This window comes from Onychomys torridus, chromosome 15, assembly GCF_903995425.1.
Source record: "Onychomys torridus chromosome 15, mOncTor1.1, whole genome shotgun sequence".
In the NCBI taxonomy this organism is placed as follows: Eukaryota; Metazoa; Chordata; class Mammalia; order Rodentia; family Cricetidae; genus Onychomys; species Onychomys torridus.
In genome coordinates, this window is record NC_050457.1 from 48519832 (window position 1) to 48664010 (window position 144179).

A 144179-nucleotide genomic window follows, 5' to 3' on the forward strand; every position below is an offset into this window, starting at 1 on the left:
GTGAAGAATGGTAGACCGGCCACCTGAAGCCCTCCTGGGGCACCCACACGTGTGCACGTGCACATGCACAGGTTTGCTCACAAACAGAATGATAAAAGGTAGTTAAGGACACTACTGCGAAACTATGAAATTAGTACATTTAGAATTTAAATCACTAGGAGCTCTTTCTACTGTGTGCATATATCTCTATCCACATGCTTAAAAAGTATCCCAGGAATAACGAGTATGTAAATTAATAATGGTGGGTGAGGGGTAAAAGTAAATACATTGCTGAACTGTAAGCCCAGTCCTCTGGAGGTGCAGGTAAGATTGTGAGTTAGAAGTTTTGCTTGGGCTATATAGTAAGACCTTGTCTCAAATAATGAACCCTCTGAAATAATATTTCAACTATGTTTTCAAGTGCTTTATACTTAGAGGGCATAAGTCAGTGAGAAGGCTATTTTGTTCATTAAGGAAGGCATACTTCAAGGTATTCTAAAGAAAATCACCGATTGGATAAGGAGCTAAAGATAAAGCATGGGCTGTTCTTGAAGAAGATCCAAGTCTGATTCCCAGCACCCATGTCAGGCAGTTCACAAGAGCTTGTAACTCCAGGTCCATGGTGCTTTCTGGCCCCCAAAGGCACCTGTAAATGTGCACATGTACACACACACACACACACACACACACACACACACACACACACACACACACAAACATACAGTAAAATTTAAAGTGATTCTCACTGAACATGGAGCCTGATGCCAAACAGCATTTCAAATCTTACCAGTGTCTCCTGTTGGGCAAACTTTTTGGTGTTTGATTCTGTCTCCAGCTTAGGAAGATGACCAGTGTGGCTTGGGGCAGCTTAACTGAAGCCATTTCTTAAAGGATGACATCACTAAAACTCAGACTGTGGAATTCGGAACACGTGATCTGTCTTCAGTCGATAAATTTCTAGGGACGAAAGGAAACCTAATGCTTAACTTTTTAAAGAATCATTGAATGCAACATGTGGACCATGTTAGGAGACGGATCAGAACAAACTGGGATGTGGCACAAGCCTGTAATCCCAGCATTTAGCAGGCAGAGACTGAGGAGGGTCATCAGTTCAAGGTCAGCTGGAGCTAAGAGCTATTTTGAGGCTAGCATGAGATATATAATAAGCTTTTGAGTCCAAACCAAACAGTTGAGAACACAGGAAAATTGGTAGACAGGTCTTCAACCCTATCTAGTCATTCTGTGCTTATAGTTAATGCCGAATCTCTATCTTTTATATATACTTAAGTGTTTATAAAATTATAGTCTTGAGTTTTACTTCAAAATTATCTTCATATGAGGGAGTGGTTGAGATCACATTAATGAGACCAGCCAGGAGTTAGACTGTTGAAACTGGATGATGAGGCTCTATGTATATATACTTTACACTGTCCATCATTTAAAAACAAAAATTAGAACCATAATGTTACTATAATTAAAAAAAAAAATCAGCAAACCTGGGTGATTTAGAACCACCAGCCTGCCATTCAAATGGAAAGGTTCAAAGGGGCCAACCACTGCAAGTTCCAGTATAAGTTATTCAGTCTTTAAACCATGGAAATAGACAGTCTGAGCCGATCCAGTCTGTACTTAGTGTTACGTGTCATCAGCCACTTGAATACAAATATTTTATAAATGTCATTATTCTTGAGCACAGTAAAGTTAACAAGCCTGTATTTAACACTTTTCAGAATGCATTATGGATGCATTTTGACAAGTATATAAAGCAGATAGGCAGATGGGGGGTTGAGGCTGAAATCCTATTTTATCTGACCCAAATGGTAACCCAAACGGATGCTTCCTAAATGTAATGATGGCAGAAAATAGGGATACAAATTAGCTCAAGTACTCGTTTTAATAAAAATGTATTTTATTTTAAAATGCGTCTATAAAAGTAGAAATCACATACAAAAATACAGATTACTGCGACGTGTTGGCAAAAATAGCTCCCAGCTGGACTTGAGTAAGGAAGAACAGGAACTGCATGTTTGGGGCAGCTGGAGGCCAGAGTCCACCCGGAGCCCACCGTCAGCCCATCACTAATCTGTAAACAATAGTTTCAAGTCGTAGTTAGCACTTTAACTACTTGGGAACTGTAGCATGATGGTTCCGGTGTTACACTTTTTAAACTGCTCTTTCGGTCTGAGCAGCTAGATAAAGGCACTTCATATTATTGTTGTAACAGTAAAATTTTTGATGAAAAAGTTAATAGAAATGTATTGCGGCTCTGTCGTAGTCAAAAGAGGTAACTGCATTGATTTTTTTCATTTTCTGAGAAACACAATTTGATCTTTTTGCTTCTGTCTATCAGATGTTAAAAAATGCATCTGTTATTAAAAGGTTTAATGCCCAGTGAGTCTTAAAAACTTAGGTGACGTGCACGTACATGGTGCCGGCCGCTCGGAAGCTGCCCACACCTGCTTCTCGTGCATTTCTGATGGAGAGAAGCCAGCGGTTCTACCTAAGGACTTTAGATCCAGTAACCTAATGGGCAGTTTCAAGCCATCGTTGTGAAAGACCACTTAAAAGAGTTTCAAGTCCTTGATTTCAGAGTAATATAAAAATAACTGCACCACTAAAGGAAGAAACAGCAAACAAGATCAGCTCAGAATTCTATCCGACTTCTCAAGAATGCTGATTAGAATTATACCATAGGTCTAAAAACAAAGCAAGTAATTTTAAAAGCTAAACAATCCACATAACATACATTGATTATAAAGTTAAAAAAGCACAATTAGATTTCCTCACCTAATTTAGGATTCTGGGAACATAGCATATAATACCTAAAAGCATTAAAGCCTACTTCATATTAACCTGACTTTGGGAAACAGCCTTTTGAGGCTTCAAATCCAATTCTGTCCTTCGGGTTGTGTCTGTTTCTCATTTAGAGTTCAAGGTACACTATGCAGGACTATGCTTCTATTAAACTAACTTCACGCCTGCACACAAAGCCGAAATGTGTTAATTCCCAGAAGAGATTGCCTCAAACGCTACCAGCCTGTGAGTCTTTCCATTTAGCTCACCACATATAGCTTATTGTTCTTCAAAATCAAGTTTTATAAAATACTGAATAATTAAATAGATAAAAAGTTATGACAAACACCATGAAAACTGTTAGACGGGGTAATTTAAAAAATGTGATTCTAAATAGACTTAATCTGAAGGGCACTTGGAAGAGTTGGCTCAAATTTTGCTTTAAAAAGCTATTTTGAAATAACGGGTTCACCTAAAATTTCCAAAGACCTAACACATAGCCTCTGAGGGCACAGCACTGACGGAATTGTCTCTATATTCTTAAAAAAGCAACACTTCAGAGCTCTCCCTTGCAAATGGCCCCCTAACATACATGCATAATGAAGGCTAAGGTAAAACCAATAGGAAAGGTAACCAAGCTCTCCAGCAACTGGATTTGCTGCCCATGTTCCTCATTCTGGAGGAGGAGGAAGAGGAGACACCACCCTGCAGCAAGCACTTCAGACACAACTGGGCTTTTGCAGAGTCAGTCGGCACTTGATACCCCAAATCTCCGGGTTCTTTTTGCTGTCCATAGTTGGCCTCGCAATGGTAGTGAAGTAGGCACAATTAATCTGAAGATGAGGAAGGGCTTCTCTCAGCAGCTGAAGGGTACCATCCGGCACGATCCCAAAAACTTGCAGTGTTTTTAGTGTGGGAATTTCCCCAAGTTCACTGGGAAAGGAAGAGGAAATGTCAGGATGTATGGCAATTATTAGACTAGTTATTATAACCCATCGTTTATAATTTATATCAGTCTACCAAAAGGCAGCCTAAAAACATAATCTATAATAAATGATTTAAGGAAGTAACACAGGAAACAGCAACCTAACCCATGTGGGTACAGGCAACAAGCCTGTGTGTCTTACTCCATGTGGCTCCTGTGGAACTATGAAGTGTATTAATATTTTTAATCGGACCGAATTTGCCTCCTTTTGCCATTCTTGATCTATATAGATCTCTGGAAGGGTTACTGTGATGTGAGCTAGTAAGTGAGGAATGGTAAAAGTAAATGTTTCACTGTGGTGTCAGTTGGAGCCACCCCAAGATCCACACAATGTAGGAATCTGGCCATGACCTTTATTTGAACTAGGCTCTCTCAACAGAAGATACCAGCAGCATTGATGGCTTCTTAGTAATGATGCAGCATTAACAAAACCTTACTGCAGCAGAACCCACCAGTGACTTCCTCAAGGTATTTTTCACATAGTACTAAATAGACCACAGATGAAAAAAAAATGGGGTACCAATTTACAGCAGACAAGGATTCTTCTCTCTCTATTAATCTTACTGATAGGGCAGAACTTTTTGTATGTCTTTTGTGTTAGGTGACAGACAGTTGTATTAACAGTGAGATCTGGGGTCACACAAAATTGACCCTGTTTATCCAAAGAAAACACTGTGTGGTTTTGGTACTGGTTCTTCTTAACATTGGTTTGTACGCCCAGCTTCATCTCTCCGACCTGTGTTTGCTTTAGGTTGGGACACAGTGCAAAGTCTCAGGAAGAGGAACATTTATTTTGGAAATTCAGCAAAACCCGCTGGAGATCAGTGTGCACAGCAGTGACCTTACGTTGTCACAGTCGATACTTATTCAAAGCAGTTTGTACTGTCACTTGGCTGCCACTGTCTCAGCCTTCCAGCACATTCCATGCAGCATCCAAGACATCCTTCTGAAGGCTTAATCAATCAGTTCATGCCACTTACCTGCTCCAGAACTACTGATGCCTTCTAAATGGTTCTAGAAACCAGATGGTTTATTAGATCTAAGGACCATCTGTACTGAACAGGCTCCATGCATCTTCCCATTATCCCTCTCAATGTATGAATGGTACAGGTAAGCACCACAATATTTAGTGTGTGTTGTGGAATACAAGACAAACAGCAAAGAAAAGCACTATCTAAAAATAAGTGTCTTTGTTTCTAAGGGGCAGTGTGATCAGGAGGTCATAAGAGATCAACATGAATGTCAAGAGGGCATTTCATCTTTAACTTCTGGAATGCAGAAACAAATACAAAAGCTGTGCACTTAGACCAGGCTATCCCCATCAACACCAAAGATGACAACAATCCTTAGAACGCCTATGTGTAGCACGAATCTTAAAAGGTCTTACTGGATCTGTGTTTCTTATTTACTAAGACTGTTTAGAATTTTGTCTACACCTACGTGAAATCAGCATTTGGGAACAGGGTCATACTTGGGAGAACTCAGGTTCTGGGCTATCCAGGCAGCCAAGCTGTGAGTCATCTGCAATGGATAATATCTAAAAGAAGAACTGGGTGGGTGTAAGAAAAAGAAGAGTGATGGCAGATGGCAGAGGAGGAAGCGTTTGTGCCGCAGCACGGGGAGAAAGTTGGGGAGGAAGGCTGTCACATGGTGCTCGGCATCACATGCGAGAAGCGGGCTGTAGAAGATGGGCCAAGACCCAATAACAAAACCTGCCACCTCTTGTGTGTGTAGGCCTCAATGCAGAAAACCAAGTCACAGGCAGCTCTGACTACAGTGGAAGAGATAGGGGAACCGGCTACAAGCCGTCCTTCACTTTGTGTAAGATAATAAAAGGATGGCTTTTGAGACTCTTTGTTCAAGTTTAATAAAAGGCATTCATCACACAAGAGGCTGAGGCTGGATCATAGGCCAGCCTGGGGATAAATACTGAAACTCGATCTCAACAACAATAAAAAAGACACAAACTTCGAGGTTTTCTCCTTACCTCATCTACACAATCCTGTTTCCCTTTAAATACAAAATGCCTTACCCAATGAACTTTTAACTTTCAATTTCAAATCAGTTTTCCCCCAAGTTGGGTTTATCATGGACTAAGAAACAGGAAGTATTTATAAGAAAATTCAGTGGGAAATAAGACCAATAAAGGAAAAAGTCACTATAGCAGGGGTCTTCAGAGGTGGGGAACTCTAAGGGTTTTAAATTATTTTAGAGTACTATCAAAGACTCATGTTACTTTCCCACTTCAGAGAAAAGGCATCAACTATTTTGTGACGTAGATGGGCTGTTCTGTGGATAGTACCCTTGAGATACACTGGGATTTCTATTAAGAACTTCAAATGCATCAGTTGCCAGAATGACTAATCTTATGAAAAGGACACCAGTGAATTCGTCTTAGAGCATCTGCAACACACTAGTATTTATATGATGCTCAAAGAAACATCCTGATGTTCAAGGACAACATCTTGTTCTCATTCCACGCTGCTGCTCTGATGGGAAACTAAAGCCCAGGATGGTCTTCTTCCTTTAAAGACCAGAGTTTGACAGTAACTCTGCTGAGCTTCACACCTATGTTGAGGTTCACACCTCAGGGCTTCAGGCTCACGCTCATCCTCGCTGATCCACGTGGGGACTACTATGCAGGCACACCATGGTTCCACTGGATAAATGTGAGGGAACACAGCCTTCCCCTTGCCTTTGCTAGAGGGAAAGCAAGCACTGAAGTACTACTGCTTAGCTTCTTTTCACAGTGAAAGAACAAACCTAAGACTCACAGATTTGCTTGAGAAAAGACACCAGGAAAGAATATTCTCCCTTCCTAGGGAGCTGCCCAGGCAGATGTGAAGCCCAGATGGCATGAATGAATGACAGAGAAACCTTTTTGTGTGGACACTGGAAGTTCCTAGGTGTTCTGGATGCTACACAGCACCAGATTTGTATTAGGGTTCCTTCCATGCAATGAATTTGAGAGACACCCAAGAAAAAAAAAATCAATCCTTTTTAGGTAGTGTTTTTCCAAACTAAGGCTCACGAGACTAGTTAAAATGATTAATTCATTCACATAATTACCAGACTTCCCAACTTTACTGAACTCTTCACAGGTCATTTATTATTGAAATTGTATGATCTAATCCAATATTAAAGAATAAATTTTTTTAAGAAAAATTCACCATTTTAGATAGGAAGAATTAGTGCTGACATTCTGATAGCAACATAAATACCAGACACTAGAACGGCCTTACTCAAGTCATAGATAGGATCCTGCTGCAGGAAAAAGGAGAGTACCCGACCACGTATAAGATACTGACCTCTGGTGCTTTTCAATGAAATGGCTATGCATTTACATTTGGTATAAGGAAGACTATTCCAGCCCTTTGAAATGAAATAAGCAATGCCTGGAGATAAGAGACTTAGTTTTCATGGACCTACATAATATACCTTCTGTTCAGATAGCGCCAGACTCTCATACACATGTGCCAATTCTTCACCTTCCTTGGCCATCTGGGACTCTCATCACTAGGCTATAGAACTTTTCCTGTAAGCCTGGACACAAGCTCTAAGAACGAACGGGAAACATTTGAAACAATCCCACTCACATCGGGTCTGCCTCTCAGGCTCACAGTGAGTTCCTTAGAGGCAAAAGCTTCCTTTTGTAGGTCCTTCACAGATATTAGGACAGCATTCTAACACAGTGATGCTGACAGTTAAATAATAAATGTTAATGAGCTCAGCCAGTTCAACTCTGCCAAACATTTTGTGAACTATTTTGATATTCCTTCCTAGACATTTTGTAGCATATTAATATTAAGGGTCACATTGTGAACATCCATTATTAATGATGGCTTTTACTAGCAAGTATTCGTCCCTGTTTTCTACCCGCATCAACACAAAACATACTTACAGTAGAGTTTCAGGTATTATATCATAGCACCGGCTGAGTGAGAGGTGTTGGAGGTAGTTGAGTTGAAAAAATTCTGGAAAGCAGTCATTCTTTAGCATGATACTGTCACTGTAACAGGAAGGAAGGAAGATTCAAAATCACCCGTAGACTGCGAGTACTTAATGCCTTCATTAGCTCCTTTCCCATGTCAAAAACAACCGACAGACTCCAAATTTTCATCTAAAACACAGTACCTTAAGTCGAGGCGGACAAGGTTGGGGCACCGTTTAATTAAGGTACAAAGATCTAGGAAAAAGGAAACAAATGTGATGGTCACTGTCACTGCTAAATAAGGAAGGAGAAAAGGGATCTGCGGTCACTGCTGTTCTTCAACATCACACTGGAAGCTGGCAAGTTCTTCACGTAGAAAGTTCCCTGCCAAGAAAATCCATGCGAGCACCTGGGAGTCTACTGTAAATGTTACAGCTGTGGGAAACTCTAAATAACAACTATTTATGTAGCAATACTAACAGGCTGGAAAAAGAAAGGGCAATCCTACTTCATGAGAGCCAACAAAACGCCAACAAAACCAGATGCCGTATATACAGGCAAATAATATTCTATGAAGATGGCTCTTCAACTTAGGGGAATCATGAAATATTTATTTAAAAAACTGTTGTACCATAATTGTAAAAATGAGTTTCCAGCTCAAATTACAACCCAGTAAATTCCATATGTGTTGAAGTTTTAAATGCATTTTTTTCAAGGAATTATTTGCAGAATCTTGGGTTAGGTAAGGAGTGTATAAACAAAGAAAAACCACATAATCTACAAAAGAAAATCTGAAAATTCTACCATTTATACCAGGCATGTTTGTGTACACTTGTAATCTCAGGACTAGGGAGACAGAGGCTGAAGAATTGTTGAAAACTATAGACCACTCTGGTCTACACAGCTCGGTCTAGGCCAGCCAGGGCTAGATAGTGACACTCTGCCTCACAAATAAAAACCTAGCAAAAAAATCTGCATGTGAGAGTGTTTAGAGAAGTATCAGAAAATGGTATGTATTCAACATAAGTTAAACAGATGAACAGTCTTATGTAAGAAAAGAATAAGCAATAAATCAAGAGCATCAACGTATTTGTAAAACAGATACGGAGCAAGAAATACTTGAATAAATAGCTCCTTGGGGTGGAGAGAGGCTCAGAGGAGGTAAAGCTGTCAAGTCTGACAACTCAAGTTTGATCATCCTGGAGCCCACATGGTAGAAGAAGCAGAACCCCAGCAAGTTCTCTGATCCCCACACATTTCCCATAGCACACTCCCTCAGAGCCCCCACTTTCCAAAATAAAGCAATGTAAAACAAATGCCAGGAAATGTTTGCATGAAAAAACAAAATGCACGTAGATTCATAGTGCACTATAATCATAATCTGGTCAAAACCTACACGCACACAAACTCATATAAATACAGCAAAGGAAAACAGCTTGAAGGAAATACTGTGAACTGTTAATTGCCGCTAGCTAGTACTGACATTAGACACTTTGCAGAATTTGGAGGAGAATGACATGAACTGAGCTTCTTAAAGCAGAAAAAAAGATGTTCCTTATTTAAAACTGACGAACTCCATTGAATGTTTGAATGTTTACTTTCACAGTTATGCCAGTAGCCACATATTTCCCCCTATATTTTGCGGTTTCAAATGCTTTCTCAGCATGCTGATTTGGCTGTGTGATAGTCACCCCAATTTATGTTGAAGACAGTCAGCGTCTGCTCTAAATCATCTTGTTCCTCACTCCTTCCTGCGCTCGTACTTCATAACCCCAGGACAATGACTTAGGCCCAAACCTTGGGAACCACACTCAACTGCTTGACTCTTTTCCCATATCCAGCCTCTCACCAAATCCTAGTAGGTTACCTTCCCAAATGCGCCCAGATATGTCATTTCTCAGCACCTTCAACGTTGCCACCCAAGTTTCCCAGCTGTTCTTCCTGATTCACCAGTTCCCCACAGCCTGTTTTCAACATGGTGCCAGAGTGACTAGTGGAAAGTCAGACCTGCCACTCCTCCGCTCACCACATTCTACTGGCTTCGTCCTTCTGTGCTGGCCACCTAACCTCTGCTCTCAAAGGCCTTCAGCCTCGTGGTCCTTTGTTCCAGAATGTTCTCCCACAAACCTCTGTATATTTTCTTGTCTAAATAAGAAGTCCTTTCTTTGACCATTGCATCTAGTTCCAGAATGTTCTTCCACAAACTCCTATGTATTTATCTCTCATGCCATCAGAGGTCCTCTCTGACCTTCTACCTATCCACCCTGCTTCATCTTCCTCCTTAGAGTCCCCCTCCTCCCCCTTTTTGTTCCCCTTTGGTTTTTCGAGACAGGGTTTCTCTGTGTAGCTTTGGAGCCTGTCCTGGATCTCACTCTGTAGACCAGGCTGGACTGGAACTCACAGAGATCCACCTGCCTCTGCCTCCCTAGTGCTGGGATTACAGGCGTGCGCCACCACCGCCCAGCTTAGTTTCCTTTCTTTAAATATTATTTTTTATTCTCTCACACAATACATCCCAACTGCAGTTTCCCCTCCCTCCACGCCTCAGCCCTCTCCATCTGCCCTCTCCCTCAGATCCACTCCTCCTTATCTTTTCAATTCCATTCATACCATTTAGGAAGCCTGCTCACCATGGATCTGTCTGGCTTTGTGCATTTTTATGTTATCTTGATTTCTCTACTTAGAAAACGTTGAAGTACTATGTAGGGAGAGTGATGGGAAATCGAGACATGGGCCGCAGCTCTTTACTCTGTCTCTTTGCTGCAGACAGTCATTTGCAACGGTGGTTGTTCAAATGTGATTTCTTATATAGGGAATGGACTTAGACCTCTGGCCACTCACAAAGACCATTTATATTTCCTATGCTCTTACTTATTATTAAGCCCCAGAGAAGGAGTTTCTAAATACTACTTAAACGTTAAGAAGCATTTCAAGATGTTTGGTTCACATCTCTTTAAGAATAAAAGCTTCAGTAAGAAATTACCCACACCCAGGTGAGCCAACAACACCCTTGGGACACCAGACAGGGTTGGTTTGAGAACCTAAATTAATGTGACTTTGCAGCCCGATTGAATATTAGCTGGAGAGAGAGCTATGAAGGTGTTTAAAAAAATTTCCTTTTGCAACCACTTGTGTGTGCAAATTAAGACTTAGTGTCATATATACAACACAAAGCTCAGTACCACGGCTGCTACCTCCCCGACTTCAAATGCCTGTGTTCATCAACTTTGTCTTTCAGACTGAATTGAATTGAATTGAATAGTAGAAGGTGTAAATATGAACCTATTAGCTGGGTTCTAGCAGGAATTTTCAATCTTAACTGCTGACATTTTGGGCCAGATGACTCCCGAGTTAATTTTTTTGTGCGGTTCAGCAACATTTCTGGCTTCTAACCACTAGATGGCAGCAGAACCCCTGCGCTGAGACAAAACACTGTCCAGTCTTCTCAAAGCTGTTCCTAGTTGAAAACAACGTCTCAGTCTTCCTTTTGTATCCCTGGGGTTTGACTCCAGGATCCCATTTGGGTACTCAGATCCAAGGATACTGAAGTCACTCTGCACATCCTCTTGCCTGCTTACTTATAGCACCTAATATTGTAAGTGTGTAGTCATAACACTGAACTGATGAGTGTCTTTGCCAAGTCATTCCATGTTCAACCCAGATGCATTTTTCCCCCTGAATAGTTTGATCCTGTAATGGTTGAATTTGGATGCAGAACCCATGGATACAGAGGGCTGACTCTACTGCATTTACCTACCTTTTTACATCAGGGTTCTTCAGAGTAATTGTGTTTATTAAGAGTAGTTCTGGGATTGGGGAGATGCAAAGTGTTTGTAACTACAAGGGCTTGAGTTTGATCTGTGGCACCCTTGTAAGAACACTGGGTGGCAGAGCATTCACCTGTAGCCTTAGGACGGGGTAGGCAGACACAGGCGGACCCCGTGGGGCTTGTTTGCCAATCAGTGAGAGACCTGTCTCAAATAATAAAGTAGGAGGGCAGGAAAGATGGATCTGTGGTTAAGAGCACTTATTGCTCTTCTGAGTTTGGATCCCAGCATCCACAGGCAACTAAGCTGTAACTCCAATTCCAGGAGGTCTGCTGCCCTTTCCAGTCTCTGCAGGCACTGAATACATGTGTGGTACAGGCATGAATACAGGCAAAACACCCATACACATAAAATAAAAAAATAAAAATATGTAAGTCTTTTTTTTTTTTTTTTTAAGGTGGGGAAGCACTGATGAAGTCACTCAGTGTTGACTTCTGGCCTCCAAGTATAAGTGCACGCACGTGTGCATGTACACACACACACACACACACACACACACACACACACACACACACTCTCTCAAGTTACTTTAAAAGATTCTCTGTCTAGATCCTGGGCTCACAGCTTGATGCCAGCAGGAGCTATTCACCTTTTACCTCTCTTCCGATGAACCACTCCTCTGTTGAAGACAGAAACAGCATGTGTACTGGACTAATAAAGGAGACAGTCGGTAGCAGAAACTTCACAGGCATACCATAAAGCAAACCTATTACTGTTACAGCCTCAGTGGCCCTGGTCTCAAAGCTCTAACCTGTTTTCTGGAGGTTCTTTCGGTAGCCACTGAGGTTGAGCTGGGTGATGGTCGCTGATAAATGTGCCACGGCTGCTTGCACATGTTTTTCAGTAAACTCAAAGCACCAGGAGAGATTCAGTTCATCCAGTCTGCATGAGAAAGGGTAATAAGGAAAACATGAACCCGTCAGAAGGACTAGGGGGACTTACTTGGTACACGCCAAAAAAATAAAACCATGTTCTTTACAACTTCATGCACAGACTGACCACCTGTTCTGTGTCATTCATTTGAAACTGCGTTCTTGAAACATATATATGCCTGCAACTTACCCAGCAATTAGAGCAAAGGCTGGAGCAAATACTGCCTCCTTTTAGGGATGCAGGTCGAACATTGTAGCCTGTATGTTTCTTTCTCAAACCACCTAAGTTGTTATCAAAAAAAGCACCCACAGCTATCAACTCAAATGTTTTATAAAACCCATGACTGACAACTAATAGGAGAGACAAAGATGTTACAAAAATCCCTTTCATCCAGTTCTCCCCGCGAGAGCCAATGAGTTTCAAAGTCAACATCTACCTCCCTGACTCTGTATCTCTGCTTACTGAATGTAGTGCTACATATTTTGTCTGCCTTGTAACATTCTGATCCAAAGGCAACTTGCTTTTGAGAGATCATTAACATAGATACAAATGGTATACCAGAAAGACAGAGACAGTTAATACAAAGAGTATATATGCATGGTATACTGTGTTTGCCATACACTACGACTCCTCTCACTTAGCAGTCCATGGGATCACCCATATTACATCTGGCTTAGTTAGGTTTAACACAACCACAATGACAAACACCTTCATCCACTCCCCTTTAACAACAGCAGAAAAAAGGGATCCCTATCCAAGTACCCTTCCCTTACAAACAGACTTGGAGTTTAGCCTGAAAGCTTTTGTGGAAGATACCACATTGCCTGAGTCAAGACCGTGGCATCGCTCAAAGTCCATCCAGATACCCCGATGTGAAGCTTAACTGCGCTGGATACAGCTCCGATCTTTCCTACCTGCAACAGCTGCTTAGCAGCGTGGCCACAGCGGATTCAGAAAATCCAGAGCACCCACAAAGGTTTAGTCGCAGCAAGTTTTCATTCTGTGCGAGAGTACTAGAAAATAGAAAAATGTCACAGGAATAAATCGCATCAATGGTGAGTCCTTGTGTGTGTGTGTGTGTGTGTGTGTGTGTGTGTGTGTGTGTGTGTGTGGTGGTGGGGGAGTAGGCAAATAAAATTTAATTAAGCACACAAGCTTTTGACTCAGAAGAGGGCTTAAAATCTATATTTCACTATCTCTTGACACAACAGAGGGATTTGCTTCCGTTACTCAAGTGCAAACTGGCAAGGGCAGTTATCTTTTTGGTAGGGCTAGAAACAAGGTCAAATGATATAATGTACTGAAGGATTTGCAAAGTACTTGCAGGGTAAGTGCACAAGAAACACCAATGAATGTATGTTTTAAGTTCAAAGGCTTGCTTCCCCGGATTAGGGAACCTCGATGATGAAGAGCCACTGTTTTGGCGTTAGGTCTTGGCTTGGTACTGATTAACTGTGTCAACTTGGACAAGCTACTCAGCCTCTCAGAAAGGGGGAAGGGTAAGAGCTTACTGTAGGTGCTTGCTATCAGAACTACTTTTAACTTTTACTTTAAGTGCCACATGCTTGCTGCCACTCTTGTTCCATTCTTTCTGTCAGGCTTCATTTGGTCTCATCGGAATGATGAGATGGCCTAACTCAGTGGCCTAACTCCTATGTCTAAATAACCGCATGTGGTGCCCAGCCCATTAATCAAATATGTCTCAATCTGACATGGCTCTTCCATTTTCAGAACCACGATGCACCATGCTTCATGGCCTCTTGGCAAACTACCAGTCTCCACAGAAGGCCATTATAATGTAGGCATGAGTCTCCTCATCTCTCGATGGCCATGCTCCAGCCAACTACCAGCTACTTAGGAGTCCAGAAGAGCAGCAGCTTGGCTGGGGTTGCTTCAAACGTCCTATCATTTCTGAGATCTCCTACCTGAATATTGTTAATGGCCAGCCTACAAGCCACTAACCACTCTGAGAAGGCCGTCCTACTTAAATTCAATTAGGCCTCCCTGTATGTTGCTACATAGCCAGCAATGCACCTAATGAACACTCTGCACTGTCCTTATCTATCTCACCCATGAATGAGGCACACACCACACACTGTTTGTCCTGTTATCTATCACACCTAGAGTAGGGGCTGGCAGGGGGTCAGTATTCAAACTTCTTGATTATCCTGGACAGTTCTGGATACTTGGTATGACCTTCTGGACATGTATAGAAGGACACTATAGTCACACAAGAAACACTGACATACATAGCAACCGTCTTTGTGATATAGTTCAGGGGCCACTCACTTGACAATGGGATCCGAAAGTTGCAGGCCTTCCAGGCTTAGATTCTGCAGCTTGGAGCACTCAGACAGAATCCCATGGAGGTTTGACACATTTATCACTGAGTTCGACAGGTCCATGTGCTGTACGCGGAAAGAGCTGAATAGGAGGAGAGAAAAGAGGCCCTGTAAGGTTCACACGAGTCCATTCAGATGTAATCTGACCCCTTCCTGTCCCCACATGAGCAGGCAATCACAAATGAGACTAAATACACATTTTTAAATACCGAATAAAGAGCTGGTCGTAAAACAAATTGCTTCTAGCTAATTCCCATTCATTTTTAAAATTCAAGATTTTCCAAGTGTAGATGTTGCTGCCAACATGGTCCCAGCCAGAAAATTAATAGGCGGATAGCACAAGAATGAGCTGGGTCCACATGCCCAGAGAGTGAGGTAAGCCTGTGATGACTCCTGGTTGCTGATGGAGGCTGAGTGGAAGAACAACACTGTTTCCTAAGGCAGGGTGGACAGTAGAGGAACCAGTTTTAATGGGAGGCCATGTTTACTTTTAGATACGCTAATACTGAAGGACTCAGAAGCAGTTCAGGTGTGGAAGCTTTTTAGGTCATTAGAACTAAGAATTGTGATGAGGACCAGGCTAGTGTAAGGGTTTGAGGATCCTGAGCATAATCTGTCATCCTGTGTGAGAGCAGCGTGTAGAGGAGAAGGAGGACAGATCCTGTGTGAACAAAACATATGTGGGGAGAGGAATGGACAGTGGAAAGAAGGGGGAGGTACTAGAATGGAGACATGTTCTACTGTCTTTAGCTTGCTTTTCTTGTCCATATCTAGCTATTCTTCTTAGGCATCAGATAGCACGAAACCTTAGTATTCCATAATTTGCAGCACCAGAGAAGTATTTTTTCAAAACAGTCTACAAAACAAAAACAGAAGGCATTTTTTTCAGGTTGCGAATCTGTCCGTGATAGGACAGAAAGTCCAGGATGCAGGTATGAAAATACTCCCCCCCACTTTGTTATGGATGGGCAGTGGGGATGGAAGCAGCAGGCTTGCATTCTCTGATGTGGCCCTGATCCAGCTCTGGCCCTTGAGATTCACAGCCCTACCTGCTGAGCACTCATACTGGGTGGCTAAATGCACAGTTTTCCTTTTGGAGAATGGGATGAACCCAGGTTCAAGTATGTGCTAGACAAGTACTCTAACACGGAGCCACATCCTCAGATGTCTTATGCAAACATCTCTGACGCTAGGGAAAGCGCACCAGTAGCTCTTAAAGCCATGCTATGCTTCCAGCCAGAGTCCACATGACACAATATGCAACTGACAGCCCACACTACAGATGGCCTGTCACAGGCTTAAGTTTCAACAAAGAAAACAAGGTGTATGAGCTGTTTTCACCTCAACATTCAGTCGTTTCTCTTTTACCTGAAACTTTCACCCAACGGTTGCTCCATAAACGATCGTGGGCAGCGGAAGGCAATCACCCCTCGAGAAAGCAAGCGGACGGTCACATCCGGGTGCAGATTTTTACCTGCGAGGTCGAGGGACTGCCAGAGAGACTCATCGAGCCTAAAACAGAGAAGGTGCTTGATTTGGTGAACTGGCCACAGTGAATTCTGGGGGCCCTGGGGACCCATAAAAGTCACTACAAACATGGAAGCTATGGCCACCAAATCTCCTTAATGCAAATCTGAAGAGCTTCTGCTTCCATGTTGACGATGCAACACTAAACATTTCTTGATTACAGTATCAATATACTTCCATCTTTCTCTTTCTAGTTTATCAATCTCAATCTACATTATCAAATGCTAAAGCTAGAACTGCAAATAACTTAGAATTGGAGAATAAAATCCTATCATTAAGTGTAATATGACATGTTTAAAAATCACTTTAAAATGCTTATTACTAGTTGAGTAAGTTCCAAACTTCCTAACTGCTCTCCAAACTATTAAGTGTTGACAGGTTGTCACGGTTATCAAGTTCCATGAAAATATAAATGAAGGAAGAAAAGTTGGTATTGTTTTATGAGACACATTGATCACACAACTAGGAAAAAGTCACAGACTGGCTCTGTTCCATATTCATGTGGACAAGTGTGTGTGTGTGTGTGTGTGTGTGTGTGTGTGTGTGTGCACATATTTATATTAATGTTAAAGGAAAGAGGTGAACACTACATTCTATGTTGGTTCTAACATAAAAGGGAGGTTCCAAAAACTGGACTGAGCTTCAAGCCATGTTTCGTCTTAAAGCTTTATTTTTATTTACATGTTAATGTCTGTGTAAGCAAATGCCATGTGTGAGGGTGCCCTCCGAGGACAGCTGGAGTTAGAGGCACTTGTGAGCTGTCTGAAGCGGGTGCTGAGAAATGAACTCAGGCCCACTAGAAAGGCAACAAGCCCTCTAACTGCTGAGCCCCTACAATAAGAGTTTTAACATCCACAGTTAAATTCAATTAAGAAAGCAAGAGGAAACGTGAAGTGCAAACACACGAGGGAACAGTCTAAATGCCTTAGTACACTAGAAATTTCCCTTTTAGACATATCTGAAATAAACACTTCATTGGCCAGCTTTGAAATAACTTTGTTACAAAAAAATTGCTAGTATATGATTTGACTATTAAAAGGTAGACTAGAGACAGGATGTCCTTAAGAAAGTGACATGCTTTGTATCTTTTTCTTGTCCACACTGAAATCTACTTCAAAAAACAACAACAACAACAACAACAACAACAAAAAATGAGAGCAGATCATTCTAGATTATCTCAGATCTCAATGTCGCTCCTTTCAAAGAGTAAACAGTAGCTGGCTTGGTATTCTAGAACAACCCAGGACAAGTCTTGAAGCATTCACTTTGCCCCCAAATAACACCATGTTAATGTGGAAAGGGGAAGATGAATTCAGCAGCCACCCAAATCCTAAGCCAACTGTAACTAGTTACAGTTAAGGCTAGGGAGCTAACAAGACCTCAGTCTTATTTAACACAGTACTGTTCTAGACTCTGTAGTTTCTTCGCCTCATGAACTAGAGTCATACAAAATTGCCAGCCTGTGTGGAAGATTAAATTTCCATGTCAGTTATTATTCTAGCACAGTGGAGATGATTACAGAACCCAAGGGAAGATATAGGTCAAGTACACAAGTACAAGTACACTCAAGTAGACACAAACAAGTCTTGGGAGCTAATATACTATCTAAGGATGAGTAATAGTGTTCTGGATTTGGGAATTTTTGCTCAGGAGTATATTTTAGGTACTTGAGCCATACCCACACCCATGGAAAAATAACTGGAAGATTATGGGTATGTTAATTTGCTTGCACACAACAGATATAAGTATTTAGTGATTTATAATTAAAACATCATATAGATTGTATACCTCAAATATGTAAAGTTTTTATAAAGGTTAATAAGATTTTTTTTTGCATGGTGTGAACAAATGTATATCTGGTGGGGAAAAAAATAAGTTCCTTAAGTGGGGATGGTGAAATGTAGCCACTACTGTGCAAACTTTTTCATCCCCTAAGAAAACTGCCTAGGCTTGGGCCTGGGAGTGTATGTAGCTCAGATAAAAGCTCTTGCCTCACATGTCTGAGGCACTGGGTATAATCCATAGCACACCAGAGAACAATAAAAACAACAAAAATCCCCCCATTTCATCTGTCACTGCCTTACTGGTTCACTCCCCACAACCACACACAATTTAAGTGTAGCTAAGAGCCAGAGAAGACTACCACAAACAGCCCTTGTTCAGCACATGCCTATGAGCCAGGCAATGTACTTTTCAATTATGGCCACCTTACATCCAGTGCAGCCAGGCTCAGAAGTGACAAGCAACTTGTTCAGATCATGCAGAGCATTGTGGGAGCCCACAGAGGTTTCCTAGTGAGAACTTACTCAAGGTCTGGGAATCTGAGCTTGCATTACCCAGCAGGGCTGCATAAGGGGATGATTTGACCACAGGTGTGGTTACCGGGTGTTTGGAAGGGGTTACACTCGGCTGTGCTGTGTGCTTTGATCTTGCAAGGGGGAGGTCTTTTGTCGCTCCTCTTGGCGTGTTATCAAAAGCCTTCTGAATAAACCTTCAAGGCTGTTGGGTATTGATCAAGGCCCTCCCGAGGCTATCCTGTGTTTCTGTCTTTCTTCTCGTAAACTAGGTCTTTCTTTCTATCTGATACCTTCTTATCCTTCTCTCATAAGAACCCTTCAAAAGGGGAGAGCTGGCCTCTCACAGAGTATATGTAGAAGAGGCTGGGTTCACACTGTCCAAGGTCAGAGACTTGTAGCCCTCCCCCACGCTCCAAGCCTGGTCCTGGGCTGTGTTGCCACCCTTCATCTTGATCCTCCCTTGATCTTAGCATAGCACCTGCCCAAGCAGGTGTACACCTGGCAAACAAGTGCAGAGCTGAACACAGGGCAGAGAGGCGGTCAGAAATGGGGTAATAGACCTACGGGAGACTCCTCCCTTCAACTGGGAAATGAAGAAACAGACTTCTACCTACAATAAACAGGTGTCTAGTTGGCTTGGGGTGGCTGCGTTCTACTTGGGTTTTGGTTTCACCAGACTCAAATGAGCACAGAACCTTCTCCCTGCCCTCCCCTCCCTCTGTGTCCCAAATGGTGAAAAATACTCACGAGAGGCGGTACCACCTCTTGCAGACTCCAGAGACTCTCAGCAGCTCAGGGAGGCACAGGCAGGAGAAGATTCCAAGGAGCAGCTCATCTGGAAGCGAGTCCCAGGAAACACCTATGAGGAGGCAAAACAGGGTTTCCATCACTAAATCCCTCCTTGTCAAAGTCACAGAGTCTCTTTGAGAGTCTTATCAGGCACATGCCACTTAGCTTAAAGGGAGTTTCAACCAAACTAAATGCTTCATCCTCACATTTATTTTTCCATGTCCTACACTGACTTACACACTGTGGTGATTTGAATGACATGTTCCCTCGTGTTCTTGGACATTTGAATCCTCGGTCCCCAGCTGGTGGTGCTGTTTGAGTAGGTTTAGGAGGTGTGACTTCATTGGAGGAAGAAGCATGTCACTGGGGTGGGCTTTGAGGTTTCAAAGCCCCATGCCACTCCCAGTGAGCGTTCTCTGCTTCCTGCTTGTGATTCCAGATGTGAGTTCCCAGCCTGTCCTGCAGTCATAGCTGCTGCTTGCTGCCAGGACTCCCTGCCATCATGGATTCTAACTCTTTGGAACCGTAAGCCCAAACGAACTCCTTCTTCTGTAAGTTGTCTTGGTCATGGTGTTCATCACAGAAACAGAAAAATAACAAAGACACACACCCTGATCTGAGCATCCCACCTTCTCAGCAGTGAGACTCAAGAAACATGACTATTTTTCCTCTTGTTATTCCCCAGGTCACTAGCTAGCCAAACACTGGCAGGGACACCTTGATTAACCCTGAAACAGAGCAAGTCCCCAGCCAGCTAATATACTGGGATGCTTGAAGCTACGGAGTGGTCCTCTGGTGTGGACCTATAAAGAAGGCAAATGACGTTTCCTCCATCTTGGAGTACAGAAGGCACTTCCCAGTCCATCACCTAAAAAAGCAATTAATTTAGGAAAGATGTTCTCATCCCCCCCCTTGGTTTTTCGGGACAGGGTTTCTCTGTGTAGCCATGGCTGTCCTGAAACTCGATTTGTAGACCAACCAGACTGGCCTCGAACTCAAAGATCTGCCTGCCTCTGCTTCCCAAGTGCTGGGGATTAAAGGCGTTCACCACCGCTACCCAGTTCTCATTACTTAATTCAACAGGTATTTCAAGATTCTCTACTACCTACAGTACCAAGTATCATTTCAAGTGCTAGGGGAAGATCAGCAGACAAAATGAAGACGAATGAAATACTTCACCTCCAGAAAGCCAATGTGTTACGGTAGGAAAAGGACAACGATACACAAAACAAGTACATTATGTGATATGTTGAAAAGGATGCCAGCTATGCAGCAAAATTCAGCCAGGTAGGGAAATTCAGGCACAGCTATCAGGTTTGAACATAGCTTCGGGGAGGGGTGGGGGAGGGTGTTCCTGGGGCAGTGATCGCTGAGTCAGGATGGGCCAAGGCAAGGGAGCAAGCCCAATGCCTGTGTTCTAGACCCTGGAACGCCTGTCTGTGTTGAAGAACAGTGAAGAAGGGCAGTGGTGGAAGGTGTAATGAGGAGCAGGGGACAGGAGGCTATGGAGAACGACCTTTGGCTTTGAGTTAACAAGGAACTACTGGATGACTGTGAGCACAAGCTTGCCAGAACTTCTGTCATGTTCACTGTGCACAGATGTGGCTGTGCACAACAGACTGGAGTGGGAGGAAGCTCAGTGCACCTCTTCTCTGTCTTGGAAAAGGAGTTTCTAGGGGTCCCTCCACAATCCTACCTCCAGCTGATCTAATTCAGGGTCTCTACCTTCCTGTCCCCAAGACTGAAAAGGGACCCCTATTTGCAGGATCTGCATCAACCGGGCACTGTGAGCAGGGGAAGATGCCTCCATGGAGGAGGGCACTGAGGAGGGTGGCACATGTGGCAGCTGCTGCCCCCGGCAGTCTTCCTGGACTGTCTTTCTGAGACAATCCCACCTGTCTTTCAACTGCACCCTTCCTTCCTTCCTTCCTTCCTTCCTTCCTTCCTTCCTCCCTCCCTCCCTCCCTCCCTCCCTCCCTCCCTCCCTTTCTTTTTTTTTTTTCCTTTTTTCTTTTGGTTTTTTGAGACAGGGTTTCCCTGTGTAGCTTTGCGCCTTTCCTGGAACTCACTTGGTAGACCAAGCTGGCCTCGAACTCACAGAGATCCACCTCCCGAGTGCTGGGATTAAAGGCGTGCGCCACCACCGCCTGGCCAACTGCACCCTTTCAACAGACACTCAGCTTACATCCACATTGCTTAGTGCAAGGCTCAACCTTTTCCTGCCACAGCTCAACTCATTCTTTAATCTGTTGCTTATTTGGAAATGAGTCCCAGCCATTGGAGCCTACTGGAATTCTTAGGATGAGTCATTCTGGGTTGCACCTGGATGCTAGTCATTGAAAATAAAATTGCTCCTAAAGGTCCCCTCCTATGGGAAGCCTCATGGTCAACGGCGGTCACTTATGTACATGATTTCATTATTCACTCATCTCTTTAGGTCCCACTGGTCCGCAAGATCTTGCGAAGGAAAATCTGACTTGTTTTCACATTACTAGGAACTAAAATTTGATCCATGCATATATTCACTGAACACGAATCCCACCATTTGTTCTAGGGACAAAGAGAACCTAAGCATAGCCCTGATCCTTACTCTGTTTAGAATCTGAGAGACAGACATTTCAAGGGTCATGCTTTGGCTACAGGAGGGCCCAAAATTCTAGGCAGCATCTAGGGCAGATGCGTGGTCAGGGACGTTTTCTGGGAAGCAGCGGCTCCTCATTGCTCAATCAAGCCTGCTGTGGTCCTTTTTTTTTTTTTTATCCATTTTCAACATTTGAGACATGGTCTCAATGCTTTGTACTCCACTGGCATTCAACTCACCGCGTAGTTGAATGATGGCATTCAGCTTGCACTCCCAATCCTCTTGCCTCGACTTCCCAAGTGCAGGAAGTTGAGATTTTCCTATGATTTGCAGAGACCATCCTGTTCCCATCCCCAGTGTATCTGAGAATTACTACACTGAGAAAGAACTCAGCTCTCAATGGAATCCTAGCCATGATGGTCCCAGTCTGTGAAGCTGAGTAATTGAGTCTCTCTAGATCTGTAGGAATGAGAATAAACAGGTTTACCCAGAAAAGCTATTCAGTGTGGAGATAAGGTGACGTAAGAGATTTTAAATAATGAAGTTAGAGAGGCAATCTTCCCTATCCAGACATCCCTATCTTCTTCACTAAATCAGCCTATTTTCCCTTCTCTGATTTTTTTCTTTCTTTTTGATGCTGCTTTGAATATTCATGAAGAGGCAAAACCCAGATCAATCAGAGGAGGGCCTGTACAAATGCTGCACGGGATCTACCCAACCCCATTCCTCCCTCTATCTGAGCTGACCATCTCCAGAAGCAGGTCCTGAGGGTCTGACTTGAAGGAGTTTATCTGGCACATAGTGACAGGAAGCACTGGAGAAGCGGGGAAGACAGACATGGAATGGAGGGAGGCCAGCTGTGGCACGTTAATAAGCAGCTTGTCTATAACCGGTTTAGACCTTCAGGGGTTCCCGGAGACCATCTGGAACCTGCCTCTGAGCTGTCCCACCCGAGGGGATGGGTGCTGGAGTATGAGTTCACTAACTGCTGGTGATCATTATTTCTGGGCTCAATGTTAACTCCTCAGCCTCCATGCCCAGAGAAAGGCCTCAAGCACATATGCATCTGTGTTCAGGAGAGCTCTGGGCACTAAGGAAAAGGTGAGTTTGCAAGGGACTATGGGGTAGTCAACAGCAGTGTCCATTAAAGATGACTTGGGGAGGGAAATTAGAGAAGCATGCCCAGAAATGCAAGGCAGGAGAGAAAACTATATGATGACATTTGGTGCTTCCTGTTTTATTAGGAAGATCTAAGAAAGCAGAGAAAACAGAACAGTAGGAAAGGGTCTGTTGAATGCAGAGGCAGCAGACCCAGGCAACAAAGCCTGGCAAGAAAACAGTCCACTCTAATGAAGGCTTTGGGGTCCAGCTTGTCTCAGATTTCAGCTTAAAGGACACCTTCTCCGAGAAGCATTTCAAAGTTACCACCAAAGTCCCACACCCGGGTTTGCACATTCAGCAATGTGCAGTGGCTAGCATGTGATTGTCATTTGATAAATATTGCTAAGTGCATCGAACCTTTTATTCCTCTGTTAATTTTTAGTGTGACTGGCTTTTTTTAACCAATTAATTACTACATGCCTAATGCTAAGAACAGAACCTGATACTGAACATTAAAAACTGCCTGATTTACATTTCATGTAGGAATGACTATTATCTTAGAGAATGCTGGTTTTATTTTTAAATATGGGTAAGACTGTTGGCCTTATCAAACCAATTTCCTCATTTGAACAATAATAGATTGGCTTGTAACAAACATCATAGATGGTTTTTGATTAATAAACTCGTTTGGAGAGCTGGGAATGAGGCACAGCTCATGTCCAATAGCCTCAGGGGCAAATGGGCTATTAAATAAATATATAACATAACAATTAAAACTGCCATCTCCTAGAAGCCCTAAAAACTCTTGGCATTTGTAAAAGTACACTGATGCTGATCTTTGCAGCATCCTATACTCTATGCATTATTATTCTCATTTTTTAATGTATAAATGATGACAAATAATTTCACAAAGGTGACATTAATTATTAGATGGGTGATAGAAACAAGAGGCAAACTTGGGTTTCTAAATTCCTATGCCCCAAAGTGAAGGTACATGGTCCCACGAGGTGGAAGTCTGAGGAAGTTCCTGGTGGCAGAGGGCTCTGCAGGCATGACTATAATTTCCAGAAGGTGGCACAGCATACTGCGGGCACATGGAAGGGGTGGAAGAGAAGAGAACTCAACAAGGCATGTTGAGATGCTGAGAGGTACCAATGAGTTTACCACCAAATGGGAGGAGCAGGTCCAGGACATATAGAGCCTTGGCTAACAGCAAGGTACCTAGGGCTCCATTCAGTTGACTACACAGGACAAACCCGGTTGTGGGGCCCCTGGGTGGAAGTGGATGAGCCTGGAATTGGCTGCTGTCCTAGCAGATGGGGCAGAAATTTGTCTCCAGTAGCTGAGCTGGTGGCTGAAATCCAGGCTGTGATACACTTAATCTAATTTTACTTGCCATAGTTAATTCTCAAAACATCAGCCATCTGTTTCCTGGATTCTTGACAACATGGCTGCCTAGTCTGTTTGCAAGCACAGGAAGGGAATATCCAGAGGTCTTTTCTCCATTTGCTTCTGCAAAAAAAACCACCAAAGCTTCGCTCCAGAGGTATACAAAGGTAGCTAGCTAACCACCACTGCTTCCAGTTTCACCTCAGAAGCAGACTCAGCTTCCTCAGCTCCGACCAACTCCACATGCCCTTCAAACTCTTTGGGAAAAAGGGGTGTGTAGGATTCTAAGCACTTGATCTTTTTTGTTTTGTTTGGTTTTTGAGACAGGGTTTCTCTGTGTAGCTCTGCGCCTTTCCTGGAACTCACTCTGTAGCCCAGGCTGGCCTCGAACTCACAGAGATCTGCCTGCCTCTGCCTCCCGAGTGCTGGGTTTAAAGGCATGCGCCACCACCACCCGGCTTCTAAGCACTTGATCTTTGTAGTATAGCTAACTTGTCTTATTTGATCTATTTATTTCTCAGAATATCACCAATACTCAAGATTCAAACTGCCTATCCAAAATGATTCTAATGATATTCCAAATTGTGCTTAAAAAAAAAAAAAAAAAAAACTAAATTTTAATTATATGTATAGATGTGTCTGTGAGCCAGTATGCATAAGCGTAGGTGCCCACAGAGGCCGGAGGGTTTGGATCTTCTGGACCTGGAGTTACAGGAGGCTGTGAGCTGCTAAGAACTTCTCCAAGAGTAGTAAGTGCACTTCACTGGTAAACCATCTGTAGCGTCCCAAAATTTGACTTATAAGATTACTCTTCAGCAGGGCTTTGTAGTACATACCTATAATTCCAGTGCTTAGGAGGCAGGAATAATCAGAGGTTCAAGGACAAGCAGGACAAGAGCCTCAAAAAACCAACCAAAACACACACACACACACACACACACACACACACACACACACACAAAAGCGCGCGCAAACACCTATATACACAGTTCCTCTATTTAGCCTTTTGTAATCAAATTGAAGGCAATGAGACCTTGATACTAATGTCTTTTTTTTTTTTTTAAATGATTTTATTGAGAGGGCACACATCTTGATCACTTTGGTTGCAAGTGATATTCCATGCTTTCTTCCTAGGGAACCAACTACACAGATTTCTGCCACTCTGTTTGAATTTCCCTTCATTTCCCCACAAACAATAAAAAGATGACATGAGGTTGTACTAGTTGCTAATATATTTGTATCTTGGGTGCAGTGGGCCAACTATTTCTATGGAAGACTTGCTCACCTCTGTGGGATGTGAGAAATAACAAAGAAAGAAGGGCGAGCAAGGTAAGCTAGTTGGGCCTTTTGTTCATTGTTGCTATTATATGCCCAATCCCTAGACTAAAAGTTAGTAAATATTTGCTATGCCAGGGCTGGTGGCACATGCCCACAATCCCAGCATTTTGGAGGAACAGACAGGAAGACTGCGGGATGTTGAAGCCAGCCAGATCTGAACAGTGAGTTCTAGCCACAGCTGCACAGGCATCCCTAGTCTCAAAGTGAATAAATAAATAAATAAATAAAATAAAAAAGGCCAAATAAATACAAGGAAACCATAAAACAAAGACGATGGGAAAAGTGTTCAAAATGAATCGTATAGAACAGAGATTTGGGAACTGTTAGCTAAAGTCATTGATGGGTCATGCAGTTTGGTAGGTCTATTATTATTATTATTATTATTATTATTGTTTTGGACAAAACATTTTATTTTGTGTAAGCAAGGGTAGGGGTGTGGAGGTTGTGGTAGCGGGCTATCTCCTTCTACCTTATGGATTCAAGGGATGGAATTTAGAATCTCAGGACTGATGGCAAAAGCCTTTACTTGTAGAGCCAAGATCTTCCCAGCCCTATTATTATTATTATTATCTAAAGAATGGAGTAGAATAGAACAGATAATCTTAGGCAAAGGGAAATGATAGCTCTATGAAACTCTTGCTTCAAATTCCCCTATTGCAATATAAAATCCATTTCTTACTAGTTAAAAAAGCATTAAGAGAAAAATGTTTGCCCTGGGGGGTATTAAAACACTGATTCTCAGGCTCAAAAAATTCTTGGATCAGAATCTCAGGAATTCTGCACTTTGAACAAGATCCCTTGTGGATTCTGACATACTCTGAACCTGGGAGTTTCCAGTCTGAGAGACAACCTCTGTAGGATCTGGCATCTGAATCGGCTTAACAGCCATGGAAGAGCTGATCAGCACATTAGTTCAATCACATTTTCATGGTCCTCACCTATTTAAAAGACAGGCATTGAATGACCATGAATACAATGTGATTGTCCTCTTTCTGCTGCTGGCTTCACTTCTGGACCGTTGCCTCCAATTCCTGCTATACACGGGCCCCCAGAGCCAGCCAGAACTGCTCTGCTATAGGATGGTCCCATAGCTTTAATCATCCCACATAAACGGAGGAGGAGGAATTAGTTGCCAGATGTGTGGCTGGAATGCAGTCCGTGGGGAAATCTTGCTTAGCAATGAACCAACAAAAGCCCTGGGCCAGTCACCAGATCTCTGAGTACAGCAGGTGGGGCCTGTCCTGCCCTAATCCTGGCAGAGTTAATCGCCACCTGTCCTGACAACTGCAGGCAAACCTCCCTGCAGTGAGAACCCAGCTACACTGGAGGCCTGTGCCTGCTTCTGGGGGCGTGGTGGGACTCCTACAGCAATTAACCAATGGATGCACGTGGAAGTCCGTGGATACGTAAATGTATGCCATTGCCTTCTCTATCTCCTAGGTCACAAAAACCCTGAAGGTCATGATTTCTCCTCTCTCGTTTTTGACCTACATTTTAAAAGTCAATCTTAAAGTCTAGGCTCATTTCTGGGCCGAATGACTATAATCTGAGCGCTTTGGAAGCCGAAGACAGGATTGCCATGAGTTCAAGGTCACCCTGGACTAGGAGAGTCTACTAAACAAATAAATGCCAGATGTGGTATCTCGCAGCTGCCTTCCTAGCTCTTGTGAGGTAGGCTGAGGCAAGAGGCATGCTGAGATTTTAAGACTACATAGTGAGTTCCAGATCAACCAGGGTTATACAGCAAGGTCTGACTTTAAAAAAAAAAGAAAAGAAAAGAAACAAAGACAACAAAATGCAGACTCATTGACTGGACCAGTTCAGCTCTTCTTCGTACTTTACTTTCGCAGAGTTAAGAAGGACGGCTCTCATTCAGTAGGATGGGAGGTGAGTTACTTTTGTACAAATGGCTCCTCCCTCCGTCCGTCCGTCCGTCCGTCCGTCCCTCCCTCCAGCCCAAGGGCACTCAAGGCCTTCCCCATCTCCTAGGTCTTCACACTGTTGTCTTCCTGGCAGACATATTGCTGTGTGGGAGCTGCTATGTATTTTGTCTTTCTCCATTTTAAAACTCCTAGGTGGCGACAGTGCTAAATGACTTTGATTTCCATCCTGGGGCGTGCCAAGCAGTCATATTCCAGACCCAAAGCTATCCACAAAGGGCAACTTAATCAAAATCTGCTCATCTTAGCAGGAAGTATCTCTCACCACATTTGGTTGGTCAAACACCACATCGCTAGTGTTAAAATTTCAGGCACTAAAAATAGGAGTCCCATTAAGTTTTAAAGAGTAAGAGTTCGTTATGGGCAGAGTCAGATTAACATTGTTATAGACAGTTTAACATTATGATATCACATTATATAAGACTTTGCAAACCAGTGTCAGGAGTTTTATTGACCAGTATTAAGTATTATATGCCTGTTTCATAATAGGAGCTTTACAGTTTTATTCATCTTCACAGCAACCCAGTAAGTAGGAATCATTCTTGCTCCATTTCACAGATAGCTCAAGTAACTTTCCAAGACAGATAAACAGCAGCATCAGGATTCAAATGCAGATTTGTCTGAACTTACCACCATCCCTCTCTAGTTAATCTCATATATTATTATTTATTCGGTTATGTTTCCAATTTTGACACAGCCTCATCGTAAACCTCATGCTTTGCTGGAATATTTCTTATTCTCCCACCTTAGCCTCTTAAGCCCTGGGACTATAGATGTGTGCCAGTATACCTGGCATTAATGTGCATTCACATGCCACAACGTGAACAAGACTCCCTTTCCTATAGAAGTTTTGAAAAGGCAGAACAGATTTTTTTTTTTTTTTTTTTTTTTTGAGACAGAGCCTCACTATGTAGTCCTGGCTGTCCTGGAACTCAGTAGACCAGGCTGCCATCTAACAGGAGATCTGGCTCAAGTCTGGGGATTAAAGGCATGTGCCACCATACCAGACTACAAAACAGGTATTTTAAAGCAAGCAACTGATCAGCTTATCATCCCAGCTGCAGATAATGCCAGATGGGAGAACCTAAGAATATACTTATCTACATTGGCTCTGCAAGACTTCACTTTGAGGTTTTCCTCAATCTATTTATCCATTCATCGATCACCCAGCTTCCATTTAGTAGACTTTGGTTACCTCTTCCATGCACAATCTCAACACACTTCTAATTCTGTTGTCTTTACATTTGGACTCTATATCCAAATCTGACCACTGCTTATCATTCACCCACATCTTAACAAGTCTCTAACCTTCTACTGCCTGTCCTCCACCTGCTACAGTTCAGTCTCAGTTTACCTACATGCTCCTTTAAAGGGTTCAATGGGTGGGGTGGTGGTGGTGGTGGTGGTGGTGGTGGTGGTGGTGGGGATGGGGGTGGTGGTGGTGGTGGTGGTGATGGTGGTGGTGGTGGTGATGGTGGTGATGGTGGGGATGGGGGTGGTGGTGGTGGTGATGGTGGTGGTGGTGGGGATGGGGGTGGTGGTGGTGGTGGTGGTGGTGGTGGTGGGGATGGGGGTGGTGGTGGTGGTGGTGATGGTGGTGGTGGTGGTGGTGGTGGGGATGGGGGTGGTGGTGGTGGTGGGGGTGGGGGTGGTGGTGGGGATGGGGGTGGTGGTGGTGGTGGTGGTGGTGGTGGTGGTGTGGCCCACATCTTTAATCCCAGCACTCAGGCAAGTGGATCATTTAGAGGCCAGCCTGGTCTAGAGTTCCAAGATAGTCAGGGCTACACAGAGAAACCCAGTCTCAAAACAACAACAACAACAACAGGGTTGGGGAGTTCAACGAGGTAAGATTGTTAACTACTCAATTCCACCAGTCTGCCAGACTTCTCTCTACTCTACTTTTACACCATGGCACATTGTTTACTCTAGAATTTTATAATGGCTGTTCCTTTTGCCTCAGGTTCTTTGCACCAAGAGACATTTTCATGACACACTTCTGCTCTCTCCCCTTCTTGCCTTTGCTTAAAGGTTACTGTCCAGCTAAGGGTTTTAACCAATACTCAGTCTGCAATCTATCATCCTGCTAGGGGTTTTAGTCATTAACCAGTTTGCAGTTTATCATCCAGCTAAGGGTTTTAGTCAATACCCAGTTTTTGGTCTATCTTCTGACTTCACAGGGCTTCCATTCTCTCTCAGCTTGATCTATTTCTGTTTTGAGTTGCCACGGCCTAACACGTTACATAAAATAGCATGTCCACTGTGTTTATAGTATTTCCTCACTGGAAGGGAAGTTCTAAGATTTAAACATGTGTGTGTGCTGTTCACTGCTGTATTCTTAGCACTATACTGGGGAAACCATAGTGTGTTCTCGGCAAATACTTGCCAAATCACTCTTTTAAAAGACAAAAAACAAAACAACAAAAACAAAAAAAATCTGACAATGCCTCAGGTCAATACACTATTATTTACCCTATGGCTCTGAGTGCCTGAGTCTTGATCTACCCTGGAGGCACTTATTTAAAAATGCTTGGGAAATCAGGGGATAGGAGTCACTGGTAAGGGAATAATTGAAAGTAAATTCAATTTTAATCAATCCATTTTATCTCCAGGAGACAGAACTGGGGAGAAAGCTGAAGTTATAAACCCATTACAGTAATTCAGGAAGAGATGAAAGCTTGCATCGTTTGCCACGCAGGAGGTTACGACAAAATGACTATATGGGGAGAGTGAGGATCACACTACGTTTTAGGGTTCTATGACTGCAACTATAATGCCACATTAGTGGAAACACAACACCCCCAAAAGAGCCTGTTGCAAGTGGAGTAGGGAGGTAAATCTCCTCCTCTTAGGTCAACACTTACCTTCCTAAAGTGCCTACGAATAACCTAATTTAAGATCTAAAGTTCTGTACTAAGCAGTGCTTTAGAGACTAAAGGAATCCTCTAAGATCCTTGCCTGTATTCCCATTATCAGTGTGCTGAGTGGACTTTGAGCAGGGAGATTCCCTTGTAAGGAAAAGGGCAGGAATGCTGTCTCGTGGGTTAAAAGTTTCAAGTCAATTGTAGACCAGAAGATAAAGACCTACCAGGATTCCGGAGACTTCAACAACTGATTTCCATTACACTGCAACACTTCAAAATTAGGCAATTTTAGGTACCCATCCTAAAGACCCCACAAGGAAATAGTTCAATCAATTTAGTTCAAACAAAACAGTTCAATCCATTTCTTACACAATTTGAATTTTAGTGTCATACCTTACCTGGAAAGTTCTCTCGATTGAGCTTAGGCCTGCGGATGATCACAAAGTCTTTGTCGCTGCCCTTGCTTTTTAGCCGTTTCCTTGGAGGGCTCTGGGGGTGGCCGAGGTTTGAGAGCAGTCCATGTGGAATGTTCTCACTGTCCACCTCCTCCTTCTCCAAGGCAGAGACACCCATGCCTGATAGCAGTTCAGAAGTCTTGTTGGAGTCCCATCCCCACGTGAAGCTGGTGCTGACGTTGCTACTTTGGTCCGGAATCTCCTGAAGGTGCTTCCTGCAGCAGGGTACACATCCCCATTCCTTTTGAAAGCACACCCCCACCCCCAGTAATTCCAAGGTAGGAATGAAAGCAGCATGCAGTGTAGAAAAGTCACACCAAGCAACAGTATTGCATTTTTTAACGTCCCTGAAGCGAGTTTCCAAGAATGAAAGAGAAAATCGGAAACACATACACACTCCATTTCGAAAGGCTTTGGAATTTATGGTCACGCAGAAGGCCTCAATAATTTCTTCCCGTGGAGGGAAAAAGGAGGGACGGCATTCATAGCATGACTCAAAACGGTGGGAGGAAAACCTAATTAGGAATCCAAAGTGAAAGACACATATTCTCATTAAAGCATGCATCCATCCACTTTCTTCAAAACAGGGGCTAAGTAATCATTCACAAAACAAGAATATCTGAGCAAGAAGCAACATTTGCGGCCTAAAAGAATTCAAACGGTTCATTCATGCTTTGCCCGTTTTTTGCAATCGGTTTACCTGTGCATTGCGTCCACGGCTTCAGGGGTTTTGAATGTGTGCATTAATTGAAGACCTGCCTGTCTCCCAGACTCCCGCTCCAGCGCGCGGCGCAGAGTGATCCCCGGGGGCCCCAGCTGCCGGACCCGCGAACTAGCAACGTTCCATCCCCACCGCGCGCGCGGAGTTCTGCATCCCGCTCTCCAGCAGCCGCCTTCTGACGCCCCGTCGCCTGCTGGGAACTGTAGTTCTGGGCCTGGCTCGCAGTCCGCCTAGGTTCACTCCTACTTCCTCCATTCTTTTTTTTTTTTTTTGGGCCAAACCCTCCGGATACCCACAACCCCCCGCGGCGCAGGGCGGGATTGAGGGGGTGAGGGTGGGGGTGGGAGGACGGGCAAGCGGAAGTGGGCGGAGCCAGACTGGGAAATGTCAGCCGATTGACTGGGTTCGGCTTTTTTTTTTTTTTTTCCTTCTCCCGGAGCCCACAGGCCTTCGGGGTGACTACCGCCGCGGTCGCCCCGGACTGCGGGTCTCTGACCCCGGCCGGCTGCGGCGGACGCGAAGCTTCTCCCGTCCCTTCCAGACGCTGTCTGGCGAGATCCTACGGTGAGCCTGGGGTGGGGCGGGGGCTCGAGAGGCGCGTCCGGGTCTGGGGTCCCGGCCCAGCCTGGCGGAGATGGACTGGGGGGCTCGATCCCGCGCGGGGGGCGTCACCGCCGCCGCCGCCAGGCCCATCTCCCCGGCCTCGGTGGCCCGCCAGGTGAGAGGCTGCGGGTGGCACGCCTGTCCCCCAGCCAGTCGTCTGCTTCCTCCACCTGGCGGTGGGCGGCCCCGGGGACTCTGTGGACCCGATCCTTACACACAGGCCTGAGGACGACGCACACCCCACGCACGGGCTTGGACTGGGGATCGAGTCAGATAACGTGCGCGGGGAAAGCCTTTTTCAGCCAAAGCGCAGTTCCAAGGGAAGCCGTGGTTTGATTTTCGGGCAGCAGGGCCAGCCCCTCGCACCCCCTCCCCGGTGGTTCCCTCCCGCGTGCATCCTCTTGTCTCCTTGATGAGCCTCTCAGGTGCAACCAAGGGAATGCAACGACCGATGCGAGGCTTGCAGCGAGAGACCACCCTGCAAAGCCGTTATGGTGCTTCTGACTCAACCCCTAACCTCTCTTTGAATTTCTGCCTAAACGCTAGGCTAATTTAGGCTCTCCGAAGAGGTTCGGGGGCGATTAGATTAGAGTGACCGTGCGAAATTCGAGTGTGCAACCTGCTGAAAATGTGACTCCTATTGGACTTGAATGCACTTCAAGTCCAATAATAATGAAGAGGCTTTATAAAGTTGAGAAAAAAAGCAGGCTAGCTTCATCAAAAACTTAAGAATATTGGTTCGTATGTTAGATGACATGCCCTTGTGTTTCTTTGGCAGGGTCAGGGGGCAAGATTCGTTTTTGTTTGTTTGTTTTTTTTATTTTTCGAGACAGGGTTTCTCTGTATAGCTCTGGTGCCTTTCCTGGATCTCACTCTGTAGTCCAGGCTGGCCTCGAACTCAGAGATCCGCCTGCCTCTGCCTCCAGAGTGCTAGGATTAAAGACGTGTGCCACCAGGCTCAAGATGCATTTTATAATGGAATTAAATCCCTCTTGCTCGGTTGTGTTTGTTTCTAGCATGGTCTTTGTATCAATTATTTCTTGACAGAGGAAGAAATTTATAAACATTTAGTTCTTAAAAGTAAGATTTTATGTGAAAAAAGAGATCTGACCTGGCCTGGTGGCACACACCTTTAGTCTTAGCACTCCTGAGGCAGAAGCAGGCAGATCTCAGATCTCTGTGAGTTCGTGACCAGCCTGGTCTACAGAGTGAGTTCCAGGACAGTGAGGGCTACACAGAGAAACCTGTCTCGAAAACCAAAACAAAAACCACTCAACAAAAAAGGAAGAAAATGATGCATATTCACAGTTCATTCATTCATTCAACTGTTACAGTAAGAAATTGTGTTAAAATGAGACTTTCTGAGGTTTTATATAAAGTTACCTATTGTTGCTTTGGAAAACACATTTACCTTCTCTTGACCTGCATCCCTTCTGTTATTGTAACTCATTTAGGAAAAAAAAATGCAGTCTTCTTTTTAAGGAGAGTGAACAAGACAGCTTGTAAAGTAATGAAAGGCACACAACAATAATAATTAACACCATGCTAATAAACATGTTGAGATACAAAGTAATTAGTAAAGGCTACCTCAAATAAAGACCTTGTAGGTGGGAAGGTATACTAGATGAGATATTTCTAAATTTAAACATAAAATATAACTTTGTGTAGCCCTGAAGTTAGCTAAGTTACCAGAGAATGCATAGGACATTTAAATTAGTGGACACAAGGTCCTCTCTAGGACACCAAGGAAAGCCTATCAACTCTGAAATTAGAAGCCTCTGCTTTGCCTTGACAATGGAGCTATTCTTCTTTCACATTTCTTCTACTCACAGCTGTTTCCTTAGTATGGTAAAAAAAAATTTAAGCTTTATACTGGCACACATGATTCTTTTTGATAGAGGATTTCTGTCCATTGATGATTGAGATTTTTAACTAGGTAGAAACTGCCCTCTAGTCTCTTAAAGGACTACATTGTGATTGCTGCTAATGTAAAATATTTTATTTTTTGATTAATCTTATTTAATCTTACTCCACACACATTGCATTTCATTTTAATAAATCTTAAAACATTTTTAGCATTGGAATTAATCTGGGTCTGGGAAATCATATTTTTTATAACTGAAAAATGTTATTAGGTTGAATAATATCTTTGGAAGCTTGAAATAGAACAAGTGACATTATAAATTGAGAAACATGAGATGTTTGGAAAAGGCACTAACAGTATCCTTTATGTTGCTAAAAACACAGCGTAGTTACAAGGCAAGCAATGTTTTCAGGGCCCAGGACAGGCTAGAAAAGACTGACAATCCTAACTGGCCATGACATCTATGTGCATATATATGACATGTATATGCATACGTGTGTGTAGCTATTTCTACGTAGCTATCTATTCAATGCTAGTTGATCTTATTTTTGAAAATCAAATATAGCCAGAGAGATACAGTTAAACATAATGGCAGTGTTGCATCATAGAAATGTAAAATTCCCTTTTCCCCTTTATGTTATTTAGCTTAGGGGAACAAAGAACAGGAGACAGTTATAGCAAGATGTTTTCAGTTGCCTATCAAATTCCATAACTATCCCTTTCTCTTTCTTGGTTTTAAAGTTATCTTGAGTTTTCTTTGATTTAATGATTTGTAATGGGCAGTTTAGATCAATAACAAAAAGATTCTTATTTGTTCTGTTTTACTTTGTACTTCTCCATGAAAATTAGAAAAAAAAAAAAAAAACTACTGTAGTCTAAATGAAATAATTACCCACAGAGTGAAAAATTAAATTCTATATTAAACATGACTTTTTTTTAAGCATTCTGTTTTGATATATCTTGGAAAAAGAATAGGGGAATATTTTTAATGAAAATGGAACCATAGAAATTTTTTAAAACAAATTGCGTTTTAAAAGGATGTCTGGATTGGAGATGAGACATGAACTTGAAATCCATTCTCTGTGGTCAGGATGCCTCAGTTTGGATCTGTTTTGCCACAGGCTGGCTGTGAGAACTTGCATAAGCTATGTATGCACTCTGCCTTTTTCTCCTTTAGTAAGCAAGAATTCTAACAATCTTTCCTCACTAGGTTGTGGGACTAATTCAAAACAAATAATGTACAGTGTAATATCCTAAGCATACACCCAATCTTAGACTTCCTTTGTAAAAACGTTACTTTGTTATAAAGGAGTCTCCGGGTATCAAAGTAATTCTTACAGATTCTCCAGCTGAAATCCTCAAGGGTTTGTTGAAAGGTTAGTGTGCTCCTTACCCACTGACCTGCTTGCAGATTCAGCCCTTCCAGCCTTGCCAAAGATGAGTCATCTGCTTGTGCCTCTTGCTTCCACACCTTGGAATCCTTGTCACCTGGTTTGTCAATTCCTCTCTTAGGTGGACCAAAACAAGAGAGCAAAACCATTCTGACTTTTGGTTTTTAAAGTGAACTTGTCACTTGTGCCATTGTTCTAAATGGAGCTCTAGCCATGAAATCTTTAACCACGAGAATAATACTTATAGCTAAGGCATTTCTTATTAGTAGTTGGAAATTGCTTTCTTTTATGTTTTATCCTTCACTTCTGCTCATTTTAATTCTTTGTTGTTAGGATCTTGAGTTATCATATAGCTTTCATTATATCACATCTGAGTTAAACTAGTAATTTAAATTAATACTGCATTTGGGAAGTGGCCCAGTGGTGGAGAGTTTGTGTAGCATCTCAAGGCCTGGAATAAAAACATAAGTTAAAACCAACTCTGATGAATCCTTAGGTTCTGATGGGAAATTTTTTTATTGGTTTCAGAACTTTGGGGTTTGACAAAATTTTTTTTGTCAGTTTTTGTTTATATCCTCATCAGTTGCTTTGGTTTCTTCCTTTTTATTTTATTTTTTTAAACTCAATTATCTTTTGCTTGAGCTCCCTCTCTGTTTTTGAACATTTGGAATTCCTCAAATTCCGAAATTATCTTAACTTTTAAATTTTTCTTTCACAGTGAGTTTAGTCTGTATAATCATTATCAGCCACAGTCTTCATAGAAGACAGCACTCCTGAACCATTAATTTTTAGCAAGATGGTTATAAAAGCATTTGAAAATAATATTGAATACTATTTTGATCATTAGAAAATGAAGTTGGGTTTTAAATATTTAAGGCTTTTGGATCTGGTATTTTGAATTGTACAATCTGACTACATGTAAGGTGCTAAAATTTGATCAATTAAGTCAGTTGGCACTTTGATTTTGAGTAAAATCAACTTTGCTACTATGGTGTTAATACCAACCTATGAAAACTAGGATGCTTCCAAATATTAACCATCATCTTCTCCCCAAACCTGTTATTTTAATGTTTGAAGAATATGATAAATCAACCTTGGTTGTGATCAAAGGCAAATTTTTTCTTTGGCTCTTGAAATCTTTCATAGGGTTACACACAGTTACAATTTAGCTAATGATCTGTAATAATTAGCCCACTCTGATTATGTGCCTAAATGAATGACATCTTCTTGTCTGGCATTGGTGTGCTAGGTACACCTTCTCGACATGGTTCTGAATTGTGTTTAGTCTCTTGCCAGCATACAGATGAAGAATTGTTTAGCTACCTTGCAAACTGAAGGAAATAATGTTAATATTGCAAGGGAGCAATAATCTTTATGAGCCAGGTTCATTTCCTTCAAAGGGATAAGGATGCACATTGGAAGTTATTGTAGCCACAGAGATTGAGAAGTAAAATACAGTTGCTTCCCTTTCTTATATATACTTTTTGGAGAAAAGCAGACTTCTGAGGGCAAAACTAAGGCTTTGAGACCATTGGAGCAAGTAGGTATTTTCTAGAAGACAGCAGAGGTAAGCAGTTGGCACATATCCAGGACTGCTTTGTGTCTGGAACGCTTCATTACTGTTTTATCCATATTTGATCATATAGCCACAGGTGTGAGGTGCTCATCTTCATTTAAGAGCTTACATTGCATAAGTTGCATAATTATGGTTTTAAGCCCAGGTTTTCCAAGATATTATAAAACATGTATTTTAAAAGAGTTGTAACGTCCAACACAAACTTTGTCTGTATATTTAATAATATTGACCTTAAAATAACTCTTAATTACAAAATACTGTTATTTATTACTAAAAATTAAAAGCACACATATACAAGAAGGCACAAAGAAGAGAGTAGAAACCATTTTTTTCCCTACACCATCATCACCACATTTTGTTTTATTAAATCTTTGTCCTTATATACTCAATTGGTAATGGTGAGACCAGAGGACTTTCTGGACTACTTATTGCAAACATTTAGTTCTTCTGTGTGTTTATTTATAATGCTATAGTGAAAATGAACATTGTAGATAAATCTTTAATTCCCATTTTGCTGGGTTTTTTTGTGTATGTAGGTGTATGTTTGCACACACATGCTTGTGTGTATACATGTATATTTATGTGCATGTGCAAGCATGTGTGTGTAGTGAGGCCAGAGCCACCTGTGTTGTTGATTCTCAATGTTGTCTACCTTATTTTAAGAATGTAAGAAGTGCCTTTTTTTTTTTTGAGCTTGCTTACTAGGTGAAGCTGGCAGGCCAGCAAGCCCCAGGGAGCCACCTGTCTCCTCCTCCTTAGCCCTGGAAATATAAGTGTGTGCCCCCACACCCAGCTTTGTATTTTGGTTTTCCTTGAGAATGAGTAATTAAAAAAGGAATTGGTGCTACAAAGGTACAGTTTTTGTTTTTTTTTTTTCTTAAAGGATTTTGATATGTTTTCCTCAATTGCTGTTCCATTGTTAACAGGACCAGATTTTTTTTTGTTGTTGTTTTTGTTTTTCGAGACAGGGTTTCTGTGTAGCTTTGTGCCTTTCCTGGAACTCACTCTGTAGCCCAGGCTGCCCTCGAACTCACAGAGATCCATCTGCCTCTGTCTCTCAAGTGCTGGGATTAAAGGCGTGCGCCACCACCGCCCGGCTAGGACCTGATGTTTTTATATTGACAATTACTTTTATGAACTATAATATGTAAATAGCTAAGTGAGGTAAAGAATAAGATACCCTGCCTTTCAACAGTTATTCAGTTGCAGCAAACAAAACGAGCTATAGGAATTCATAGGTAGTCATAGAATATACTATCATTCTATACTTAAAAAGTAATTCCTCATTTGAATCTAGGAACAAGATCAAAGATACAGACTTTAAACCCATATCTTTCAGGTTAGGGAAACCCAATCAATCTCTAATTTGAGTGGACTTCACCTGTGTCATAATGACACAAAAAGAAATAAACTATGTGGTAAACAGGATACTGGGTACATACACACACACACACACACACACACACACACACACACACAGCTATCCCTTAATCTCTGGAAATGAGAGTATCTAGTGTTTGGACTCATTATGTACCATTAACCTTGATGAGTGGAACTAAATTTTGCCCACTGTGAATTCTTAGATCTTCAGAGAGGAATGTAAATGTAAATGTAATTGTAAACCTGCTGATGCCTTGAGACCCTAAGAAGAGAACTCAGTTGAGCTTTGCTGTGCTGGGAATTTTGATCCACAGAAACTATGATGATAAAGTTGTTCTTCATTACTGCTGTAAAAATATTAATATGGCAGGTTAGTACTATAATAGGCAGACGTAGACAACAAAATCAGTTACTAACCTGCCATATTAGTATTTTTACTGTGCTTCTCAGTTTCTCAGTCCTTTAAAATGTTATAGGTTAATACTTTCTTATGAGTGTTTCATTCTGGCACAGGAGATGTTTGGCTGTATATTTTCCTCATAGTCACTTGGTTGCCTTAAAAATGGTTGAGGTCCATGTTCTATCCTCAGATGTGATATTTAAACTGTTTAGTAGAAGTTGATAAGGTACAAAGCAGTAGACATTAGTTTATAAAGTTTGTTTTAACAAGTTTCAAATTGCTTTTGAATTAATCAGTAATAGAAAAGTAGTGTAAATACTGACAAATAGAGTAGTCACTCATTAATTATTTCAACAGCTATTTCAGATGTGCCAGGTACCTTAGCGCTCTCTTTCAGGGTGTCTAGCTACAGAAGGTAGTACAGGGATATAATTAACAAGTAAGAAGAGATTCTGGGAAGATGGTTCAGTGGAGCAATTGCTGATTCACAAACGTGAGCACCAAAGTTCAGATTCCCAGAACTCACACAAATAGCTGGGTGAAGAGGCACATGCCCTCTTGATGAACAGCAGGGGCAGAGACAGGAGAATCTCTGAAGCTATTAGCTAGTTCATTAACCAGTCTACCAACCTCTGGATTCAGGGTGGAAAAAGAAGTACACATTGTTTTCTTTTCCTGTTTTCAGTTTTTCTTTTTTCTTTCTTTCTTTCTTTCTTTCTTTCTTTTTTTTTTTTTTTTTTTTTTTTTAGAAGTGAGAAATCATTTGCTGATGTTTGTATTATACATTCACAATTAAAAATATTTTTCAGCTGGTGTGCTGGCACATGCCTGTAATTCTCCAGCACTTGAGAAATGAAGGGAAGAAATAGTCAAGCTTCATTCATGATAGAACCAGCCTGGGCTACATGAAATCCTGTTTCAAACAAAAAAGAATAAAATTGTTGTTTCAATACTGAGTTACCAGTTCAAGGCTACTCTGGTCTATATTATGAGTTAGAGGCTAGCTTGGGCTCCATAGCAAGACTGTGTCTTAAAAACTTGGAGACAAAACAAAACAAAAAGCAATTAATGACTTGGTAAGACCAGCTATGGTAGGTACCATATGCCTGTAATCCCAGCATTCAGATAACTCACAGTAGGAGATTGATGAGTGTGAAGCTAATCTAGGCTGTATCATAAATTTCTGACTGACCAGTGTGATCTAGATAGTTTTTCAATGGTGGTAGTAGTAGTAGCTTATTTGAACATAAAATAGAAAAGTAGCTTTCTTTAGAGGAAGTAAGATTTATACAGAGTAATGGAAATGTTAACCTATAAAGTAGAGTATAACAAACTTTGATCATGAAAGTTGAGTTTGACAAAGCACACAAGGAGAATACTGTTTCAAAGAAGTTACTTTTGAATGTTTCTGTTGGTGACTATTTCAGAAAATCTTAAGTTCTTGACTGTGGATGATCTTAGAAAACTTTATTTTATTAAATGTCTAACTTGCTAACATAGACTTAATATCTGGTTTTCTATGATAGCATATTTATATAAAATATTCTGCTACAAAGATCCACCCCTAACCATAAAGCTATTTGCAGTTGATTACTGATGGCAAAGGGAAAATCAGTTTTCTCTGATGGAGTGTCACAGGATTTATCGGCCACACTCAGGACAGGCCTCATGCCCAAGAGTAGTTGGCCAACAAAACGGACGACATGGGTTTTGTTTGTTTTATGTGCATGTGTTTGGTATTCTTTATCTTACTGGTTTTGTTTGTTTTCTTTTTATGTTCTTTAGAGAGAGAGAACATGTAGTTGGGTAGATGGGGAGGTAGTGAGGATCTGCGAGGAGTTGGGAGAGGGGAGATCAAAATATATTGTATAAAAGTTTTTAAATTAAAAATAATTTAAATGTTTGGCTAGCATTTAAATAACATTAAGAACATACTCAAATATTATATTAAGACTGTTCATCTTAGTATTAAGAATTTAATTTTTTAATATTTTAAAGAATGTATGACTTATTATAATATAAAAGATTGTAATGATATGATTACATTTAATCTACCTAAAGAAATGATATCTATCTATCTATATATCTTTATATATACATTTTAAATATACATCAGTATACAGTATGGCAGTGAGAAACTTAAAGAATACACAATATATCTTGAATAATGAATACATTGTATATAAATGATATATATGTATATATGTGTATATATAGGTATGTATGAGACAGGATCTTGCTATATAGTCTAGGCTGGCCTCTAACTCATGATCCTCCTTCCCTAGCAGGAGTACTAACCTAAGGGTATGTGCTAGCACACCCAGCCTACTGGTAATTTTAAAGATGTACTTTAAAAGTAAGTTATAAAAAAACTTGTCATCTTGTCTTATTCACAGGCCAATGTAAAATTACACAACAGTTTTCCAAAGAGTTTCTTAATACATTAATAAAGTAATTAAAAATTTCCAAATTGATGTTTCCTATGTTAATGTTACACGTTTCTTTCTTTTCTTTTGTCTAATGAACAGATATGATCCAGAACTGTACATGAATCACATTAGTTGGAGATCGTGAGCATTCAATAATGAGTGGTGCAGCTTTAGGACTTGAGATTGTTTTTGTCTTTTTTCTGGCATTGTTCCTCCTTCATCGATATGGAGACTTTAAGAAACAGCATAGACTTGTAATCATTGGAACACTGCTTGCTTGGTATCTCTGCTTTCTTATTGTCTTCATACTGCCACTGGATGTTAGCACGGTAAGAGTGAAATTGAGATACAATTTAAAAGACGGTTGTAATCATACAATTTGAAATATGCTTTGAATATTGCTTTGTTAAAATGGCAAAACTATGTGAGGTTATCATTTAAAAATTTTTTTTTTTGATTAAGAAATTTTCTACTCACCCTACATACCACCCATAGATCCCACCTCCTCCCTCCTCCCACCCCCCAGCCCTCCCTTCCAAGCCACCCCTGATCCCCACATCTTCCAAATCAGGGTTTCCCATGGGGAGTCGGCAGAGCCCAGCACACTTAGCCGAGGCAGGTCCAATTCACACCCCGCCACACCAAGGCTGCGCAAGGTGCCACATAATAGGCACCCAGCTTCCAAAAGCCTGCCATGTCCCAGGAATGGATTCCAATCTATCCCCCCCCCCCCGGGTGTCCCATATCCAGAAGGCCTAGTCCAGTCCCATGGGGACTCTACAGCCATTAGTCCACAGTTCGAGGGTCTCCACTAGTGTGGCCTGTCATCTCTGCATGTCTTCCCATCATGGTCTCCACGTCCCCCACCTGTGGAATAACTCCTCTCTCCAATCATTAGATTCCCAGAGCTCAGCCTGGCTCACGACTGTGGATCCCTGCATCCACCTGCATCAGTCACTGGACAAAGGCTCTATGATGACAGTTAGGGTATTCACTAGATGGGTTATCACAGTAGACCAGTCCAGGCACCCCTCAATTACTGCCAGCAGTTCAAGGTCGGGTCATCCCTGTGAATTCCTGAGAGCTTCCCTGGCACCCTGCCTCTTCCCACTCCCATGATGTCTTCATCTATCACAGTATCTCCTTCCCTGCTCTCCCACTCCATCCCTGCTCCAGCTCAGCCCTCCCATTTTCCCATCTTCTCACCCCCCATTCCTTTGCCACCCCGTACCCGCAGCCCACTCATGCAGATCCAATCCATTTCTACTTCACTGGGCTCTCCATGTGTCCCTCCTTGGGTCCCTCCCTGTCAGCTAGCCTCTACAGAGCTGTGGACTGCAGTCTCGCCATCCCTTGCCCTACATATCATTTTGAATTTCAGTGTTGTTTTAGGAATTTAGTTATTAAACAGTATAGCCAGGAAAATAGGTAGGTAGATTTATGAAAAATCTTTTTAGTATTTGGTGAATTCTTGGTTCTCAATTTAAAACATGTGTTAATTGCTTTAGACAATATACAACCGATGCAGACATGCTGCTGCAAATTCCAGCCCTCCAGAAAATAATAATGTTACGGGAGTGTATGCACCTGTCACCCCAGCTACGAGGTATTTTTTTCCTTCTACTTCCCTGTTTAATATAATACTGCAATATTTCAATTGATAGTCTTACCACCTGGTTTCCCTTATTTCCTATTGTTCCTCCTACTTTCATCCTTGCTAGTGTTTTTATTATATTACCTGGTGTTTACATACACATTTAAAATTTACATCAGTATACAGTATGGATGTGAGAAACTGAGGACGTAAATTTTAGTCTATTTCCACCCCTTATCTAAAACCTCTTATTCATCACACTCTATCTTAAATATAAAAGTCATGAACATTCCCAAGAAGTAAATTTTCTATGTCATCTAATTTACAAGAGTTAACACAAGTAGAGTTTGGTAACCCCAGCACATCAAGAGTTCAAGGCCAGCTTCACCTACATAGTTCAAGACTAACCTAGGCTACATGAAACCTTGTTTTTAAAACCCCCAAACAGAAACAAGTTAAACTAAGGTTATTGTGATAAAGGGTATTTCTCTCATATTAGACATTCTTAAGAAACGTCATAGGGGCTAGATAGATGGTTCAGCAATTAAGAGCACTTCCTGTTCTTGCAGAGGTCCCAAATTCAATTTCCAACACCCATGTTGGGCAGTTCACAACAGACAAAACCTCTGGCTTCTGTAGCACCTGCACTCATGTGCGTGCACACACACATACATGGAAACTCATACACATAATTAAAAATAATGTTTAAAAGAAACATAATTTCACATGAGTAAACATATTCAAAATTTCAAAAAGTTATATTAAATCCTTATTAAATTTCCACATAAGAAGCTTACTCATGTTGACATGAAACTTTTGTCAGTACTTTGGAGAGTATTTAGGTGCTTCTTTATGCAGCTTTTAAAGAAAATATAGGACCTAGCAAGATAGCTCAGTAAATACAGTGCTTGCCTCACAGTCATAAGGACCTGAGTTTGGTCCCCAGAAGCTACATAGAAATGTTGTACCTGGTGACATGCACTTGTAATCCCAGTGTTGGGATCACTGAACAACAACCAGTGTAGCCAAATTGATGCGCTCCAGACCAATTAGGAACCCTGTCTCAAAGGGTTGAAATAGTGCTCCTGAGGATGATACACCAAGGCTGAGACATCCTCTGACCTTGCTTTCACATACACGAGCGTGCACATATACATGCAAGAACATCTAACTTGAGTAAAGGTACGATGGTACTCTTCTTTGAATCACCATTAAAAACTAGATGTAGATCAGTAATAGCTTGAGGATTTAGAAGTCCTTGAATTAAAAAGATAGCCTCCTTGTCTAGAAAACTTTTAAATGGAAGAATTTATGGTCAGAGACTCTTCATTAGAAAATGTGAACAGAATTGTGTATAGATGGGGTGCTTATCTCTGCAGAAGTGATAGAGTGTCTAATTAGCATTTCATCTTTCAGGAATTAATCACCTAAATTTCTGTTATATTGAATTCCTATTAAATTCCTATTCCAACCTTCACTACTATGTAACAATAAAGGACAAAATATAGCCAGCCCTACAAATGGGATGAGTGTATTTTAAGTGCAATCATTGAGTATTTGGTTCCATAAATCTATTTGTTTTATAAAGATTTCCACACTACCAGTCAGTTAATTAAATACTAGGGCTGCTTTTCACCAAATAACTAAAAATACACTGGAAATTGGAAACTTAAATGATATTTTAGAGTAAACAGTTTTGCTCCTTTCATGTACAGTTTTTTGTTTGACAGCTTTGTTTTTAAATTTTTCTGAGGTATTATGATTTGATCAGTAATTATTAATTTGATGCCAATGAACTTTGCTACTCACAAATTTATATGAACTTTCACTTAAGAAATAATTATTTGTGATTAATTGACTTTAAAATTGTTATAACAGACAACACCCATGTTTCAAGCCATGGAGTTACATTCCAGACGGGATCATGCCAATTTTCTGGAGGGTAGTTTATTGGACATCACAGTTTTTAACGTGGTAAGTGGCAGTGAAGTATGCATTTTTGACTAAAAGTGATTAACTTTTGGTGAACCTTAATATTTTGAAATGTATATATCCCATTTTTACTGACTCAAATTTCTCCTATCTTTGCAAAAAGGAAAGGAAAGAGGAAAAAAGCAGACAAAAATACAAAATAGAAATGAAAATTTTTCTTGTGACTCTTTTCTTCCATGTTAGCCTTGTTTGTCCTTCAATCCAGTCCTCCTTCAGCTCTATTATTACATGAAAGCGCTTTTTCTAAGGTCATCACTTTTCCCTTGGTTTCTGCTCTTTAATTTTTCTTTTCTTTTTTTTTTTTTTTTATTATATTTGTGTTTTAATTTTACACATCAGCCATGGGTTCCCCTGTCCTCCACCCTCCCATCCCCACCTTCCCCCCAGCCCCTCCCCTCCATTTCCATCTCCTCCAGGGCCAAGACTCCCCTGGGATTCATTTAAACCTGGTGGATTCAGTACAGGCAGGTCCAGTCCCCTCCTTCCAGGCTGAGCAAAGTGTCCCTGTGTAAGCCCAGGTGTCCAATTGTCAAAAAAGAGGAGGGATTGTAAGAGCATGAATTGAGACCAAGACTGGAAAAAGCACAGGGACAAATAGCCAAACGAATGGAAGCACATGAATTATGAACCAAAGGCTGTGGAGCCCCCAGCTGGATCAGGCCCTCTGGATATGTGAGACAATTGAATAGCTTGAACTGCTTGGGAGGCATCCAGGCTGTGGGACCGGGACCTGTCCTTAGTGCATGAGCTGGCTGTTTGGAACCTTGGGCTTACACAGGGACACTTAAATAAACTTTCTCCAGTTGATGTCTCCATTTGCTTACCGTTATATCCTTTTTTAAAACTTAATTAAATTTTTTCATTTAGTTTACATCCCTACTTCAGCTCTCCCCATTCTCCTCCCCCACCTCCCCCCACTAATCCACCCCTCTGCCATCTCTTTTCAGAAAGGGGCAGGCCTCCCATGGGTGCCAATATAGCATGGCATATCAAGTTGAAGTAGATCTAAGCTCCCCCCTTTTATTAAGGCTGGGATAGGCAACCCAGCAGCAGGAACAGGTTCCGAAAAGCCAGCCAAAGTGTTAGAGACAGGCCCTGTTCCCCCTGCCAGGAGTCCCACAAGTAGACCAAGTCACACATCATCACACATATGCAGAGGGCCTAGGCCTGTCCCATGCAGGCTCCCTAGCTGTCAGTCCATAGTCTGTGAACTCCCATGAGTAGGCCAGTTACTTCTGTAGGTTCCCTTGTGATGATCCTGACCACCTCTCCCTCCCCCACCCCCCCCAGCTCATACAATCCTTCCTCCCTCTCCTCAGCAGGGTCCCCGGGCTTGGCCTAGTGTTTGGCTGTGGACTCTGATTCTGTTCCCATCAGTTACTGGACAAAGGCTCACCAATGACATTTGGGGTAGTCACCAATCTGATTACAGGAGAAGGCCAATTCAGCTACCTATCCATTACTGCTAGGAGTCTTAGCTGGGGTCATTCTTGTAGATTTGTGGGAGTTTCCCTTGCACCAGTTTCCTGCCTATCCCTAAAATGCACCCCCCAACTTTCCAGTTATTTCTTTCAGTACTCTACTGCTCCCAACATGATCCCTCATGTTCCCATCCCCACCTGCCTTCAGTCCACCCACAAAAATCTCTTCTATTTCCCCTTCCCAGGGAGAACTGGGTGTCCCACCTTGAGCCCTCCTTGTTATATAGCCTCTCTGGGGTTGTGGATTATAGCATGGTTATTCTTTATACCTAATATCCACTTATGAGTGAGTACATACCATGTTTGTCTTTCTGGGTCTGGGTTACCTCACTCAGGATTATTTTTTTCTAGTTTCCATTTGCCTTCAGATTTCATGATATCATTGTTTTTTAACAGCTGAGTAATATTTCTTTGTGTAAATGTACCACATTTTCTTTATCCATTCCTCAGATAAGGGACATCTAGGTTGTTTCCAGGTTCTGGCTATTACAAAGAATGCTACTATGAATGTAATTGAGCAAGTTCCTTGTGGTATGATTGAGCTTCCTTTGAGTATATGCCCAAGAGTGATATATCTGGGTCTTAAAGTAGATTGATTCCCAAATTTCTGAGAAACCACCATATCAATTTCCAAAGTGGCTGTACAAGTTTGCACTCCCACCAACAGTGGAGGAGTGTTCCCCTTACTCCACATCCTCTCCAACATAAGCTGTCATTAGTGTTTTTAATCTTAGCCATTCTGAGAGGTGTAAAAGGGAATCTCAGAGTCGTTTTGATTTGGATTTCCCTGATGGTTAAGGATGTTGAACATTTCATTAAGTGTATCTTGACCGTTTCAGATTCTCCAGTTGGTAATTTTCTGTTTAGATCTATATCCCCTTTTTTAATTGGATTATTTGGTTTTTTGATGTCTAGTTTCTTGAGTTCTTTGTGTAGTTTGGAGATCAGCCCTCTCTCAGATGTGGAGTTGATAAAGATCTTTTCCCATTCTGTAGGCTGCTGTTTTGTCCTATTGATGATGTCCTTTGCCTTGCAGAAGCTTTTCAGTTTCATGTGGTCCCATTTATTAATTGTTGATCTCAGTGTCTGTGCTACTGGTTAGGAAGTGGTCTCCTGTGCCAATGCGTTCAAGGCTACTTCCCACTTGCTCTTCTGTCAGGTTCAGTGTAACTGGATTTATGTTGAGGTCTTTGATCCTTTTGGACTTGAGTTTTGTGCATGGCAGTAGATATGGATCTATTTGTATTTTTCTACATGCCACCATCCAGTTATGCCAGCACTATTTGTTTTTTTCTTTTGTTGTTGTTGTTTTTGTTTTTACCAGCACTATTTGTTGAAGATGCACTCTCTTTTTCTATTGTATAGTTTTGACTTCTCTGTCAAAAATCAGGTGTTCATAGGTGTGTGGATTTGCATCAGGGTTTTCAATTCAATTCATTGATCCACCTGTCTGTTTTTATGCACTGTGTTGTGGAGGTCCTGAAGTCCTGGGTCTGAGCCCGCCCTCCCACCTGCCCCGTGCTCAAGCAGATCTTTGCCCCATCTGAAATCCTGTGCTTAAAAAAAAAAAAAAAAAAAAAAAAAAAAAAAATCAAAAGTTTCTTCATTCTGTGGATGTAGTCCAAAGTCACTCCAAAGGAATTATATTGTCATTTATGTCTTTGTTTCTGAAGCAGGATCTAACTATATATCCCAGGCTGTCGGCAAAGTCAGCAATCTTCTTGTCTCAGTTTTCCAAGTGAAAAGATTATAGTCGTATACCACAACTCTGACCTCTTCCTGAGGACACTAAGGCCTAATTTTAGACCTTTTAGAGAATCTGAAGTCACTCTTGCTGTTCTCCTTTGCATGCCATTGCACCCTCATTTGCTGTCTCCTGCTTTAGTACCTTTGTTTTGACTAAAATTAAATACTGTAAAAATAATTATCACCTTTAATCTCGGCATTTGGGAATTTGGGAGGCAGAGGCGGTGGATCTTTGTGAGTTCGAGGCCAGTGTGGTCTACAGAGTGAGTTCCAGGACACCTAGGGCTGTTACATAGAGAAACTCTGTCTCAAAAAACTTTAAAAAGAAAGAAAGAAAGAAAGAAAGAAAGAAAGAAAGGAAGGAAGGAAGGAAGGAAGGAAGGAAGGAAGGAAGGAAAAGAAAAAAATTATTTATTATGGTTCATTCAGTATTAACATGTAATTAACTCATAATAAAATTTATTGGGGAGGAAAATTATACATTGAGATTCATGTACTTGGAATATTTTAAGATTATGAAGATACATAATTGAGTTTTTAATCATATTTTCCATCAAACTAGGATTCTGTTACCTTTTATGCAGTCATATGCAAGATCTGGAGGATTTTCCATCACTGGAAAGATAAAAACAGCCCTGATTGAGAATGCAATCTATTATGGCACTTACTTGCTGATATTTGGAGCATTCCTAATTTATGTGGCTGTAAACCCACGTTTGCATTTAGAATGGTAAGAAAAGTAGTCTTTTTAACATTGTTCTGTGTATGTTCTTACTGTTTTCAATTAACTTTTATTGCATACATATAAGTAAACATTCACACCAGATTATATATCTTATAGATACCCCTCAAAGAATATCTGAATAATGCATAGTACTAAGAAAGAAAATCAGGAATGACATGTTTAAATATAGCTATTAGGTGGTGAATAAATGTTTTGATAAATAACTGTATGGTAAAGAACAATATTTTTAATAGAAATTTAAATTTTATAAATGCTCAAAATGAATTTTCTCCCCACAGGAACTTATTTTTTTTTCCTATTTGCCTTGTTGTAGTTTGACAGAATAGTTTTCCTTAATGTTATTTTAGGCATTTAGGTATTCAAGTATTTCTATAAATTAAAATCCATTTTTGTATATGATTTTTAATATATGTTATCCCAAAATTTATGTATAGACTAGTATAGATTGGTTTTATTGTTGGTGTAAGTCAACCATAACACAAGTTAATTTAACTGTGTACAGAGGTCTCATAGTAGAAAGCACCTAGTGAAAAATGTTTTTGTGTGTGTGTGTGTGTGTGTGTGTGTTTGTGTGTTTGCGTGTGTGTTTGTTTGTGTGCTATGAATTATCCTATATTCTAATTCTGAGTATAATTGAACCAGTGTTTCCTATATTAAAGTCTATTTTTATAGTCACATTCTGACTTTACATTAAAATACATGGATTATCTGCTGTGACTCAAAAGAAGAGTTGAAAATTTCTTCATATGAAATCCTACTTATCCTTTTGGACAGTTTCCTGAAAATTCATATTTATCACAGATATCTGCTTATGTTTTCTGTTTCTCAGGAACCAACTTCAGACTATTGGGATAGCTGCTGCCAACACATGGGGTCTGTTTCTTCTTGTGTTATTATTGGGGTATGGCCTGGTGGAGATTCCTCGGTCATATTGGAATGGAGCCAAAAGGGGTTATCTACTTATGAAGACTTACTTTAAGGCAGCAAAACTGATGACAGAGAAAGCAGATGCAGAAGAGAATTTGGAGGATGTAATGGAGGTAAGCAAATTTAATCCTACAAAAGGACTCTGACCTAATACTCTGTCTCTGTTGACTGTTCTCTTGACTGCAAATGGTGCCATGTGTGGTCTGTAAATGTTTTGTCAATGAGTACAGATCAATTTCAACTTTTGTGGTAGATGTCTATTTTATGATAGTAAATGCTAAAATTGGCCATATATATACATATATGTATATATATATAATTTGTCAATAGCACCTAATTTGAAAAGTTGTTCAACATTTCTAGGTTGTGCTGATCTTTGTGAGTTTTATTAACTTGTCAGAGATTAGAAAAAGAAATATGTATGCAAGTGGACTTACATGGTTCAAATTTGTTTTTCAAGGGTCAACTTTATATAATTCTTACAACTTTACAAAAGACATTTTCTTTTTAATCTCCCATTTTATAAATGAAGAAAATGAAGTCCTGGGAGTTGAAGTAACTTCCTTCTGTATACCTAGCTAATAAGAGGAGCCAGGGATTTAACTTTAGTTCACACTTAAAATATGAAGAGCCAGATGGTGAATGTTTGAGGCTTTGTTGCCATGTGGTCTCTACTGTGGTTGCTTGGTGAATGTGGTCTGAAAGCAAGTGTAGACGGTGTAAGTGAGTGGGGGCAAGCCTGTATCGCAGTCTGAGAAAAGGTGGGAGACTACTGGATGACCCCGAATCTTAACTATTATCCTTTTTTTCTGTCTCTGAATCTTCTGTTCCCAACTTACTTCATTTTCATGTCTTGAGAAACAAGAATTCTTCAGGAAGCCTTCTGTATTAGCAACATGAGGCTGCTATGATTTAAGTACCACAGACTGGTTAGCTCAGACAGCCTTGTTGTCTCTAAGAACAAGGTTTCAAAGTCATTTTCTTCTGAGAGCCATGATGAACATTTTTACATTTAGTTTGGTAGATATACAATTTGACACTTCTGAAGAAAACCTGTAAGTATTTAAAGACTTAAATTTGATTAAACATTTACATTTGATGAAAAAAGGTAATTTTTACTTGATAGTATTCTGTCGAAGAGTTGGTATTAAATTAAGTTGTTGCAGACTTGAAGAATTTGGATTTTGCCAGTTCATTTACTGTTTCTTCAGCAAATACAAGTCAAATGTATTGTTTGAGTCTGTTGTTCACTTATAGTACTAGGAAGTGAACCAAGTGTGTCACATACACTCAGTGGTTGCATACCTCTGTACTATATCCCCAACCTTTTCTTTACTTTTTATTTTTCATTTTTTTCAGATAGTGACAGGTCTTTCAAAGATGTCTACCTCGGCTATGAACTCTCTTTGTACTTGTGATCCAGCTGCCTCAGCCTCCTGAGCAGCTGGGATTTCAGGCCAGCTCAGATGAACCAACGATGTCTGAATGAAGTAGAGAGATGTTCTGTTATTAGATAGGATCCCTTAGGAATAAGACATGAAAATTAAAACCTGGCATTGTGCCTTGTGTTTTATTTCAGTGTACTATTCATCAGTAGAGAGTGGTAGGAGTTAAATATTTTTTATAAGAAATAAATTCCATGTAAAAAAGAAGGCATCCTTTTTCCCTCTCCTCCTTCCCTCCCTTCCCCTCCTCTCTCCTCCTATTCTTTCCCCATGGCTTTCCTTTCTTTCTCTCTTCCCTACTCTCCTCACTCTCCTCCTTTTTCTTTATTTTTCCTTTATTTGAGATAGGATCTTACTAGGCCATTATGCAGGTTAGGGTGAGATAATAGGCCTGTGCTACCATGTCTGGCTGACAGCATTCTTTTTTAATGGATGTTGGCAAAAACAACTATTCTACATAGAGAGCAGAACTATGCCCATGACTGTATAAACTATCTAGAACACAAGACTATACATTCATTCCCTTATTGTATATGATAAAAGTGGATGGTATACTGGAAGTACTTTAATATGGAGAGGCTTCACAAAATCTGGAGAGAGAGCAGAAAAAAAATTGACTAGGGATTTAAAGAATTGCTAGAATGTGATAGCTAACAAGATTCTAATCAAATACCAGGACGTTTAGTGGGTAAGGCCTCCTAAACAAGCTAATATTTCAAATATCTCCCAAACCTTAAAAATTAACTATTGAATAAACCTTAACTTTATACCAGATAGCAAATGTGAAAAGTTAACTATTTCAGTCCCTGCTTTTGTTTAATGGGGCTAAATAATTTCAAGGGAAAACATACTATTTCACATGTATGGTTAGATTATATAGTTAATGTTTAAAGTAAATAAATTTGAGCTAACTACAAACTTTAAGGCAACTTTGAAATGGAAAGATATAATGTAATAGCATCCAGGGTGACCTTTGGAAAACACGTGTGTGATCTGGGCATAGTAGCAAAGATGCTTGTAATTCCTGATAAATCAGGAAAGTGACTCCAAGGCCAGCCTGAGCTATGTAACAAATTCAAGTCCAGAATGAGCTTATATAGAGAAACTTTGTCTCAAAATTATTCAAAAATAAGAAAAATAAATCAAAAATCTAAAAATAAAGATTAAATGTAATCTTACATGTATTTAGAACAAACATGTTTCAAAATGAATTGCTAGTAGGATATCTGGGAGGTCTTGGCTGTTGTTTCTCCAGCCTGATCACATGCTAATCAGGCCTTTATTGTCCTTTTCTCTGTAGTCATGCTGTTCTTTCTGGGATACAGCTCATTTGCTTCTGTCTGGAGACCTTGGTACTCACTGTTCTTGTCCCTCTTAGAATATTCTTGCTCCTCCTTTGAGTTGACCGACTTACTCATTTTGTTTTGTTTCACTTTAAGTGATCAGTTCATCCGAAAGACTCCTAAACTGAATTGTCTCATTCAGAACACCCTGCACTTTATAGCATTTCTGTATCTTTTTTTGTTTAATTGTCTGTTTTCTTCAGTAAGCTAGGTGCCTTACAGGAGTACTGTCTGTTGGTATCAATTATTCACAGTATGAATACATTAGGTTTTCATGGTTTCTGGTAAATTACTCTCCAAATTGATCACTTTTTACTGTATATGATGGTGCTTTATGATGGTGGTTTTTGTATGAGCTTATTCCCCCCCCCCCCCCCCCCCCCCCCGAGACAGGGTTTCTCTGTAGCTTTGGAGCCTGTCCTGGACTCACTCTGTAGACCAGGCTGGTCTTCAACTCACAGAGATCCACCTGCCTCTGCCTCCTGAGTGCTGGGATTACAGGCGTGTGCCACCACCGCTCAGCTTGAGCTTATCTTATTACATGATATAAGTGTTTTATAATTTTATAAGAAAATTCATTTGGAATTATAATTTTATGGAAGCTTGAAAATCCTTTTACATATTTATAGGCTAATTTTATTCTGTATTTTTATTTTTTATGTTTGCTAACAAGAAAGCTTCACATATTAAGATGACTCTGTCATATAAAATTTTTCACAATTTTCTTAGTATATCAGATAATTTCTCTGCTTCTTATTGCCTATCACATAAAGCCCTTCTCTAATACTGTAAAAGTTCTTTTAAAATCCCCTTTGTTCTCTCTTTATTACAGGCCTGTGGCATTCAGAGTTTTTTGTTTTGTTTTATTTTGTTTTCTTTTGCATAGAATAGTGGTTCCAACATTTTATTTCATAAATATTATAGGATATTTTGATAACTAGGACATACTAATTCCAAAGACTCTGTTCCTAACCTACACCTGCCTCTATGTGTGTGTGGTTACTTGTTAGTGTGTGTTTGTCATATGTGTGCACATTTGGAGGCCCAAGGTCAATATTGCACACCTTTTGTTGGTTGATGTCCACTTTTACTTTTTGAGATACGGTCTCCCCCTGAACCTGAAGCTAGACTGGCAGGCCATTGAGTTTCAGGGATCCCTTCTGTCTCCACCTTCCCAGTGCTGGGGTTATAAGAGAGTATCACTATCCTTGACTTTTTACATATGTTCTGGGGATATGAACTGAAATCCTCATGCTTGCGTAGCATTACTTTACCCACTGAGCCATTTCCTCTTTTCTTTTATGCCTTAATACTCATGAACATACTTATCACCATATATTAGTCAGTGAAATTGACTGGCAATCCCTTGTTGCATTGGTTACTTTTCTCATCGCTGTGATAAAATAACAGAGAACCAACTTACAGAAAGCCGAGACTATTTGGTCTAACAATCTGAAGGGACAGTCAGTCCATCATGGCAAGGAAGGTGTGTGATAGAAGTGTCAGACTGCAGGGTGTCCAGTCAGGAGGCAGAGCAAGAAATGTTGCTGCATAGCTTACTTTCTCCTGTTTATTCAGTCTAGCTTAAGCAGCGTCTTCCCATCTCATTTAACCGAGTGTAGAAAATCCTTCACAGACATGCTCATAGATCTGTCTCCAAGGTCATTCTAGATCTTGTCAAGTTGGCAATCAATGTAAGCCAAAACAAGTCTACCCATTGTCAATGTGATATCCAAACAGATCACTTTTAAGCTAGAACCTTCCACTCTTTGTCCCCATGGGCTTGTGGTCATCTCATAATGCAAAATACATTAAGTCTAACTTCAAAAGTCTCCATAGTCTTTAACAGTTCCAACATTGTTCAAAAGTGTAAGCTCAGAGTCTTTTCTGAGATATGAGCAATCTCTTAAGTGTGAGTCCCTGTACAATCAAAAAGAAGTACATACATTTGATAGCACAGACTAAACATTCCTATCCCAAAAGAAAGAATGGGGCATAGTAAGGAAAGTTTATACCAAAGCAAGACCAATGCTACAGGAAAATACTAAATCTTGTAATTCTGGGTCAGACAGCTGGGGCTCATGATGGAATTATCTGGGCTCTGAAGAGCTTGCATAGCTCCTCTCCTCCAGCTCTGCCACTTGGAACACACTTAGTCTCTCTCTTGGACTGGTCTGGTATATGACAGTACTTTCCTTTGTAGACTTCCCATGGTCCTAGCATCTCCAACATCCTTGAGTTTCCGTTTCAACTTAGGCTTCACCTTCCCAGTTTCATACAAGTAGCCCCAGAGAACCTTCTTACAGGGAGTCTGGCCCTGCCCCATACTGCCTGCTGTCTTCTGGAACCCGTGCACATGCCTCTGTGAGCCTTTTACTCTTTCATCCTTCATGCCAAGTTCTACTGCCAGGCCAAGATGAAGCCCCTCCCCTTTGGATCATTGCTGCTGTGGTTTCTGTCTGCTTAGAGCATTTTTCTGAATAGGAAACCCATTAGTGGCATTCTTAGTTCAGGGTCTTTCTTTTCAAATGATTTTGTATTTTCACAGAATCTCCAGTGTAACAGTTCTTGTCCTCAGAACTTCTTCCTAATCCCTCTAACTTTATAGTTTATATACTTTCTTCACCAAACCCAATCCATATCTTTTTGATCTCTCACCATAGAACTGAGTGAAAACAGTGAGCAATAGTCATGGCACAACTTGAATGCTCTGCTCTCTTGAAATTGCCTCCACCAAAGAAATTAGTCCACATGGAGTCCCAGCTGCTGTTATTACACGCAGAAGATCAAACTATCCAGAATCCCAGCATAAATGGGGGAGGGGCTATGAAGTCCCACCCATAGCCGAGGAGCTGTTTTGGTAATTCATCACTACAGGGATAAGGAGAGGGGTTTTCTTCAAGGACATGACCCCTGAGAGGCTACCAATGATAGGGTTCCCTGAGAGAACATCCCCCATGGATGTTCCTACTTCCCTGTACATTCAGGGAGCACTAAGTAGACTCAGTGGACTTAAGAAAAAAAGCTCATGAAGTTGTGAGGAAGAAGTGGTGGAAAGCATAAGGAAGGAATTAAAATGAATGAGGGATGGATTTGACCAAACCCATTAGATATATGTGTGAAACGCTCAAGCAATAAAGAAGAAAGGAAGTTACATATGAAATCAAAGTCTTACCTAAGTTTACATATGTTGTGTTTACAATACATAAATTAATTAAAGTAGTCCATTACCTTTAATTCAGTGTTGTTCAACTTCTCAGGACTTGGGCAGAATACAGCCAAATTCTTTGCCAGAATGAAGTAAGCTTGGCCTCTGTCCCAGATCCTTATAGTGCCCTTGATCCCCTCTGTAACTTCATGAGTCAGTCCTCCACATCTGTATTTTTCTCCATATTCTTGTCTTCTGAACTCCCAGAATGGTCCATTAAGCTTTGCTTGTAGCAGTTGTAGGGCCTCTCTAGGCCACAGTTTCAAAGAGCCATGTGGTCAGGTTATCACAATAATGATCCCACATCTACCAGATTTCTACATTAGTTATCGTCAGGATAAAATACCTGTGGAAAGCAGTTTAAGGAAGAGAGGATTTATTTTGGCCTACAGTTTTATTTGAGGGTATAGTGCCTCACGGCAGGAAGACTTGGGACAGTTGTTGACATTGTGTCTACATCAGCGAGCAAAGTGCTTCCATTCAGTCAGCTTTCTCCTTTAAACGCACACTACAACCCCAGCCCATGGAATTTTTTTTATACCTCAGTTAACACAATGCAGAAAATCCCTCACAGATGTGCCCTAGATTTTATTTTACGGTGATTCTTGATGCTGGGGAGTTGGCAGTCAATATGCACTGTCACACATCTTCTCATCTTACCTGATAGTCTTTTAGCCAGCACACTGCCAACACGTAGTGTGGTCTCAGTAAACCAGGAACCAGCCAGTAAGTTGTGAGTTATTGGGAAGCAGTGAATGCTCTGTGAAGCATTAAGTCTCTTCTGCTTTCTATAGTAACTGATGTTAATTGATAGTGAGATCATTGATTTTGATCAGCAATGTGGAATAATTTAACCCTGTTCTCTTAGAAACATAAAACTTGACAGATCCTCTGTGAATTCTATTATCACTTAAAATGTCTGATTTATAGAACTCTAAATATTTTTATTTTCTCATTGTTTTTATAGGAGGTTCGTAAAGTAAATGAAAGCATTAAGTATAACCACCCATTGAGAAAATGTGTTGATACAATACTTAAAAAGGTAATCATATTGTAATATTTCCTCTATTTCTTGTGAATATATCTTATAGTCTACTGTAAATTAATATTTCACATGAGAAAAGTATGATAAAAAGCGTATGATTGAAGTTTTCCAGATGGATTCTCATATACATCTTTACCATAAACGCAGAATAAATTATAGGTAGAAATTTTCTTATGCTGTTGTAAATTTGGTGGTTATTATTGACAGCATTTTCCCTTGAAATATGAAGATAGCCATAATGTTGAGTAACTTGCAATTATTGCATGGTGTGGTGCCTGAGGTACATCTTTACTGTACCATCGTGTGTTATCATTAAAGGCTCTCTCCTGTAGGAAAGTAAGGGGAGGTCTCAATAATTCTTGCAATCAGCTTCTCACATGTAATTTTATGATATGTGTTATGAAATAAATTACATGGATATTTAATAAATATGCCATATTGCTATGATTTTGATGGAGCTGTACTGAATTGCAAGTGTATTTCTATGCTTCTAAAATAATTATATGAACAATTCCACAATTACCTTTTTATACCCAAGTTACCACTGAATTTTTTTCTTTTGTATTCTAAATCTGTTCTACTGGTTGTTATTAGCTACTGTTCCTTTAGTTAAACTTATAGTCATACATTTTCTAACCATTTCTCATATTTGCTGTTTTTGAGACCTATTTAGGAAGGTTAATGAACTTGCACAACTCCATATAGGTAATAACTAACTGGCAGTATGGCAGATAGTCCTAATTATATATTTCTTTCTGCATGCTGTGGCTTTCAGAACTTTTGCATGTTAAGTTTTTCATGATTCTTCTTTATTATTTAGGAAAATAATTGAAGTTTCATCAGGTGCCTATTATTAGAATAATCCTCTCAAATAGTTGTTACTTCATGTAGGTAAGCTCCCTTGCCTTTCCCAGTCTCCAGCTAGAATATCTAAGCATAAAGATAAATATTAGTAGAAATAAGAAGAAACTTAACATACTTTTGAAATGTTTTTTTTTTGCAAATGTTAGCTAGTGAAAAATCTACCAATTAGAGATGTCAATAAAAGAAAATATTTTCAAGAAAATTAAGTTTTTCAAGAATGAAAGATTTTTAATGAAAATAAAATTGCATTAAAGATTTATTAGATTTTTACTAAAGATTTATTAAATTTCATAAAATGTTTTTCTTTTAGTGCCCTACAGATTATCAGGAAAAGATGGGTAGAAATATGGATGATTATGAAGATTTTGATGAAAAGCGTAATACCTACCCAAGTGAAAAAAGCTTGGTAAAATTGCATAAACAGGTAACCTTAATTATTAATTGTAGCTATTTTATACACAATTAGAGGGTATGAATTAGATGTATAATTACTGCTCAGATAAAAAGACTGTGTGTGTTGACTCAGCAGTTAAACTGTTTGCAACTGAAGTCTGAGGAGCTGAGCTTAATCTCCAGCACCCACGTAATACGCCAGGCATAGTGGTGTGCACCTGTTTCCAGTGCTCAGGGGCTGAGCTAAGCAGACCACTGGCCACACAGGTTAGCTTAATCTGCGAGAGCCAGGTTCAGTGAGAGACCGTGTGCCAAAATCTAAGGTGGAAATAGTTGGGGAAGACACCTGATATTACCTTCTGCCTTCCACATGCCCACAATCGTACATTCGAGCATCCCCATCTCCAAACATGTATGCGGGCAAATGAAGTATATATCCAAAACTATTGATCTTGTTCTTATCATTGTTGAAATGTTTGTGTTTCTGGACAAGGATACTCTTGGCAATTGGTTATAAGAATTATACCTGTTCTATTATGAGGAAGTATTTTGTCGTTTCAGAACATTAACATCCTTGGCCACATTTAGAAAATGCCATTAGTAATACTTTATTAATACAAAGACAAACTCCCATTCTCTAGCAGAAAGTTCAGTCATACTGACAGGCTTATCCCTCTTCTGTTTTTAAGGTTATTTATTCAGTTCAAAGACACCGTCGAACTCAAGTGCAATGGCAGATTCTTTTGGAACAGGCATTCTATCTAGAAGATGTAGCAAAAAATGAAACTAGTGCAACTCATCAATTTGTTCACACCTTTCAATCACCTGAGCCAGAAAATCGATTTATCCAATATTTTTATAATCCTACAGTTGGTATGTAGTTTGACATAAATTCCAAAGTTGATGATTTTTCTACAAGAAAAATGTATGTTTCATCAATATAATACCAACTTTTATTGGTATATTGATTTGCTCCATAGGCTAATATTAGATATCTGATAAACTTACCCCAAAATAATTGTTTTATTTCTAATTCTCCTTTTCCCAGAAGTCATTGGTTGCTTGAAGTTCTTTGTCTAGGGGTGGGACCCCATGACATTTCCCTCTTCTAAATTAACATGCCCATTGATATTACCATTGTTCCAGTCTTGTTGATATGGCCATTTATAGGAAAGATTGTTTCACTATGGACTTCCTGGTATTATGGTTTTTACAATCTTTCTGCTTCCTCTTCCATGATGTTCCTGAGCTATAGATGTAGGAGCTATGATATTAAAGAAAAAAAAAGATTTACAGATAAAATATTTGATTACAAAATAGGTTATAATATCCATTCTCACTAACAATGAATCTCACTATAAATGTGTATCATGGCTTGGACTATTGATAGTATAAATAATTAGCTATACTTTAAAAACTAAGCATTCTGAATATTAACAGAAATTTCTACAAATTCACCAACAGTATTTAAAATATTGTCTCCATAATATTTGGTAGCTTTTCTCTCAACACAATAATTATTTTAAGTTTTTTTGAAGTTTCTTAATATATTTATGTCTATGATTTTAAATCTGTATACACATACAAAATATAATTATAAACCAATTTGCATATATGATCAACATGCTTAGAGCCCAAAAATAAATAAATGAATAAATACTAAAAAGAAACAGAAAAGGGTAATAGCTGTGGTCAGTGGCGAGGTGTGTGTGTGTGTGGGGGGGGGGGGGATTTGAAGCATAGCTTATAACTGGAGAATAATATAGAGCTGGAAATTACCGAAACCGTAGAGAGCTCTGGAGCAGTATTCACGGATAATAGAGAGGAGATGGAATAGTGAACAGTGAACAGAATGGCCTTGCATTAGGAGGTGAGACAGACAGACATATAGCTTTAGTGTAAGTGAGAAAGTGTAGTAAAAATGGTGGTAAGTCACCTGACTGCTTACACGCTCTTAGGAATTACTGACAATAAATACAGAGGAGAGTTTTCAAGAAAGTACAAAATAGTCACGGGGAAATGGAGAATTATAGTAAGCTGTCCAGCTGTGCTGAGGGCCTGTGTGCAGGGGGCATTAATTTAAAGTGAGAATAGTCAGTAAAGACGGGCCTTTCATCTACAGTGTACATGTATACAGACTCAGAGGAACCAAGGAGTTGGTCAGACAGGGTGCTTTAACCAAGCATATATGGTGAAGCAAGAGAGGGTAAAGGAATTTAGACTGGGGAGTATTTATCCTCAAGGACTGTGGAATCTGAGCTGGGAAAGGAAGGAAGATATTCAAATTGTTCAGTAACAATAAAGAGGTAAAAGAATAAGTGTTGTGTTTGTCCTGATAGTCAGTACGATTGGATGCAGATGAAGGTACTGCTTGGGATGAGGATGGTGGGATTGGGCGACATAGAAAGATTGCTGTTGTTAGCAATAAAAGGTTTAGGAAAGACCACTGGAGTGAGTAACCAGGTCAAAGAGGGGTATTAGAAGATGAGCTCGTTGGAGGAGATGAAGACAATGAAGAAAGAGTTGTCTAGGTAGATGTTTAAATAATCAGGAATTACACTGAGGGTACAGTGGAAAAGACAGTGAGCCTGGACCTTAGCTTTTCAATAAATGAAGTGAAAATATAGCCTTGTTGCAAGCTGTAACTCAGTGGTAGATATGTTTAGGGTACACTAACCCCGGGTTCAGTCTTCAATGGAATAGATAGAAATCTTTTTCAATTGATTGAACTTTCTTTGAACCTTTATTTTTTACTGAAATTCAGACAATGAAACCAGAACTTCACAAACTATTTTCATATAATAAAGTTCTTCATGTGTTAATTAATTTGCTTTCTTTCTCTACATACATTTTTCCTTAGTCTTTCAGACCTGTATCCATACATGAGGCCTTTTGTTTCCTAGGAATTTCTAAAAATACAGCTTCTCAAGTGTAACTCTAAAATAATTAGAAAATTAACATTAATAATTTACTATTACTTACATACCTTATGCATATTTTGCTTAATTATGACATTGATATTCTTTAAAAATCTAAAGCCCACACACTGTATTCGGTTATCATATTTCTTGAGTCTTAAATAAAATGTGGAACAGTTCTGTGTGTTTTAGCCTCTGTGTATTTTATAACATTGATGTTTATGGACAGCATAGGCTAGTTCTTTATTGATTGTTCCCAAGTTGGAGTTTACCATGTCCTCATGATTAGATACAGTTTATGTATCGTTTGCAGGAATACCACAAAGGTGATGTCATGCTCTCCTCAGTTACATCAGAGCAGATCAGTTTGTACACTGCTGTTGGTTATTTGTTGCTGCCTTTCTCTGTGTTGTGTGATTGGCTGTTAGTTCCAAAGATTATAAATACTCTATTACTGATTTTGTTCTCCTGAATGTGTTTTTCTTGTATTTTCCAGAATGGTATTGGGAATGCCTGTTGCGGCCATGGTTTCACAGGATCCTTGCTGTGGTTCTGTCCATCTTCTCTGTGATCGTTGTCTGGTCAGAGTGCACCTTCTTCAGCACGACTCCTGTCTTATCTCTCTTTGCCGTCTTCATACAGCTGGCAGAAAAAACATACAACTATATTTACATTGAGGTCAGTTTTTTCATATTGGTCATGAATATATATCAGTTCACGCAGAAGCAGCTTTAACTGTTGTATCTTTCCCTGTATATTTCTTCTAGTAAGAATGAAAGCAGTGGAGTTTCCCAAAGTGCTGTTATTCAGACTTCCAAAACTGATGTTCATCAATTTACCCAGACTGTAAATACTAGGAGCTGTAAAGATCAATGAAGAAGTGTAGGATAGTGGAAAAGCATTTTATGAGGTCACTTTGATTCTCTTCTGTCAATGAAACTATGTAATTTACTGTCTTCCTGTAGAGTTGTCAAGAGAATAGGTAAACAGTTTCCTTTAAGGCTCAGAGTCAAAATTTGGATTTAAGAGGTTGAGCTGGTTGAAATGTAGATTTATTTCCAAAATTTCATCTTAGCTACTAAAAAAAGAAACTATTGTTGTATTTATATTTATATTTTAGAACATCGGTAAATATAGCTGTGGCAAATGATAATTCTTGTGGCAGTAAATAAAGTAATAAAGTCTTAAATCAAGTTTTAACTCTTTTTCCAGATTGCTTGCTTCCTTTCCATCTTCTTCTTAAGTATCTGTGTTTACTCTACTGTGTTCAGAATTCGAGTATTTAATTACTACTACTTGGCTTCACATCATCAGACTGATGCTTACAGTCTTCTTTTCAGTGGCATGTAAGTAGAATTGAGCTTAGAAAAAAAGTTTCCATTTTAAATGCTAATTATAGCTCTCTTATTTCTTGTTTATGGATGTTACATGAACATACATTTCTGTAAGCTAATTGATTTCTTTTTTAAACTATCAGATGAGTATTTGTGATCACCAGCTAAATTTTGATTGAAGTTTATGGCTAAAATACAAATGCTATGTTAGGGAAAAAGAGACAGTGAACCTGAATTTACCAATTTGAAACTTAGTATATGAACAATTGAGAGTTTTGAGGCTATGTTAGGTGTAAAGAGTGTTTTAAAAGTCAGTGGTCTAAAACTCAATTGAAGTTCTATGAACACTAAAAGGAAAATTTCTTTCCTAGAAAAATTTAGAGGGCTGGCTTTAGCTATATATAATCAGTCCAGGCTACTTATTACTAGTCAGGTATGTTAGGTATTTATAAGGGCTAGACCTAGGGAAGTTCAAAGTAATGTCTAGTGTCAAAACTTTGTCTTATAGAAAAAATCAAAACTACTGGGTCAGTTTCTTGTGGCTGTTACAAAATACCTGCCACAGACTGCTTGGGGGAAGAAATCTTTATTATGTCTTATGGTTTCAGAGATTTTAGTATACCGTTACTTGGTATTGATTGTTTTGGACCTGAAGTGAGGCTACTCATGGCAAGGAGAGTGTATTGAAACAGAGCTATCCACCTTATCGTACCTAGGAAGCAAAGACAGACTAATAGGACTCCAAACATGGTATCTTTCCTTTCCTAACACCAGGTGACCTGCTTCTTCTAGCTAGGCTCTACTTCCTAACTGTTACACCATCTCCTAAAACAGAGCTACCCAGTGAAGGGGAACCCTTCAACAAATGAGCCTGTGAGGTTTGTTTCATATTTAAGCTATAGCATGAATTTTTGGAAAGTTACAGATACACTGTGTAACCTTCCTCTAGCTTTTCATCGTGGTGACATCATCTGTAGTTGCTGTCCAATACCAAACTAGGAAATTTACACTGTGCATTACTGTTAGCAGCACTGTAGACTTTAATTAGTTCTTACATTTCATCCTTCATTTGTGTGTAGATTCCTATAGCTATCACCACCAACACAGAGCTTTCTCCACTACAAAAGAACCCTTGTCAATATTACCTTCTTATATTTCAACTTTTTCAGTCTTCTAGCCCACAGTTCTCCAAGTATAAAATGAGTATCTTACATACTCATTTTATACTTGATCTTAGCCAGAATGCTGAAAGCAGGCACCCTGAGGCTGCAGTTAAGTATATAGGCACTCATGTTCTTAAAGGAAATGTGATTGGATTTTAGAATGTGTCCCCAGTAAGGGCAGTTCACATAGATAATTAAACAATATATAATATGCAAATAGATAAAAATTATAGTTACAACGATCTGAAATGTTTTTAAATACATTTCACTATAATATAAAATATATTTTGTTATATTTAAAATATATATGTTAGTGCTTTTAAATGTTTATTGTAGGTTATTTTGCCGTTTGACTCCCCCTTTATGTCTTAACTTCTTGGGATTGACCCATATGGATTCATCCATCTCTCATCAGAATACCCAGCCAACTGCATATACATCTGTAAGTATGGCTCTTTAGGTTCATTATCTATGTCAGACGGTGTTATGAGTCATCTTCTATTGTCAGTAGACAAGCTCTGTAGCATTATTGAACTCCTCTTTTATCACTAAAGCCTTTGCTTAAAGGTTATGCATGTAATTACAAATGATGGGGTTAAACTGGTTTTCCTTTTGAATTATATAAATTGTTTTTTCTTCATATTGATTACTTAGATGTGCTACATTAAAAACCTGCCTTATATTAGCATAACATATGTATAATCTTAGTGCCTCTGGTTTTGTAGTAGTTATAAAATACTAGATTTCTTTAGAAGAAAGCCTTAACAGGAAGAAGTTTAAGAAATTCATACTAAGTACTTAGTTTCTAAATTTTGAAACATGTAATTTGTTGATATAACTTCCTGTGGGTAAACTTTCTAATAATGGGAAGGAATGAAAATATGGAACTATGCTGATTTAACTCTTCTCTTGCTCTTCAGATCATGGGTTCCATGAAAGTTTTATCCTTTATTGCAGATGGATTCTATATATATTATCCTATGTTGGTGGTAATTCTCTGCATTGCTACATACTTTAGGTAAGAAACTTTACTTTTTCTCATGCTCTTAGTTGGATATAGGTATCTTTTCCCCTTAAAACTCCATTGAGTATTTACTGGCTTGGTTTTAGTTATTTGTAATTTGGGAGGGTTATGGGAACTTGGATAGTTTGAAAGGCCCTTTTTGGTGTTTGAGTCATTTCTGTTACAGTTATGTAGGCTGCAGATTGATAAGATTAGTTACAGGATGCTAACTCTAAAGTCCTGGGCTGTGACAATGACAACCAGCATGGTTTATAATACCCCTTTACATCTAGCTTCTTTACAGTAACACAACTTAGTCTCTGGGCTTTTCCCATAATTGTTGCTGGTTTTCTAAATCCTGCAGATGATAGCCAACACAAATGGTCAGGTGAGGGGCACTTATAATCAGGAAGTACGTATTAAGTCATAAGAGAAATACTTCTGTATGCCTGGAAGGGGCACAGGCTACTCTTCTTGTGGGCTCAAAGAAGCTTATAGAATCTTGGCAAAGGTAAGATTTAAAAAGGTTAAAGCTATTACAGTAATGAACTCATACCAACCATAGTTACCCATATAAGACCTATACAAGATCAAGCCAGCAATAGTTTCTACAGAAATGGGGATTGATCTCCAGGCCCCACCCCTTCCTGAGGATCAATTGACAGTTTATAGGTGCTCTGGAAGGGAGATATTCTTCTTCAAGGCTGAGGTAGGTTTCCCATGTTCCAGTGGCTGGCCTATATCTTGCATATATGGGAAGCACTCATTGAACTTAGTGGATTATTGTTTTAGAAAAAGATGTAAAGTTAGGTTGGGAGGTATTAGGAAGTATGGGGACAGTTGGAGGGAGAAAGTAGGGATTATATATAATCATATTCATTGCATACATAGATGAAAATTAATAAAAAAAAGTTAATGGAATGATATGCTTGCCTTAGCACCCTGTCTCTTTACTTTCTCATACACATTTCTCACCTTTATATTCTTTCTGCCCCTTCTTACTGCTTCAGTGTCCCAAGATATGTCCAAATTTATAAAACATTTCATTAATATAATTTGCTTTTCTATTGAAAGTAGGTTTTATTAACTTTTATTTAAATGTTATATTGTTAGTGCATACATATTTTAAATAACATTAATATACTAACATTAGAGTAATAAGCAATCATGTTACTCTGCCAAGTTAAAAATTTTTGCTTTTTGATAAATAAAATAACTAAAAGATTATACTTTAAAACAAGACTTAGCTGAGCATCACGTGTAGTTGGAGTTTTCTCCAGCCCTGCTTGGGCCTGCAGCCGCTCAGACTCAAGTAAACACACAGAGACTTATATTACTTATAAACTATATGGCCGTGGCAAGCTTCTTGCTATCTACTTCTTATATCTTAAATTAACGCATTTCTATTAATCTATAAGTTGTCACGTGGCTTGTACTTACTGGTACTTTACATCTTACTTCTCATGGCAGCGGCTGGCAGTGTCTCCCGACTCAGCCTTCCACTCCCTGCATTCTCCTCTTTGCTTGTCCTGCCTATACTATACTTCCTGCCTGGCTACTGGCCAACCAGCATTTTATTTATCAACCAAATCAGAGCAACACATTCATAGCATATAGAGCAATTGATATCCACAGCAATCATGGAGCATGTCTACAATCCCAGGGTTTTGTAGGCTAAGGCAGGAGTATCTCAAGTTTAGAATCACCTTGGGCTATAGCAAGACTCTGTTTCAAGAGAAAAACATAAAGTAAAAGATAAAATATTAATATGATTAATATTAATAAAAATACTAATTCAAGCTGACACTAAAACTATTGTTTTGAGTTTTGCCTTTAAGGTAGAAAAAACAATAGCAGATTTATATGTTTAATGCTGTTTTGATTCTATATTTTCACATTTAAAAGTTTTATAAGTGTTAATGGAATATCATGAACTTAAGTACGTCTTTTCCTGTGTGTTGTCATATTGAGAATATTATAGCATTTTGAGATTAAATGGCTCTATGGCTCAAAATAATATAAATTAGGATAATGCTTTGTCAAATATAAAATCCTAATATAAGAAATCAGAAAGAAGATTGTTGAAAAATAATCATTATAGGGCTAGATATGTAGCACAATGACTTATTGCATAGAATGCCCAGCACCTTAGTTTGATACACACACACACACACACACACACACACACACACACACACACACACACACCACAAAAGAAGAAAATGCATTAAAAGTTTCTTTCTAAGCTGGGAATGGTGGTGTGATGGATGTTGTAAAGGGGCATCAGGAAGATTCTGCCTTTTGAGAGCAGCCTTAGCTACATAGTGATGTTAATGTGCTAATGTGAGTTTGTTTCAAAGAAAGGAGGAGCTTTACTCAAAGACATACATACATTCTTCTTACATAACATGTATTCTGAGCTAGCCAGATATTTACACATTTCTTAGTATAAGTCAGAGATTTTCACTTTAACAGCTGTTTTCCTTTCTTCATGCACAAATCTTTCTCTAGCCCTTCAGATGTGTTTCTATACATATAAGGGATAAATATTTATTTCTTAGGGTTATGCAAGAGGTAAGAATTAAATATGAGTGAATTGTCTGATACACAGTAGGATCTTAGCAGTAAGAATCCTGCCTAGCCATCTCTTGCTTCATCCCTTGTGTGCCATATTTCGAAATTACTCTTATCCTATATGACAATCAGGTTAAAATGCCAAATAACATTGCAAGTAATTAGCCTCCAGATAAGATATAATGATCATTTACAGTATATAATAGAAACTGTTTAATTCTTGAGGAAAAACAAAGCATAACATTCAAATTTGTATAATTGAGATTTTTCTAAGCCAAGCAGGGTGTCTCAAGCTTGTAATCATAGCACTTGAGAGACTGAGGGAGGAGGGTCACCATGAGTTTGAGGCCAGCCTAGTCTATATAATGAATTCTAGCACAGCCTGAACTTCAGAGTAGCACCATGTCTCAGAAACCAAAAGCTTCTCTAAACAAGAAATCTCTATATGTGGAAATACTGATTTTCATATGTACTTTTTGGTATTGTAACTGATCCTTGGATATTTTAAAAAGAACAATTTGATTTTATTATAGCCATTGCTTAGCATTCTGGTATAATTATTTTCTAAAGATGTGCTGATAGTTTGGCCAGTTTACTTCTATACAAATATTAGAAGTCTTACTCTACTGAGTGAAATATGCAACATAAAATTTGTTTTGTATTGTTTTGAGACAGTTTCACTATAGCCTCAGCTGGCCTTGAACTCATAACAATCCTTCTGCCTCAGTCCACCAAATATTGCGATTACAGGCATGAAACTTCATCCAAGGCTGGACATAAGCATTTTTAAAACAAAGAGAAAGAAAGACCTTGTGAAGAATGACTAACTGCATTACTATGCAATTTGCCATGATAACTAATAATCACAGTTTCTGTGACAATGGTAAAGAATAGTTTCTCAAAATAGTTAGTAAGTGAAATAATACTTACGTTTTGAAATCTGCTTTCATTAGTTTGGGAACCCGTTGTTTGAATCTACTTGGTTTCCAGCAGTTCATGGGAGATAACGATATGACATCAGATCTAGTTGATGAAGGAAAAGAATTAATCAGACGAGGTAAGATTTGTCATTTTAAAATAAATGGCGGGTTGATTTTAAGTGCTATGACTCAAATACAAAATTAGTGTTTACAAAATTTGCATGTAATTTTTATCCACTTTAAGAAACACAGTGGACATTTTCCTTTCTACTGGGTTGCCTCGTCCAGCCTTAATATGGGGGGATGTGCCGAGTCTTGTTATTATAACGTAATATGTCATGTTTGGTTGATATCTCTTGGAGGCCTTCCCTTTTCTGAAGAGAAAGGAGAAGTAGATCTGTGGGAGTGGGGAGGTTGGAGAGGAGGGAGGGGAAACTGCAGTTAAGATGTAATATATGAGAGAATAATTTAAAAAAATACCTAATTTTGGTGATATTTTATTTGTGCTCAAACAAATAAAGCTTGCCTGGGGATCAAAGAACAAGCCAGCCACTATATTAAACATAGAGGTCAGGCAGTGGTAGCACATGCCTTTAATCTCAGCACTAGTTAACCATAGAGATCTGGAGGTCTATATACTGACAGGAAGTAATAGAGCTGGGCAGAAAGAGGAAATGATGTAGCTGGGTGGAAAGAGGAAGTAAGATGGCAGGGCACAGAAGAAGGGTATACAGGTGTGAGTATATATAGGTGTATACAGGAAGTAGCTCTCTCTTGGGCTGAGGATTTCCTAGCGCCAAGACCTTGCAGCTGTTTTGTTCTATTCCTCTGATCTCTCAGCTTTTACCCCAATATCTGGCTCCAGGTTTTTTTATTAATAAGACCTTTTAAGATTTGTGTTGTATCTTGAACAACACATAATAAACCATTTTTAATTAAAAAAAGAAATACAGTGGTTTAACCTAAATATGTGTGTGTGTGTGTGCAGTTTTTTTTTTTCACAAAAAAAAGTATTTGAAAATGTAATATAAGATTTATTGTGAAGAAATTCTACAGCATAAATTACTAGTCTATCTGGAACTAGATAATAACCATTTATGATCTTGGAATTTGTGATAAAATCCCTGAGATAGTTTCTAGGGAGGAAAGACAGCTTATTTTAATTCCCAGTTTTAGGGATTTCCATCTGTGATCACTTGCCTTTCAACCAGTGTAATATATAAAGGAAGAGAGACAGCCAGTTTATCACATAGAAGCAATGAGAGAGACAGGGAGAGGCTGTGGTCTCAGTAATCTCTCAGTCTCCCCCAGTGACTTAACTTCCTCCCACTAGGTCCTCCCTGTGAAGGCCCCACTACTCACAAACAGAAGCACAGTCTGGAGATCAAGACATTAGGGAATGTCCAAGATCCAAACCATAGTGGAGTTGTTTTGTCTGTGTCCTGAAACAGATTTGCCAGGTTCTAAACAACTATAAAGCTCATTAATTTAGAGTTATTAGTTTGATACTTTGTGGGAAATTATTCAAATTTTTTCCCCTTTTGGAATAAAATGATCATTGGTATGAGAATGTGAGTACCATTGAAAAACATACGGCTTTCCTAAAACCCATTCACAAAGTAGACTGTATTATGCTTTCTTTTGTTCAGGTGATGTTAAGGATGGTTAGAAAACTTTGATTTAGGGTCATTGTTTCATAGTCTCCAGAATGTAGCTTTCACATGCTGTCCAAGGAAAGTAGTGTCTATTGGATGTGATAATGCTGTATTTGACATTGCACCCTCTTCCTAAAATTGGTAAGAATGGAAGGTTGGGAGATATTGAGAGAATGACTGATGAAATCTCCACCCTGTAACTCTATCTTACAAGGATAGAGCCCCAATCCCTGCATATAGAACATATAATGAAGACCTTACATGAGAACAGAATTATATGGAAAGTATACGTTTAGCTTAGAAGAAAAGTCCAAGCAAGAGTAGAAGCCACAGAGAGAGAAATTTCAGATTCCCCATGAGAAAGGAGATTCTTTCACTAGACGTAGAAAGGCTACAAAGCCACTCTAGCAAAACAAGGAAGTGGCCCTATGTCATGAGGGGACCCGCAGGCCCTTTCTAACAGTAACCTACTCCTTCAATTTTGTAGTAAGCTGTACATGTCATAGTCTGCTCTCCTTGCTTCAGTTACTCTATATTTAATTCAACCATTTATACTAAATTTGGGGCCATTTTTCTTGTCTTTAGAGAAAAGAAAAAGACAAAGGCAAGAGGAAGGTGAAAATCGAAGAAGAGTAAGTACAATATTTTATTAAATTGCTGTTAATTGAAGTATCTAGGAAATAATCTAAGAATCTTGCTTGGAGTAAATGGTTAAAGATGAGAAGCAATAGGTAAATGGCAAAGGGTGTTTTTTTTTCTCTTTAATGTGTATGTTTTGCCTGAGTGCATGTCCTGTACCATGTGCATACCTAGAACTGGAATTACAGATGGTAAAGAATTGAACCCTGGTTACTTGGAAGAGTACTCTTAACTACTGAGCCATCTCTTAGAGGCAGGCGGATCTTTGTGAGTTCAAGGCCAGCCTGGTCTACCAAGCAAGATCCAGGGAAGGCGCAAAGCTACACAGAGAAAAACCCTGTCTTGAAAAAACAAACCTGCTTTCACATTTAAGCCGGGTGGTGTGGCACAAGCCTTTAATCCCAACACTCGGAAGGCAGAGGCAGGCGGATCTCTGTGAGTTCGAGGCCAGCCTGGGCTACCAAGTGAGTTCCAGGAAAGGCGCAAAGCTACACAGAGAAACCCTGTCTCGAAACAACAACAACAACAACAAAAAACCACTACTGAGCCATCTCTGCATCCCTGGATGTATCTTTAAGGAAGAGAAAATTTTAATACTTTTACATATACACACTATCCTGTCAGATTTGTTCTTTTAAAAAGTCATTAGTAACTTAATTTGAGTCCAACATCTATCAGTTTGTTGACTGAATTATGTACACAGTCACTGTTTATTCAACAAATGAATTCATGCAGGCTTGTTAATAAAGTAGTTTGGGTTGCTTTAAAATTAATATGCTTTTTAATATGGCATTTATATTTTCTTCTTTAATTTCTCTTGAGTCCTCCATTTTGTTGAGGCAAATCTTTGAGAGGGTGAAAAAAAAAGAAAATCTATTACAATATCTATAACATTTTAACACTGATGTATTTACCCTGGAAAGTAAGAGAAGATGTCATAGTTGTCTTTGTATGTTCTAGCATATGCTATGTAAAAGGAGATTTGTATATTAGACATGGTGGCACATGTCTGTAATCCCAGCACAGAGGTAGAGACCGGCAGATCTCTAAATGCTAGGCCAGCCTGGTCTACCTAGCAAGTTCCAGACTCACTAGGGCATAGTGAGACTCTTAAAATAAAATAAATAAATATTTTAAAAAGATAGATTTGTTCATTATTTCATAATTAGAACCAAACAGTAGACATTACTAGAAATAGCATTTACCTTTTATTAGGACAGTGGTTCTCAACCTGTGGGTCATGACCCCTGGGGGGGGTCAAATGGCCCTTTCATGGGTGTTTCATATCAGATATTTACATTATAATTCATAACAGTAGCAAAATTTTAATTATGAAGTAGCAATGAAAATAATTTTATGGTTGGGGATCACTACAACATGAGGAATATTTTTTTTTTTTTTTTGGAGCTGAGGATTGAACCCAGGGCCTTGTGCGTGCTAGGCAAGCGCTCTCTACCACTGAGCTAAATCCCCAACCCGGAATTTTATTAAAGAGTCACAGCATTAGGAAGGTTGAGAACCACTGTATTAGGATTTCTAACTTACACAGTTTACTAAAATTGTAATAGACTGACTACATAAACATGAAAAAATAATGTATTCAAAGTGCCAAAAGTTTCTGGCATGAACATATCCCTGTTTGTACAAAACATTGGATAGGTATAATGCATAGAATCTCAGTTAATGAGATCATACTGTCTTTCATGATAACTCCTAAGTCTATGTGAGTCAGGTTTGTTGTACTTGTATACAACCTTAATTTGTTACCAAAAATGTATTATTAGATCTCTAGTATTTGTAGCTTGCTCAAGTAAAAGAAGTTTTTTTAACATAACTTTTATATAGTCAAAATAAGCTTGCTATTCTAATATTTTTTGAAGTTTTAGATAGAATAATATGTTAATATAATCATAACCAGCAAAATGTTTTTGTTAAAAATTAAGTTATAAAAATTGATTCTAAAGATGCTATTAAAATTCTATAGATTGCTAGTGAATTTCTGATGAAATATGATTATATTACCCTGCATATAGAATGTAGACAGTATAACTTTTAGTTACATATTTGATTGGGTTTTTGCTCTAGGAATGGAAGGAACGTTATGGACACAACAGAGAAGATTCCACTAGGAACAGAAATGTTCATCCTGACCCCAAAGAGTCAAATTTTTCAGATACTACTACCAATTGGTGTAAGTAGCTTATTTCCTAGTTTGCTTAGGAATTATTAGTGTTTGTGCTATATAGAAACCGAAACTGTACCCATCTCTGGACTCGCAAATATGTCTACAGTGCCTTCCCTGTATCATAGTCCTTAGTGTGTACAAGGAAGGGGAAATGGGACATCAAATAACTAAATTATTTCCAAGGCATGTTCTAGGAAGGTACTTATTTCTCCTATTTATCTTAATGTTTTTCTTTGCTTTTTTTCTTGTTGATGTTTCTCCATGTTCAATGATAGAAGCATGATCTATTATTGTTTAGAAAGATGGGCTAAGTACACATAGGACAGTAGTATTAAGTGACCTCAAGGTTGTTATTAACTCTGGCTGTGAGGTCCAGCAAAAATTCTAGTCTCTTAGAATGTAATAGTTATTTTCATAATATTGCATCAGTACATTAGAAAAGAGACCAAGAAGACAAAACTGTGATATGAACATCTTAAGTTTTCCAAAAGAACTCTCTCATAAAGTTGAGTCTTTTAATCTCTGTGTATGTCTGTGTGGGTTGTATGTGTGTGTGCACATGAGTGCAGTGCAGAGGTCAGAAGAGGGCATCAGATCCCTGGGAGCTGGAGTTATAGGCACTTGTGAGCCATGTGATATGGGTGCTAGGAACTGAACTCTGGTCCTTTTCTAAAACAAAATGCCCATGATAGCTGAGCCATCTTTCCAATCTCATAATTTTTTTTAAAGATACTTGTGCTTTGTAAATCAGAACTTGGATATTATAAATTGTTCACAAGAAACTTATTCATGTAGAAAAGGGAGAGCTACTGACTCTCTAATGACCTTTATCGCAGCCATTAACTACATGGAACCAATGAACATTTGCAATGTAGATGCTTCTATGTTGACATTATTTTTAATCTATTAGACAAGATTAGATAATTACTTTCAGCTGTATCCTTTTGCTTTTTAAATATGGTGGATATTCAAAACTTATTTTTGTTGGCCTGTGTTACCCTTATTCTTGCTTTATGGGGAAAATATCAAGTCTTTTCTTCAAGAGTTGAAGTGACGATATTTCATATTTTTAGCTAAAATAAATAAATAAATAAATAAATAAATAAATAAATAAATAAATATTCACTGTGAAACCAAATTAAGTTCGATTTAATGATAAACAATTTCATTGTGGTTATACTATAATTAAATATAAATTCTAAGTTTTACTTTCTAAATCTTCACACTACCTACTTTGAGCTTAGACTAGCTAGATGGCTCAAGAAATTGTTTTTATTATTTTGTATCATACTGTCATAATTTGAATCTGATTTTCTAAGAAGCAACAACTTAAGTTTTTTATTTTCACAACCAACATTAGATGAAGTCTTGATTTTTTCCTGTGATCTATAAATTAGAAGACAATAGAGAAGTAGCCATTGTTTTTCTTCTTTTGAGCAGCATCCAAGTACACCAGGGCTAATAACAGAACTGAAAGAGACCGAATAGAACTTCTCCAGGATGCAGAACCTTTGGATTTTAATGCAGAAACATTCACTGATGATTCTCTGGAACCTGAATCAGGAAGGTAAGTTCTGGCTGTGTCACTTGACTCTGGTAGGCCTCTGAAATGTTAATGATGTACTGAGCTTGAAAACAAAAGATAATTAAACATGAGAAAAATATTGGACTTGGTGGGAGTATGATTGCCTGGTATGCACAAGGCCCCATTTGGATGCTCAGCATAGCAAGATAAGAAAAAAAATTCCTTTTCAGTATTAATTCAAAAATTTGAAGTATCATTTAATACCTTTCTTTGTTTTGTTTTTTTGAGACCAAGTCTCATACAGACCAGCTTGCCTTCCAGCTTGCAGTGTAGCTGAAGATGGTTTTGATTGGATCCCCTTGCTTTCCTCTCCTGTTATAGGCATGCACCACCACACTCCGTTTATCTAGTCCTGGGGAGTTAAGTACAGAGACTTGTGTGTGGTAGGCTACATTTACCAACTAAGCTATGTCCTTAGCACTTGATACTCATTTATGCCCACTAATTATTTTATTTTTAATAATTATGACATTCTGCCAGGTGTGGTGACATCTGCCTGTAATCTCAACCTTTGAGCAGCTGAGACAGGAGGTGCAAAGTGAATTTGAGGCCACCCTAGGCCACATAGTAAATTTCATGCCAGAATCAGAAATATAATGAGCTCTGCTAAAGAAAAATAAAAAGCAAACAAAAAAATCATTCTTTAATTATAATTGAAATAGATATCTTTATATAACAGTAGTGACATTAAAAATAAGAAAGAAGGGCTGGGGATTTAGCTCAGTGGTAGAGCACTTGCCTAGCAAGTGTAAGGCCCTGGGTTCAATCCTCAGCTCCACATTTAAAAAAAAGAAAGAAAGAAGAATTGAGACAAATAACACGGAATCATGACTATATTTATATATCTATTTAACAATCTCATTTATGAAATTCATTATCTTTAGCCATATCTGTATAGCTAATATGTTTTGATGACAGACCCAATATAAACATTTTAACAACATTGTCTTTTATTGCAAAAATTCTTAGTGGATTAATGTCCTCAAAGACTCAATAATTTGCCTGGAGTCACACAGTTTATGAGTAAGAAATAAGGCATTTTAACTCCAGTACGTTGACTACAAAGCCTATGTCTTCATTTGTTTTGCCATGAGAAATAATAAAACAAAAAGCATAAAAGTAGAACTTCTATATGACCCAACTCTGCCACTGCTTATATGCCCAAAGACTTAAGTGTGCATACCACACAGATATTCCCAATCTGTATCTATTGTTAATTATTAACAATAGCTAAGACTAAATGTCCACCAACAGATAAAAGGTTAAGGAAAAGGTGATCCATATATACAAAGAGATTTTATTCAACCATAAGGAAAAATGTAAACATGACTTTGCAAGAAAATATTTGTAACTAAAAATCATGTTAAATGAAATAAGCCAGCCTCAAAAGGTGATAAAAGTAAGAAGGGGACTATGAGAGGAAAGGAAAAGATCTTAAATGGAGAAGAGTAGAGTACCAGCATACATGTGAAAGCAGAAGGGAAGAACAGGGTTGAGGATGCAGAGGAAGGGAATGAATATGAATAAAACATTCTGTGTGTGTGTGTGTGTGTGTGTGTGTGTGTGTGTGTGTGTGTGTGTGTTTATCATAAAGAAGCCCATTACTTTGTGTGCTAACCTCAAAAATAAAAACAGGAAAATATCACACATATTAAAAGTGTTTAATATATTATTGCCTATAAATAGCAAAAGCCCTAGAATACTCTATATTTGACAATTAAATGTGGTTATTTATGTAGTATCCTGAATGTGTCTTACTTCCCCCATTTTGTTTATGTCCTTCACTCTATGGGGTGTGTGTGTGTATGTATGTGTGTGTGTGTGTGTATGTGTGTCTTCAAACAGCTGCTGGTTGATTTACAAGTAAGTCCTTTTGGATTATAAATTTTGGGAAATAAGATTCTACTTTTGGCTACTGAATAAATTTTATGGTCTTTACAACTTTTGTAATTACTTCCGTTTAGTGTTTTCTCATCTTTCTTTTCTCTTTTTTTTAAAAAATATTTTAAATCATTTTTGTATGTTTAATTTTTAGGTATCAACCTGGTGGACGATATCTCTCTATGTCTTCCAGCATAATATTTGAAGATATCTAAAGTCTGAAGAAATTCATGGCTCAACTAACCAAGGTCATCACATCAGCTCAGCCTTTATGAACCTCATTGTGACCTACAATTCATCTGTACTCTCTGAATAATGAGGATAACAAAAATGGCATTGAAATGGATCCCATCTTAACAATATTAAGTTATTGTTTGTTAACTAGAGTATCATCTTTTTTGATAAGGATTTATTATATACCATCTGAAGTGTCTGCTTTAGAAGTGTAGTTAAATGGAAGGATTCAGTTCATGATAAAGAGAACACAGTTGGTTTCAAGTTAATTTTTTTCAGGAGAGTTATTTTAAAGTTCAAGGAAATCATAAGTCATACTAAATACTACTATTTTATAACTGTAATTTAAATTTATTCAACCTACATTTCCCAAAGAAGTGAAAGTGAACTGAGACCTCAGATAATTACTGTCTTTACAAAACCCATGTCTTAAAATAAGGCTTCCTTATCAGACATAACTGAATGTAAACACCTCTTCTTCTGCTCTGTATACAAAGTAGTGGGATTTTGCATGTGTAATTAAGATTATTCTTCAATTGATAGTGTTAGTGTCTTTGGCATGTGTATTCTAATTGAGTGAGGTGTTATTTTCATTCTTTGTGGTAACTAGATCTTTTTATGGTTTTGATATTATTGCTTCACAAAGTATTTTCACTTCAGAGAAAACTATTCACCTTTAGCATTTAGCATACTGACTTGACACTGATCACTCCAGGCAAGAAAAAAATAATAAATATTAAGGATGGATAATATATATATATATATATATATATATATATATATATACATATCCAAGAATTCCCCAAATTCTGTAATACTTAAAAGATGCCTGTTAATACTCCTTGAAAAGAAAGTATTTGGCTATTTTGGCTATTCAGAGGTAAAAAGAAAAATAATCCATTCATGATTATTGCTAGCATTAAAATTTTAACTTAACAAACAAATGTATTAGAATGAAATTTGTAGTAATTTCTTTTTTTAAACATGCTTATTATTTTAAATTGGTTGTTTCAACCTTTGCATTTAAGCCAAAGTTGAGTATTATGTTTTAAAGAGCCAGTGTTTTATTACAAAGTGAACATGATTTGAGCACAACATGTTTGCAGGGATTGTTCTATGGTCCTGAAATATTTGTGTTTCTTACAGAATCATTCTACATGAATGACCAGATTTGAACTTGTCCAGACAGTCTCGCGCCTATTTTCCTTGCAATTATTCCAACTTTGCCATATGTTGAGGACATAGTTCTATATAGGTACTGAAAGGAAGGATGCATCATTCCTCATTATCTTTCTTTTTTAATGGTCGTATTTTGTGTAGCCTTTCAAATAGAGCCCCTTTTAAATAATTATCAATAGACACTCTGAATTGAAGGTTGCATGCCTTCTTAATTCAAGGACACAAAAGGCATATAACCTTTTACTGTGAATTGCGGTCAGAGAGCAGTTGACCAGAGCAGTGATAATGTAATGCTGTTTATAATTTTGTGATTGGTTCCTGAAATACCTTGGGCAGATCATGGAACCTTTCAGTGCCTCAATTTCTTCATTTTTCAGAATGAAGGACGTATTTGCTACTTACCCACTGATCTACCTCACGAAACTGTAGTGAGGGGGTTCGATTGATGATTGTGTGCTGAGGTTTATGCTGGGCTGTTTTATTTGTTTGTACTTGTTTTTTTAAGTAGTTCTTTGAAGGAGAAAAGGATGATTATCACAGTAAGGGGTCTTTGAGAAGCTTTAAAATCCCCAAAGCAAAATGAACTAATTAGTCTAAAGTCCCTGAAATAGTATTTCATCATTTTTTCTGTGGATTTACTTTGAAATATTTTTCTTAAATATGATTTTTGTTAAATATTTTCTTCATACTCAGATGCTATTGTTGTAAGAGAAGGAATAGAAAGAGAAGAAGTGTTCAATTTTACAAATAATTTTGGTAATACACTAAACAATTGATAGGGATGCTTAAAGGAATCAGGTCTTTCCTTGAAGTCACACTAATGGCAGCATACGGTTATAGCTGTAGGTACAGATACATACATGCACACACGTCTACTGGGTTCCTTATGGCTTTTGAGTTACTTCCACAGTGAAGTTTTGTTCCAGTGATCAAAATTTTAAAGAGTTTCTCTTACAGGATTTTGTATGCAACAATGTAGAAAAGTTACTTTGCTGAGTAAATTTGTTTATAGAAGGCAATGATTTCATGCTAGAAGATTGAGTTTATTTCTGAGGAATTAAGTTAATATTTATTAAGCTTTGTGTAAAGCATTGATAGTATGTACAATATTTTTGTTTTTGAGACACTTATTAATATGTAATGATATAGTCACAAAAATATTACTGCAGAGTTCATATGCTTTACGTGCAAAATGGTTTTCTTAAAGAATTATTTCTGATACTTTTTCCTGTCTTTCTTACATGCTAATAAATATTTGATTGGAATGATCTAAAGTTTAGGTTTTTTGATACAGGGTCTCATGTAGCCCAGGCTGGCCTCAAACTGTCTGTATGACTGAGGATGACCTTGAACTTCTGATCCTCCTCTTCCACTTCCCAAGTTCTAAGATTAAAGACATGTGCCACAATACTTTTTAAATAATTGTTAAGAATATTTAACAAACTAATAACTCAAAATAAGTATTATAGAAAAAAATCTTCCAATTTAAAGAATCGCTTATATATTATTAATTTACTTTTTAAAACTGCATGATCATTTTAGTAATTATACATTTTTATAAAAGAATTTTAAATAAGAATTATAACATAAATGTAATTATAAACATTTGCTATCGTACCACATCCATACAAGAGTTTTAGAATAATTTCATCCCACAAAAGGGTCTCACTTCACACAAGTGGTAAGACTTGAAGTAGGATAAGTTCTTATCCTAAAAACAAATCAGACTCAACCATCTAAACATCCCAAGAGTGTTGCCTGTTGATTTTTCTGCCTCTACCATTTAAATTATCTGATCTAAAATTTAAGCATATATGTCCAAAGTAAGTGTAGGTGGGAAAGTCATTGTGTATTTTTTAAAGTTTTTTTTCATCATGCTAATGGACAAATTTCATTTATATTTATTTACAGACTTCAATTTTTATCTTTAATAGGTTTAGGGAATATTTTTGATCATATGCTGATTACCATATAAACAGGAAATGAAACCTATAATTACCATTTAGGCTATAAAGTAAGATTTATACTTAGAATTTGAATAGGCCATGTCTGAAAAATCAAGGATGAAAGAATGTTTGTACTAAGAGACAAACCATGCCCTTGAGAGGTCCTTGCACACTTGAATTTTCAAATTGCAGTGGGCTGTATAAATGTAACTTTCAAAGCTAAGAAGTAAGTGTGTTAGGGTTGTCTTTCCTTTGTGCCTCCCTCTCCCACCCTCCCTCCTTCTCATCTCTTTGTCATTTGACTTTCAGGATCCTGACAGATTTTTCTCTTTTGTTTGTTTTATGTACACAGTTTTGTTTTGTTCTGATGAGCAATACACTGAAAAGGAACTACTTCTGACTTCAGACCTCATTACTTGAAACAGCAGCATTGTACCTAAAGTAGTGATACAGAGTGCTGGATGAATGAACAGTGTCTGAATAGAAGCGCGCATGGTTCACACTAGCTCAGTGCACTTTGTTTCAGATGACTAAGGAGAGCGCTGCAGTAAAAATTGTTTTCACGGTAAAAACTTGTATAAGATGATTTTAAAATGCCCAACATTAAGAACTGTGAGTGCCAGACGGTGGTGGCGCACACCTTTAATCCCAGCACTTGGGAGTCAGAGGCAGGCGGATCTCTGTGAGTTCGAGGCCAGCCTGGTCTACAGAGTGAGTTCCAGGAAAAGCGCAAAGCTACACAGAGAAACCCTGTCTCAAAAAAGAAAAAAAAAAGTATTGGGGGAGAAAAAGGAACTCATAAAAATGTTCATGTTTAAAAATGGAACAAAGAGTTACAGGAGTCTTTGTGAAATCTGAATTTTTTTATTTATTTTTTATTTTTTATTTTATTTTTTGATAGTACTTCCAGATTAGTGGTTTTTTGTGACTGGAGACTTGGAAGACTAGACAGGTTTAGCCCCATTTCCAGTTCCTGAATCCCAGCCCCATGGGACGGGCACTACCCTCCTTTCCACTGCCAAGGAAGCATGCTCTCACCTCTAATTTCTTCCATATTAGCCAGTGTAACAACAACAACAACAAAATTATTCCATTTTCAAAGAATTTATCCATTAAATTATATTGTTATAATTTAATTTTTTCTTAATAAAGTAATACTTGGTATTATTCTGTCATCTCTATCCTAAAAGATATTTCGGTTTCTTTCCCAAAAACCTTTTTTTGTGTGTGTGTGTGATTATGTTGATTACAAATAATTTTGTAAAAGAATTTTCTGTGTTTGGTGCAAAAGAGTAGCAAACTGGCAGACATATGTAAGGTGAATTGACAGCACATTGAAGTGCACAGCATTTGGAGGTGGCATTATGGCAGGACTCCACTGTCTGTATCAGAAGAGAACTGGCTAACATCTTCCCTATTTGGCATGCCAAGTAGCAGGGAAGAGAGATTGTGTTATTTATTTTTTAAACAATCCAATGGATTTGTTTTTGTCTGTATTTTGGGAACAACTTGAAGGATTTTTCTCATTTTAGAAGATAGAGAATATGTATATCTATCTTTTAAATACTATAACCTAATATATATAAATTATAGCATTAAAAAGTACAAAAAGCTCTAATTATTGATGTTATTCTCTGGTATTTAATTTTTATAAATGTTTTTGTAAGTAAGTAATTGTAGTATTGCTTTTAAATAGTTTTAAAGTCATCCTTAAATAAGTTCTGATACAACCTACTGCTTTGATACAATATTCTAAAGTGCAGTACTCTTGGTGTGAATTTGAAACATGTCTGCATTTCCTTAGTTTCTTCATATGTATGCATACACACACCAGTTCCAAGAAAAACATACCATAAGCCTAATTCCCTATTGCATTGATAAAGAGCTTGGTATTTTGCCTTCTTATAATTCAGTTGACTAGATGAAATAGAACATAAATCTTTTTAAATTGTATCCAATCACAATTTTCAAAATCATAGCTCTTCATTTTGGGGGTGCATGATGCCAAGTTTATCTTTAATCAGCCTTTATTACTAGATATATAACAATGGATGTTTTCCTACTTGTCCAGTAGGTTGTAGATTTAACTTTTTCTGTAGATTCTCACTACATTTTCAAATCTATATTTGGAAAAACCTGCAAATTGCTATCAGTAAGTAAGTTAGCATCTTTGGCCTTATCTATGCATAATGTTCCTTAGTTTGATCTTGACAAACTCATTGACTCACAATTCCTTTGTAGTATTGTAACTGACTGTGATGTAATGAATTTTTTGAAGTGTTTATATGATTCATTATTAAAATACAGGATATATAGCTTTGCATGAAATAAATTACATTTCTATGAGCTACAATTTTGCTGGTTATTTGTGCATCTTCATTGAGATTAAACTGTTTTGAGAAGATCTAAGTATTCTTTATGCCTTATATATCCATTTCTATATCCACTGTCAAATTTTATAGAACATTTAAAGATGAATAATTAAATAGGTATACTTTTAGTATCCACTCTGTCTTGTGTTTACAATGAAAACAGAAATAAACAGAATCTTGATGTGCATGTTACTGACAGTAAAAATGGAGAAGCAATAGAAAGTCAACAGAACCACAGATGACTGTTTCAAAAACATCAATAAAAATGATAAAACTCTAGCCAGCCTAACCAAGAAAACAGAACAGGTTTCTTTCCTGTGCGCTAAATATAAACAATTGGGATTTGAAATTTAAAACACGGTAACATGTATATTAGTCCCCAAATGAAATACTTAGGTATAAACCTAACAAAATCTGTACACGTTATATTTGAGAAAAGAAAATAGAGAAGTGATGAAATTAAACGACTAAGTAATTGAAGAGAAAGTCTGTCTTTTTGGCTTAATAGTTTATAGATGTGGATTTTTCCTAACTTGACCTACATACTCAATGCAGTCAATTCAAAAGCCTAGTAAATTATTTTGTGAATATTATCAAATAGTTTATGGGAGAGGCAAAACTCTACAACAGCCAATTTGATATTGTCAAGAGCAAAGCCTACAAACACTACGTGACTTTGAAGTTTATTATAGAACAATAAGAAGGCATGGTAGCATTGGTGGGAAAATTACCAGATCACTTAATTAGAATAAGGAACCTAGAAATGAGTGCACACGAATAGATTCAGCTGATCTATGATGGCAAAGGACAAAGGCAACTGTGTTGAGAAAAGAATGTTTTCCACAAATGTTGCTGGAATAGCTGATAAGCATACTACTACATACAGCTATAAAATAGCATATTACCATGAATGCCAATCTTACATTTTCCACAATTTAAAACCATGGTCCTGAAGCACAAAACTATGAAAATATAAGGTTACATAGTGGATAATATTGGTTATCATAGGTGATCTTGGGTTTGACAATAATGTTTAGATCTAACACCAAAATGAATCCACTGAAGGAAAACTTGAAAAAATGGTTAGAAAGTATTAATTTCTTTGTAGGGATTGGAGAGATTGCTCAGTAGTTAAGAGCACTTACTGCTATTACAGAGGACCAGGATTTGGTTCCCAGCATCAACATGGCAGCACACAACCACCTATAAACTCCAGTTCTGGGGAATCAAATGCCCTCTTCTGGTCCCCATGGGCACCAAGCCTTTATGATGTACATATATATATATATATATATATATATATATATATATATATATATATATATATAATCAGGCACACATGCATACACATAAATATACATTTTAAAGTTTTTTAAAATACTTTTTAAATACTTATCACAAAATTGTGTGTTTTGTTATGACATATATAAATGATTTTGATTGTATTTACTAGCTTCCATCATCCCAATGGTTTCTTTCCTAGTCTGTAATATTCCCCCTTCTACTTCTTTCATGTCTTTAAAAGGATTCCATGGGGTGTGCCTGGGGTTATAGTCAGAGAGGCAACTGCCCCTGGGTCCCACCCCTGGGCACCATCCTAGGAGGACCTGCCCAACTTGGCCCCAGTTTCCGGCCAATCAGCAGGCCCTGTGGGAAGGCTCCCCTTTTCCAAGACTGCAGGCAGACCCTGCAGTCTCCACACCCTGACCCCACACCCATTTGCCCGAGACCCCAGCCACTTCCTGAGACTCAGAGACCACCTCCCAGCTCCTATCTGCTCTGGAACTCCCATCTGGACCAGAGACCAGAGAGACCCTCTGGTGGACACTACAACCTCAATGCCTTGCCCCCACACCCATCTGCTGGAGACCCCAGCCACTTCCGGAGACTTAGAGACCAGTGTCCAGTATTCCATCCTGTCCTGGATCTCCCATCTGGACCAGAGAGCCCCCAACTCCCATCTGCCCCGGAACTCCCATCTGGACCAGAGCTTCCATCCTGTCCCGGAACTCCCATCTGACAAGATAAGGAGATCCCAGGGACTTCCTGAGACTCAGAGTACAGCCCCCCCCCAGCTCCTATCTGGCCAGCACTCTCACCTGGACCGGAGCTCCCATCCAGCCCAGAGCTTCCATCTGGACCAGAGAGAGGCTCCCTAAATCTGTCAGCTCTGTCTGGACCAAGTACACTAAGACCAAGAACGAACACACAAGGAGATGGGCAGATGCCAAGGCAGAAGTACATACAACAAAATAAAGAGCAATACAGCATCACCAGAACCTAGCCCTTCTCAACAGCTAGACCTGAACATCACAGAATGGAAGAAGAAGAAAAAGAAAACAACCTTATAAGTAACATCATGAAGAGGCTAGAGCCTTATATAGAAGAAATCAAAAATAAAGTGGAGGAACAAACAAAAAATGGGAAGAATGTTATAAAAAAAAAAAAACTAGAGGAAAGGACAATTAAAAGAGAAGAAAACAATAAGTCCCTGAAAGAAAATCAGGAAAAAACAAGGGGAACAGTCCAAGACCTGAAGAGGGAAATAGCAAAAATGAAGAAGACACTAGGAAAAGGAATGTTGGAAATAGAAAATCTGAGTAAACAAACAGGAACTTCAGAAGCAAGTATAACCAACAGAATGCAAGAGATGGAAGAGAGGATCTCTGGTGTTGAAGATACATTAGAAGAAATAGGTTCATCAGTCAAAGAAAACACTAAAACCAACAAAGTCATGACCCAAAATGTCCAAGAAATTTGGGACACCATGAAAAGACCAAACCTACGAATAATAGGGATAGAGGAAGGAGAAGAATACCAACTCAAAACACAGAAAATATATTTAACAAGATCATAGACGAAAATTTTCCCAACTTAAAGAAGGAAATGCCTATGAAGATACAAGAAGCCTATAGAACACCAAACAGACTAGACACCCAAAAAAAGTCCCCTCACCACATAATAATTAAACAACTAAATGTACAGAATAAAGAAAGAATATTAAGGGCAGCAAAGGAAAAAGGCCAAGTGACTTATAAAGGCAAACCCATCAGAATAACACCTGATTTCTCAAAGGAGACTTTGAAAGCCAGAAGGATCTGGACAGATATAATGCAGACACTAAGAGACCATGGATGCCAGCCTAGACTAATATACACAGCAAAACTCTCAATCATCATAGGTGGAATGAACAAGACCTTCTAAGACAAAACCAGATTTAAACAATACTTATCCACAAACCCAGCCCTACAGAAAGAACTACAAGGAAAATTCCAACCTAAGGAAGGCACATACACCCATGAAAACACAGGCAATAGATAGCACCACAGCTGTAAACCCCAAAGAAGAGAAGCAAACACACACTACCACCAAAAAATAAAAATAACAACAGGAACAAACAATCACTAGTCATTAATGTCCCTTAATATCAATGGACTTAATTCACCTATACAAAGACACAGACTAACAGAATGGATACGAAAACAGGACCCAACTTTCTGCTGCATACAAGAAACACACCTCAAATTCAAAGACAGACACCTCCTAAGAATAAAAGGCTGGGAAAAGACTTTCCAATCAAATGGTCTTAAGAAGCAGGCTGGTGTAGCCATGCTAATATCCAGCAAAATAGACTTCAAACTAAAATCAATCAAAAGAGATGATGAAGGACATTACATACTCATCGCAGGAAAGATGCACCAAGATGAAGTCTCAATTCTGAACATTTATGTAAAAGAAACATTACTAAAGCTTAAATCACATATAAAACCCCACACATTAATAGTGGGAGACTTCAACACCTCACTTTCACCTCTGGGCAGATCGGCCAAATTGAAACTTAACAGAGACATAATGGACTTAACTGATGTTATGGCTCAAATGGACTTAATCGTTATCTACAGAACATTCCACCCAAACAAAAAAGAATATACCTTCTTCTCAGCACCCCATGGAACCTTCTCTAAAATCGACCAGTTACTTGGCCACAAAGCAAATCTCAACAGATACAAAACAATTGGAATAACCTCCTGTGTTCTATCAGACCACCATGGTTTAAAGTTAGATTTCAACAACAACAAAAACTACAGAAATCCTACAATCTCATGGAAACTGAATAATGCTCAACTGAATCACCAATGGGTTAAGGAAGAAATAAAGACAGAAATTAAAGACTTCCTAGAGATCAATGAAAATGAATACACCACATACCCAAACTTATGGGATACTATGAAAGCAGTGCTAAGAGGGAAATTCATAGCACTGAATGCCCACATAAATGAAGCTGGAGAAATCTCACGCTAGTGACTTGACAGCACACCTGAAAGCCCTTGAACAGGAAGGAGCAAAGTCTCCCAGGAGGAACAGACACCAGGAAATTATCAAATTGAGAGCTGAAATCAATAAAATAGAAATAAAGAGAACAATACAAAGGATTAATGAAACAAAGAGTTGGTTCTTTGAGAAGATCAACAAGATAGACAAGCCCTTATCCAAACTAACCAAAAGACACAGAGAGAGCATCCAAATTAACAAAATCAGAAATGAAAAGGGGGACATAACAACAGACAATGAGGAAATCCAGAGAATCATCAGGTCATATTTCAAAAACCTCTGCTCCGCAAAACTGGAAAATCTAAAAGAAATGGATAATTTTCTGGATAGGTACCACATACCTAAGTTAAATCAAGACCAGATAAACCATTTAAATAGTCCAATAACCCCTAAGGAAATAGAATCAGTCATTAAAGTCTCCCAACCAAAAAAAGCCCAGAACCAGATGGTTTTACTGCAGAATTCTACCAGATCTTCAAAGAAAACTTAATACCAATACTCTCTAAATTGTTCCACACAATACAAGCAGAAGGAATATTACCAAACTCCTTCTATGAGGCTACAATTACCCTGATTCCTAAACCAAACAAAGATGCAACAAAGAAAGAGAACTACAGACCGATCTCCCTCATGAACATTGATGCAAAAATACTCAATAAAATACTGGCAAACAGACTCCAAGAACACATCAAAACAACTATCCACTATGATCAAGTAGATTTCATCCCAGGGATGCAAGGGTAGTTCAACATACAAAACTCCGTCAATGTAATACACCATAATAAACAAACTCAAAGAAAAAACCACATGATCATCTCACTAGATGCGGAAAAGGCATTTGACAAAATCCAACACCCCTTCATGATAAAGGTCTTGGAGCTATCAGGAATACAGGGAACATACATAAACATAATAAAGGCAATCTACAGCAAGCCAACAGCCAACATCAAATGAAATGGAGAAAAACTCAAAGCAATACCACTAAAATCAGGAACAAGGCAAGGCTGTTCCCTCTCCCCATACTTATTCAATATAGTACTTGAAGCTCTAGCCAGAGCTATAAGACAACATAAGGAGATTAAGGGGATACTAATTGGAAAGGAAGAAGTCAAGCTTTCCCTATTTGCAGATGACATGATAGCATATATGAGTGACCCCAAAAATTCAACCAAGGAACTGATACAGCTAATAAAATCCTTCAGCAACATATCAGGAGAGAAGATCAACTCAAAAAAATCAGTAGCCCTCCTATATACAATAGACAAACAGGGTGAGAAGGAAATCAGAGATACATCACCCTTTATAACAGCCACAAATGATATAAAATACCTTGGGGTTACTCTAACTAAGCATGTGAAGGACATATATGACAAGAACTTTAAGTCCCTGAAAAAAGAAATTGAAGAAGATGTCAGAAAATGGAAAGATTTCCCATGCTCATGGATAGGTAGGATTAACATAGTAAAAATGGCGATCTTACCAAAAGCAATCTACAGATTCAACACAATCCCCATCAAATTACCAACATAATTCTTCACAGATCTGGAAAGAATTATACTAATCTTCATATGGAAAAACAAATAACCCAGGATAGCCAAAAGAATCCTGTACAATAAAACAACCTCTGGAGGCATCACAATCCCCAACCTCAAGCTCTACTATAGAGCTACCATAATAAAAACAGCTTGGTACTGGCATAAAAACCAACATGTGGACCAATGGAATCGAATTGAAGACCCTGACATTAACCCACACACCTATGAACATATAATTTTTGACAAAGAAGCCAAAAATGTACAATGGAAAAAAGAAAGCATCTTCAACAAATGGTGCTGGCATAACTGGTTGTCAATGTGTAGAAGGCTGCAAATAGATCCATATCTGTCACCATGCACAAAACTTAAGTCCAAGTGGATCAAAGACCTCAACATAAATTCACTTACTCTGAACCTGATAGAAGAGAAAGTAGGAAGTAGTCTTGAACATATTGGCACCGGAGATCACTTTCTAAATATAACACCAGTAGCACAGACACTGAGAGAAACAATCAATCAATGGGACCTGTTGAAACTGAGAAGCTTTTGTAGAGCAAAGGACACAGTCAACAAGACAAAGCAACAGCCTCCAGAATGGGTAAAGGTCGTCACCAACCCCACATCTGACAGAGGGCTGATATCCAGAATATATAAAGAACTCAAGAAATTAGACATCACAATGCCCAACAGTCCAATTAAGAAGTAGGCTATAGAACTAAACAGGGAATTCTCAACAGAGGAAGTTCAAATGGCTGAAAGACATTTAAGGAATTGCTCAACATCTCTAATTATCTGGGAAATGCAAATCAAAACAACTCTGAGATACCACCTTACACCTGTCAGAGTGGCTAAGATCAAAAACACAGAAGACAGCTTATGCTGGAGAGGATGTGGAGCAAGGGGAATTCTCCTCCATTGGTGGTGGGAATGCAAGCTTGTACAGCCACTTTGGAAATCAATATGGCACTTCCTTAGAAAATTGGGAATCCATCTACCCCAAGACCCAGCTGTAGCAATCTTGGGCATATACCCAAGGAATGCTCAATCATACCACAAGGGCATTTGCTCAGCTATGTTCATATCAGCATTGTTTGTAATAGCCAGAACCTGGAAACAACCTAGATGCCCTTCAACTGAATAATGGATAAAGAAAATATGGTACATATACACAATGGAGTATTACTCAGCAGATAAAAACAATGATGACATCATGAGGTTTACAGGCAAATGGATGGATCTAGAAAAAAATCATCCTGAGTGAGGTAACCCAGACTCAGAAGGACAAACATGGTATGTACTCACTCATAGGAGGATACTAGATGTAAAACAAAGATTACTAGACTGCTACACAACTCCAGGTAAGCTACCTAGAAAACGGGACCCTAGGAAAGACACAGGCATCACCCAATGACAGAGAAATGGATGAGATCTACATGAACAACCTGGATGAGAGTGGGAGAAATGAAGGGAAAGCTTTGAGGGAAGGGAGGCTTGGGGGAGCAGGAGATCCCAGCTGGATCAGGAACAGAAAGGGAGAACAAGGAATGGTAGACCTTGATGGATGAGGACCGCATGAGAACAGGAGTGGGCTGAGTGCTGGAGAGGTCCCCTGAAGTCCACAGTGATGCATCCTCTGTAGACTGCTGCCAATGGTCGAGAGAAAGCCTGATCTGACCTAGTCTGGTGATCAGATGGTGAAACACCCTGATGGTTGTGCTGGAACTCTCATCCAGTGACTGATGGAAGTGGATGCAGAGATCCTCAGCCAGGCACCAGGTTGTCGAGAAGGAGGGGGGACTGTGGGAGCGTGAATTGTTGAGCCCAAGATTGGAAAAAGCATGGGGACAAAAGGCCAGATGAATGGAAACACATGAATTATGAACCATAGGCTGTGGAGCCCCCAGCTGGATCAGGCCCTCTGGATAAATGAGACAATTGAATAGCTTGAACTCTTTGGGAGGCACCCAGGCAATAGGACTGGGACCTGTCCTTAGTGCATGAGCTGGCTGTTTGGAACCTGGGGCTTACACAGGGACACTTTGCTCAGCCTGCAAGGAGGGGACTGGACCTGCCTGTACTGAATCCACCAGGTTTAAATGAATCCCCAGGGGGGTCTTGGCCCTGGAGGAGATGCGAATGGAGGAGAGGGGATGGAGGGAAGGTTGGGGTGGGAGCGGGAAGGGGGGAGGACAGGGCTGATATGTAAAATTAATAAAATAACAAAAGAGGACTCTGTGGGTAAGAGAGAGCACATGACACTTATCTTTCTGCATCTGGCTTATCTGACTTAGAAGATCGTCTCCATTCCCATCATTTTCCTTCATGTGACATAAGTTTGACAAATATGGGTTACTATTAACCTGTATTTCTTTCTTACCCTATATAGCTTTTAAGAACTAAAACTTCAAGTTGTATAAACCAGCTGAATAGGTAATACCTAAGCAAAAATAGAAACAGTTGTACAGTATAAGGGTAATAACCTTAAAATTATAACAATATACAAAAATATCTTAAACGGAAGTAGAAACATGCATACGGTTTCACAAAATAAATTTATATCAATATATAAAAATCTTAAACAGAAGTACAAACATATACAATATAACAAAAATAACCTAAATTTGTAGCAATATACAAAAATCCATACCAATGTAAATTATTTAAAACTGTTAATTGCTTTTATAGTTTGAAAATAACCATGATAATCTACCTTTTTATCCTATCATAACTAACTGCCCTTTTTCCCTGAGTCTAATCTCTTTTGTTCAGCCCCTTACCCTATAACAACTTATAACCAACCCCCTTACCTGATGACAAATATCCATAACCCTGAGAAAGAGCAAAAACCATCTACCCTATTTATTGGGAAAGTGGGCATCATGCTCTTAAAATTACTTGCTGCTGTTGTGGGGGCGAAAGCATCTCTAGGGAACCCTGTAAAAACTGAAACAATGGTTAAGTCTTTGGAGAACTAGCTGCATCCTTTGTTGCCAGTCTCTTATTACTTGGAAAATGTAGAGCTTATCTGAAGTCCTGGATGGAGTGGTACATGAGGGTGGACCATCTCAATTACTCACCTTGAAATTGTGCTGAGCAGTTTGTTAGGGTGGTGGTTACCAGCTTAGTGACATACAGCTTGTTGTGGGGCCCCATCATCTTTTTGGAGAATTTAGAGATCACTTAAACATCATCACTATCAAAACAGAAAGTTTAAATTTTGAGATAGTACTATACCTCAATAAAAGTTTTAGGGGTTGGGGATTTAGCTCAGTGGTAGAGCACTTGCCTAGCAGGGCAAGGCCCTGGGTTCGATCCTCAGCTCAAAAAAAAATTTAAAGAGTCAAAATTAATTCAAGGGGTCTGAGATTTGTGACAATCCTAGCCCCTAGATTTTGGTTTTCTTTTATCCCATACTAAGTAGCTCTTCTGATATGAGACAGAGATTCTCATTTTTGTGTTAACAATATGCTTGGGTTTTTAGGATCAAGCCACACTCCAACTCCAAAGCCACCTTAGTTTTTAGTTGAGTTGGGACTATAAAGACCATCTGTTTAACATGACTGTGGAGACCAGTGAAAACAAACATTTTGAGAGGTATATGAGATTTCACCCTGTTGAAATTATATTATACCATTAGTCCAGATTACTCCTTTTTCTTGTAATTTTTTCTAGACAGTTCTCTGTTCTTCTTTAGAAGTCTATCTGTCCAAAGGTCTTTGACTTCTTCAAGATGGATGTTTTTATTTTCCAGCAAAGACAAGAACAGAACCTTGCCCTGACCCTAATTTCCTTTTGACAGGCAGAATGGCCACACTAGTTGATGAACTATCACCTCTCATCATTAAATGGTCTCTATTGATCAAATCAAATCTTTATTAATTTTGATGGTATCTATAACTTTACTTCTGTGGAAACAAAAGCAAAACCCCTTCCCCAACATAACATATCCTGGTTTCCATTCTGAGGTCAACACATCCGTAAAGTATACAGGCTGATTTAATTCAGTAGTTTTTTGTACTGTCCAATGTCTGTCAGCAGCTGTCATTCCAGTCTTAATTTGTACAGGTATTCCCATGATGGCCATGACTTCTAATAGATGTGTAAGTACAGAATTGGCCTTTTCAGAACTCAAAGCAGTTGCCCATTGAAATATTGAATATGTATCTATGGTATAGTGTGCATATTTTAATTTTCCAAATTCTGAAAAATGAAACACATCCATCTGCCAAATTTCATTTCATAACTCTGTGGTTATTGAGATTATAGCACACACAATAAGACAGTACCCAAACAAAGCAAAATGAAAATCCACAAAGATACCAGGGAATTAAGTTTTCATTCTATGAATCTATTATTTTTATGTAACCAGAGCTAGAAAACAAAGAACCAGAGAAGAAGAAATTATACAACAAAGCAAGTGAAGAAATTTTGCATACTATATTTCTAGTATGAATATAAAGTAATTCAAATGGCCTTTAGTGTTAGTTGTCCCTTCTTATATTCCCTCCTGTACTCTTCTCACAATCCCTATCCCTATTTCATCCTTCTATTCTAGTTTCTGCCTTATCTCTCCATGACACTATATTCTACTTCCCATTCCTTGGGAAATCCTCTCCTCCCTCCTACTCCCTTGCATAAAGCTAGCATGTGGTCATCATATACAGATTGCATTTGTACATTAGCATAATCTCCCTCTCCAAGAAATTGAGCTTGGGAGATTTCCATACCTATAGCCCTTCTTTGTTGTTCAATGGTCTTAGTCTCATCCCTCCACCAGGTCCTATATTGTAATTGGAGTCCAGCTTCTAAGACAGCTGTAACCAAATCTCTCCGATCTTGAGGGGGTAATTCTATTACAAGTTGACCACAATTTTAACATTGGCTTCACAAATAGGAAATGCATACCATATGACACTATAGCTTCTTTGAATCTCCTCAAATCTAACTTTTGCACAGAAGTCCAGTCAGCTCTTATACAGCCTTGAGTATTTGGCATTTCCTGTAAGGTTACTAGATAGATTAAGGTTGGCTATTTGAAAGCCTTAGGCTGTTTCTCTGTAACCATATAGTGCAATGCCAAGATTGGTTGACCCTTAAATTCCTGTCTGGGTCTGAATTTCTCTATGATCTGTTTTAACAAGATTTTTCTAAAATTTTTATCTTGGCACTCATGTTAACCGACTTTCTAAATGATAAATAATGATCAAACAAATAATATTTGTAATTGACATTACATAAAACCCATCTATGTTAATTTTCCTCTCATTTAAAATCCCAGTTGTCTCACCAAATCTGATGATGATTCACATGTGAGGCTGACTGCTTCTGCATTCAACAGTAGAAACTTAAGTGGCTTCTAACAGCCCAAGATGGGAGTCCAGGGAGAGCTACAACCCACCAGGAGAGAAGCCAAGGAGCAAGCTATCTACATGAAGAAGCTGCTAATGCCTATGGTTTTTGAAGCCCAAAAAATCCTACAGAGTTTGCTGCAGAGAGGCTGAAACAAAAACTTAGCCAGTTGGTCCTAACCTAATCCCTAGACTCCAACCCATGTGGAGTGGAGACTCTGGCCACTTGCAGCTCAGGACTCAGCCAGGGACTGCAAGGCTACAGGCAAGTGACTTTTTGGGAATTCATGCCCCACAAGTTGGATGCCAGATGTTGTCTGAATATCTAAATGGTCTTATAATAAAATGAACCCCCAGAGCCAGATGTCAGGGTGAAAGCTGAAAGATCAGAGAAGCAGAACAGCCAGCCACAGTTCTTACCTCTATGAAATCCTCGGTCTAAAGAGTGCATTCCTGTTTCCTTATGCCTTATATGACTTTCTCTACCCAACCAATATTACTTCCTGGGATTAAAGGTGTGTGTCACAACTGCCTGAATTCTATGTCGAATCTAGTGGCTGGCTCTGTCGTCTGATCCTCAGGCAAGTTTTATTAGGGTACACAATATATCACCACAATACATGGTCTGAGCTTCGTGGAATGCCCATCTAGACTATCACAAATAATCCTGTTGACTCTTTCCTTCTTCCCTCCCTCTCTTATTTATTTATTTATTTATTTATTTATTTATTTATTTATTTATTTATGTATTGAACTTGGAGAACTTCATTGCTAAGTTTAGAGACTCTGGCTTTATTCTTGTTTCTCAAGTATCCATACTGAGTTTGTTTCAGACCAAGAAAAGTATTAAGGAGATGAACAATGCTTTTACCCATCTCCCTCAATGGGTGATATGGAAGTTTAAAGCTATCATTAAAGATATCAAGTTGGCTAAAATCTGAAGATTGTGGACTGGCTTCCTCAGAATGACCTCCTGGCTAAGGGCTTCACATATGTTCTCCTCTCTTTACATTCATAAATATTTGACAGTCACCAGGTAATGCAATCAAATCACTACCAATGCATGGAAATAGCTTAATGATTATAGGACTTTATTGAGGGATTAACTCATGATACAGGGAACTTGCAATACAGAAAATAGGGATAGAGGCATGGTTCAGTGCTACTCTGATCCTCACCAGCATCCAAGACCATGACATAGTGAAGAGAAGGGAGTAAGTACTCATCCCAGGATTTAAGGGGTCCCCACCTCGGCCAAGCCCCAGGGGATGGCCTAGTACTAAGGGTGGTACTTCAGGGTAAGGCATAGGCAACCATCCCTACATCTCCGCCCTTTGCCTAAGGAAGAAAGTTCTAACCTAATACAAAACTATATAGAGTATGAATAATTATCAAGGAGAAATAAAGGGTAGTGACATAAACAAATTGAATTACCACCAACAAGAGCAACATCAAACAGGAGACACATACTAACATCCAGAGAAATCTGGAGCATAGGTAAATGGCATGTTATAGCGATCATTTCAAAAGGTGTCCTGTCCTGAAGAACCTGAATCTAGTACTTAATATGTACTAGCTAAGATACGAGTAGATTGTGACTGTGACTGTTAGTCTTCAATACCATCAAAGACATGAGAAGGAATATAATAATACCTGACAAAGCAGAAGATGGACACAAGCAACTTTCAGGAGTCTTGTGAGAGTAGACAAAGACAGCTGGCAGCCTGGATAGTCACCTAAAGTTTTTCAGCATCGTTGGTGCGTTCAGGTTGGCTACAGGACTAGAGTATCTGTCAGACCATTTTCAGAAGCAGGAATTTTGAAAGACCATCTTACCCTGTCTCAACAGAGTTCAATAATCACTTTTCCTTGTGTCAAGCTCATCCAGAAAGGACAGCATTCATACTGTCAGCTGTCGAAGCAAGGGCAGTTCTTTGCCCAGTAGAACATTTTGTGCCAAGAAGAAGACAAACCTCCAAACAGGAATGTCTTAGAAGCCCAACATTCTCTCAGGATCAAATCAGTGCTGCCAGGAGCAATCATGTATCACATCAATAGAATTCTAAGTTATTTAAATCCCATATTCTCTAGGTCTATGAAGTGTTTGAAGATTATCTGTCCATCTCACCTAATGTATCTGTAAGTCTGGACAACCTAACATAACTATAGAGATGACAAGCATGGGTGACTATAAATCTGTAAGTCTTATCTACCTAAATAACTTAAGGAATAAGGCTTCATGTAAACAAGGTAAACAGTCTGTAAGCAAATGAACTCTAAAAGGACAATGACCTCAAAATTGTGACAATACACAAAATAGCTTAAGCAGAGATAGGGATGTATAGTGCTATATGCAATATGACAATAATCCTAAATATGTGTCAATATACAAAATATCCTAAACAGTGCTAGAACATACAATATGACAAATATAATTCTACATTTGTATCAATATACAAAATATTTCAAATAAGAGTAGAAATATATGTATATTACAGCAAATACAGTTCTGTATTTGTATCAATACATGAATTATCTTAACTAGGAATATAAAAATAGTTTACATTTGTATCAATCGATAAGAATCAATAACAATGCAAATTATCTAAGGCTGATATTGTACTAAATTAATTTACTAGTATATACAATAATTTATCTATCCATTCCTATTTTTCTCTTCTTAAGAAGAATACTGAGCTCAATATTTTCTTCCATGCTCAGCCCTATAGCCGTTATCCATAACCATGAGGAATGTGGAACCTTTGGGAGAAAGGATGTCATTTTCTCAGAATTGCTTCCTGCTGTTTAGGAGGTGAAGGTATCTTTGTGGGGTCTTGTAAAAAGAAGCTCAGATAGTTAAGTCTCAATTGAAATAACTGTAGGTTCTACAGTTAGTCTCAGAGTGATGGGTAAGGTTATCAGAGATTCTGGCTAGAATTGTAGTATGACGGACCATCTCATCTTGGAACTCGCCTGGAGAGTTTTCAGTCCAAGTTTGATCATTGAGTAATGTTCACAAATACCATGGCATCATTCTGGACTGGGTAGAGTCATTGTTTGGGGGCCCCATCTTCCATCTGGAGACTTCAGAGATTGCTATTGGAAAGACTTATTTTTTACTCTGGAAAACTTGAACATTTTCAATATCAAGATGGAAGGTTTTAGATTTATACTGGGTAGAAAATTCTTCAAAGGCAAGGAAAATCATAGCAAGAAATAGAATTTAGATTAAAATGGTCTCTAAATTATTGGTTTTCTTCTGTCTCACACCAGTTGGCTCTTCTGATATGAGACAGAATCTGCTATTTTTTCTTTTAGTAGTATGCTTGGGTTTAGAGAAGGAAAGAGCCACATCCCAAATTCAAAGCCAGCTTGATTTATAATTGAATCAAGACCACAACTCTTCTTGACTTGATACAGATGTTAGGTAGTGAGATATTCCCCTGTGTATATTGGTATCAATAGGTTCTTTCCTTCTCCTGTAGATGTCTGTGTATCCAAGGCCTTATGATTTCTGGAAGATGGGGAATTCTATTATTCTGTAAAGACAGAAAACAGAACCCTGCCCCAACCCTTGTTTGTTAAATTTTTCCTACAACTTGTAGAGATGTCACATCAGTGGATGAGCTTTTACTTCTCATATTCAAGGTGTTTCCCCTGTTCAAATTGAATTTTAATACTTTTGTTGGTATCTATAGCTTTTCTTCTCCTGCAGAAACAAAAGCAAAAACTCTTCCGCAATGTAGGACATATCCTGGTTTCCATTCTGAGGTCAACACATCTTTGAAATAAACTGGTTGGTTTAGCTCAGAAGTTTTTTCTTTAATCCAATGTCTCTCCACAGCTGTTGTTCCTTTCTCATCAGCATTGAGAAAGTTCAAGGTTAATAAAGCATTATGCAATCTATTTCTAGGAGTCATTGTTACCTGTTGCTGTTTATTTAGCATATAATTTAAAGTTCAGTTGAATCTTTCTATGACTGCTTGGCCTGTGGGATTGTGTGGTGTACCTGTAACATGCTTTATATTGTAATAAGCAAAAAACTGTCTCATTTTATTGGAAACATATGCTGGGGCATTGTCAGTCTTAATTTGTACAGGTATTCTCATGATGGCCATAACTTCTAGTAGATGTGTAATCACAGAATCAGCCTTTTCAGAACTCGTAGGAGTTGCTCACTGAAATCCTGAATAGATGTCAATGGTATGGTGTACATATTTTAATTTTCCAGATTTTGTGAAATGAAACACATTCATCTGCCAAATTTCATATCTTTGTATACCTTTTGGATTACTTCCTGTGGGTAATGGGGTTTGGTTATAGAAGGAACAAGTAGGACATTTTCTTACAATTTCCTTGGCTTGTTACCAAATGATAGAGAAATCGTTGCTGTTTACATGGTGTTTCTTATGAAATTCTGAGGCTTCTAGCATATTACCTACTAGTAACTGATCAATCTTATCATTACTTTGTGCTAGAGATCCTGGCAGACCCATATGGGATCTGATATGTTACATATATATGTGTGTGTGTGTATAAACAAACACACATATACATATATACATATATATATATATGTATATATGTACATATATATATTTATAAAAAAAAACGTTCCCTATTTCTGATGATTTCCTGTAATTGTATAAATAGTGAAGCTAGTTCTGTGTTATTAGGAATAAATCCAGCAGTTTCATGAAAAACAACTCTCTCTGCATATTGAGAGTCAGTGACTATACTGAGAGGTCTTGTGAGTCCATCAGTACCACAAGAATGGCATACAGTTCTGCTTTTTGTACATAGTTGTATGGGCTTTGAACCACTTTACTTAAGTCTCCTGATTTGTCTCTTGCTTTTCCTGATTTATTTGCATGAGTATGGAATGTGGGGACTCCAGAAATTGGCTTTTGCCATACAATGTGAAGAAGGATCCATTCAATTATCTTTATAAATTCTATTCTTGTGCTTTTAGGATAACAGTTGTTAATCTCTCCCCAAAAGTTACTACAGGTTCTTTGTCAGTATTCATTATCTTTTCATAATGAGGAGATTTCCTCATTAGTTAAAGGTACTACAAATTCTGCTGGGTCCATTCCTGTCAACTGGCGAAGTCTTAATTTTCCTTTTAAAATCAAATCAGAGATCTTTTCCACATAAGTCTTTAACTTTTTACTTGGTTTACATGGTAGAAATATCCATTCCAATATACTATCTTCTCTCTACATCAAAATCCCTGTGGGGGAATGTCTGGAGGGGATAAGACCAGAATGCACTTAAGTTTTGGATTCACACGATCCACATGTGCTTCTCGAATTGTCTTTTCTACTAGAGCCAATTCTTTCTCAGCTTTGACTGATAATTCTCTTGGACTAGTTAAGTCCTTGTCCCCTTTTAGAGAATTAGTCAAATGTATGAGTCCATCTTTAGATATTACAGTGATAGCTTGTAAGTTAGAAATGCTGCTAACAGTTTTTGAAAATCATTAAGAGTCCACAATTGATCTCTCCTGAGTTGTACCTTTTGGGGTCTAATTTTTTGTAGCTCTATCTTATATCCTAAGTAATTAATAGACTCACCTGTTTGTATTTATTTTCAGGAGCAATTTGTAGTCCCAAGTGAGGCAAAACCTTCTTTACTTCTTCAAACATGCTTTCTAAGGTATCTAACTTTGGACCAGCTAATATGATATCATCCATATAATGATAAATTATGGATTGTGGAAATTTCACATGAATTATTTCCAATGGTTTTTGCACAAAATATCGGCATAATGTAGGGCTATTTAACATTCCCTGTGGGAGGAACTTCCATTGATATTACTGAAATTATTATAATTATGTACTGTGAAGGCAAATTTTTCCTCTTCTTGTAAAGGTATGTAAAAAAAAAAACCAGTCTTTTAAGTAAATAACTGTAATAGGCCATTCTTTGGGTAGCAGAGAGGGCAAGGACATCCCATTCTGTAGGGAGCCCATAGGCTGAATTACTTTATTAATAGCTCCCAGATCTGTCAGCATTCTCCAATTAACAGACTTTTCTCTAGTAATAAATACAAGAGAATTCCAAGGGCTGGTAGTTTCTTCAGTGTGTTGAGCATTTAACTGCTCTTGTACCAGCTGTTCTAAAGCTTGTAGCTTCTCTTTTGCCAAAGGCCATTGTCCAACCCAGACAGGTTTATCTGTTAGCCATTGTAAAAGTAAGGAACTTGGTACTTCTGAGAATTCAACAGCATTTGTGCTCTGTTTATGTACAGCATGAACAGTTGGTGGCTGTTTTTTTTATAGTATGTTATAATATTATTCCTAGCAACATGTATTGGTCTGTAGTCTCGTTCTGAGATTGTAGGAATTTTAATTTAGGTATTTCACTGCTGTAATAGATCTTGGCCCCAAAGATTCACCACTACCTTTGCCACATATGGCCTCAGGCTCCCTCTTTGTCCTTCTGGCCCTATGCATTCAACCTATCTCAAACTTTGTTTTACCTGAGATAGGGTTCCAATTCTTAGAAACTGGACATCTAACTCTTGAAGAGACCAATTTGGATGCCATGATTTTGGTGTAATTATAGCCACATTTGCACCTGTGTATACCAGGCCCTCTAGAACAATGCCATTAATTTGAATTCTAAGCTTTGGTCTGTTCATTTATGGATGTCTGTCAAAATATTTGTTTTATTGTATTCTTAGAAACTTTTGATTAATCTATCAGAGCTGTTTTATTATCCAGTGCAGTATTGTTCTTTACATTAGACACTGGGTTATTTAATTGTCCTGGAGAGGAATTTCCTCTATGATGGCTGGAAATGTTTGGACCACGTTCAATTTGGGGGCCTGCAAGAGGCCCCCTGAGGCATTTCCCACTGGTAAAGTGTTTCCTCATATATCTATTGTTGATCTGCCCTCATTGGTCTAATGTTGGCCTTTGCTGCATTTTCTACATAATCCAGAATGTTGGGGTCTCCTGCTTAGGTTATTTCTAGAAGGAGTATTGCTTCTAGGAGCACCCTGTGTACAGTTTCTACTTGTATGACCTGGTGTACCACAGTTAAAACATTTTGTACCTCCAGGCTTCCTTCCAGCTCTGGGGCCCCTCCTATCCAAGCCTCATTACCATAGTTAAGAGATTCAAGTATATTGAATCTATTCTTCCAAAGGAGCTGACCTGACCTTTAATGGTGTAAGTATTCTTTTGCATTCTGCATTAGTATTGTTAAATGCCAAGAACTCAGTTAATGCTTGTCTTAGTTCTTTGTCTGACACTGCCTTTTTTTTTTTTTTTTTTTTTTTTTTAATAGCTGTGGTCAGCCTTTGCAAAAAATCAGTAAAAGGTTCTTGTGAGCCCTGGAAGTAGGGCTTGCTGACCACCTAATATTTCTATTATGTCTTGCATAATAGTAACTGAGACAAGTTCTAGGTTGTGGTGTATCTTGAGCCCTACTCATCTATGAGGAACTCTGGTTCTCTCTTTTCCAAGAATTCTACCTCTTTAGCTGGAAACAGTAAGAGAAATGGACCTGCTTTGTCTTCCCTTCTGTTCTTCTTACCACAGTATTTTTAATTGACTATTTTGTAATTGCTTTTCTTAGGTAGGGTCATGGAAAGTATTAGCTGGAGAGATAATCTTTAACCCCACCCTTTCAACATTATATATTCATCCATGCCTAAAAATGCTATGAATTGTAAATGCAGGGATCTTGAGAAATCATGTCAATGACTGATAGTTTCCTGTTGAAAGACTACACTTCCCAGCTTCTCTTGCAGACTACAGTGTAGCTGGAGACCTTCTCTCCAGCCCCCGCCAAGCTCTGTTAGTCTAACAATCCACTTATAAAATAAACACACAGATGCTTATATTATTTAAACTGCTTGGCCATTAGCTCAGTCCTACCATTGTCTAGCTCTTACTCTTATATTCAGCCCATTTCTATTAGTCTATACTTAGCCATGTGGTTCGTGGCTTACTGGTATCTTACATCTTCCTTGTCCTGGCGGCCACTTGAAGTAACCCCTCATGCCTTCCTCTTCTCCCAATTCTCCTCTCTCTTAGTCCAGCCTATACTTCCTGCCTGGCTACTGACCAATCAGTGTTTTATTTACCAATGAATCATTCACAGCACTTCCCCTTTTTCTTTTTTTTCAAAAAGGAAGGTTTTAACTTTAACATAGTAAAACTACATATAACAAAATAATTATCAAGCAAGAATTACAGTTACAATATTAAGGAAGATATCCATCCTATCTACCTTATATTTGTGAGTCTAAGTTTATGTATCTAACTTATCTTTGATCATAACTAAGGAAAATTGTAACTATCTAGCTTCAACTACATCAAAGACCTCAGAAGGAATATAATAATACCCAAGAGATGGCAGAAGGACACAAGCAACTTTCGGGAGTCTTGCAAGAATAGACAGAGACAGCTGGCAGCCTAGACAGTCACCTAATGTTTCTCAGCATCGTTGGTGCATTCAACTTGGCTACAGGACTAGAGTATCTGACAGACCATTTTCAGAAGCAGTAATTCTGAAAGACCATCTTACCCTGTCTTGACAGAGTACAGTGGTCACTTTCTTTGTGTCCCGCTTGTCCAGAAAGGACAGCATTTGTACTGTCAGCAGTTGAGGCAAGGGCAGTTCTTTGCCCAGTAGGTCATTTTGTGCTAAGAAGACAAACTTCCAAATGGAAATGTCTTAGAAGTCCAACATTCTCTTCGGATCAAATTGGTGCTGCCAGAAGCAACAGTTATAATTATAACTTTATATATATATATAAAATCTTAGATAGAATATATTAAGTATTAGACTCAGGTTCTTTAGGATAGGACACCTTTTGGAATGATCTTTGTAACATGCCACCTACCCATGCTCTAGACTTCCCTGGATTTTAGGATGTGCTTTTTGCTTGATATTGTTTGCATTCATTATAGTTCCATCTTATCTAGGTCATTATCCCTCATTACTCTTGGACAATATTTGACAACCTTTTCTTTGTACATAGTCTTGTATTAGGTTAGAACCTTCTTATTTAGACAAAAGGGGAAGATGTAGTGGGTAGCCATTCCAGCCTTGGCCTGGAAGTTCCAACCCCCATTGAGGCTTCGGTAACTGTCACTCCTACAAGGCAGGGCTGAGAGAGGACACTGAAGATCCAGGATCTAGATGTGAGGGATCACTTTGGTGCCTGGACCCTGGACGCTGGAGGTAGACTGAGCAGAGTTCTCCAGAGAAAACTGCCGGACTGTGCCATACCTTTACCAGATCCTACAACCTATCCCTTCATTTGTAAGTTACCCTGCAAAATAAACTTCCCTTTTAACTATGTGGAGTGGCCTTAATAATTTCACCAATACTACAGAAGTCCTTTCTACCCCTATAAGGGGCTGCATTCTTTGGTGCTATTTTATTTGTGCTGAAATGTGATTTTATTTGTATGTTAATAAATAAGGTTGCCTGGAGTTCAGAGGTCAAAACAGGCCATTAAGCAGAAGTACAGTGGTGGTAGCACACACCTTTAATCCAATCACATGGCAGAAAGAGTCTCTGTGTGGCCAAGGACACAGCCAAGTGTGGTGACGTGAACCTTTAATCCCAGTACCAACCATAAAAACCTGGAGGTCTGTATAGACAGACAGTGATGAGGAGGTCATGTGGTTATGTTTAGAGCCAATGAGAAGGCAGAACAGGAAGGCAATAAAAACACAAGTCAGGCAGGAAGAAACTCTCTCTGGGGAATAGACAGTGGCGATGTGGTAAGGTAAGGTAGTCATGACTTTCTGATCTTTTTGGCTATTTGGCTCTGTGTTTCTTATTTCCTATGACTGTTTAGAATTTTGTCTAGATTTGGTGTCCAATGTGGCAATAATTCATTAAAAAACCGTTGGTGGCCTCATGGCCAGGGGTTACAGGGCCTGGCTAGTTTGGCACTTCCTCTCTGGCTGCACTCAATGATGGCTACAACTAGTTACATGCAGCTGGAGCTACTTATGGCCAGATCACCAATTCAAGCACTCAGGCTTAAAGGGACTGGTGCTACGAGCAGCTCAGGTCTGACTCAGCTCAAGCCAGAGCATGTGGCTGGATTTTAGCTTTTACCCAGAACTTGTGGCTTCTCTCTCTCTCTCTCTCTCTCTCTCTCTCTCTCTCTCTCTCTCTCTCTCTCTCGATTCCCATCTCGAATGCTAGGTAGCTATTTTGAAATTCCCTTGGACTTCTACTCTTCTACACAGACTTGGTAAGTCAATTAAGATATCAGATATCTTAAAAGGAGAAACTACTTAAAACAGAAAAAAATTTCCCACACTAAAAAATGGGAATTCTCTTTACAATAGATTGGTCTTTGTTTGATAAAACATTAGGCCGTCTGAAAATGGAACAATTACATGAGAAGATTAATGTTGATGGGATGTATGTAATATCAGTTATGCATATTATTTGTTTACTTGACCTTATTTTACAATTAAAAAAGATAGTCAATTTAAGTGTCAGGATAAAAGCTTTAGAAAAACCTGTTAAAATGAATTATAGAGAAATTCAGACTTTCAGACTCAGACAGAAGAATTTAAGGGGGAAATTATTTCAAAATAAAAAACAGCCTGTTTTCAAACAATCAAACTTAATTTATCTGGTTACCATACAGCAACTACCTGATCAAGGGCATGTACACACTAATTGGACTCCAGTTGAAATGTTAGATTTAAGAAGGTTTAAGGAGGCTATAGTCTCTTATGGCATACATTCTCCATTTGTAAAGCAAATGTTAAACTCATGGTCAACCTGTAATAGGATTGTTAGTTTTTTTGGTGCTCTTACCCTGCCAGGAACACGTCCCAAACACGACAAATCCACAGAAGAGCTGTTTATTAATATAGGATAGGAAGAGACAGATGTGACAGGCCTACATGAAACATCCATATAGTCAAGAGAAAAGGAAGAGAGGAGAAGAAGAGAAGAGACCAGTGCAAAAATGGTGCCAGCTTTTTAAAGAGTGGGCATGCACATAGATTACATGGCTGTGTGCACTTTATGCAGCCATGCAAAGCCACAGAGTCCTAGTCATGTGAGATGTTTTGACCCGGAAATATTTTGAACTGGAAATAACTAGGTGGTCCACCAGGCAAGCCCAATTGTGTGGGCATGTTGTGACTTCCTATCAAGGATTATTTCTCAAGACTGGAAAGAATTAGTAACCACTGTCCTGGAACCTGGAGCACAGCTCCAGTGGTGCATATGGTACAGAGATGAGGCTAAGACTATAGAAAGTCAATGGAGGGCTAGTGGTATAGAAATCTCCCAGGATCAGCTTCTTGGAGAAGGCCAATATGCTGAACTACAAAGAAAATATTTATATGATAACCAAACCTTAATTCTATGCTTCATGGTAGCCATGAATACATGGGACAGAATTGAGGAAGCAGGAAAGAAAATTGAGTCATTCACAAAAGTTATACAGGGTCCAAAAGAACCCTTCATAGATTTCTTACAAAGGTTGTCTTCAGCAGTACATAGAATGGTCCTGAATTCAGAAGCTAGGCAGATAATAATTGAATCTTTGGCTTTTGAGAATGTGAATGCAGCATGAAAGAGAATAATTGGGCCATTAAAGGTAAGATCTGTACCCTTGGAAGACTGGATTAGGGACACAATTAATGTTGAGTCTCATGGCCATGAGGATATATGGATAGGAGAAGCAAATTCAAAAGTTTTGAGGAATGCCAGATGTTTTGGATGTGAAAAGCAAGGCCATTTGAAAAAGGGACTGTAAAAAGGGCATTCCTAGAAGCAATGTTTCTTCAAGGAGCAATGACAACAGAATGCCCCTCCCTTCTGGAGAATGCAGAAGGTGTGGTAAGGTTAAACATTGGCCCAATGAATGTAGATCAACTAGGGACAGACAAGGTAATCCTTTGCCTCTGTCCTTGGGAAACTCCCAGAGGGGCCTCAGGCAGGCCCCCATAGCAAATCCAGTTCAGACCTTTCCTTCCATCATAGAAGAATCCCCTACTCAGAGCAATTAAACAACCAAATGCCTATTGGAATAAACCAGGCTGCTCGGGGTGATAGAACAGCTGAGGCAGAGAGAATAGAAAATTCAGGAGAAACCATAAGGCAAATTTTTTGGCAAACTTCTATAAATGAGCAAAGATTAAAATGAACAATGCAAATAAATGATGTTGTGTTATCTGGCTTAGGAGACACAGGTGCAGACGTGACAACAATTGCACCAGAATTTTGGCATCCAATTTGGCCTTTTCAGGAGGCAATCGTTCAGCTGTTAGGGATTGAAACTTTATCTCAAGTGAAACAGAGTGCAAGATGGCTCAAATGTATAGGTCCAGAAGAACAGAGAGGAAAATTAAAGCCATATGTAGCTAACATAGCTATGAATTTATGGGGCCATGATCTATTACAACAATGAAATACTCAGATTAACATTCCTCCAACATCAGAAACAAATCATAAACTAGCACATGTTTCTGAGAGAAATATTAAATGGTATTATTTTAATGAGTGGTCACCAGCCATCCAGATTGTACAAGAACAGGGCACAAAAACTGATGATCTTCCAATGGCACCAACAGCTCTACCTTTAAAATGGTTAACAGACAAGCCTGTATGGGTTCATCAATGGCCTTTAACAACAGAGAAACTCCAGGCTTTAGAAGAGCTGGTACAAGAGCAGTTAAATGCTCAGCAGATTGAAGAATCAACCAGCCCTTGGAATTATCCTGTATTTGTTATTAAAAAGAAATCTGGTAAGTGGAGAATGGTAACAGACCTTAGAGCAATTAACAAAGTAATTCAGCCAATGGGCTCTCTACAATCTGGAATTCCTTTGCCTACTCTGTTACCTAAAGTATGGCCTCTCATAGTTTTCGATTTAAAAGACTGTTTTTTTTAAATACCCTTACAAGAAAAAGAAAGAGAAAGATTTGCCTTCATGGTGCCTACTTAATAATTCTCAACTGGTTAAAAGCTATCAATGGAGGGTTCTCCCACAGGGAATGTTGACTAGCCCAACTTGCGTCAATATTTTGTACAACAGCCATTGGAAGTGATATGTAAAAAATTTTCTAAATCTATAATTTATCATTATATGGATGATATTTTACTAGCTGACTCAAATGCAGATACTTTAGAAAGAATGTTTGAAGAAGTAAAGAAAATTTTGCCTTGATGGGGATTACAAATTGCTCCTGAAAAAATACAAAGAGGAGATTCTATTAATTATTTGGGTTATAAAATAGGTCTACAAAAAATTAGACCACAAAAGGTACAAATTTGAAGAGAATGATTATGGACTCTTAATGACTTTCAAAGATTATTTGGAGACATTTCTCTCATCTATGAACTATTGTTGTGGTAAAAAATGATGAACTGAGTAATTTGTTCAAAGCCTTAGAAGGTGACAAGGACTGAAATATTCCAAGAGTATTATCACCTGATGCTGAGAAAGAATTGGCCTTGGTAGAAAAGAAAGTACAGGAAGGACACGTGGATCATGTTGATCCAAATCTGGATAGCATTTTGGTTATTTTACTATCTAGGCATTATCCTGAAGGAATTTTAATGCAGAGGGAAGATATTATCATTGGAATGGATATTTCTATTCTAAATAAACAGAGTAAAAAATTAAAAAACTTATGTGGAAAAAATCTGACTTGATTTTGAAAGGAAAATTGAGACTTTGTCAATTAGCCTGAATGAACCCAGCAGAAATTACCTTTAACTAAGAAGGACATTGAAAAATTATGGGCAGAAAGTGAACCTTGGCAAAGAGCTTGCAGTATTTTTTTTTGGAAGAGATTAATTGCAAATATCCTAAAAGTGATAGAATTGAACTTATAAAGAGAGCTGATTAGATTTTGCCTTGCATTGTATGGGAAACACCCATATCTAGAGCGCATACATTTTATACAGATATAAACAAACAAGGAAAGGCAGGTTAAAAATCAGAAAATTTAAGTAAAGTGGTTCAAAGTCCTTATAATTCAGTTCAAAAATCGGAACTGTATGCTATTCTGTTGGTATTAATGGATTTTTCAGACTCTTTCAACATAGTTACTGACTCTCAGTAACTGAGACTGCAGAATTTATCCCTGATGAGTCAGAATTAACTTCACTATTCAGTTACAAGATATAATCAAGAATTGGAATCATCCCTTATATATAACTCACATCTGATCCCATATGGGTCTTCCAGGTACTCTAGCACAAGGTAATGATGAGATTGATAAGTTATAGATAGCAAATGTGCTGGAGGCACAGAAAAAATTAAAGGACTATTCTTTTGCTATTAATCTCAATTCTTTGATTCTATTCTGATTCTTTAAACTTTTCTTGAAGTATGTATTTTATATCAAAAATTTCAAGATTAATATACATATTTTAAACTTTGTTAAGATATTAATGGTCATATAGAGTACTAAATAATTCTAGAAAAAGGCTTCAATTAGCTGCCTACACATGTCTATGTTTTTGAGTCTCTGTAAGTTTTCTGCAGGAAATCACAACCAGGCCTAACATCGAATCTGAAAGATGATGGGGCCCCACAACAACAATTGCATATGGACAATAATAATACCACTAATATGACAAACATCACCTACAGATGAGCTTTGGGCTACAAATTGCTCAGAGCAATTTTGAGATGGCTAGCTGAGATGATCCAGTTTCACAGACTACTTGAACAAGGAGTTGAGATAAGCCCTGAACTTCGGCACTATGCAGAGACTGGACAACAAATGATACAGCTGCCTTTCCTAGAATTTGACAGTTAACCCAAAATTTTTCTTTTCAGAATAAAGATGCCCTTGCCCATAACCAGTGAGAAACAATTTTAAGAACATGATGCCCACATTCCCAAAGAGGTGGTGTGGGGCAGGTGGTTTTTGGTCTTTTAGAGTGTTTTGGATCTGGGATAATTCTCATTGTTTTGGAGAGTTGGTTGTAAGTTGTTGTTGTTAATGGTTAGGAAAAGGACTAAGCAAAGGAGATTAGATTTAAGGTTTTTGTTTGAAAAAAAAGATACATAGAAATGATAGAATAGAAGGTAGATTATTGAATCTACTGTGAAAAGTAAAGAGAAGATATAGATACTATATAGATTAAAAAGATAGATTATTGAATCTACTTTTAAAAGACAATTACTAGTTTTAAATACTTTACATTGGATTGGATTTTGTATATTGTATACAAATTATGTATATTCAGATTGATATTTTAGAAAATGTTATACATATATTTCTAATCTTGTTCAAGATTTTGTATTTATACTGTTCATTTAACAGTGTAATGAAATTTGATAATCCTTGAATGTTATTACCAACTATTAAGATATAAAGAAATGAAAGTTAGTAGTTAGACATTATAATCAAACTTGTAGTCATATTAGGTATGTTTTCAAGGTCAAGCAGAGATGTGCTTTAGATGGACAGGTCATCTTCAAATTCTTCAGAGATCTACAGAATATGACATTTAGAATGTTTTAATAACTTACAATTTTTTTCTTTTTTATGACTTTGAGGCATGTCGGCTCCTGGTAGTACCAGTCTGCTTCAGAGAAGATATGAGCATTGAAGAAACTGCATATGGAGTTAACTTTCATTGTGGCAAAAGTTAGCCACTGGACAACAAAGTATCCTCAAATTGACTGCTGACAAACAGGACAGACAGGACATGAAACAAAGGACTACTGATTCTTGCCAAGACAAGCGTGGTTGTGGATTTAGCAACAGGCATCCTCTGAGGCCAGGACAATATGGCACCATCCCTGAAATGGCCTTTCCAATCTTGAAAAGATACAGTGCCCCTTTCTTTGAAGGCAGCTGAACAGGCAGTATACTGATGGCTTCTGATGTGCAGTGGAACAGCAGCTGAAACAGTTATTCTTGAAAGAGTAACTAGGCTAACAGAGTGTAACCTCTCAATGATAGACTGGCATTTAATAAAAGAGATGAAGCCACCCACAAGCCAAGAAGAATGGCCAGCTGAATTCTAAAAACATCAACAATTTCCAGAATTTAATATCCTGAATCATCATGACAGGACATTAGTGGAATTCAGGTGTTTCTGGTACATGGACTTTCACTGAATGTGAGGTTGAACTGTAGGCCTTGTGTACATCTTACTTCACAAATGAGTCTATCAGATACACTAAGCCTATAGGCTGAAGATGATGCCCCAAAATTGTGGGGAAATCTTGGGTGGCTGTCCGGGCAGCTGGCTGTTTCTGTCAACTAACATTTTTTTTTGGAAGGAGCTTGCATGCACTTCCTGTTTTACTAGGTAATATTATTTCCTTCTTGGGTCTCTGAGGGAGTTGAAGATTAGATAGTTATCGTTATAGTTAGTTGAAAATTAGATAGTTATAGTGAGTTAAAGATTAGATAGTTATAGCTAAAGATTAGATCGTTATAGTTATAGTTTTCCTTGTTAAGAATTTCAGGAAAGAAACTCACTAAAGAGGTGTAACTGTATAAATTTGAAAGACATAATAAGATAGTTCTGTTAGTAATATAAGTTAGGATAGAAAGTGAATCAGGTACATTTTGGACTTACCAAAATAAGAGAGATAATGGAATTATTTTCTCTGAATTTGTCAAATGTAAATGAACTAGACATTGTTTAGGTATTTATTGCTTGTATATATTGATTATATATGGTTTTTCTTATATTAATTATAACTTTTTTCCATTTTTCCTTTTTATTAGAATAGAAAGGGGAAATGTGGTGATATTTTATTTGTGCTGAAATGTGATTTTATTTGTATGTTAATAAATAAAGTTGCCTGGAGATCAAAGGTCAAAGCAAGCCATTAAGCAGCAGTTCAGTAGTAGCACACACCCTTTATCTGATCACATGGCAGGCAATCTCTGTGTGGTCAAGGACACAGCCAAGCTTGGTGACATGAACCTTTAATCCCAGTACCAACCATAGAGACCTGGAGGTCTGTATAGACAGACAGTGATGAGGAAGTCATATGGTTGGGTTTAGAGCCAATGAGAAGGCAGACAGAAAGGCAATTAAAAACACAAGTCAGGTGGGAAGAAACTCTTTGGGGAATAGACAGTGGTGATGTGGTAAGGTAAAGTAGTCATGACTCTCTGATCTCTTTGGCTATTTACCTCTGTATTTGGCTTTGTGTTTCTTATTTACTAACGTTTAGAATTTTGTCTGCAGCATCCCATCTTCCTCTGTAGGCATTTTGGTCATCTGCACATGTGGGTGACAAAGTATCCCTTTGGCATGAATAAACATGGTACCACCCACGTTTTCTTCGCGCCTTCCATCCCTCTACAGCTGCCTTCAGATAATCTAACAGTGACAGCCCCAGTAAGGAGTAAGGGTACCAATATGCATTGTTACATCTTATCTGATGTTTAGTTTAATATAGGACCATAGACGAGGAGGCAAAAAGCCAATCAGTGTCCACTGCATTCTTCCATAGGGACACATGTGAGGTTTCCTCTGGTTTATTTTACTACCCTCTGTTAGGTCTTAGTCCTTTCACTCCTCCTTCCCTGTCACTGATTTCCGCTCTTCTTGTTTTCATGAATTATTTGGTTATGGTGTATTTCTTCTTAACTTGCCCATATTTATAACTTTCTTTAGCCACAGAAATCTATGCAGCATCAAGTTGAAAAGCCCCTTCTGGTCATTTGGAAAGATCTGCCCAAGTGTGTATCAATGTTTGACCTTGTCACGGTGAGTATGTGGGTTCTCTTCCAAATAACTGTGTTAATCAGAATCCTTTTCAATACAGACAGAGTCAGCAGTGGCAAGGAAGGAATTTTTCCAAGAGTCCTAGTATAACACCCATTTTAAGGAGCGAGTGTGAACATGGCATAATAATGATAGTTATCTTACACTGTATTAGGTCTATGTCTTGAACTCAACTATTCTTTACCAGGAGAACCGCTGCCTGCTTGAGACACACCAGTTGTCTCAGGGTAAGAGTCCTTCCACTGAGGCAGAGCCGGTCAAAGACCACACTGGAATGGAGAAATAGAAACCAGCCCGAGATACTCACATATGGTTGGGATAAGTTATATGACCCAGGGAGTCATATATGACAAAGGTCTTGTGTTGGTACTTTGATGTCAACTTGGCACAAGTTAGAGTCATTTGGAGTCAAAAGAGAGACTCTCATTTGAAAAAAATCTTTCCTCCACAGGTTGGTTTTGGTCAATGTTTAATCATAGAGAGAAAAAAAAAAACTAGGATAACTATGTATAATTTTTTACTTTGAACCTTAAGTTTCTAAGTCCTTTAAAAATTACCTGACATTTGTTATATATTAAATCTAGTTAAATACAGAAAATGTGTTAGTTACTTTACATGTTCTATGAAGCCAAGGTTCTTTATCAAAGTATCATAAGAACGGCTCCTAGCCCAGTTTCCTATAAATTCATTTTGCCCCTCTGATACCTCCAAAGCTAGGCTTGCACTATCTGTATTTCTCTCTGGCTCTCTGTTCTTCCATACTTCCAGTATAATGACAGGTTTAAACTCTGCTTACAGTATTGTAGAACTTCTCTAGATCAGTCCCAAACTCTTCCACATTCCTCTTGCAAACCCATTCCAAAGCTTATGAACTACACAGTCAGATTCCTTATACTTTCTGGCACCAATTTTCTGAATTTGTTTTGTTGTTGTGATAAAATACAAAACAACCCAAGGAAGGAAGGAAGGAAGGAAGGAAGAGAGATTTATTCGGGCCACAGTTTGAGGGTGTGTTCATCATGTCAGGGAAGTCATGGCAGCTGGGACTTGAGATGGATAGTCACGTTGCATCTATAGTTAAGAAGCAGAGAAAGATGAACGTTGGCGCAAACACAGCCCATGAAGGATGCTGCCCACACGCAGGGTGAGTCTTTGTGCCTCAGTGAGTTCAAATAGGAAGTTCTTTCACAGGTGTGCTCAGCAGCTTGTTTCCATGGTGATTTTAGACTCTATCAAGTTGTCATTCAGTACTAACTGTCACAGACATAGGTAAGAGGAACGATAAAGACTATAAGGAAATGCTGTAGAAATGGTACACTACCAAGTTAGATTACATAGATGAAATGGATGAATTCTGAGGCGCACACATGGAAACACCACAGCAAGAAAACAACACACCACAGGAAAACAACAACAACAAAATATGAAAAACACAGTAAAAATATAGGATGAATCAGTAATAAAAAAACTGTCCCTGAAAAATAACCCAGATCACACAGCTGAACTTTAGACTCAATGTCTAAATATTAATCATCACCAATTATTTTAAAATCTTCTAATGAAATGAAAGATGAGGATGCTTCCTAACTCAATGGGAAGCTGTCATCGCTCTTATGAGTAAAGCATACTGCTATGAATGTAAAATAATGCAAAAGCTGAATAAAACTGGGGTGCTGATAGAAATTTAAGTTTATATTTGTATGTCACACACTATTCAAAATAGAAGGAGTTTGGACATGATCAAAATACATTGCATTCATGTCTGAAATTCTCAGAGAACAAATAAAATACATTTTAAAATTTACTCATTATCAATAGTGTGTGTGTGTGTGTGTGTGTGTGTGTGTGTGTGTGTGTGTGTGTGTGTATGGGGTGCTGGATGGGTGCGCAAGCCATGGGGAGCTCACAGGACAGTTATGTGGATCGTTTCTTTCTTTTCTATTTTCACATGGATATCAGGGATAGAATTCAGGTCATCAGGCTTGTACAGCAAGCACCTTTGCTCATGCAGCCATCTTGCTGGCTCATTCCACAACTGTTCTATCTTTAGGCATATACCGTAAGTAATGGGAGTTACTAAATTACATACTTGTACACACACACATAATCATGAGAATATCATTATTTAGCCAAAAGACCCAAACAGCCACATTTCCTTATTAAACAATTTGTATCATATATGGCTATTTTTGGCCATTTAAAGGGGTGGGGTTAGATAATGATTTATTTTATAATTGGCTAAACTTGAAAACACTCTGCTGAGTAAAAAAGGCCAACACAGAAGACCATATAGTGTGTCATTCCAATTACATAAAACTTCAAGAACTGTCAAATAGGCCAAAGGAACTGGTGTTTCCCAGGAAGATTGGTAGGGAAAGATGAGAGTGAGTGCTTCTTGGATAAGAAATGTAAAATATAAAATGTCAAATTACATAGTGTAATAATGGTTATACAGAATTATGACATATAAAGGTAACCTCACTGCTCAAGTTAAAATGGATCTGTTTATGCTGTATGAGTGCATTTCAGTTATAAGTCAGTCATCTGAGTGACGTGAACATGGGCCCATCTGAGGTTGAATCTAATGTTTAGTGACGACTTTGGTGCCCTAATTTTGCTACCACTTTTCAGAACAGTCATTTTTTTAACTCTCTGTTTAAATTATTTTAGTTACATTTAACTGTGTGTGTGTGTCATATATATGGAGATTGAAGGACAACTTGCAGGAGTTGGTTCTTTCCTTCTACCATGTAAGTCCTAGGAATTAAACTCAGCACCAGGCCATATCTCTGTCTTCTAAACTTTTCTAGTAGTTATGAGATGGCCAATCACTCTTTGCTATATCAGAATACCACTTGCACTATTTAGCTATTAGTATCTCTGGTCCAGATCCTGATATCTTGCAGATCTTTATAATGTCTAGGACCTGAAATAGTTATTGAGGATAACCCTGTAGTAAAGTCAAGATCTTAAAGTAGAAAGACCCCTCCATTCATTCATTTAGGATCTAGAATTGCTGCTGGCAGGTACATTATTCTATGAGTCTGTTATGTAAAACATGGTTCCTGAGAACTGAAAGTCCCTTTTAAATGCATTTGTGATTATTAAAATATTTACTTGTGGAAATGTATATAGAGCTACAGAAAAATTATCTCTAGGCTATCCAGGTACAGAAAATATGACCAGTGTGCACTGGACACTGCCTGACAAAAGAGGTTATAAAAAGTGTTTCAGGATATTTGCAAAGGGTGCTAATAGTTGGAGGTGTCATACATTTTGAGATTTTTTTTTTTTTTTTTGTGAGTAACTTTATGGCTCCTTCCCCGACTCAGTGCTGGGATTTTGTCTTGCTTGAATCTGTGCAGGGCTTGTGTATTCTGCTATAGTCTCTGTGTGTTCATATGTATATCAGTTTTATTGTATATAGAAGACACTGCTTCCTTGGAGTCATCCACCACATATGGCTTTTACACTCTTTTCATCTCTTCTTAGGCATAGATATCTGAGCCTTGATGGGAAGGGTTTGGTGAAGATATCCAACATAGGACTAGGTGCTGCAAAGTCTTTTACTCTCTGCACATCGTCCAGTAGTTGAGTCTCTGAGTTAATTTCCATCCACTACAAGAAGGTTTTCTGATGAATGTTGAGCAAAGCACTGACCTATGAGTATAGTATACATCATTAGGAGTCATTTTACTGTATGTTCCTTTAACAGAATAATAGTATTAGGCTTTCCTTTAGACCCGTGGCCTACCTAGTCTCATGTTCTTTGGTACTTTAGCAGTGTCAGGTATATGTTCCATCTCATGGTGTGGTACTTAAACCCAAATTAAGGCATAGTTGGTTAATCTCTTAACATTTGTACCACTGCTATACAAGTATTACTTGTAGGAAGGCTGCTGTTTCAGTTCTCAGGTTTTGTAGCTGGGTGATATTGATAAATAACTTTCTCCTCTGGTAATGTGGAATGTATTTTCAAGCACCATGAATGTTAGTCAAGGTTTTGTGTGTGTGTGTGTGTGTGTGTGTGTGTGTGTGTGTGTGTGTGAAAGAGAAAGAGAGAGAGAGAGAGCGAGAGAGCGAGAGAGAGAGAGAGAGAGAGGAGGAAAAGAGGAGTCATAGGAATCTGAATCACAGAAGTCAGAATCACAATGTTAAATGCTTCAAGCCAATTGAGACTTCTGTAAATCAATAGTATAAGGGCATATAGAATGACAATGTGTACCCTCTAGACAGCATTCCACTTGGCTATTTCTTAGTCATTGATGAAGTGAGGAGGGATTGGAATGTTAGGACTGACTGTTTCTAGGAAATCTCCAACTCTAGACTTTGTCCCTCTCACATAGCACTGTGTTCTCTCATGCATCACTATGTCCTTGTCGTTCTGTTCTGTAAATTCCAGCCAGATGTCAGGTCTTCCTAAAGTCTGAATTTGGTCCTCTCACTCAGGGAGAAAGCCTGGCCAGATTTGAATATTCCTCAATGATCTGAATTCTGAAAACTAAGTCCAATTAGTACTGAATGTCCCGTGCTTCCTAACAAAAATGAGGGAATAACCTTTTCCCCAGGTAGTGTTTCTAGTTTTGTTTTTAGTCATCTAAAACACAAAGCAGATCTGTCTATTACTTTCTTTTGGTCACATTTCATTTTGGAAAGTATTTTATCGGGTTATTACTGAAAAAGTCATCATAATTAAAACAAATAATTATATGTGTATCTATCTATATTTATATCTCTGAACACAATGAAGATTTATCATCACAGAAGATTTCTATTCCACAGCACTTCATAATTTTTGCTGTTGGCCACCTTACTTTACAGTAGCCATTAGTGGTCAGTAAATAATGTTACTGTGTTAGTTTTTATCTTCTGGGTTTTGCATAAATGGTATCATAACTTTGATTTTTATTTTATTGTTTTAAACAAATGTTATTGTGTAAAGATTCATTCATAATGTTTGTGAATATTTCATTGTATGTTTTAGTCATATTGTGTGCATTGTCACAGTTAACTCGTTTAGTTTTCTCTTGATAGAGTCTAGTTTTGTGAAGTTAAAAAATAACATGTTATAAATGTTTTATACATGCACAAACACAAATGCACACACTTATTTCTGTATAAAAAATATTTTTGTTAGTTTGTTAGCTGGGAATGCAGTGCCTTAAAGTTTTTAAATACAACTTCCTGAACATGTATAATGCATCCTGGTCACTTACTCCTCTATGCTTTCTATCCTGTCATCTACTTCTCTTCCTTTTGCAAGTCTTCATCCCATATTCATGTGTGTGTGTGTGTGTGTGTGTGTGTGTGTGTGTGTGTGTGTGTGTGTGTGTGTATGGGGTGCTGGATGGGTGCGCAAGCCATGGGGAGCTCACAGGAGAATTATGTGGATCGTTTCTTTCTTTTCTATTTTCACATGGATATCAGGGATAGAATTCAGGTCATCAGGCTTGTACAGCAAGCACCTTTGCTCATGCAGCCATCTTGCTGGCTCATTCCACAACTGTTCTATCTTTAGGCATATACCGTAAGTAATGGGAGTTACTAAATTACATACTTGTACACACACACATAATCATGAGAATATCATTATTTAGCCAAAAGACCCAAACAGCCACATTTCCTTATTAAACAATTTGTATCATATATGGCTATTTTTGGCCATTTAAAGGGGTGGGGTTAGATAATGATTTATTTTATAATTGGCTAAACTTGAAAACACTCTGCTGAGTAAAAAAAAAAAAAGGCCAACACAGAAGACCATATAGTGTGTCATTCCAATTACATAAAACTTCAAGAACTGTCAAATAGGCCAAAGGAACTGGTGTTTCCCAGGAAGATTGGTAGGGAAAGATGAGAGTGAGTGCTTCTTGGATAAGAAATGTAAAATATAAAATGTCAAATTACATAGTGTAATAATGGTTATACAGGATTATGACATATAAAGGTAACCTCACTGCTCAAGTTAAAATGGATCTGTTTATGCTGTATGAGTGCATTTCAGTTATAAGTCAGTCATCTGAGTGATGTGAACATGGGCCCATCTGAGGTTGAATCTAATGTTTAGTGACGACTTTGGTGCCCTAATTTTGCTACCACTTTTCAGAACAGTCATTTTTTTTAACTCTCTGTTTAAATTATTTTAGTTACATTTAACTGTGTGTGTGTCGTATATATGGAGATTGAAGGACAACTTGCAGGAGTTGGTTCTTTCCTTCTACCATGTAAGTCCTAGGAATTAAACTCAGCACCAGGCCATATCTCTGTCTTCTAAACTTTTCTAGTAGTTATGAGATGGCCAATCACTCTTTGCTATATCAGAATACCACTTGCACTATTTAGCTATTAGTATCTCTGGTCCAGATCCTGATATCTTGCAGATCTTTATAATGTCTAGGACCTGAAATAGTTATTGAGGATAACCCTGTAGTAAAGTCAAGATCTTAAAGTAGAAAGACCCCCTCCATTCATTCATTTAGGATCTAGAATTGCTGCTGGCAGGTACATTATTCTATGAGTCTGTTATGTAAAACATGGTTCCTGAGAACTGAAAGTCCCTTTTAAATGCATTTGTGATTATTAAAATATTTACTTGTGGAAATGTATATAGAGCTACAGAAAAATTATCTCTAGGCTATCCAGGTACAGAAAATATGACCAGTGTGCACTGGACACTGCCTGACAAAAGAGGTTATAAAAAGTGTTTCAGGATATTTGCAAAGGGTGCTAATAGTTGGAGGTGTCATACATTTTGAGATTTTTTTTTTTTTTTTTGTGAGTAACTTTATGGCTCCTTCCCCGACTCAGTGCTGGGATTTTGTCTTGCTTGAATCTGTGCAGGGCTTGTGTATTCTGCTATAGTCTCTGTGTGTTCATATGTATATCAGTTTTATTGTATATAGAAGACACTGCTTCCTTGGAGTCATCCACCACATATGGCTTTTACACTCTTTTCATCTTTTCTTAGGCATAGATATCTGAGCCTTGATGGGAAGGGTTTGGTGAAGATATCCAACATAGGACTAGGTGCTGCAAAGTCTTTTACTCTCTGCACATCGTCCAGTAGTTGAGTCTCTGAGTTAATTTCCATCCACTACAAGAAGGTTTTCTGATGAATGTTGAGCAAAGCACTGACCTATGAGTATAGTATACATCATTAGGAGTCATTTTACTGTATGTTCCTTTAACAGAATAATAGTATTAGGCTTTCCTTTAGACCTGTGGCCTACCTAGTCTCATGTTCTTTGGTACTTTAGCAGTGTCAGGTATATGTTCCATCTCATGGTGTGGTACTTAAACCCAAATTAAGGCATAGTTGGTTAATCTCTTAACATTTGTACCACTGCTATACAAGTATTACTTGTAGGAAGGCTGCTGTTTCAGTTCTCAGGTTTTGTAGCTGGGTGATACTGATAAATAACTTTCTCCTCTGGTAATGTGGAATGTATTTTCAAGCACCATGAATGTTAGTCAAGGTTTTGTGTGTGAACGTGTGTGTGTGTGTGTGTGTGTGTGTGTGTGTGTGTGTGTGTGTGAAAGAGAAAGAGAGAGAGAGCGAGAGAGCGAGAGAGCGAGAGAGCGAGAGAGCGAGAGAGCGAGAGAGAGAGAGAGAGAGAGAGAGAGGAGGAAAAGAGGAGTCATAGGAATCTGAATCACAGAAGTCAGAATCACAATGTTAAATGCTTCAAGCCAATTGAGACTTCTGTAAATCAACAGTATAAGGGCATATAGAATGACAATGTGTACCCTCTAGACAGCATTCCACTTGGCTATTTCTTAGTCATTGATGAAGTGAGGAGGGATTGGAATGTTAGGACTGACTGTTTCTAGGAAATCTCCAACTCTAGACTTTGTCCCTCTCACATAGCACTGTGTTCTCTCATGCATCACTATGTCCTTGTCGTTCTGTTCTGTAAATTCCAGCCAGATGTCAGGTCTTCCTAAAGTCTGAATTTGGTCCTCTCACTCAGGGAGAAAGCCTGGCCAGATTTGAATATTCCTCAATGATCTGAATTCTGAAAACTAAGTCCAATTAGTACTGAATGTCCCGTGCTTCCTAACAAAAATGAGGGAATAACCTTTTCCCCAGGTAGTGTTTCTAGTTTTGTTTTTAGTCATCTAAAACACAAAGCAGATCTGTCTATTACTTTCTTTTGGTCACATTTCATTTTGGAAAGTATTTTATCGGGTTATTATTGAAAAAGTCATCATAATTAAAACAAATAATTATATGTATATCTATCTATATTTATATCTCTGAACACAATGAAGATTTATCATCACAGAAGATTTCTATTCCACAGCACTTCATAATTTTTGCTGTTGGCCACCTTACTTTACAGTAGCCATTAGTGGTCAGTAAATAATGTTACTGTGTTAGTTTTTATCTTCTGGGTTTTGCATAAATGGTATCATAACTTTGATTTTTATTTTATTGTTTTAAACAAATGTTATTGTGTAAAGATTCATTCATAATGTTTGTGAATATTTCATTGTATGTTTTAGTCATATTGTGTGCATTGTCACAGTTAACTCGTTTAGTTTTCTCTTGATAGAGTCTAGTTTTGTGAAGTTAAAAAATAACATGTTATAAATGTTTTATACATGCACAAACACAAATGCACACACTTATTTCTGTATAAAAATATCTTTGTTAGTTTGTTAGCTGGGAATGCAGTGCCTTAAAGTTTTTAAATACAACTTCCTGAACATGTATAATGCATCCTGGTCACTTACTCCTCTATGCTTTCTATCCTGTCATCTACTTCTCTTCCTTTTGCAAGTCTTCATCCCATATTCATGTGTGTGTGTGTGTGTGTGTGTGTGTGTGTGTGTGTGTGTGTGTGTGTGACAGAGAGAGCAAAAAAGAGAGAGAGGTCTTTGTGTGTGATGTATGTGGGTTTGTGTGTCTATATTAGTGTGACACTTCATACATACATATGTGACCATGTATGTGGAAGGCAGAGGTTGACACTTGGTATTATTAGGTATCTTCCTTTATGCTGCTCACCCTACTTTTTGAGACAGGATCTTTTACTGGACCTGGAGCTTGTCAATTAATCTAGACTGGCAGGCCAGCAAGCCCAGGATGTACCTATCTCTACCTTCCTGGATATGGTATTATAGTTGCCTATCTTTTTATATGAGAACTGGGTATTTGTACTCAGGTCCACAGGTGCTTCATGCCCTAACTATCTCCCCAGTCCTAGGTCTGATGTTGAAGGTGAGGTGAAGATGGGTGTCTCAGCTCCAGAAGAGGGAGGAAGAAAGAATCTATCTTTCTGTTGTAATTTTTTTTTTACTTCTAGGCCTCAGCAGATGTGACAGTGCTCAGACCCTTTGGGTGAAGATGGAATTTCCTTACTCTTTTCACTGACTGAAAAGCTACTGCCATCTGGAAGCAATCTCACACATGGCCAGAAATAAATCTTTCCCAGCTATCTGATATCTTTCTGATATCAGTATCCTTTAATCTAATGAAGTTAACAATGAAATTAACCACCACATTAACACATTTGAGAAGTATGAGAACAATAGATTGGCTGATGATTTGTTGTGAAGAACAGTGCAGTCCCTTTCTCACATTATTTCTCATTTTTTTTGTCTCTTCTGTTATAAGACTGTGAAAGGAGCATGATTATATATGAATGCAATACTTAATGTCTACCTATGTCTGAGGTAAAGACATGTAGACACAAAACACCATGTTGCAAAGCAGAATTCAAAGCTGTGTTCTTCTACATTCTCTTCCTGCTTTGAGGATGCGCTGGGAAACTTCACTAAAGCTGTTTAGTTTTCAACTAGAATGTGAAGATGACTGCATGGGTCAATGTGCTCCTTTCTCTTGGGTTGATTTATAAGTGGCAGAATTGGAAGCAGTCCTGAGCTTGCATTAGGTAAGATGGTATAATGCTTCCATTCTGTTTTATGATGTTCATTCAGAACCACATGTTTAATCTTAATTATTTTGTCTTTCAGGTAAAGTCCTGCACTTTGACCATGAGCACATTTTCATGAATTTGTGACTAGTGAGAGGCCTGGGGCAATGCTCTTAGATGTTTTCCTGCATCATTAGCTTATGATTGCCACTATTCGATATTTTAAGCCTGGCACCTGGCATAATGGGTTACAGATATGGCAATAGGATACAAATAGAGAAATGACAGAGGGGGCAGAGTCTTGTAAGTTGGGGAATGGGCCTGTAACATGTTCACGGTACATGTCATTTCAAGTTGCTCTCATTGACAGGATTTCTTAGGGTTCTTTCATTTACAATTTAGAGAGTTATTTAGGGGCAGTAAAGAGGATATTGTGGCTAAAGGACAAGTTAAACATTAACTCAGACACTGTTCCTCTATTGACTCTGGCTAAGGAATGTGAAACAGAATGTCCAATGGAAAGAGACCAGTAGAGACAAAGCAAAGAGCAAGAGGACATTTGGAAGACCAGAGTAAGATCTCCCCACTTTATCTCATTTCAAGGCCACAGCCAGTGCTTTGTGACAGAGGCTCACAGGGTCCCTTGGTGGCACTCAGTTCTCAAGCTGTGCATCCTGTGCCTGTGCTCCACTTGTTTACAGATGGCTGAGCATCGGATTGGGATTCTAGTGAGCTTATTTCTCTTTGAGTTTCTTCTCTTGGATGCTGCAAAAATCCTGACTATATCTACACTGAGTGAGTGTTTTCTGGGAATATAGAGTCTTGTGAGACCAGGATACCTGGGTTAACATGTCTCATGCAAACAGCATAGAGTAAACCAACCATGTAGGAGATTATCTAGCTAGGCTTAGATCAAACCTGGGGGAGGAAGGATGCATTGTGCAATGTGGTGCTTAGATGGGATTCTACCAAAGAGTGGGGATAAATAGTAGGTGGAAATAGCATCTGTTGTGGAAATAGGATCAGGAGACTGAGTGGTATATTGTAAGGAAGACAAGAAAGGCTTTTCTACTGAGACTTTAGATTGTAAGTAGATAGGAGGCATATTAGTCAAAGGGATCAGTCTAATTCTCCACAACATTGAACAGTGAGCATTTCTTGATTTTTCTGCGGGAGGTGGCTAACATCCATAAACATTTTTGGTTTCAAAAGACGTTCTTCTTCTGTATAAGCACCCAATCATTGAAGTTTGCATGTCATCAGGGCATCATCTTATTGTAGGAACTGCTATGTTACTCTGAACACCACAAATACCCTGACTCAATTGTTTGGTCTGAGGCTCATAATAATTGGGTAGGGCTTTATATACATGAATCAGTGATACAAGTCAGGGTTGGGTAAAGGAAATACATATTAGTACCAAAAGGCAACAGAACACATTAAACCCATATTTAGACTTTGTGAAAACACTTTTTTCAATTGTTAATGTGTTTGCATTCATAGTTGAATAGGATATGACACAAGGATTAGGGCAGGAAAGGACATAGATAGAATAGGAAAGCAGAGTTGATGAATGTGTTATCTTATTTTAATCACCTATTGGATAACTATGAGTTCCAGTAAGGCATTAAGATTTTAATAAAAGTAACTTTCAAGCTTCTGCAAAGGAACATAGACACTTAGTTTGTAATCTGTGATTACAATACTCTCATAATAGATATTACCCAAAAACAGGTTATCAGGAAATAACTCACATGTTGTGCTCCATGACTTCTAAAATTAATGATTTTTAAAAGTTATGTTAAAGCAAGTAGAGCTGGATGACTCATTTAGAATTTTATTTTGTTATTTTATTTTATTTTTTGGTAATTGATTATCAAATAATAATGCTGGAATTAAAGGCATGCACCACCATCTCCTGGCAGATGATAATTTTATGGTAAGCAGTTTTCTTTTAACTGCTGTGGAAGTAATCGTCACATAGGACTGGGGATAAATATTTAGATGTACTCTTAAGCCCTAGAATCCCAGAACCTCCTTAGTGTCAGGGGCAGAACATTCAGAGACTTATCCTAAATTTCTAAAGGGTGAATTTTTTTTCTGAAATTACACATTTCTTTTTCATTTTTATTTGTAATTTAAGTTATTTTCATATTACATACCAACCACAGTTCCCCCTCCCTCTTCTCCTCCTGCTCTCCCTCCCCAATCTTCCCCCACCCTACCCCCTATCCACTCCTTAGGTAGGATAAGGCCTCCCATAGAGAGTCACCAAAGCCTGACATGTCAAGTTGAGGCAGGACCAAGTCCTTCTCCCCTGCATTAAGGCTGAGCAAAGTATCCTACTATAGAGAATGGGATCCAAAAAGCCAGTTCATGAGCCAGGGATAAATCCTAGTCCCACTGCCAGGAGCCCCACAAACAGACCAAGCCATACAACTGTTACCCACACCAGAGGGCTTAGTGCAGTCCTATGCAGGCTCACCATCTGTCAGTCCATAGCCCATAAACTCCCACTTGCTCAGGTCAGCTGTCCTTGTGGGTTTCCCCATCATGGTCTTGATCCCCATGCTCATAAAATTCCTCCTCTCTCTCTTCAGCTGGACCCCATTAGCTTGGCCCAGTGCTTGATTGTCGATCTCTGCATCTGCTTACATCAGTTACTGGATGAAGGTTCTACAATGACAATTAGGGTAGTCACTAATCTGATTACAAGAGAAGGCCAGTTCAGGCACCCAGTCCACTATTGCTAGAAGCCTTCGCTGGGGTCATCTTTGTGGATTCCTGGTAATTTTCCTAGCACCAAGTTTTCTCCCTAACTGCATAATGGCTCACTCTATCAAGTTATCTCTTTCATTGCTCTCTGGAGGGATGAATATTAGGAATATTTTCTTTCAAGGTAAAACTGAAAAGATGACTTGGTATCCCCAGGAGGATTCTAGTGGGCCCTGCTGTGCTTTGCCTATTTTTTCAACATTTTTGAAGATGGATGAGTCTTATAATTCTGTATCCTATGGCTCAAATGTTGTTTACTTTTAGTTTATCTAGGATAACAGAATGCAAAAGCTTAAAGGTGTGCCAGTATAAAGGGTTGATTGTGTTCAGCCTTCCTCAAATGGCAGTGTGTCAGCCGTAGATCACTTTTAGGGTTGGAGCATGAGGACCTCAGTGCCGGAGAGAAACACAGTGTATAGACATGGGCTTGAACCTTCTGCTCTGTTCTCTCTAGAGGAAAATAAGGGTCAAGGGCTTGGGTTGCCTCTTGCAGGACCACTACTCACCTTTCTAATGTCACACAAAGAATTTGCACACATTTTCTAATGAGTATCTTTATAGTGGGGACTTGCACACTATTGTTAAAAATTCTGACTCCATTTTCCACCTGTTTTTGAAAATATTTCTTTTATTTTTCTGAGTTTATAATTACACTATTTCCCTCATCCTTTTCCTTCCTCCAAACCCTTCTTGTATACTTCCTTGCTGTCTTTCAAACTCATGGGTCCACTTCTCATTAATTGTTATAACATGCATACATGTGTGTGCATATACACATATACTACTAAATATAACCTGGTGTTACTTCTATGTGTGTTTTTATGGATGACCATTTTGTATTGGATAACTAATTATTGCAGTCTTCCCTAGGAAAGCCTGTTTCTCCTGCTCTCAGCATTTCTTTGTTGTCTCTCTCTCTCTCTCTCTCTCTCTCTCTCTCTCTCTCTCTCTCTCTCTCTCTCTCTGTGTGTGTGTGTGTGTGTGTGTGTGTGTGTATGTGTGTGTGTCTGCCTGTCCAGGGTTGAAGGCTCTTGGGATTTCCTACATCCACTTTAGCATGTCTATGTTGTTTGGCTCATGTTAGGTAGTCCTGCTGGTGAGACTTCATGAGTTTAGTTTCTGACATTCCTAGGAGACAATCTCACAGCAAACTCCATGTTTCTTTGGCTCTTAATCATTCTGTCCCCTCTTCTGAAATGATCTCTGAGCTTCAGAAATGATCCCAGAAGTTGCTTCATCCATCTGCTTTTGTGCTGGTATTTTTAATGCAATGAAGGTGAAGACCCAACTCTTGATACTTTACTTTTTCCTGGCCTCACTGGCTCAGTTTGTGCAGCTTGAAATTCTCAGTTTTTTACTCCAGGATAAACTCTTTCTCATGAACATTCATGAGAATGGCTGTTTCACTGGGCACTCCTCAGTTAATGAGAACAAGAGCAGGAAACTCGAGGTGCAGTGGGCTTTTTTCAGGGTTGTATGATTTCAGACAACACAAATGTGAATGAAAAGAGTGGTTCACATAACATATAGATTCAGCTTTCCTGACTTCTCCAGCTCCGCCCCAATCATGGTGCTTTGATAATTCCTAATCACACTGACTTCCCAGCTTTTGTTATATAATTCCAGTTTCTTTTCTTAATTTATCTTTTCTGCTTCAGCTCTGAACTCAAAACTAAAGTTCCAGTGGCCAAGGAGAAGCTATTGATGTGGTGATATTTGTTGTGGGATATTTGTACACTGTGTGAAGATTTATTGCTCTGATTAATTTAATAAAGAGCTGAATGCCCAATAACTAGGCAGGAGGGCATAGGCAGGACTTGCAGGCAGAGAGAGGAAGAAGGAAGAGATAATCAAGGTACAGAAGAATTGCCAGTGAGTCATTGGTGGTGGTGGGGATCAGACATATAGAATGAAATAAAGGTAAAAAGCCATGAGGCAAAATGTAGATTAATGTACATGGGTTAATTTAAGTTAGAAGAGCTAGTGGGCTAGCCTAATCTAAGGCTTAGCTTTCATAATTAATAATAAGCTTCTGTGTCGGTATTTCTGAGCTGGCTGCCCAAAGAAAAATCCAACTACAGATATGTGTACCTTTCCTGGGGATTGTCTTTCCAGGATTGCTGGAGAATATATGTTTCCCCAGTTTCTCATGCATCTGATGTTCTTCATGAGCACACTAGACTAGTTAAATTCTCATGATAATCCTCAATGCTTTTAAAAGGATACAAATTCTTGAGTGAGGGCTTCTGTCTCCATGGAAATGTTTCACTCAAAAGTTATCAGCCATCATATTGTGATGTATTTTCTATTGCTGTGGCAATTTTTTTGAACCCAATGATTGCAGTGTTGGGAAGACACAGTGGAAAATATACATGTACCACAGGACAAAGAGTGTCTAATGTCCAAGCAGAGTAGATCATTACATCAAGAATGGGAAATGGGAATCTTCAGATGTTTAAAAGTGATTTATTTTTTTATCTTATGTTTTTGAGTGTTTTGCCTGCATATATGTAAGTGTACCATGTAGGTGTTGTTTTCATTGGGCTGGCAATCAGCTCCAAAATAAGGACACAGAGACTTATTATTAATTATTAATTCTTGCACTTAGCCTGGGCTTGTTCCACTGGCTATTTTAACTTAATTTAACCTGTTTCTATTCATCTATGCTTTATCTCAGGGCTTTTAACCTTTTTTTTCATTCTGTATGTCCTTCTTTCTTGCTTCCTCTATGTGTGGCTGATTGGCCCATGGTGTCTTCCTGTTTTCTCTCTTTCTTCTCCAAACCTAAATTCCTCCTTCTTCTTACTCTCCCTCCCTGGAAGTCTTGCCTATAACTCCTCAATTGGCCATTCAGCTTTTTATTAGACCGATTAGGTGACTTAGGTAAGCAAGGTAAAAATCAACACATCTCTGCATAATGAAACAAATGCAACACCTCTTTACATAGTTAAACAAATATTCTACAATGTAAGCAAATGCAACATACCTTTGCATAGTTAAATAAATATTCCACAATATTTCCTCCTTTTCGTCTAATACAAAGAAAAGTTTTAGCTTTAACATAGTAAGACTATATACAATAATAACAATTATCAAGTCAGAATTGCATTTACAATGTCCAGTCCATTTGTATTTGGAAAATTCAGAGAAAATACTTTGTTATCTAACCTTTCCTGGTGAGTCCAAAGTTGTGTACCTGATTTACTTTCTATCCTAACTTGTATTACCAACCTAAAACTGCCTTTTTAGACCTAAAACATTTTCTTAAATAATTTAAGCTTTTATGTTTCTAAACCTTAGAAACTTTATGTCTCTTATCTAAGTTTCTTTTCTGAATTTGGTTACAAAGAAATCTATATCTATAACTCCCTCATCTTCTACTCCATTCAGAGACCTGAGAAAAATATAATATTCCCTGAATAAACAGGAAGTTCAGAGCAAGTATCACCCAAAACTATAGAAGTGAGAGAAGCAGCTGGATGCCTGGAAAGTCATCCAAGTTTCCTCTGAAACACTGGGGCATCCATCTTTGGCCTATATGCCTAGAATATCTAACAGACTTTTCTATAAAGTCAGAATTTTGACAGTCTGTCCTACCTAGTCTTGGCAAAGTTCAGCAGTCTTTTTTCTTTGTGTCCTGCTTGTCCAGTTTGTATAGTACTGTTAGCAGTTAAAGCAAGGGCAGTTTCTTTCTTAAGTGTAGCTTTGCCACAAAAACATGAACTCCATATGGAGGTTTTTGATATCTACCATGCTTTTACAAAGTAGATTCATTCTGCTAGGAGCAGATGTGTCTAACTGTTATAAAAAGCCTAGGTTATTAAACATCTTAAGCCATATTCTGTATGTCTCTGAAGCATTTAAAGATGGCCTATGTATCTGAAATATATCGGTTTAATCTTGAAAATATACCTAACATGACTACAAGTTTGATCGTTATAGATGACTAACTGCTAACATACATTTTTAAATATCCTAAACAGTTTGTAATAATAGCTTTCAAGAACTAGAACTTCAGATTACATTTTTTAAATGTGCTGCATAAGTACAATACCTTAGGCAAGAGTAAAAATGTACATAGGATATAACAAAATAACCTTAAATTTGTATCAATATACAAAAACAATACCAATGCAAAATGTTTGAGATTAATAGTTGCCTTTTTATCCTTTATTTAGATATAGCCACTAACTGATGACAAACATCCATAGCTTACTAAATGATAAAAGCTCACCCACCCACCTCTTGGGAATATAGGCTTTGTCTTATCTAGACTGCGTCTGTTGTCTGGGGTGATGGCATCACTAGGGAATGCTAAGAAAATTGTGATAATGGTCAAGTTCTAAGAAAACTAGCTATAGCACTTGTTGTCTAGTCTCTGTGTAATGGGAGAATACAAGGCTTATCTGAAGTCGTGATTACAATAGTCTGTGAGTCTGAGCATCTCAGCTAACTGCTTTGAAGCTGTTCTGAATGTAGAACTCTGAGGGAACTGCAACAGAGGCACTCTCAAAGGCTGGATCATCCAGTCCACCCATTTTCATTGGTGTCTGGTCCCCTTGCTCTGAAAACGCACAAACTTTCAAAGGTAACATACATATCTACAGTAACGCAAGTGTGGATTCTGTATTTTACAAAAGCCTGCCAAAGATGATTTTGTTTGTTTTATGCTTGAGCAGGTCAAAGACATCTGTCAACTTTATAAGTTTGTTTGGATTGAGTAACCAAACCTCTATCCATTCCATCTGAAAGGATGGCATGTAATAATAAGTCATGACGATTCTATAACCAACAAGATCTATCATGTCTCATTCAGTCTCAGAGCTGTTTCCATGTCAAGGGATCAGCTTATGTGTCACCTGTCTTGACATTTTTCTAGGTTTATTTCTTTATGTCTGTAGCCAAGATTTTCAGGGGGTTCTCTCCCAATCAAATCTTGTCTCTATTAATTTAGAAGGAATTCTAAGTCTTTCATTTCCCATGGAAACAATAATATAACCTATCCCCCAACACAATACATTTTCTGAATTCCATTTCAAAGTTAAGACATCCTTAAAGTATCTAGGCTGTTTAATCCAGCAATCCATTTCACAGTCTGTGCCTCTCAGCAGCTGTCATTTGCTCATCAGCATTCAAAAACTTTAGTTAACAAAATACTATACAGGAACCAGACTTCCTGTGAATTTCTCATCTTTACATGGCTTAATTTTGTATATTAATTCACCTTCTTTTTAAAGACTTTACTTAAGAGACATAAGCCCACCCTGCACTGATTGGAAACAGGTAAGGCCCCATCTCCAGACTGGGCAGACCAGGCCCCTAGCCCCTAGGCCTTGGGGCCACATCCTGTGCCCCTCACCCAAGCCACTGGAGCCCCAGGGACTGGCCAGCTGCCCCCTGGCCCACACCCTCACCAAGAAAACAGCCCCCTGTGACACCAGAATAAACCGGAGACATAAGCCCACCCTGTACCAATTGGGAACAGAAAACAGGTCCCACCCTGCATGATTGGGAATAGCTGCTCCCTGTGACAGAGCCCACTGGTGATCATTGGACTAAGAGCTAATCCCTGAGACACAGAATCCATTAGCACTGATTGGACCAGGAGCCCAGATTAGATGAAGAGCTCCCATTACATCAAGAGTATCAATCAGACCAAAAGAGGCTCCCTCAGACACCAACACCACTTGCACAGAGTGGAGGAAGAGGTGAGTAGATGCCAGTGCAAAAATACATTCAACAACATAAAGACCAGTATGGCACCATCAGAACTTAGTGTTGCTACATCAGCAATACCTGAACAACACAAATCAGAAGAAGCAGAAGAAATCGACCTTAAAATGACTTTAAGAAAAACATAGAGGCCTTTAAAGAAAAATTAAAACTACCCTTAAATAATTTGAAGAAAAGACAAACAAAAAATAGGAATAAGTCAATAAATCCCTTAGTGAAAGCTAAGCAAAAGCAATTAAACATATGAGGGAAACAGTTCAAGATTTGAAAACTAAAATAGGGGCAATAAAGAAGACACAAACTGAGGGAATGCTGGAAATGGAAAATCTGAGTAAATGAACAGGAACTACAGATGCAAGCATAACGAACAGAATGCAAGAGATGGAAGAGAGAACCTCTGGCATTGAAGATACAATAGAGGAAATAGATTGATCAGTCAAAGAAAACACTAAAGCCAAAAAAGTTATAACACAAAATGTCCAGGAAATTTGGGACACCATGAAAAGACCAAACTTAAGAATAATAGTAATAGAAGAAGGAGAAGAATACCAGCTCAAAGGCACAGAAAATATATTCAACAAAATCATAGAGAAAAACTTTCCCAACTTAAAGAAGGAATGCCTATGAAGGTACAAGAAGCTTATAGAATACCAAATAGACTGGATCCAAAGAAGACCACTTGCCACATAATAATCAAACCACTAAACATACAGAATAAAGAAAAAATAAGAGCTGAAAAGGGAAAGGGCCAAGTAACATATAAAAGCAGACCCATCCGAATAACACTTGACTTTTCAATGGAGACTCTGAAAGCCAGAAGGTCCTGGACAGACATTATGCAGATACTAAGAGACCATGGATGCCAACCCAGACTATTACATACAGCAAAACTCACTCTCAATTGCCATAAATGGAGTAAACAAAATATTCCATGATAAAACTAGAATTAAACAATACCTATCCACAAATCCATCCCTACAGAGAGCACTAGAAGAAAAATTCCAACCAAAGGATGTTTGATACAACCATGAAAATACAGGCAATAGATAATTCCACACCAACAAATAGCAAAGAAGAGAAACACACAAAACTACCAACAAAAAATAACAGGAATTAACAATCACTGGTCATTAATATCACTGGTCATTAATATCACTGGTCATTAATATCAATTAATATCAATGGTCTCAATTCCCCCCAAAATGACACAGGCTGACAGAATGGATATGAAAATAGGATCCATCCTTCTGCTGCATACAAGAAACACATCTCAACTTTAAAGAAAGACACTACTTCAGAGTAAAAGGCTGGGAAAAGACTTTCCAATCAAATGGACTTAAGAAGGAAGCTGGTATAGCTATCCTAATGTCTAATAAAATAGACTTCAAACTAAAATCAATTGAAAGAGATCAGGAAGGACATTACATACTTATCAGAGGGAAAATCCACCAAGATGAAGTCTCAATTCTGAACATTTATGCCCCAAATACAAGGCACCCACATTGTAAAAGAAACACTACTAAAGCTTAAACCACGCATCAAACCCCACACATAGTAGTGGGAGATTTCAATACCCCTCTCTCACCACTGGATAGGTCTGCCAGACTAAACTTAACAGAGAAATAAGGGACCTAACAGAAGTTATGACTCAAATGGACTTAGTAGCTATATACACAGAACATTCCATTCTAACACAAAATAATACACCTTCTTCTCAGCACTCCATGGAACCTTCTCTAAAATTGACCACATGCTTAGTTACAAAGCAAAACTCAACAGATATAAAAACATTGGAATAACCTCCTGTATTTTATCAGCTCACCATGGCTTAAAGTTAGATTTCAACAACTACAAAATTTACAGAAAGTCTACAATCTCATGGAAACTGAACAATGCCCAAATGAATCACCAATGGGTCAAGGAAGAAATGAAGAAACATTTTCCTAGAATTCAATGAAATTAAACTACAATAATACCCAAACTTATGGAACACTATGAAAGCGGTGCTAAGAGGAAAACTCATAGCACTAAATACCCACATGAAAAATGGAGATATCTCACACTAGAGACTTAACAGCACACCTGAAAGCTCTAGAACAAAAAGAAGCAAACTCACCCAGGAAGAATCAACACTAGGAAATAATCAAATTGAGGGCTGAAATCAATAAAATAGAAACAAAGAGAACAATATAAAGAATCAATAAAACAAAGAGTTGGTTCTTTGAAAAAAATCAACAAGATAAACAAGCCCTAATCCAGATTAACCAAAAGGCAGTGAGAGAGAGAGAGAGAGAGAGAGAGAGAGAGAGAGAGAGAGAGAGAATATCAAAATCAACAAGATCAGAAATGAAAAGGGAGACAAAAAAAAAAAAATCCCTGACATTGAGGAAATCCAGAGAATCATCAGGTCATATTTCAAAAACCTGTACTCCACAAAATCAGAAAATCTGAAAGAAATGGACAATTTTCTGGATAGGTACCACATACCAAAGTTAAATCAAGACCAGATAAACTATTCAAATAGGCCAATAACCCCTAAGGAAATAAAAAGTCATTAAAGGTCTCCCAACCAAAAAAATCCCTGGACCAGATGGTTTCAGCACAGAATTCTACCAGAACTTCAAAGACGAGCTAATTCCAACACTCTTAAAGTTGTTCCACACAATACAAACAGAAGGAACCTTACCAAACTCTTATTTTTATCAGGCTACATTTACCCTGATACCCAAACTACACAAAGATGCAATAAAGAAAAAGAATTACAGACCAATCTCTCTCATGAACATTGATGCAAAAATACTCAATAAAGTACTGGAAAACCAAATCCAAGAACACATAAAAAGTATCATACACCATGATCAAGTAGGCTTCATCCCAGGGATACAGGGATGGTTCAGCATATGAAAGTCTGTCAATGTAATACTCCGTATAAACAAACTGAAAGAAAAAAAACCCACATGATCATCTCATTGGATGCTGAAAAAGCCTTTGAGAAAATCTAACACCCCTTCATGATAAAGGTCTTAGAGAGATTAGGAATACAAGGAACATGCCTAAACATAATAAAAAACAATTTTTATCAAGCCAACAGCCAACATCAAATTAAATGGAGAGAAACTCAACATGATTCCACTAAAATCAGGCACAAGGCAAGGCTGTTTGCTCTCCTCATATTTATTCAATATAGTACTTGAAGTTACAGCTAGAGCAATAAGACAACAAAAGGAGATCAAAGGGATAGAAATTGGAAAGGAAGAAGTCAAACTTTCACTATTTGCAGATGATATGATAGTGTACATAAGTGACCCCAAAAATTCTCCCAGGGAACTACTACAGCTGATAAATTCCTTCAATAATCTGGCAGGATACAAGATTAACTTAAAAAAAAAGTCAGTAGCCATCCTATATACAAATGATAAAAAGGCTGAGAAAGAAATCAGAAAAACATCACCCTTTACAATAGCCACAAATAATATAAAAATACCTTGCGGGTAATTCTAACTAAGCAAGTGAAAGACCTCTATGACAAGAACTTCAAGTCTCTGAAGAGACAAATTAAAGAAGATATCAGAAAATGGAAAAATCTCTCATGCTCATGGATAGGTATAATTAACAGTAAAAATGGCAATCTTATCAAAAGCAATCTATGGATTCAATGCAATCCCCATCAAAATCCCAACACAGTTTTTTTGCAGACCTGGAAAGAACAATACTCAACTTCATATGGAAAAACAAAAATCCCAGGATAGCTAAAAGAATACTATACAATAAAGCAACCTCCTGAGGCATCACAATCCCTGACTTCAAGCTCTACTATAGAGCCAATGTAATAAAAACAGCTTGGTACTGGCATAAAAACTGACATGTAGAGTAATGGAATCAAATTGAAGACCCTGACATTAATCTGCACATGTATGAACACTGAATTTTGACAAAGAAGCCAAAACTATACAATAAAAAAAGAAAGCATATTCAACAAATGGTACTGGCATAACTGGATGTCAACATGTAGAAGATTGCAAATAGATCCATATATGTCACCATACACAAAACTTCAGTCCAAGTGGATCAAAGATCTCAACATAAATCCAGTTACTCTGAAACTGATTGAAGAGAAAGTAAAAAGTAGTCTTGAATGCATTGGTACCAGAGATCACTTTCTAAATATAACACCAGTAGCACAGACACTGAGAGCAGCAATTTATAAATGGGACCTCTTGAAACTGAGAAGCTTTTATAGGGCAAAAGACATGGTCAATAAGACAAAATCACAGCCTACAGAATGGGAAAAGATCTTCACCAATACCACATCTGACAGAGGGCAGATGTTCAGAATATATAAAGAACTCAAGAAACTAGACATCAAAACACCTAACAGTCTATTTAAAAAATGGGCTACAGAGCTAAACATAAAATTCTCAATAGAAGAATTTCAAATGGCTGAAAGACATTTAAGGAATTGCTCAACACCCTTAGTCATCAGGAAAATGCAAATCAAACGACTTTGAGATACTACCTTACACCTGTCAGAATGACTAAGATCAAAAACACTGATAACAGCTTATATTGGAAAGGATACAGAGCAAGGGCAGCACTCCTCCACTGGTGGTGGGAATGCAAGCTTGTACAGCCACTTTGGAAATCAGTATGACAGCGTTTCAGAAAATTGGGAATCAATCTACCCCAAGACCCACCTATACCACTCTTTGGCATATACTTGAGGAATACTCAATCATACCACAAGCACACATTCTTAACTATGTTCATAGCAGCATTATTTGTAATAGCCAGAACCTGGAAATAACCTAGATGCCCCTCAATGTAAGAATGGATAAAGAAAATGTGGTACAGATACACAATGGATTACTACTCAGCAGAGATAAACAATGACATCATGAGGTTTGCAGGCAAATGGATGGAACTAGAAAATATCATCCTGAGTGAGGTAACCCAGACTCAGAAGGATAACATGGTATGTGCTCACTCATAAGTGAATACTAGATATAAAGCAAAGGATAACCAGAGTGCAACCCACAGTTCCAGGGAGGCTAGCTAGTAAAGAGGACCCTAGGAAGGTAGTATGGATCAACCAGCGATGGAGAAGTAGATTAGATCTACATGAGCAAACTAGGGTTTAGGGGGGTAACTGAGGGGTAGGGGCAGGGGAATGAGAGCTTAGGGGAGTGGGAGGTTCATTCTGGAACGGGAACAGAGTGGAAGAACAAGGAAAGAGATACCATGATAAATGAAGGTACCATGGGAATGGGGAGAAGCAGAGTGCTAGGAAGGTTCCCAGGAATCTACAAGGATGACTCTGCCATAGACTACTGGCAATGGTCGAGAGGGTGCCTGAGCTGACCTACTCTGGTGATGGGATGGATGAATACCCTAACTGTTATCATAGAACCCTCAACTAGTGACTGATGGAAGCAGATCCAGAGATCCATGGCCAGGTCCTAGGTGGAACACCAGGAGTCCAATTGAAGAGAGAGAGGAGGGATCCTATGAGCATGAGATATCAACACCATGATTGGAAAAAAACTACAGAGACAAGTAGCCAAACAAGTAGAAATACATGAACTGTGGACCAACATCTGAGGAGCCCCCAACTGGATCAGGCTGTCTGGATGAGTGAGGCAGTTGTTTAGCTTGAACTCTTTAGGGGCAGTGGGATTGGGACCTGTCCCTAGTGTATAAGCCTGTTTTTTGGAGCCTAGTGTCTATGGTGAGACACTTTGCACAGTCTTGGTGCAGGGAGGAGGGGCTTGGATCTGCCTCAACTGAATGTACCCGGCTCTGCTGACTCCTCAGGGGGGACCTTGCCTTGGAGGAGGTGGGAATGCGTGGTGGGAGGGGAGTTAGGGGGGAAGGCACAGGGATGGGAGGAGGGAGGACAGGGGAATCTGTGGTTGGTATGTAAAATGAATAGAAAATCTCTTAATAAAAAAGAAGATAAAAAGACTTTACTTAATTATTTTTAACCTATTATTTCTTATAATGGATTATATCCATTTTCTTTTATTTCTTAAGCAACTATGCACACTGTAATCTATTTTAAGTTTTTTTTTTTTTCAGTTTGTATTGGTTTCACTGTGTACCTATAGCATTCTGTGACTGGGTGAGTCAATCCTTAAACTATTAAGTGGCACTTATTTCCTTTATTGTGCAGCTCTGGTGGTTAACTCTGCCCCCTCCTCAGTTCAGAATGAGCTGTGCCTTAAGTCCATGGGCCTGACCAGGAGCTTCATTTAACTGGGTGTTGTGTTTAACCAAGAGCTACATTTAACTACCCCAGCTCTAGGAAGTTGGTGTCTGCACTGTGGCAGGCATTTTTCACCTAGCTTAGAAATACTTAGTGTGCCACCTGCTCAAGTGCTCTGCTGCACAGCAGCACCTCTTAAGGAGCCATATGCTTTTTTTTTTGTTTGTTTGTTTGTTTTCATCTTTCTCAGACCCTATGTGGAAATTTGGGCACCATTTGTAGTTGGCATTTTCTCTGGACCATCACCTAGCTTTCAAATAAAGACGCAGAGACTTATTATTAATTATAAATGCTCGACCTTAGTTTAGGCTTGTCCCAATATCTCTTAATTAAATTTAACCTGTTTCTATTCTTCTACATTTTGCCTTGGGGCTTTTAAACTTTTTTTTCCCCCCATTCTGTATGTTCTACTCTCCAACTTCATTTGTGTCTGTCTAGCCAGCCCCTGGGGTTTCTCTGGCATCTCCTTTTTTTTCTTCTCCAAGATTAAATGTTTCTTCCTACTTACCTTCCCTGCCTGGAAGTCCTGCCTATACCTCCTCCCTCACTACTGGGCATTCAGCTTTTTATTAGACAAATCAGGTGCCCTAGACAGGCAAGGTAAAGCACCCAAACATCTTTTCATAATTAAAAAGATGCAGCACATTTTTACATAATTAAACAAATATTCTACAACAGTATCATGTGCATGCAAGGTCTATGGATGGCAGAAGAGGGTGTTTGGATTCCATCATTGTAAGTGCTGAGGATTGAACCCAAGTCCTCTGTGAGAGCAGCAACTGTTCTTAACTGCTGAGCCATCTGTTCAGTATGATCTTCATATCTTTAGTGGAGGATTGCTATTGGCCAAAGCTATGTGTATTTGTCTTGGAGATTACCTAAAATATAACTGAGGGCATGCAAGAGCTAGCTTCTTCTATGGCTTGTGAATCTTTCTATGTATTTACACACATTTTTGAATTTATTTATGCCAGATATCTCAGATAATCAGAAATCTTTTCATTAGTCTCCACAAAACTGAACTTATGTTTTATCTCTAGGTGGAAGCCATTATATGGTGATGAACCGTTTGTCACAAGTTCTTCAAGACCATGGCCATAATGTGACCAGTTTGCTTAATGAAATGGTTTTTACCCCAGGTACTTTTAAATCACTTTAAATAATAAATAATAGTTTTTTATAGAACTGCTTGATGAAAGTTCCATATTTGGTCTTATTTAGAGATAAATTGTGGTGTGTATGTAAGTGTGTGTGTGTGTGTGTGTGTGTGTGTGTGTGTGTGTGTGTGTGTTCTGTAGATCTCATTAGACTATGTGCTCATGTCCTCCTATAACATACTTCTGTATTTTACTTCCTGGTATAGGTTGATTATGATTGCAGTATGTACCCCAAACTTTTATGTGCCAGAACCAATAGTATTGAACATTATTGATCTATAAGGTCTAGTAAAAACTGATTGGCTATCAAGGTACATACTTTGGAAGGAATTACATTGTCCTTCTAGGGGTGGATTAATTCTCAACTGGGTATTTATAAAAGAATGAACCTTCCCTTCTCTGTCCTTTTTCTTTTCTTTTGTAATGTGGTTCTCATAACCATTATTACACACATCACCTTCTGTGTTATGATGCAGTGAAAAGGCACCCACTAAAGGCTATTCACATAGCTCCATTCAATCTTGGATTGTCAATTTTTAGAACTATGAGGTGAATAATTTTTTTTAATATTTATTTTTATTTTTTATATGTATATTTGTGTGTGATTATGTTTCTGCATGTTAGTACAAGTGCCCAGAAAGGCCAAAAGAAGTGATTGGATCACCTGGACCTGGAGTTAAAAGACAGATGTGAGCTGCCTGATGTGGATGCTGGGAACTGAACATGGGTGTTGTGGAATATTTGTACACTGTGTAAAACTGTATTGCTATGATGGATGTAATTAAAAAGATGAACAACCAACAGCTAGGCAGGAGATATAGGTGAGAGAAAGAAAGCGGAGGAGGAATCTAGGCACTCAGGAGACCCCAGAAAACCCAGAGAGGAAATAGGGGGTGCAAGATGGAAGAGAAGTAATGCCATGTGATAGAACGAACATAGACTCATATAAATGAGTTAATTTAAGTTTCATGGCTCATGGGACAAGCCTAAACTAAGGCCAAGCTTTCATAATTAATAAGTCTCCATGGCATTATTTGTGAGCTGGTGGCCTAAAGAAAAGTATGATTACATATAGTTCCTCTGCAAGAGTAGTACAAACTTTTAGCTGCTAAGCCATCTAAGTAAAATATTAAAAATATAAATTAACCAGTATCAGATGTCTTGTTAGGATATCAAAAGTTGATTAATTATTCCATTATTTGAATGTCACTCATAGTCAACACCACACACCATTGTTGATCATTCTGAGACATTCTTATGTCAAGTGTGCTGAATGTAGTATTGAACAGACATATTCTGCCATATTTAGGACTTTAATTATCTAAGGACAAAGGAGTGTCTACAGTGTGCTTTTATTCAGAGAGATGGCATTTCCAGAGTCAGAACAAAGTGCACCTTTCCTAATCTTTTCCTCCTTATACCTTTAGTGTTTATTTTTCTACAGAAAATAAGAACAAAGGCAATACGTCTATCTGAAATTTAGTCTTTGATTATGAGAATCTTCTCTCAGATATTTGGTTTTCCTTTATTATCCCTACTCTTTGTATGTATAATAGTAGTAGGGGAATGGTTCTCAAACCGCAAACCGCTGAGGTTTGTATAGGAATATTAAGGACTCAGCATTTAGTGTGGATGACATCTAGGTTTAAGGTAGAGTCAGAAAAACAACAGCAACAGCACACACACCAGTGTCAGGACATGGTCCAAGAATGGAATCCTACAAGGAGAATTCTGAGTGCTTATGAGTAACTTCCAAGAAAACAAGACAAGAATCCTGTGATCCTAGTTTCTTTAAAGCATAGACTTGATCTTGAATGTATTTTCATGCTCCTCCCAGGTGTAGCAGATAGGAGTGAGTTTACTCAGGAATATTCATTATAAGTGGCTATTGTTACTTGTTTATATTTTGCCATGTGCAACTTGCTCATGTACACTTCACTCAGGTGACTCCTCTTAACCCTCAGAGTATAAATTGTCTGATGCTCTGAATAAAGCTGGCTATTGAATCAGACTAGTCCACCTCATTTATTAGCTCCATTCTGCCAGGCATCACTGCCTCTGATTGGTAAGCACACCAACAGTGAGTATGTATTGACACACTTCTGAAAAGTACAATGCATATTTACCCTGTAGAATAAACCACAAATGTGCCTTTATAACACATACAATCCCCTGCCCTTATTATTATAATGCCAGCATTGTAGTAATAATATTTCAGGCATCTTTTATTTATAGATATAACAATAGTTCAAACTGGATTTTTAAATGGAGATTGGTTGGACAAACCATCTCTTATTTAAAAAGATATTTTCTAATAGATTCTTGTAACATGAATGGCTAAATGGTTTTTATTAATAAAAAAGCTCAGAGCCAGGTATTGGGGTGAATGCTGAAAGATCAGAGAAACAGAACAAGCCACAACCAATCTCACTTCACCAAGTCCTCAGCTGATCTTGTTTCCTCAAACTTAAAGCTTCTGAATCCACACCTGAATGGACTGAACTACTGCTAAATCTACTACGGAATCTTGGCTGGACTGCTGCTAAAAGCCTCAAAGCTTAAAAGGGCTCTAGTTCCTGGTCCTCATGCCTTATATACCTTTTTGCTTCCTGCCATCAATTCCTTGGGTTAAAGGTGTGTGTCACGATGCCTGGCTGTTTCCAGTGTGGCTTTGAACTCACAGAGATCTAGATGGATTTCTGCCTCTAGAATGCTAGGATAAAGGCGTGTGCTACCACTGCCTACACCTATGTTTAATATAGTGGCTGTTCTGTCTTTGACCCCCAGATAAGTTTATTGGGGTACACAATATATCAACCACAGATTCTACTCAGTGAAGGCTCAGTTTCATTCCATTTTGGGGAGCATTGTTAAATATTCTACGTTAGAGAGCATCCATAGAACTACATTTTTATCAAACTGACCAAGTGCTAAGAACTTTACTTGAGTGCTTGTTAGATGTACAACCGAGCCCAGGATGTTTCAAGAAATTAGTTTGTACTTAATACTGTGAATGTTAGTATCACTGAAGATGTATCATTCATTTTTTTCTCTAGTTTTACATTTGGTGATTTTGTAAGAGCAGAGAAGACACTTCTTAAATGTAGTGAAACCTTCTGTAGAGTAACTTTTGCTCTAATATGCCTTAATTCCATCAATGTTTCTACTGGTGCAATTCCTCTGATTTTAATGCTAATTTTGAGATACAAAAGGTAATAAAAGCGCTTTGTAGTTTTCTCTAATAATCTTTGTGTATGTTCTTATGCAATACTTGACACACACCCAATTCCTTCTTTTGATTGTTCCTTAATATCTCTCAGTGATGGTGGGTGTCTTTCTAAACTTCTCATATTTACAACTTCTCCCAGGGAGACCTAACCAGCATTGTAAAAGAGAATGGCAATTTTGAGAAGTCTAAGGCTAAAATCAAGTTTGAAGTGGACCCTTGATTGTGTTGTAATGTTACTGTGGGTGATTTTTCATACAATATTTTTAATAGCATGCTTTAAATCTATAGACATGAAATCAGTAGGGATAGAAAGGGCATAAGTTTGTTACCTGTGTTGTGTGGGCATAAACATTCAGATGGATATTATGTCATACAGGGCAGTCATCCTAACTCTTTACTATGAGCACCACTGCCTTGCAGACACACAGGTGAGAGTCCTTCCACTGAGGAGAGTCAGCCATAGTTTGTGCTAGAATCTACAATCATGACTGAGACTGAGAATCTAAGACAGGGTTGGCTGAGTCACATGATCCAGGAACAATAAAATGGAAGTTTCATTCCTTTGGTTTCTCTTCAAATATTAATTATTGAAAATCTCCAGTAAGGCTCATGTGAGGATTCTGTTTTTCGCCTACTTCTCCTAACTTGAAATTTTCTCAATATCAAGAGAGGATGGGTTGAAATTTTTTCCTGTAAAATGAGAGCTATATCTTGGAATTGTCAGGAGTCAAACTTCAAAAGTGGAATCAGACTGTTCAATACACATGAATAATAATAATAAGAGCCAAAGTGGCCAGTTAAGGCCAGGTGGACTTTCTTTGTTTCTTCCTTTGTTTCTTTCTTCCCTCCTTCCTTTCTTTGTTTCTTCCTTCCTTCCTTCCTTCCTTCCTTCCTTCCTTCCTTTCTCTCTCTCTTTCTTTCTTTCTTTCTTCCATTCTTTTTTGTGATTTTGCATATTGACTGTAGGTAGAACCTTTGAATTTGATCAAACAAACAAACAAACAAACAAACGCAGAAAAAAACTCTATGTAATGGCACATACTCATAATCCATGTGCTTGGTAGTGTCAAGAATTAGGTTTGTGCATTGGAAGCCAATTGGGATTATTAAACATATCCCTGCTACAAAACAAACAAACAAACAAACAAAAAAACAAACAAACTAACAAACCCCCAAAATGAAATGAATAGCATCAAAAAAGCAGACAAATACTTTGCATATTTCATTTTAATTTTTCTATGAAACGCAAGGACTTCAATAAAACTGACTTGTATTTAACTATAAACCCTAACCCATTTGACATTATAGTGTCAAAATTAGTGAATCATTTTAGACTGTTTTTCTTTGGGATTTCTCACTTGTAAGGTGAAAAATAATAGCTGAATCTTCAACTGAAAGCTGTTGCTAGAATTTTTCATTACTTTAGCTGGTATAAAAGTTCTTGAATTATTGTCTCAATTAAAGTCTCAATAAATATTACCAGATTTTAGAATTGAATGAATCAAAAGAACAAAGCCACTGAATATAAAAAAATTAATTTCCACAAACATGAAGCTAAATTAGTTACTTTATCACCATAATGTGTAGTATATTGTGATATATTTAAATTTTACTTCATTGGTATTTTCTTAGAATTTAAAGAGGAGAAAACATCATACCAGGTTATAAACTGGCACCTACCTGAAGATCAGCAAAAGGAAATTGATAAAAGAATACAACTCACTGCAGAAGAATTCTTAGCTTATGACAGGTAATTTGTTTTAATTTCTGCTCTCTCTCTCTCAATTTTTATCTATTAAATTAAGAAAAAACATAGGGCTTAGGTATAGGAATATTGTGTAGGAAGAAACTTAGGGTAAGAGTAGAATTTCCCTAGTTCTGGATCTGAAAACAGTGTCTAGGAGCAAGCAGCCACTGTGGACTTATCAGTCTGAGAAAGAAAAGACAACATGGGGCAGGTAAATAGTAAACAGATGTTTGCATATTTGCTTGTAGGAAGCTTGAAAACTAGGGGGGGGGTTAAGGTAGAACTGCAACAAGTACAGAGATTCTTGGAGTTTGTAGAACTGTGTCCTTGGTTATTTGACTATGGGACTCTAGATAAAGACTCCTGGGGGAGAATTGGAGTCAAAATGCAAAAATATTATGAGGGCTGGAAACATTTTTGTGGACACTTTTGGCCTGTGGGTATTAAATTTGGGACAGCTTATATCTAAGCCCTGAGCAGTAGGGAGGAATTTTCCCTGAGGTGGACATGAACAGAGCAAAATCTTCTGCTCCACTGGAACTGCCACTAGATGAGAAAACATTTACAACATTATTGAATCAGGGTCAGTTGCTTCTTGGCCATGAAGATGAGTTTAAGGAACAAAAGTATTGGGACGAGACAAGGGAGGAACTAACGGGCTTGAAAAACTTCGTAATTTCTTTTTCTTAAAAACAGAAATCTCTTCAGGTTTCTCCTTCCCAGGTCTTTTTTTCCATCTGTAGGGGTATAATTTGACAAACCTGGGGGTCATATATCAGAATAGAAAGGTTGCCCATAATTGCCCTCGTGCAAAAACCTCCTGGAACATGGCCAACCCTTTCTGCTAGTGCTGCATCTCCTCTTCAAGCCAGTATATGGGAGGCAGCTAGCAGAAAGGAAGAGGTGCAAGGCTTTCAAATGTTCCCCTTAATTGAGAAGCAAGATGCCCAGGAAATATCATGTGAGTGCATGTTCCAGTTCCTTTAAACAGCTAAAGGAGTTAAAAATGGCTTGCTGCTAGTATAGCCCAAAATTCTGCTTTTTCCCAAGCTTTCTTAGAAAGTTTAGAAGCCTTATCTCCTGAAGACTGGAAACAGATAACCAAAGCTTGCCTGTCAGGAGACCATTAAATACTAATGCTGCTTGTGAGGTTGATTTGAGACATTTTAGAAATTAGGGCTCATGGCAAGTGAGAGCTGTCAAGGGAGAGCTGTCAAAACAGCAGGAAGTTTATTTGGGTATGGAAAACACTTAAGGACAAATAAGGAACCTGGGTTGTGTCTAAGATGCAAGTGAGGGAAACATTGAGCTAGTGAAAGTCTATCAAGGACAAGGCATCATTAAGAAAGATCATGGCAATCTTAAGATGCAGCTTCAAAAAATTAAGAGAGGGGAATTGTACGCTCAGTTACCAAATGAAGCTTGATGGCTGCCTGAGTGCTTCGAATGGTGTGTGGAACTGAGGAATGTCAGCTTTGATGACACCATAGCTGCTGATGCTCCTCCAGAGGAGTTAGAGTGAGAATAGTTGAATCAATGTTCCTGACATTGAGGTTCTATCCTGTAGTCTGGGGAAAGCAGAAGACTAAGGGGGTCCCACAAACTGCTGAGAACACTATTTGGTATTCAAGGACTGAGACTGTAAAAGATGGAATGAAGTGTAGCCAAGAGCCACACAACTTTTGATTGCTAGCAGTAAATCAATTCATGGTTCCTTTAAGAGACAGTTCCTGAGCCTTACTAGATTAATAGAAAGGCAGCTCAGTATGGCATTTCCACCTTTACCCTAGGGTAACTTTCCTAGGGAAAACTAACTGAAAGTGCCTCTGTAGCTGGCAGGGAAGTTTCATCAATGTTTGTTTGAACATAGTTGAATTGCTACATTCAGGGAAGCTGCAATGAATTTCGGTAAAGGGACTGCCCCCTGACTGGTAACCATTGCCACTGGGCACACTTTCACCAGTTCCAGAATGGCTGGGAGGGGCTAGTTGGGAAGGTGGCTTGGGGGTGGTGGTGAGTGGCATTGTCCCGAGTGTTACAGTCCCCCGGCAGTGGCACTCACTGAATCCTGGTGTCAAGGGAGCTGGATGTAAAGACTGTAGAACTGCTGACGAATTTGGCTCTGATTTCAAACTTTCAGGGGAACTATAAGACTGTTATAAGAACTGACTTTTCTGAGCTTTTGCAAACTTCGGAAATGAAGCAGTTTTGAGTTCACTTACAATTTTAACTGTGGTGACTCATGATTCATGTACTCTCTGTCTTGTTGGAAGAAAATGTAAATAGTTCTGTTAAGAGATCGCTTTTGAATGTTTGCTAAAGTTTGTAAAGTAGTCTTATAGAGAATTTGCTTTTGAATGTAAGTTTGTAAGAATTATAAATATGTATATTACTATTCATGCTAGTTTTAAATATATAGTAATATTCATACTAGAATTATGTTAATCTGTTGATATTAATGAACTATGTTTTGGTGAGGCTAATGGAGTCTTTAAGTTTGATGCAGTTGCATCAGTTTATTGATTTATTTGATGCATTTGCATAAAGAGTTTATTGATTTAATAAGGGGCTTGGTACAGCTAAGGCTGCTATAGACATCTTAGACTCATTCAAAACAGATATTTCATTTTATTCTTCCTCTAATTCTTTACTGGAGGGTGTAGCAACCCTAGGGATTGTTGTGGTTTTTTCAACTACATGGAAGCTCTTAGCAGGGATG

At 38.5% G+C, this 144179-nt stretch overlaps 3 protein-coding genes across 4 annotated transcripts in view; 2 read left to right on the forward strand and 1 right to left on the reverse strand.

Moving 5' to 3' along the window:
- Positions 1–1876: 1876 nt before the first annotated feature.
- Skp2 (S-phase kinase associated protein 2) lies at positions 1877–31948 on the reverse strand. Of its 2 annotated transcripts, XM_036207287.1 has the most exons (10): positions 31709–31948; positions 30952–31223; positions 19302–19413; positions 16099–16242; positions 14678–14812; positions 13303–13401; positions 12267–12397; positions 7892–7943; positions 7659–7766; positions 1877–3705 (listed from the first exon to the last, which is right to left on the reverse strand). In XM_036207287.1, exons 1-10 carry the CDS (start codon positions 31750–31752, stop codon positions 3492–3494), a joined length of 1311 nt encoding a protein of 436 aa, XP_036063180.1. In that variant the 5' UTR covers positions 31753–31948; the 3' UTR covers positions 1877–3491. The 2 variants fall into 2 exon arrangements, with proteins under 2 accessions (XP_036063180.1, XP_036063179.1); XM_036207286.1 differs by lacking the exon at positions 31709–31948 and having other exon boundaries at positions 30952–31697.
- A 166-nt stretch (positions 31949–32114) lies between these two features.
- On the forward strand, positions 32115–78754 carry Lmbrd2 (LMBR1 domain containing 2). The gene is made up of 18 exons (XM_036207198.1): positions 32115–32293; positions 41472–41701; positions 42881–42978; positions 44845–44940; positions 48748–48915; positions 49760–49970; positions 56821–56895; positions 58073–58186; positions 58845–59028; positions 61570–61751; positions 62286–62419; positions 63907–64012; positions 64491–64588; positions 68101–68204; positions 70308–70354; positions 72447–72552; positions 73987–74113; positions 76167–78754. Exons 2-18 carry the CDS (start codon positions 41528–41530, stop codon positions 76225–76227), a joined length of 2085 nt encoding a protein of 694 aa, XP_036063091.1. The 5' UTR covers positions 32115–32293; positions 41472–41527; the 3' UTR covers positions 76228–78754.
- Positions 78755–136366: 57612 nt separating this feature from the next.
- LOC118596012 (UDP-glucuronosyltransferase 3A2-like) overlaps positions 136367–144179 on the forward strand; it is a gene marked incomplete at its 5' end in the record, with an annotated part of 18914 nt that continues 11101 nt past the window's right edge. Inside the window, 2 exon segments of the mRNA XM_036206696.1 lie at positions 136367–136466; positions 141346–141463. Coding sequence (XP_036062589.1) covers positions 136367–136466; positions 141346–141463 — 218 coding nt within the window.

Bases quoted from the DNA above. Each gene is read 5' to 3' on its own strand.
- Skp2 (XM_036207286.1), bottom strand. From the start codon at position 31,573: ATGCATGCTTTAATGAGAATATGTGTCTTTCACTTTGGATTCCTAATT. The intron at 12,398-13,302 runs GTAGGAAAGATC...TTTCTCATGCAG, and splicing joins CTGCTAAGCAGCTGTTGCAG to ACTGGATGAACTGAATCTCT. The intron at 3,706-7,658 runs GTAAGTATGTTT...TTCCTTTCCCAG, and splicing joins ATAATACCTGAAACTCTACT to TGAACTTGGGGAAATTCCCA.
- Lmbrd2 (XM_036207198.1), top strand. From the start codon at position 41,528: ATGAGTGGTGCAGCTTTAGGACTTGAGATTGTTTTTGTCTTTTTTCTG. The intron at 41,702-42,880 runs GTAAGAGTGAAA...TAATTGCTTTAG, and splicing joins TGCCACTGGATGTTAGCACG to ACAATATACAACCGATGCAG. The intron at 58,187-58,844 runs GTAACCTTAATT...TCTGTTTTTAAG, and splicing joins TGGTAAAATTGCATAAACAG to GTTATTTATTCAGTTCAAAG.